The 144,179-nt window shown below is 30.3% G+C and overlaps 1 pseudogene; it reads left to right on the top strand.

Annotated features, from left to right (window-relative positions):
* The first annotated feature begins 12,955 nt into the window (after positions 1-12,955).
* LOC127101891 (uncharacterized) lies at positions 12,956-13,723 on the top strand (annotated as a pseudogene).
* Positions 13,724-144,179: the final 130,456 nt, after the last annotated feature.

The raw sequence follows: 144,179 nt of genomic DNA, 5'->3' as shown, positions 1-144,179 counted from the left end.
AGAAAGGAACCAAAGGCCTAAAAGAGTTTGAATGAGTGTTAGTTCCTTTTGTCTTTTGAAATTGTAATACAATATGGTTAGATTCATTTACAAGTTTGGTTTAAGAAAAGAGTTTAAAAATGCAATAGCATAAGGCCAAAGTTTCTAATTTGCAATAAAGTCTAAGTTTAGAAATCACAAGCAAAAAATATTTTTAAAAAGGGGGGAGAGATTAGAAATTTAAGAAGTGGGAGGAGATGAAGAGACTAATCCTAAGAAAGAATTTAAAAGTTAGAAGTTGAAAAGATCTGACCAATGGGATGCAATCCAATAGACAAGAATGTCATATAGAAACTCAATTTTCCTTTGGACTTTGAAATCAAGCAATATCAATACACAAATAGCAAGATGAAGAGCAAAGGCATCAAATAAAGATAGCCACATCCAAGCTAGCAACTCCATAGTCTTCTTCTTAAGATCCCATGTATCATATGACATACTCCGTGAATGACTCAGAATAAGGCATTAGACATAGGTTCAAAGTAACATTTGCATCATGTAGAAGATGAACTCAAAAAGGGATCTCAATGGCTTGGCTTCAGAAAATTTGGCATTGACCAAGTCCTTTTGCATAGGGAATGTTGCCTAATTCTAAGTCCAAAGTTTCATATCAAATCCAACAGTCGACACAAACATTTGTTTAAGGGTTTTTTGTTGTTATTATGTACATTAAGGTCCTAAGGCCACAAACACAAATAAAATACACTGACAAGTATATACAATCACAATATATTCAAAATGTATGGCTCAAGTGAGCAAAGTGAAAATGACATTAAAAATAAAAAAGTTAAATGATAATGAATAATGATAAAATGGTAAAATGGCTTGAATTTAAAGTACATAAGGTAAATGACTTGAATTTAAAAGTTAGTCCAAAAGTTAGTTGATTCGATGTTAGTTTTGCTTTTGGTTTTCAATTGTTTAAGTTATTCTTTGAAGAACACTCAACCCTCTATTCACAAGCATGGATCCTTGAACCAAGAAATCTTCCAAAGGAAGGAAAAAAGGCCAAGTTTCCACACAATACCATGAAAGGGGGGAGAATTACAATCTCATTTACTAGAATGCTATGCTTTTGGGTCAAAATGTAGCGCTATGTTAAGCAATCGTAATTGGACTTATGTAGAAGTCACAACTATCTGAGGTCGGGCAATAGAAATTTTAGTGTTAATGCATGTTAGAGATATGGTATAATGAACCATACTCTTAAAACATACCACACTTAAAAAGAAAATGGAAAAAGGGTGGACCTAATCTCATCCATACTAGTATTGGTTTATGAACCAATTAGCCATAGGACATAGAGATATCATAGGTCAATGGAATATATGGGATATAAAGGGATTGAAGATGAAGAGGGAGGGGGGATGAGACAAAAACAAATTGGTCATGGGAGGACTATTATCAAATTAAAATCATTCATTTATTTTGGGATATGAAATATACATTTCATCAATCCTCTAAATCTAATGGTTTTAATCCAACAAAAGTCAAATCAACCTTGACCAAGGTCCAAACATAATAGTCAAACTTCACAAGTCAATAAAAATAGCTCAACACGATTTATTCACAATAAAACAAATTAAAAATCAAATTAAAATGCATTAAATTATAATATGTTTGATCAAAAACCTAAAATCTCTTCAAAACACCAAATAAATGGCCAGGAGATTTGACATAGATCAAACAAGATTAAAGGACCTTGGAGAAAAAATTCCATTATTTTTGGAGATTTAAAAGTATTATTTTTGGAGATTTAAAAGAATTATTTTTGGAGATTTAAAAGTATTATTTTTGGAGATTTGTCATAGGTCAAACAAGAGATTTATCATAGGTCAAACAAGGTTAAAGGATCCATGCTCCACAATCTCAGAATCCAAACCAGGCATGTCTTGATAGGACCAAGCAAACACATCTGAATACTCTCGAAGAAGATCAATCAACCCCTTCTTAACCTCTAGACACAGTCGAGATCCAATCTTTACTTCCCTCACATCATCTTCGGAACCCAAGTTGCCTAATTCAATCTGCTCTTCGAACGATTGAATGGCTTTTTCCTCGTGCTCAAGTAGGCGAAATAATTCATCAGACACTTCTTCATCACCTTCTTCCTCAGCCTCAAACACAGGGAATTCAAAGTTCGGAGAAGGAGTAGGATGTGGATGAATAGCAAAAAGTATTATTAATTGCATTTTATTATTCATGTTTTTTCAGCCTCAAACATAGCCTCAAACACAGGGAATTCAAATATTATGCAGATGGACAATTATTATTAATTTATTCATGTTTTTTCTGATTACCATTTTCAGAAAAGCAAAAAGTAAAAGTAAAACATCATGGATGTGGATGAATAGAATTGCATTTTATTAATGATCAAATTGAAAGATGCCTAACAATGTTCACTTCTCCCTTAGGCATAGGAGAAGGATTTTCAAATACAATAAAGCAATTACTTAGAGCGATGAACAATAACAGGAATATCGACAACGATCCAATTGTTGCAACTTTTTCCATGCGTCACAAAATTGGTGCAATCTTCGTCTTCATCATCCTCAATCACTACAGTTGAGTGTTGTGCATTGCCATGGATGAACCCTCCGCTACGGAAACTAGTTCGCACATCTTCATCTTTGCTCACGGATGACCCTTGCTGGAATCCTAAATTGGCTCTGTTCTTGTTCTCGGCGACCTATACCATCTGGCCTCACTGATCTGAACTACCATCTTCAACAATCTTCTTAGCGTCTTTACAAGAGGACATATGTTCCCCAACTCTTTTTTCTCCAGCAATAGGTAGAGCTTGAAACGGAGTTCCAATCTCATCCTCAACTTCAACATATGAGAAAGACGACAAATGGCTTACCAACAAATCTTTCTCTCCACCCACGATGACGAGCTTGCCATTCTTCACGAATTTCAACTTATGATGCACAATGGATGTCACAGCTCCTGCCTCATGTATCCATGACCTTCATAACAAGTAGCTATAGGTCGGGTGGATATCTATTACCTTTAAAGTAATTTGGAAATCACTCGGACCTATATTTACTGAAAGGTCCACCTCACCAACAACAGTCTTGCGAGAACTATCAAAAGATTTGACGATCACGCCACTGTATCTCATCAGATCTCCTTGATATGATAATCTGGACAGAGTTGACTTCGGGAGTACATTCAAAGATGAGCCGGTATCAACCAATATATTGGACAACGCGTACTCCTTACAATTCATCGATATATGTAATTCCAGGTTGTGATTTTTGCCTTCCTCGGGAAGTTCTTCATCACAAAAGCTCAAGTTGTTGCAGGAAGTGATGTTAGCCACAATATGATCAAACTGATCCACTATTACATCATGCTCTACATAAGCTTGCTCAAATACCTTTTTCAATGCTTCTCTGTGCGCTTTTGAATTCATGAGCAGAGACAACAATGAAATCTTGGAGGGAGTTTGGAGCACCCGCTAAACCATATTGAATTCACTCTTATTAATTAAACGAAGTACCTCATCATCGTCATTAGGCTTCAAACTACTGGATTCACCAGACTGACACTTTAGAGCACTAACCGGATTTGCTATAGGCACTTCAACCTTCTTAGCAACATCCTCTACACCCTTAGAGAAAACGGGACCAAACACACGACCACTACGGGTCACCTTCGTTATATCGGCAATATTCACAACAGAATTAGTCGTAGGCAACGAGACCTCTTGACCATTCTCTATCATTGTCGCATTATATTGATATGGAACAGCTCTATCGGATGCATACGAGACTGGACCCGCTAACCGTATCACTAACAGCGATACTGATCTGTTGATGTTGTTACTGTTGCTGCTATCGAACTAAATTACCACCCGCTAAGGGGTCTTAAACACTGACATTATCACGTTGATATCATCTATATCCTTTGACTGTTGAATCTGGATTACATTCTCATCCATCAACTTTTGGATATCTCTCTTGACAATCGAACACCCACGGGGGTTCACACTGCAGATTGCATAACTGGAATGGTCATGCTCACAATCACTAATAGTGCACAGGGTCTTGTGCATTTCCATCAAAGATCGATGAATACGTAGCACATCAAATACTCAGAAAGTTCCTGGATATCCATCTACCATATTAACAAAGGGATTACCATGAGCAGGCAATGAGTTAGCTTTCACATTAGGCGTGCGGTCCTCAAAGGACATTATCCCACTCTTCACTAGCTTCACCATCATCATCTCATCTTTATCATCATCATCCCCAACTTCATCTCTATTTCACCATCTTCACCATCTCCATGTGTCCAAGGTGATTTCTTATATAGATTTAGACTTGGGGAGGGGAAGAATTTCATGAAGGGAATTAGGATGTGTATGATATTGTGGTTATTGATAATAACATGTTGATGTTGCTTCATGATGTTCTTGATGTTATATTATGTTGTATGATTGTTATGTGTTTTGGTATGGATTCATGATGGTGAATGTTTTTGTATGGATTTGAGTGGTTGAAATTGGAAAAGGGAGTGTTTAGAAGATGAATTTGTGAAGAAAATTGAAGAACCAATTGATTGGTTTTTTGGTACAATCGATTGGATGAACTTTCTGTTGTGAAGAAGTGAAATTTATTAGGAACCAATCGATTGGTCCTTGGCAAGGATCGACTGATTGAACTTTATGTTTTTGAAGAAGTTAGAAATTTTTAGGGACTTGGTTTTGTGAAATTTTTGTGAGAATTATTCCAATCAATCGATTGATTCATTCGATCAATCAATTGACATGAATTAATTCCTTGATAAATTAAAATATGATAAATTAATTCCTTGATCAATCAAGCCTTACCACTATGTTAAGCTCTTGCTGCTGAATATTGTACAAGGAGCAAATGTTAACCTATATTTCTTGATTGAGTTAGATTGTTAAATTATTTGAGTGTTGTAACTCCGTTTTGGACACGGACGGTTGCGTTAGAAAGATAACGTAAAAGATTATTATTCTTAATCCATGTTATAATATATTATGTGATTTATAAATGCTATGAATTATATTATGAGGAATGTTAAACATTGTTGTTATGTTGAATGTGAATTAACATGATTAAAAACCTTACAAAGATAAGTGAGGAAACCTATGAGAATAACTTGATTAATAACTTGATTAATAACTTAGAAAGATAATCTAGGTTATGGAAATGAGTATACAACGATGCTTGGACACAATGGTACCTAGGTGTGTATCGTGGACAAGTATTCACTTGGTAAGCGAATCAATATGCTTTATATGGAACATGGGTGATTTATGTATGAGAATGGATCATGTTATGATGCCATGAGAATTGATATGATATCATGACATTTGTTTGATATTTTGGTGAGGAACTTTTGTTCCAAAAGTCCTATTTTGGTGAGGAGCGTTGCCCCGAAAGTCCTATTTGTTATTATGGATTAATCATGTATTCGGAATTAGTTTTGAGGGTGCACATACCACTTCAAAGGCTTAGGTAAAGCGGTAAGTGGGGATGTGGCACCAATGATTCGTGTCTCAATTGGGTTTGAGCCCCAACTACGGCGAACGTGGGGGGAAAGATGGACACCTAAGTGGGGTAGAGTCACATACGGTGAAAGATACCCTAAGTGGGTTAGAGTCTCATACGGGTGACAGTCGCTTGAAATGAGTTTGAAACTCCTAGAGGATCTGATATCCACGACGAAAGTCGAATCATATGAGCATGCATGAACCAGGCCTGACTTAGACGTAAGTCCGCTTGGGGATTGATATTCTGTGCATCCGAGTAGTGATTCGTTGAGTGGATGCACTCAATGACATGTTTCCATACATTACGAATATCCCTTAGATACTCAAGTCCTAGTTACAAGGTGCGAATGATGCACCGATAACGGAAGGTGAAAACTTGAGTTAGGATTTGATTAGAAAACCCTGTAGAGCCGAGTGGACCCATAGGATAGGAGAACTCACTGAGATTATTATTGCATTTCATTATTGTTGTTATTTTTCAGGTATTCCTTGCAGGTTGAACTCAAGAAAAGCTATCTACTAATGTTTCATGAGACGGTGATGATCGTGATCTTCCGCTGTGGAGTTGTGTGCAATGAAGATATTGCACATAGTTCTTAGATTTTTATTTTTAGGCTTTATCGTATGACATGTATCATTAATGTTTTATTTAGGACATGTGTATATAATGATGCCAATAGGTACTTATGATTGTGTCAATACCAAATAACAACACTTGTATGATATTATTCTAGATATATATTATACGGACTGTTACAAACTGCAATTTTTTAATGGAAAAATTAAAAACTCTCTCAATTATAATTTTTAAACGGAAAAAGTATGATTAAACTATGTAATTGGTTTAATCATATAATGTGGATATTACATCTATTTGGCCCAATAACAAAAATATTAATTAATGCATCTTAATATTAAATAATTTTATAATAAAGATAAAAAAAATCTTTACAAATTGTTTATGGTAATCTACACATTTTTATTCGGACTACCATTATATTTTTTCAAACCCCTCTTTTTCATTTAAATATTTATTCTCTATTTATTTATTTTAACGTTATTTATTCTCTCTCTATATAGTGTTGTAGAATAGGTGAACTATGAAAGTGACAAGTCAAGCATGCATTTTAAGGTGGTGAGGAAAACATTGAATATCCAAAGCGTTTATTGAATGTATATATATTTTAAAGCTTATAGAAACATTTTTTTTTCAAGTGAAGTCACATAATATGTTTGGATGGCTATTTTTTGAAAGGTTATTATGAAGGGTAAATACTTGCGGTAATTGGAAGAGACTTAAATGATCAAATGTTGTCAACTGTATTTGTTGTTGTAGAATATGAAACCAAGCACTCCTTGAGTTGGTTTCTAGAATTATTGATAAGTGACCATGGTGGTGTAAGATTATGCATGACTTACACATTCATTAGTGATCAATAAAATGTACACTACGCCAGAAACTGGAATAGACAGCGCACCTTAGAGGGCGCTTTATTACAAAAGCGCTCTCTAAAGTGAAGCGAAAAATAAGGAGCAATAGACAGCGCACTTTAGAGGGCGCTTTTGTAATAAAGCGCCCTCTAAGGTGAAGCGAAAAAATAAGGAGGAGATAAAGGGACAACAATACATGGCGCTTTTTATAAAGCGCCCTCTAAGGTTACCCTTAGAGGGCGCTTTTTGTAAAGCGCCCTCTAAGGTTACCCTTAGAGGGCGCTTTGTATAAAGCGCTGTTATAAGTCCATGTGCATTTCCAGCTTATAAAGCGCTTCTGGAAAGCCTTAGAGAGCGCTTCCATAAGCGCCCTCTTAGGCCCCCTTTAGAGGGCGCTTTTTTTCCACAAGCGCCCTCTAATGTCCCCTTTAGTAAACATTAAAATTATAAAATACTGCGCGTTTTGTTATTTCACTATCTATTATATATTTTCGTTCTTTTTCACGTTAGGGTTCTAAGGCGTTTTCCTTCCACCTCTGTTAGATCTATATTATTACTGCGCGTTTCCTCCTTCTACCAATCAAAGGTACACGCTTTGCCCAATTTCTGTTTTATGTTATTGCTTTGTTTTAGCTTTGCCCAATTTCTGTTTTATGTTATTGTTGTCTATGCTACGTTTGTTTCGACCTGTAAAGTTTCAATATTCATAGTCATTTAAATAGTTTGGGTTTATTAGGGTTATACGACCTATGAACATGATAGCGCATGCAATGGGACTACATTTGTTTTCGACCTGTTTTATGTTATTGACGGTTGGTTTTTAGTGACCATGATAGCGCATGCAATGGGACTACATTACCCAGTAGTTAGGGTTATACGACCTATGAACATATGATTTTGTGTCAACACCAGGATCATTAGAAACCTAGGTCCGAATGTGTTTGAACTCTTCTGAAATTGTTTTTTGTTTATTTTAATTGTTTTCTTTATTACAGGTAAAATGACTTTTATGATTTTAATTGTTTTTACATTTGTCATCTGATTTTAATTGTTTTCTTTTTTACAGGTAAAATGGCTATTATGAAGTCAATCATTCGTGCAAGGGGCAAGGGATGCTCGGAAGTATCAATTGATATTTGTTTAGATGGAGATGCTCTATTGTCGTCAAGCCTCATTCGCGTAGATGATGATGCTGGATATTTGAAAGTATCCCTCTACGACAATGGAACATGTCCATCTAAACATATATCAATTCTATCTTCAAAAGATAAGGGACAAAAAATATAAGGGGATTACGCAGCAAATCGAGTCAGTTGCATAAAAAGAAAAAGGTATAAACACAATTATATGATATTTATGATTTTAATTGTTTTTACATTTGTCATCTGATTTTAATTGTTTTCTTTTTTACAGGTAAAATGGCTATTATGAAGTCAATCATTCGTGCAAGGGGCAAGGGATGCTCGGAAGTATCAATTGATATTTGTTTACATGGAGATGCTCTATTGTCGTCAAGCCTCATTCGCGTAGATGATGATGCTGGATATTTGAAAGTATCCCTCTACGACAATGGAACATGTCCATCTAAACATATATCAATTCTATCTTCAAAAGATAAGGGACCAAAAATATAAGGGGATTACGCAGCAAATCGAGTCAGTTGCATAAAAAGAAAAAGGTATAAACACAATTATATGATATTTATGATTTTAATTGTTTTTACATTTGTCATCTGATTTTAATTGTTTTCTTTTTTACAGGTAAAATGGCTATTATGAAGTCAATCATTCGTGCAAGGGGCAAGGGATGCTCGGAAGTATCAATTGATATTTGTTTAGATGGAGATGCTCTATTGTCGTCAAGCTTCATTCGCGTAGATGATGATGCTGGATATTTGAAAGTATCCCTCTACGACAATGGAACATGTCCATCTAAACATATATCAATTCTATCTTCAAAAGATAAGGGACCAAAAATATAAGGGGATTACGCAGCAAATCGAGTCAGTTGCATAAAAAGAAAAAGGTATAAACACAATTATATGATATTTATGCATAGAAAATGTTAATTCTTGATCTTATACATCACCTAACTAATTTTATGATATTTTAGGTTCATGCTATTGATATTGAACAAAAAGAGGTTGTTGCTAAGAAGACTGCTGCTACCAAAAAAAACATACATCTCAGAGATGCTTTTGCTACTTAGTTTTATTTCTTTTTAAGTTATGAATTGGTTGTATATAGAATCTTTAGAAGTTAAACGATTATATATCAGTGGATTGTTGTATATGTATGGATTGTTGTATATAAGGCTTGTTGAATGCAATGTGTGAAAAAGGGCTTCAAATTATATAGTTTTGGGTGTACTGCTTCAATATACAGGTTGTCTAAAATAAAATAAAAATATAGCGCTTTTTAAAAAAAAAAATTTAAATAACCACCCACTTTAGAGGGCGCTTTTACTGGAAAGCGCCCTCTAAAGTGGAAACATTTAAGGGTTTAGAGGGCGCTTCTACTGGAAAGCGCCCTCTAAACCCTTAAAAGTTTCCACTTTAGAGGGCGCTTTCCAGTAAAAGCGCCCTCTAAACCCCTTAAATGTTTCCACTTTAGAGGGCGCTTTTTTGAAAAAGCGCCCTCTAAAGTGGCCCTTAAAGGTCTTAAAGAGCCACTTTAGACAGCGCTTTCACTAGGAAAAAAAGCGCTGTCTTTACCTATGCCAGCGCCAGATTAGAGGGCGCTTTAAAGCGCTGTTATAGGCCAAAAAAAGCGCCCTCTTTTCCCTTATTTGGCGTAGTGGTAACATTTGTTGGAAAAATAACAAATAAATAAATAACTTAACGCACGCGAAAGCATACCGTGAAGCAAAAATTCAAACAAAAAACTCATAAAATCATAATTCAACTTGTAATTTTTACAAGGACAAAATTACAAATCCTCCACCATACAATTGCAATTCTTAAGGAGAAAATTGCAAAACCTTTTCAAACTGCAATTTTTGAACGGAAAAATTAAAAACTCTCTTTCAATTATAATTTTTGAACGGAAAAACTATAAATCATCTCTCAATTACAATTTTTGGACGAAAAAATTACAAATTCTCTCAATAAACTATTTTTGAATGGAAAAATAGGAAACCCTCTAAACAAAATATTTTTTAATGGAAAAACAGAAAACCATTCCTAAACACATAACTACACAAATCTCCAATCCATTCAAAAGACTAGATTTTATTATTGTGTAGAAAACTAAAACTAACTATCTCTATTTATATTAATATTCAAATTCTACTTTCTTCCTAATACCCGAAGTGACACTTGAATGAATATACTATTTGACCCAATAATATTTTCGGAAGTTAATTTGATAGTCTGAGTTAATTATAATTTCTATTAACAATTTATGTCATTATGCATTCTAGTTTAGAGTTGCATGTTGGTTTAATTTTGATTAAGTTCCTTGGCTTTTTAATTTATTTTCACTTTTAACCTTTAACTCTTGAGTATTTACATTTCTAGGCATTAATACAATAACTTAAGGAAGAAGTTTACGGACATTAAGCTGAAGGAACTGATGTGGAAGGCTCCTACTGCTAGTTATGTCAATTTATGAGAAAAAGGTCATGCTTGAAATCTAGAAAGTGAATGAGGAGGAATTCAAGCACTTAACGAAGATTATACCACGGTTTTGGAGCAAATATAGGTTTATAATCACTCAAGATGTAATACTTTGGTGAGCAATATGTTAGAGGGTTGTCATGCTTTCATGCAATATCCTGTATGAAGGATTAATACTTAGAAATTGAAGAACTAATGTCTTAATGCTACAAAAGAGATTACTATGAGGCTTTATATGCACGTATTATATATCCATTGAATGGATAAACTTTGTGGCCTATATGAGAGTATGTTGATTTACAGCCATCACTAATCAAAATATAACTTAGAAGGCCAAAGAAGAAAAGGAACAGAGATGCCGCAAAAATTATGAAAGATGAGACATAACAAAGCTACTTGAAAACTTCTAGTTACACACAACTCAAGTCAGCATACACCAAGTGTGTATGTACCAACTCAGCCTGCACCAACTGCATTGTGATTTTATATTTGTGATACCTTTGTATAAATGTCTGAGAACACTTTATTTATTTGTTGATGTGAATACAAATAATTATAACATCATGGTTTCATGGCAACATTTTGTGCTTCTATAGTTTCAATGTCAATATGGTTTAATGTAACAAGATTCTTATTCTAATCATGTTAATTCAATTTCCTTTGTTTACTTCAATATTACTCTCATGATAGTGTGTATAATTTAGTGTTGTATCATATTTGGTCTTATAAATAACATAATATAGGGATAATTTATTTACAGTTTGGTTAGACTATCAATCTTAACACGTCTAATAAATAACATATTCGGTCTCTTTATTTATTACATGAACTTTAATTTCAATCTTAACACGTCTGATAAATAACATATTCGGTCTCTTTATGTATTACATGACTTTTAATTTCAGTTTAGTCCTTTATCTATCAAATTTAATATTTCAAGTCCCTTAACTAATATCTTTTGTTTCAAAAGGACTTTATTTACTACAATTTTACTCAACACATATGGTAATATAGTTTGTCATATGAATGTATGTACTGTTAGTTATGCACTACTGGTTATGTACTGTAATTTCTTATGAGTTTACTATGACACCCAAATTCAATTAACTTATTTAATTGATTTTTTTTTGCTTTTATTTAATCATTTGAGTAATTAAATATACTTTTAATTATTTATTTTGGTGATAATGTGTGTTATGTGATTATTTGGCATTTGTTGAGGTTTGTTGGAGTTTAGTAGAGTTTTATTTTATTAAAATAATATAATAAAAAAATAAAATAATAATAATAATAATAATAAAAATAATAATAATAATAATAAAAATAATAATAATAATAATAAGATAAAATAGTGATTTGGGGCAGAAAATAGAGTTATTGAAAAATAAGGGTAAGAGGAGAAAATAGAGAATGATCCATTTGTCTGATATTTATATGTATGTGACCAATATAGAGCAAAAGGAATGAAAACAAGAGTGATTTTCAACATTTTTGTTCAATAGGTCGACCTGTATGAGCCATGTGTAGACCTATTGAAGTAATGTGTCGAACTGTTTGAGGTTATGGTAATGTGCTGCCTATAGGTCGACCTGTTCAGTCAACATATAAAGTAGAACCTTACAGGTTTTAATACTACATCGTATGTGTAAACATTTTCTTACAATGTGTTGACCTATCCATTTGCATGGCACTACAATCATCCTTTGATTTTATATATAATGAATATGTAGTAATGTCGTATGTACTCCAACTAATTACATTAAACTTAAGCATACATGACAACCATTTAATTGTCTCTGTTGCACAAGCACTCTCTTTAGAAACACTTTCATTAAACAAAGCTATGAAAGTTTTGTTATGATCAGTCAACAATCATTTTTCATTCATCTGAGGGTATTTTTCCATTATAGGATTTTTGTGAGTGGTCAAATAAGGTTGAACTTCAGTCAGGTTATTCAATATATAGAAATGTGCTTTAAGAACTACCTCTCAGCTAAAAGTTTTAACATTTGAACCTTAAGTACCTCTATATCATATCTTCCCTCATGACGAGACTCGAGAATTCCTATAGAGTTAGTAATAAAACATCATATTAATAGAAAATGATTTGTTACTACTTCTACTGATGCCTCATATTAATAGAAAATGATCTGTCAATATCTCTATATGTAATTATATTCATGACACATCAATACCTTCCTAATGAGAGGGATTTGGTAACAATTGTATATATTTGTGATATCACATCAATGAAAGGCAGACAATAATATTTCTTTATGGTATCAGACTATACGATCCAAATATATCCCTCTTAAACACTGCAACTCTTCTATTCCACCATGACTAACACCTCTTCTTCTCCCACATCCAATGGTGACGACACTTCGTCAACGACGAACCAATCCCCTCATGTGGCGAAAACCAACTTTCATTATGCTTTCGCCATTACCAATGTCAAAAACATCATACCAGTGACGTTGGATAATGACTCCGATCTCTATCCCTCTTGGTCCGCTTTATTCACCGTGCAAGCACGTGTTCACAACGTGCTTGATCACATCATACCACCTATTGACGAGGAAGCTCGTACTTAGCCAGCCACCGTCAAAGCCAACGATCCCGACCTTTGGAATCGTCTAGATGCTGATGTGTTACAATGGATGTATGCAACTATCACACAAGATATACTCCATTCTGTTCTTGTGATTAACGACACCGCGGAACTATGTTGGAATCGTATCGCCGCTATGTTCAATGATAACAAGCATTCACGGGCCGTTCAACTTGAAAACCAGTTTAGCAATACCAATCTGGCAGATTTTCCCTCCACCAAAGCCTATTGGAACCGTCTCAAGCTCCTCTTCGATCAACTCGCAAACGTTGATTCTCTAGTCACAAATACTCATTTGGTATTAAAAATGATCTTCGGTCTCACCGAGGCTTATGTCGGGTTCGTAACTTACATCCAACAACACAATCCTCTTCCAGCCTTTGCAACCGCAAAATCAAGACTTGAACTTGAAGAATCTATGATGCTTCAACGAGCCGCTCGTGACTCTGGTTCTTCCTCCACTTCGGCGGCACTCATGGCCAAAACTCCACTGTGAAATGATGATGTCCCTCGCCATTCCTCTTCTGGTTACACTTATCAAAACTATCACCCACCATCCAACACCTCTCGCGGCAACCGAGGCAAAAAGAACAACCGCAACAACGGTGGCCGAAACTACGGGAGGGGCGGTCGGACAGGTCCCAATCATTTCAACAGTGGGGGTCGTGGTCAAGGTCAACAACAATGGAAACAATGGATGCCATGGCACAATGGCTCCATGGAATATACCACATTGCCCTTATCCATCTGACAATTGGAGTAGGCCCACTAATGCTGCACAGACTCAACAAGGAGGAGTCCTTGGGCCAAGACCACAACAGGCTGCTTACAATGTTAATGCACCCAGCCCAACTAATATTGAAACTACTCTACACACCCTCAATCTTGCTCAACCTGATCAATCTTGGTATATGGACACCAGAGCCACTTCTCATATGACATCCTCGCAAGGTAATCTTTCATCTTATTTTAAATTGAGAAAAAATAATAATATAATTGTTGGAAGTGGCCACTCTATTCCAATTTATGGCCTTGGCAGTGCACACATAAAACCCCCACACCCCCCTTTTGTGTTAAACAATATACTACATGCTTCAAAGTTAATTAAAAACTTAGTGTCAGTTCATAAATTTACCATAGATAATAAGGTTTCAATTGAATTTGACCCGTTTGGTTTTTCTGTGAAGGACTTTCAGACGGGGATGACTCTAATGAGATGTGAGAGTCGAGGTGATCTATACCCCATCACAACCAACACCAACTCCAAAAATAAATCCAAGCCTAATCTTTCTCTTGCAGCTTTATCACCTTCTCCGTGGCATGATCTCTTGTGTCATCCGGGAGAACACATTTTAAATTCTCTTAGACAAAATAAACTTATTGAATGTAATAAATCTAGACAAATACATTCTCGTTTATGTCGTTCTTGTCCTCTTGGTAAACATATCAAGTTGCCTTTCATGAATTCAAATAATACTAGTTTTTTGCCGTTTGATATTTTACATAGCGATGTATGGACGTCTCCTGTTGTAAGCTCTTTAGGTCACAAATATTATGTTCTTTTCTTGGATAATTACTAAAAAAATTTGTGGACTCTTCCAATGTCAAAAAAATCTCAAGTATATTCTAATTTTCAAAAACTAAAGGCTTACATCAACACCCAATTTCAACGAGAAATTAAAACAATTCAATGTGACAATGGTAGTGAATACGTCAATAATAATTTTCGAAACATGTGTGATATTAATGGAATGTGGTTTCGTTTGTCTTACCCTTATACATCATCTCAAAATGGCAAATCTGAATGAAAAATATGCTCCATTAATAATATTATTCGAACTTTATTAATTCACGCGTCTTTACCACCTACTTTTTGGCATCATGCTCTTGAAATGGCAACATATCTCTTAAACATTTTGCCAAACAAAACCATAAATTTTGAGTCTCCACTTAAAATGTTATATCACAAAGAACCCTCTTACTCACATTTATGTGTGTTTGGTTGTTTATGTTATCCTTTATTTTCTTCCACTACGATACATAAGCTCCAACCTCGATCCACTCCGTGTGTCTTTCTTGGGTATCCGAAAAATCATCGAGGATATAAATTTCTAGATTTAACATCCAATAAAATTATTATTTTCCGCCATGTCCTATTTGACGAAACTCATTTTCCATATGCAAAGTTGCACACCCCCCAACCTACTACATATAACTTCCTTGAAAACGAGTTGTCCCCCTACTACATGAACCACATAATTACCCAAACCCAAAATAACCCACACAACCATACGGACCCATCTCATCCCATATGGACTCACCCACAACAATAACCTCACCCACTCGGTCTCACATCCCTATTCCTCCTCCACAACAGCCCACCATATTATCAAATACAAACTCCCTCTCCCCACACCTCACAACAACAGATACTGAATCCATAAGTCAAAATACCATTCTTGCAATTTTCCAACCCACCTTACAAACAGATACAAAACCTGTTACTAGAAGTCAACATGGAATTTTTAAGCCAAACCAAAAATATTATGGCCTCCACACCCATGTCACAATATCTCATATACCTAAAAACCCAGTGTCTGCACTTAAAGACTCAAATTGGAAAATGGTCATGGATGATGAATATAACGCTCTAATTAAAAATAAGACGTGGCATTTAGCGCCACGACCCACCGGTTTTAATGTTATTCAATCTATGTGGATTTTTAGACATAAAGAAAAATCTGACGGTTCTTTTGAGAGGCATAAAGCCCGACTTGTAGGTGATGGTGCAGGTCAACAGGTTGGCATCGATTGTGGAGAAACTTTTAGTCCCGTGGTCAAACTAGCTACTATTCATATTGTCCTTAGTATTGCTATCTCAAAATCTTGGCAAATTCATCAGTTGGATGTCAAGAATGTGTTTCTCCATTGAGAACTAAAAGAAACGGTCTACATGCATCAACCGTTGGGATTTAAGGACCCAGTGAATCCTCATCATGTCTGTCTTCTTCGCAAATCACTATATGGGCTTAAACAAGCTCCTCGAGCTTGGTACAAGCGATTTGCAGATTATGTTTCTTCTATTGGCTTCTCTCAAAGCAAGTGTGATCACTCTCTTTTCATCTACAAGAAAGACACTCATATGGCTTACATCTTATTGTATGTTGATGACATTATTCTTACTACCTCTTCTGATACTCTACGAAAATCTATCATTTCACTTCTTAGTTCAGAGTTTGCTATGAAATATTTGGGACCCTTAAGCTATTTTTTGGGTATTGCAGTCACCCGCCATCAAAGAGGTATTTTTCTCTCTCAGAAAAAGTATGCCGAAGACATCCTAGTACGCACCGGCATGTCAACCTGCAAGTCTTGTCAAACCCCAGTTGACACAAAGCCAAAGATAAGTGCCACACATAGCACTCCATATGAGGATCCATCACTTTATCGTAGTCTTGCAGGTGCTCTTCAGTATCTCACCTTCACTCGGCCCGATATCTCCTATGTTGTTCAACAGATATGTCTCTTTATGCATAATCCAATGGATGCTCACATGCATGCCCTACGACGCATCTTACGCTACATTCAGGGCACACGAAACTACGGTTTGAGTCTCTATCCTTCACACACTACCTTCCTAAAATCTTATACAGATGCCGATTGGGTAGGGTGTCCTGATACATGGCGCTCTACTTCTGGTTACTGTGTGTTTCTATGTGATAATTTGCTTTCTTGGTCATCAAAACGTCAACCCACTTTATCACGATCTAGTGCTGAAGCCGAATATCGTGGTGTTGCTAATGTGGTTTCTGAATCTTGTTGGCTACGCAATCTCCTTCTCGAGTTACATTATCCTATTCATAAGGCCACCTTAGTTTACTATGACAACGTAAGTGCAATATATCTCTCCGGTAATCCAGTTCAACATCAACGAACGAAACACATTGAGATGGATATACGTTTCGTATGCGATAAAGTAGCTCGCGGCCATGTTCGGGTCCTCCACGTCCCCTAACGGTATCAAATTGCAGACATTTTTACCAAAGGCCTTCCATTAATACTCTTTCAGGACTTCCGGGAAAATCTCAGCGTCAGTCAATTTCCCGCTTCGACTGCGGGGGAGTAATAGAATATAATACTAATAGAAAATTATTTGTTACTATTTCTACTGATGCCTCATATTAATAGAAAATGGTTTGTCAATATCTCTATATGTAATTATATTCATGAAACATCAATACCTTCCTAAATAGAGGGATTTGGTAACAATTGTATATATTTGTGATATCACATCAATGAAAGGCAGACAGTAATATTTCTTTAGTTAGCTCATAACAAATACATTGTACAAAACTTAATAGTTTTTTCTATGATGTACCATTCAGCGATCAAAGCTTCTAGACGATGATGATTCTTTGTATACCCTTTTAAGATCTTCATGTAACGCTTTACGGGATACGTCCACCTTAATAAACTCGACCACAAATTCTAATCCCTTACTGTATGGACAACTAAGTGAACCATAATGTCAAACAATGATGGAGGAAAAACCATCTCTAAATGATCCAATATTATTGCAGCCTCATGTTCCAACTCATCTAAATTTTCAGGATAAATGACTTTACATATACCATTGAAGAATAAGCCCAGTTTGGTTATACTTACCCTTACCTTCCTTCATAAAATATCACGGATAGCCACTGGTAGAAGTTATTGCATCAAGACATGACAATCATGAGAGTTTTAAGCCAACTAAATTGTGATCGATATCTGACACAAATTTCTTCAAATTTCATTAGTACTCTTGGGGAACTATAATATCCTGCAAACAATCACAAAAACTTTTTTTTTTCTAGATAGAGTGTGACAATCTGGGGGTAAATATGTTATATTTGCTATTTCGTTTGGGGCTAACTCTTGTCGTATACCCATCACCACCATATTTTCACGGGATTTCGTAGTATCTTTTGTCTTGTGTTTAATATTGAGAAGTGTTCCAATCAAACTATCAAGTGCATCTTCATGGGATTTCTTAGTATCCTTTTTGTTTACCTTTTAGTTTCTTTCCAAAGAAAACCTTAATGTGTTTTTGTGTTTTGCAAACTTCCTTCTCTATTAAGGGATTTTGAGCGAAATCAAACTCTTGCTCTCCATTAAAAGCCTTCTGCAAACTACAGTATGAATGATTTGGTCTTAAAAAAAATTTATGACCAAGATAAACATCATTTTTTCCATCTTGTAATTGGTGGTAGCATGTATCAAATTTATATATAAGACAAGCTCTATATCTCTTTAAGATGTACCCAGAGAAATTACCGTATGCAGGAAAGTCATTGATTGTGCAAAATAACATGGCATGTAACTTAAAGTTATCACATGTATACACATCATCAACATCATCACCTTCCTCCCACCAAAGTCTTAAATCTTCAATCAATGGAGTTAAATAAACATCTATGTTGTTCCCTGGTTGTTTTGGACCCGAAATCATCATTGACAATATCATATATTTGTGCTTCATGCACAACCATGGAGATAGGTTGTAAATTATGAGAAGAGCATACCATGACATATGGTTAGTTCTCAAATTACCAAAAGGGTTTATTCCAAAGGTGGTAAGTCCAAGCCTAATGTTCCTTGGTTCTAGTGCAAAATCTTTCTTCCATTGGAATGAATCATCTACATGGAGAATTTGTCCATCACACACTCTTTCATCTACATTCCATCCAGTATTCTTTGCATCATTTGCATTAGAAAACAATCTCTTTAACCTTTGAATTACTGGTAGGTTCCACATCACATTGGAAGGAACACCGTTTCTAGTTACACTATCTTCGTCTCTAACACCATTGACCTTATTCTTGTAGCATGACTCTCCATATCTCGAGCACTCCTTCAAGTTTTCATATTCTTTCATATATAATATGAAATAACTACGATATGCATGTATTTTGACATAATCCAAACTCATTGGACACAATATCTTATTGGTCTCATAACTATGATTCTACAACATGTTACCTTTTGGAAGCATTTCTTGCAACAACTCAAGCAACTCAGTGAAACTTTTGTTCGATCATCGAACTCTTGCCTTAAGATTAAATAGTATTAACACAACTGACAATCTTGTAAAACATTTGGATCCCAGATACAACGACTCTTCCATGTCTTTTTGCAAGGTATCTACCATATTAGTCTTAACATAACTAACACTCTTGTAAAACATTTCATCCCTTGGATGTTTTCCTATATTTCGAAAATTTTTACAAGGATACCAAATAATCACCTTCTCCTTAGGAAGTTTTTTTCCCTACAAAATCAAGAAATTGAATCACTCCATTCTCATACACTTTACTTCATCTATTGGCTTTCATCCAACTACGATCCATAATCACACACAACTTCTGAAAATAAAATAAAAATAGTACACAACCAACAATAACTACGAGAATAACAAAAAATACCATAACAACATTATAGTAAATAATATAAGTCTCAAAAAACATTATAATAACATTATAGATTATACTAGTCCAGGTCTTTATATGAAGTTAAACTAACACAAACAATACATAAATCTTGTTGTAAAACACTTAGATCATGTTGTAACTATCACAAGTACAAAATCAATATGTTTGCCTAACATAACATATCTCTTACATATCTAACATAAAATAAGAATTTTGGTTTCTATGTAACAAATATTGTCTTCCTATTGTTGTATATACCATTTTTGTTCTTATCAAACAAAATATTGTCTTCTCCATGTTGTGTATATCATCTTTACTCCTATCACACAAATGTTGTCTTTCTTTTGCTGTACATAGCATGAACTCAAAATGCGAACTTAAAATACATGTGAATTTTAAAAACATTGAAATAATTCTTCCTACAGTTGTATAAATAAATATAATATGTTTCTATCAAACAATTGTCATTTTCCTATTGTTGTAGATATCATTTGTGTTCTTATAAAAAAAAATGAATGTCTTCTTCATGTTGTGTATATAGTTTTGCTTGAAATATTTTGGAAGTAAATCTCTAGCAAATCTCCAACAAATCACATCATCGGGAAATCCTTGGAAGTAAATCTCTCGCAAACTCTGCATGTTACACCCCAACAAATAAGATCATCGGTAACAGAATCATCTACCATCTCATAAGTGTTTGTCAAAAATGCCGCTGCCGGTGATCATTGTTGCGACATTTTTCTTCTGGATCTACGCTTCAACCTCTCATAAGTGTTTGTCAAAAAAGTTTTCTTGTTAATGGATTGATCAAAATCCATTAGTCCAACTATAAGACCTTAAGTTTCATAAGCTCAAATCTATCAAAATTGCAAGAATATCCAACAAAATATATTCAATCAAATCTTGCAAACTACATAATGAAGAGACATTGAATATCCAAAGAGTTTATTGTTATCACTTAACCACAAAAAACTCACATAAAACAAATTTCAAAATCTTAAGGTGGTGAGGATAACATTGAATATCCAAAAAGTTTATTGAGCTCATACTTTTAAAGAATGTATATATATTTTAAAGCTTATAGAAACATTTTTTTTCAAGTGCAGGCACATAATATATTTTAAAGGTTATTATGAAGGGTAAATACTTGCCGTAATTGGAAGAGACTTGAATGATCAAATGTTGCCAATTGTATTTGTTTTTGTAGAATATGAAATCAAGGACTCATGGAGTTGGTTTCTAGAATTATTGAGAAGTGACCATGGTGGTGTAAGATTATGCATGACTTACACATTCATTAGTGAATATAAAAGGTAACATTTGTTGGGAAAATAACAAATAAATAAATAATTTTATGCACGCGAAAGCATATCCTAAAGCAAAAATTCAAACAAAAAATTCATAAAATAATAGAGAAATTTTGTCTTCATCAAAATACATTCATCATAGAGATGCTTGACTTCATATTCTCCCCCTTTTTGATAATGATGAACAATCCTCTTTGATGCGTTGCAATTTCCAGAAAAAAAGTTCTTCCCCTAAGGTGTATAACTCCCCCTTAATTTGTGAAGCTCATAATCATGTTGACTTGTATCATTTGTATCTTAGAAAATTCACAAGCATACAAGCATAACACCTTTCTCCCACTTTGACATTATCAAAAAGAAGGGAAAGATGGGTGAAAGATGATATAATGACAAGTATAAAAGAGAACATGCATCATAACTTTGTCAGATTTCTCGTCCAACTTACCGAGATTGTCTTTGCTATTGTTGAGGACAAAACACTTACATCCAAAAATGTGAAAGTGAGCAATGTTTGGCTTTCTTCCTTTGAAGAGTTCATATGGAGTATTTTTCAAGATAGTTATAATGATGACTCAATTTCCAACATAGCATGTCGTACTAACCGCATCTATCGCAAAGTACTTTGGTAGATTTGCGTCACTAAGCATTGTTCTTGAAAGTTCTACTAGAAATCAATTATTCCTTTCTACTATTCCATTTTGTTGTGGAGTCCTTGGTGCTTAAAAATTATGAGAGATACCATTTTCTTCAAAAGATGCATTTTAGAATTATCCACCATGATCACTTCTTATAGATACAATCTTTAATGACTTTTCATTTTGAGTTTACTTTCCATACTTCTTAAAAGCCTTGAAAGCATCACTTTTCTGCACAAGAAACAAAATCCACACTACGCCAAAAGAGGGAAAAGAGGACGCTTTTTTTGGCCTATAACAGCGCTTTAAAGCGCCCTCTAATCTGGCGCTGGCATAGGTAAAGACAGCGCTTTTTTTCCTAGTGAAAGCGCTGTCTAAAGTGGCTCTTTAAGCCCTTTAAGGGCCACTTTAGAGGGCGCTTTTTAAAAAAAGCGCCCTCTAAAGTGGAAACATTTAAGGGTTTAGAGGGCGCTTTTACTGGAAAGCGCCTTCTAAAGTGGAAACTTTTAAGGGTTTAGAGGGCGCTTTCCAGTAAAAGCGCCCTCTAAACCCTTAAATGTTTCCACTTTAGAGGGCGCTTTTTTTAAAAAGCGCCCTCTAAAGTGGGTGGTTATTTAAATTTTTTTTTTTAAAAAGCGCTATATTTTTTTATTTATTTTAGACAACCTGTATATTGAAGCAGTACACCCAAAACTGTATAATTTGAAGCCCTTTTTCACACATTGCATTCAACAAGCCTTATATACAACAATCCATACATATACAACAATCCACTGATATATAATTGTTTAACTTCTAAAGATTCTAAATATACAACCAATTCATAACTTAAAAAGAAATAAAACTAAGTAGCAAAAGCATCTCTGAGATGTATGTTTTTTTTGCTAGCAGCAGTCTTCTTAGCAACAACCTCTTTTTGTTCAATATCAATAGCATGAACCTAAAATATCATAAAATTAGTTAGGTGATGTATAAGATCAAGAATTAACATTTTCTATGCATAAATATCATATAATTGTGTTTATACCTTTTTTTTTATGCAACTGACTCGATTTGCTGCGTAATCCCCTTATATTTTTGGTCTCTTATCTTTTGAAGATAGAATTGATATTTGTTTAGATGGACATGTTCCATTGTCGTAGAGGGATACTTTCAAATATCCAGCATCATCATCTACGCGAATGAGGCTTGACGACAATGGAACATCCCCATGTAAACAAATATCAATTGATACTTTCGAGTATCCCTTGCCCCTTGCACGAATGATTGACTTCATAATAGCCATTTTACCTGTAATAAAGAAAACAATTAAAATCAGATGACAAATGTAAAAACAATTAAAATCATAAAAGTCATTTTACCTGTAATAAAGAAAACAATTAAAATCATTCTGATACCCCATTCTCGTACTCTCTCGACAATCGATTGGAAGACATCCATGTATTATCCATTACTAATTAGAATAAACAAAAAACAATTTCAGAAGAGTTCAAACACATTCGGACCTAGGTTTCTAATGATACTGGTGTTGACACAAAATCATATGTTCATAGGTCGTATAACCCTAACTACTGGGTAATGTAGTCCCATTGCATGCGCTATCATGGTCACTAAAAACCAACCGTCAATTTCCTATTGCATGCGCTATCATGGTCGAAACAAACGTATCATAGACAACAATAACATAAAACAGAAATTGGGCAAAGCTAAAACAAAGCAATAACATAAAACAGAAATTGGGAAAAGCGTGTACCTTTGATTGGTAGAAGGAGGAAACGCGCAGTAATAATGTAGATCTAACAGAGGTGGAAGGAAAACGCCTTAGAACCCTAACGTGAAAAAGAAGGAAAATAACAGATAGTGAAATAACAAAACGCGCAGTATGTTATAATTTTAATGTTTACTAAAGGGGACATTAGAGGGCGCTTGTGGAAAAAAAACGCCCTCTAAAGGGGGAAATGCACATGGACTTATAACAGCGCTTTATTAAAAGCGCCCTCTAAGGGTAACCTTAGAGGGCGCTTTCTAAAAAGCGTCATGTATTGTTGTCCCTCTATCTCCTCCTTATTTTTTCGTTTCACCTTAGAGGGCGCTTGTGGAAAAAAAGCGCCCTCTAAAGGGGGCCTAAGAGGGCGCTTATGAAAGCGCTCTCTAAGGCTTTCCAGAAGCGCTTTATAAGCTGGAAATGCACATGGACTTATAACAACGCTTTATTAAAAGCGCCCTCTAAGGGTAACCTTAGAGGGCGCTTTCTAAAAAGCGCCATGTATTGTTGTCCCTCTATCTCCTCCTTATTTTTTCGCTTCACCTTAGAGGGCGCTTTGTTACAAAAGCGCCCTCTAAAGTGCGCTGTCTATTGCTCCTTATTTTTCGCTTCACTTTAGAGAGCGCTTTTGTAATAAAGCGCCCTCTAAGATGCGCTGTCTATTCCAGTTTTTGGCGTAGTGCCAATAATATCTAGATAAATCATCAACAATAACTAAGGCATATACATTACCTCAGAAGCTTCTTGTTCTTGATGGACCAAATAAGTCCATATGCAACAATTGAAGTGGTCTTGTTGTTGACACCACATTCTTTGACATGAAAGTTTATTTGGTTTGTTTTCCCTTTTGACAAGCATGACATAGTTTATCTTTGACAAATTTTATCTTTGGTAAACCAATGACAAGATGACGTTTGACTAGTTTATTTAAATATTCAATATGAATATGAGATGCCTTTTTATGCCAAAGCCATGAGTTATTGTTGTTTACTATGAGACATTTTATTTTCAAAGATAAATCATCTAAAGCTATCATAAAAATATTATTGATTCTATTACCTTTGAGTTTTACCTCATTGGTGACTTCGACTTCAATCAAGCATTCATCTTTTGTAAACTTGATGTTGAGGCCTTTGAAACAAAGTTGGCTTATGCTTAGAAGATTATGCTTTAGTCCTTTAATATAAAGTACATCTACAATAGATGTGAAAAGTGGTGCTCCATTTTTGCCTTTGCCAAGAATCTTTCCTTTATTGTTGTCTCTATAAGTGACATATCTATTGGCTTTAAGCACTAGATTTGAAAATTTGGTTATATCTTCCGTCATATGCTTTGAACAACCACTATCGAGATACCATAGATTTGATGTGGTATTCAAGCATACATAGAAAACAAAATATGTTTTTTATGTATCCAATGTGCCTTGGGTCCTTCATAATTAGTACCTTTCTTAAACCACGCATGATGCCCACTTGCCACACTAAAGTTTCTAACATATCAATCATTAGGTGAATGGCTAGTTATACCACAATAAAAGCATGTAGGCACAAAATTACTTTTATACCTAGGAACATATGATTTCTTTTTAGAAAACCTCTTCTTAGGATGTTGAAGAACTTTTTGTGCTTTATTCACTTTTTCCTTGTTGGATTGGTCACTTTCCTTAACAAAGATAGTTTTATTAGTACTTGGTTTGTTAAAGTTAGAATAACCAAGACCACTTTTATCATTTGAATATCTTTGTTGGCTAAGAAAACTTTCCAATCCAACTTGTCCTTTTTCATATCGTATAAGAACACTTTTTAATTGAACAATTTGGAAAGTAAGTGAATTACAATTTTTGCATGTATGATTTTGTTTTTCCTTTTCAAGAAAATTTTGTTTTTCCATTTCCAAATTATTTTCCATGGTGTCAATCTTTTCTTCAAGAGAAAGGATTTGTTTCTTTTGAGTTAACATTGTTTTATAAAAAAAATTACATTCAGTTAGAAGTTCATCAATAGCACCTTGAGTATCATTATGAGAGGATGTTTCATTACTAACCCTCTTTTCTTCGTCATCAAAATGGTGTGAAGCCATCAATGCAAGATTAACACATTCTTCTCTTTCATAATCGGAAGATGAACTCGCTTCATTAGTTTCCCATGCAATGTAGGCTCTTTTAGATTTTGAATCCTTTCTTTTGTTGAAACCACTTTTATTTGAGAGTTTTGGACAATCCGTCTCTATATGTCATTTCTTTCCACATTTGTAGCAAGTGATGTGTTGAGTAGACGTAAATGCTTCCTTCTTGTTAAAATATTTTTTCTTTCTTGTAAATTTATAATTTTTGTTAGTACCAAAATATTTACCTAACCTTTTTACAAGAAGAATGAAGTTCTCGTCTTCCTCCGGATTGTCTTCTCTTTCAACTTATTTGGAATCAACTTTTAAGGAAATTCTTTTGGATTTCTTGTCTAGATTCTCAGGATATTCAATTCTTCCGAGTTCCGTCTCATATTCTTGGAGTTTACCAAACAATGTTGCGGATGTCATCGTTGATAGATTTTTGTTTTCGGATATTTGCCGTCACTTTCGGTTGCCATTCCCTGGTTAGAGATCTGAGTACTTTAAGACTAAGTTTATCATTAGTTAAAGTTTTATCGAGGGTTTTCTGGTGGTCCGTCAAATGCACAAATATTTTCTGCATATCGAGAATTGATTCTCCAGGTTGCAGTCGAAATAACTCGTATTCTTGACTTAACGTGTTCAATCTTTATCTTTCAACCTCTGCGGTTCCTACACGTGTTTCGACCAAAGTGTCCCAAATTTATTTTGTCGTTGTACATGTTGAAATTCAGAAGAACTCATCCATGCCAAGAGCATCTTGAAGAAGATTTATTGCTTTCTTGTCATAAAGAACATTTTTCTCATCATCTTCATTCATGATGCTTCGGGCTTAGGAGTGCCAACGCCATTAAGAGCCGAAGTAGGAACGAACGGACCTTCTAGGACAACTTTCCAAACATCTTTTCCTTGATCCTCTAGATGCACCTTCATTCGTATTTTCCAAAAGTCAAAATGTTCTCCACAAAATAGTGGGGGCTTGTCATTGCTCCCACCGTCTCTAAAAACAGGATTTGAGTTTTTGGAAGCCATGGATCTTCTAGGAGTAGGTTACCTATAACCTGCTCTGATACCAATTGTAAGTTTGGAGTGCGCCTAAGGGGAGTTTAATTAGGACCAATAAAAAATTCTGGTTTTAGAGACAAGGTACGTCTAGTCCCCTTTCAACACAAAAGAGATTTTATTATCTGTTATGACTTGTACAAGACAAACACAATCACCAAGGAAAACCTCTTTTGATTACCAAGTTGATATGAGAACAATCCTCTCAAAATCAACTCTCTTGCTTCCAACATTCCTAGACAACAAGGTGTTTACAAAACAAACGATCTTATTTTCAACAAATCTGAAAAATAAGATATGGATTACAACACGCAGTGGTAAATCAATTTACATAGTGGGTAAATCTATTTCCATGTGGCAACGTTTACAATTTTTCAAAAACTCATAGTGGTAAATCGATTTCCCTAAGAGGTAGATCGATTTACCTAGTTGAAAAAATTAACTTTTTGCTTTTGGAAATGTAATGCTTAAGTGGTAATTCGATTTCCCGAAGTGGTAAATTGATTTACCTAGTTGAAAAATTTATTCTTTGCATTTAGAAATGTGTAGGCTTTAGTGGTAAGTCGATTTCCCTAAGAGGTAAATCGATTTACCCAATAGAAAAATGAAAATTTTACGCCTAAGACATTTTCCATGCACAAGGAAAGTTTATGCAGTGATATTTGAATACTTGATCATCTAAGACTTAAGTGAAGGTAAATATTCTCATTATTCCTTCTTCAAATGCAATAGCTTAACTTCTTGAATCATAATGCTTTATCATTGATAAACATCTTTGCCTTCTTGTGAATTGGAGTTTTGTCTTCATCAAAATAAATTCATCATAGAGAAGCTTGACTTCACATAGACATATTACCATATGCAGCTTAAAGTTATCACCTGTATACGCATCCTCAACATCAATGACTTCTTCCCACACCAGTTTTAAATCTTTAATCAATGGAGTTAAATAAACATTTATGTCGTTCCCTGGTTGTTTTGGATCCGAAATCATCATTGGCATCATCATATATTTGCGCTTCATGCACAACAATGAATATATGTTATAAATTATGTCGGTGGCAAGTCCAAGCCTAAAGTTCCCCGGTTCTAGTGCAAATCTGGAAATAAGGAATCAATTTTCTTCCATTGCAATGAATTAGGGGTGTACATGGGCCAATTTGGGTTGGGTTTGGTCAAACCCAATACGCAATCCATATAGGACACTCCGGTTTGGGTGAGATAAAATAACCACCCGCTACACCAATTTGTCGGTTTGGGCAAATATACTAATTTTCGTATTGCGTTGAGTTGGATTGTGGGTTGCCCAAATAAAATTTTCTATTTTATTAATATTAAATAACTAAATGATGAGTCGCCATATTTTTTTATAAAAATTATTCAACATTTTTATCTTAAAAAAATTAGATAAGATATTTTTACTATTTTTTACCATTATAAAATAATAAATGATAGATCGACTAATAAAAATTATCATAAATTAGTAGCAACAAACTAAAGTTGCATGACATAAAATCGAATTTGCATTAAAATAATCAAAGAGTGAAATATCCAAAATTAATTAAAGTCATGGTTCACTAAAATAGTAAATGTTCAAGAGATTAAATTTGCAACAATTAAGTTAATATTCATCAAAATAATTAAAACTATAATAATAATTGTATGATTAGTGTGTTAGTGTGTTTTTTGGGTTTGAGTCCAGTGTTACCTGAAATTCGATTATTTTAATAGGTTTTTTAGTTTTTAAATCCATATCAATCCAATTAACCGACCCAACCCTCTTTTATGGATTTTTGTGTGTGTGGGTTTTACCAGTTTTTGTGGGTTAACCCAACCCATGTACACAATGAATCATCTACATGGCGAATTTTCCATCACACACTCTGTCATCTGCATGCCATTTAGTATTCTTTGCATCATTTGCATTAGAAAACAACCTCTTGAACCTTTAAATTACAGGTAGGTACCACATCACCTTGGAAGAAACACCATTTCTAATTACACTTTCTTCGTCTTCAACACCATTGACTTTCTTCGTCTTCAACACCATTGACCTCCTTCAAGTTTTCATATTCTTTCCTATATAATATGCAATTATTACGACATGCATGTATTTCTACATATTCCAAACCCATAGGATTAAATATCTTTTTGGCCCCATAACTACGGTTCGACAACGTGTTACCTTCTGAAAGCATTTCTATCAATAATTCAAGCAACTCAATGAAACTTTTATTCGTCCTTCCACTTCCTGCCTTAAGATTAAATAGTCTTAACATAACTAACAATCTTGTAAAGTATTTTCATCCTAGATACAGTGACTCTTCCATATATTTTTGCAAAGTATCTACCACATTAGCATTCTTGAAAGTGTCTACCCCAATATCACAAATCATGTCTTCTAGAGTATCATTCATAAATCCACCATCATCTTTAATTGTAGGTGACAAAGGTCTTTTTTTTGTCACTTCACCCTGCCATATCCATTTCGTGTAATTTTGAATAATTTCACTACAACCTAAATAATTGAATATTTCATACTTTGGATGTTTGCGCATATTTTGACAAATTTTATAATGACAACTAAAAATCCATTTCTCGTTAGGAAGGTTTTTTTCCCGCAAAATCAAGAAATTATATCACTCCATTATCATACTCTTTACTTAATCTATTGACTTTCATCCAACTACGGTCCCTAAAAATCAAGTTCTGAAAATAAAATAAAAATAGTACACAAACAACAATAACTACCAGAAAGACAACAAATATAATAAGAACATTATAGTAAACATTCTAAGTCTCAAAAACCATTCTAACACCAATAACAATCATATATGACAACAACATCAACAAAAGAACAACAACAACAACCTACAACTACAATATCAACGACGGAAACAACAACAACAACAATAACAGTAATGGAAAATTTGTACATAATGTAAATATGATGACACTCAACAGGGAAGAATTCAAGCTTACGTCCTCCTCGGAGAAGAAATATGGTGGTTCTGTGTATTCGGAAATCCCTTCGTTCACTGGAGAAGAATGAGTTCCTTTTGTTCGCTAGGGGGCAAAAAGTGAACGAAACAAAACATTATAATTCTGAAGGAATAAAAATTGTTTTTAGAATTTTTACCTCGGTTTTCTTTAACAACCGAGGGATAATATCCGATGTAAAATATAAAAAAAAACAATAAAAGATGCATTTTTAGTTGTAAATAAAATATAAAATTGCAGGAGTTGGAAATCGGAACTCAAACACTAAACATCATTTATATATATATATATATATATATATATATATATATATATATATATATATATATATATATATATATATATATATATATATATATATATATATATATATATATATATATATATATATATATATATATATATATATATATATATATATATATATATAGTGTTGTAGACCCAATGTAGAAGAATGGAATGCTGAATTAAGGAAAGGAAACTTTGTAGAAGAAGGGAGCACAGAAATAGGAAAGAATAATATAATAAAAATTCATGTGCTCATAAATTGTTAGGTGAACTATGAAAGTGACATGTCAAGCATTTTAAGGTGGCGAGGATAACATTTTTAAAGAGTTTATTGAGCTCACACATTTAAAGAATGTATATATATTTTAAAGTTTATAGAAACATTTTTTTCAAGTGCAGGCACATAATATGTTTGGATGGCTACTTCTTGAAAGGCTATTATGAAGGGTAAAATACTTGTGGTAATTGGAACAAACCTAAATGATCAAATGTTGCCAATTGTATTTGTTGTTGTAGAATATGAAACCAAGGACTCATGGAGTTGGTTTCTAGAATTATTGATAAGTGACCGTGGTGGTTTAAGATTATGCATTAGTGATCAATAAAAGGTAACATTAGTTGGGAAAATAACAAATAAATAATAATTTTACGCATGCGGAAGCATACCCTAAAGAAAAAATTCAAACAAAAAACTCAAAAACTCATAAAATCATAATTTAACTTGTAATTTTTACAAGGACAGAATTACAAACCCTCCACTGTACAATTGCAATTTGTAAGGAGAAAATTGCAAACCCTTCAAACTGCAATTTTTGAACTGAAAAATTAAAAACTCTCTCTAGTATAATTTTTGAATGGAAAAATTATAAATCATCTCTCAATTACAATTTTTAAACGAAAAAATTACGAACCCTCTCAATAAACTATTTTTGAATGGAAAAATAGGAAACCCTCTGAACAAAATATTTTTTAACAGAAAAATAAAAAACCCTCTCTAAACACATAACTATACAAATCTCCAATACATCCAAAAGATTACATTTTGTTGTTTTGTAAAAAATTAAAACTAACTATCTCTATTTATATTAATATTCAAATTCTCTTTTCATCTCAGTCGATCCTAACATTCACATCAAGTTCTATGGCAGTCATGAGACATCAGATGGATGAAAGCAATCACGAAATGGTCCATATGCTGACTCAGCAAATGGGTACCATATTGAGACTATTGATTCAAGATTCGACTCAGAGTTAACAACAATTGGCATCTCAAATGACACGAATATGGGATTTTCTAAGGGCGCCCAGAGTGCAAGTTCGACAGACTCCCACACCTCCACCTCGACCGAAAATGCCAGTCCGACATGAGGAGATGGGCAACGAAACTATTGATCAAGAACACCAGGTGGTCAAATCAATACCCAGGGATTCATGGAGTTGGTTTCTAGAATTATTGATAAGTGAACATGGTGGTGCACGATTATGCATGACTTAGACATTCATTAGTGATCAATAATAGGTAACATTTGTTGGGAAAATAATAAATAAATAAATAATTTTACCCACACGGAAGTGTTCTCTGAAAACAAAAAAAGAAGCAAAAATTCAAACAAAAAACTCATAAAATCATCATTCAATTTTACGAAGAAAATTGCAAACCCTCCAAATTGCATTTTTTAAACAGAAAAATTAAAAACTCTCTCTCAAGTACAATTTTTGAAAAGAAAAATTAAAAACTCTCTTTCAATTACAATTTTTGAATGCAAAAATTGTAAATCATCTATAGATTACAATTTTTGTTCGAAAAAATTGCAAACCCTATCAATAAACTATTTTTGAATGGAAAAATATGAAGCCCTCTAAAGAAAATATTTTTTAACGGAAAAATAGAAAACCCTCTCTATACACATTACGAGACAAATCTCTAATACATCCAAAAGACTATATTTTCTTATTGTGTAGACAACTAAAACTAAATATCTCTATTTATATTACTATTTAAATTCTATTTTCTTCCTAATACCCGTAGTGGGTTTTGGATGAATATACTATTTGACCAAACATCCTTTTCGGAAGTTAATTTGATAGTCTGAGTTAATTATAATTTCTATTAATAATTTATATCATTATGCATTCTAGTTTAGACTTGCAGGTTGGTTTAATATTGATTAAGTTCCCTAGATTTTTAATTTAGTTTCACTTTTAACCTTTAACTCTTGAGTATTGGCATTTCTAGGCATTTATACAATAACTTCAGGAAGAAGTTTACGAACATTAAGCTGAAGGAACTGATGTGGAAGACTGCTACTGCTAGTTATGTCAATTCATAGGAAAAGGTCATGCTTGAAATCAAGAAAGTGAATGAGGAGGCATTCAAGCACTTAACGAAGATTCTACCAAGGTTTTGGAGAAAATATAGGTTTAGAATCACTCAAGATGTAATACTTTGGTGAGCAATATGTTAGAGGGTTGCCATGCTTTCATGCAATATCCTGCATGAAGGGTCTACACTTAGAAATTCAAGAAATAGTGCCTTAATGCTATAAAAGTGACTGCTATGAGGCTTAATATGCACATATTATATATCCATTGAATGGATAAACTTTGGGGCCTATGAGACTTTACAGGCACCACTAATCAAAATATAACCTAGAAGGCCAAAGAAGAAAAGAAACAAAGACGCCGACAAAATTATGAAATATGAGACATAACGAAAGCATGTTAAATTTCAAATCAAGTGCGGTATATGCCACAAGGTTGAACACAACAGAGCTACTTGTAAACTTTTAGTTACACAATATTCAAGTCAGTATACACCAAGTCTGCCTGCACCAACTCAGCCTGCACCAAACTAGCTTGTACCAACTTAGCTTGCACCAACTCACCTTGAACCAATTGCATTGTGATTTTATATTTGTGATACTTTTTGTATAAATGTCTGGGAACACTTTATTTATTTGTGTTTGTGAACATCAATATTCTAACATTATGGTTTCGTGGCAACATTTTGTGTTTTTATGGTTTCAATGCCAATATGGTTCAATGTAACAAGATTCTTATTGTAATCATGTTAGTTAAATCTTCTTTGTTACTTTAATATTACTCTCATGATACTGTGTATAATTTAGTTTTGTATCATATTTGGTCTTATAAATAACCTAATATAGGGAGAATTTATTTCCAGTTTGGTTAGACTATCAATCTTATCACGTTTGATAAATAACATATTTGGTGTCTTGATTTATTACATGAATTTCAATTTCAGTTTAGTCTCTTATCTATCAAGTTTAACATTCCAAGTCCCTTAACTATTATCTTTTATGCCAAAGGGACTTTTTTTACTGCAATTTTAGTCTAAATATGGTAACATAGCTAGACTGTCATATGAATGTATGTACCGCTAGTTATGCACTGCTAGTTACGTACTGTAATTTCTTATAAGTCTACCATAACACCCTGAATTCAATTAACTTATTTAATTGAATTTTTCTTGCTTTTATTTAATCATTTGAGTAATTAAATATACCTTTAATTGTTTATTTTGGTGATAACGTGTGTTATGTATTAGGATTTTGTTGAAAATTAGTAGAGTTTTATTTTATTAAAATAATATAATAATAATAATAATAATAATAATAAAATAAGAGAAAATAGTGATTTGGGGAAGAAAATGGAATTATTGAAAAATAAGGGAAAAAGGAGAAAATAGAGAATTAATGGAGGGGTAAAAGTGTGAAAAGAAGAATTAATTTCCTTTAGGTTAAAATAAATAGTAAAAGGGAGAGGAGCCAAACTTGTCAGTACATAGAAGTTCGTGAATTGAGAAAAAAAGGCGAGTGTGAGAAGAGAAACAAAGGTTTGGGATTAAGGAGTACATCAAAGCTAAAGCTTTAGCAGTTGCTAGAAATTCAGGTAAGGGAGAAACTATTTGAATATAAGTGTTATTGCATGAAGGGTGGAGAGGGATCCTCACCCTCCTATAGATTTTTCTCCATTGTCGTGTTTTATGAATTCTTGAATATGATTATATGTAATTTATAATAATTGCCATGTACGATGTGTAAAGTTGTGATCTGAGTATTGATGAATTTTATGTATTATGATTGAGCATGAATTTGAATGTTATCTCTACCATTGTTTTGTTTTGGTGTTATCAACATAACCTTTAAGTCATGATTAGTTGATGAATTTGGATGATAATTGATGCATATGTAATGTCTAATTGTTGTATAATATGTATCTATTATTTTCTATGTGATTGGGATGCTGGGGTTCGAAATCGAAGCTTCAAATAAGCTCCCATTGTCAAAACATAGATTCTAGTTTTTGCACCAACGTGTCGGGTGTCACGAGCATGACAGGCATGGTTATCACACAGTTGATGCGGGAGACTATGACGGTCTCTAGGCGGGATTCTTCTGCCGATCGTCATGGGGATGACGGGTTGTGAGTGTTGGTGTAAGCCTTTTTAATCATGCTAATTATAAATATTATTTTATAATATTAGGCTAGTGAAAGTTTTCCTGTCATTCATTTTATTTTGAGCTAGCTTCTCGAGCATCTTCCTCCTGAAGACATTGAAAGACAAAATATCAACTCGAATGAAAGTACTATTGAGGATGGTACTAATGCAATCACTCAAAATTCTGAAACAAACTCAGATTTTGTAAACAATTTCAATTAATGATTTCATCCATTGCATGTGAAGCAAATGATGAATGGATTTTCAAATAGGAAATAAATAAGGGTAGAATGAAATAAATAAAAAACATTCTTGTTTTATGTTTGGGATTCCAAATTCTCAGATTATGTAAACAAGTCCAATTAATGGACCTCAACCATTGCATGTGAAGTAAATGATGAAAGGGTAGAATGAAATAAATGAATAAATTTCTTATTTAATGTTAGGAATGTTTTTTCTCCCCATATTTACTTACATTTTTTGTGCTATTTCATTTTTTTACATGTACTCTGTTAGTTTTATAACAAGATAGATGTTTAATAAGACATTGTGACTTCTGAAAAGTTACTTTTTACCCCTTCAAACAAAAACTTTTATGTATGTAAGGCATGAACACAAAAACCTTTTACATAAGGAATCAACCCTATTAGAAAGATTCTAATGTACACAAATTTAATGTTTAATAGGAAAAAGAAAATACTATATGTTCATAACTATTATTTTCAAATAAAAATATGTAAAATGATACTAAAGACTATTCATATGACACAACGTAAACGTCTTCATTGCTTTCTTGAACTCCATTCCTTTCAAGCCTTTAGGAACATCTTTAGCCTATCAAGTTTTTGTTTTTTACAAAAATCATTTACAGATCTAGACAATATAAAATCATCCATAATAAAAAAAATTATACGCTAGTTTGATAACACAAAATCATGAGAGAAGAATATAAGAAGAAGCCAAAATATGCATTGCCATTTCAATACACTTCTACCATTCTTGAATAAAACCTGGTATTCTAATGTCATAGCTCCTTCATGAAAGGTTTGCATAATTTTTACTTCGCTGCAAATATACAATTCTCCTTATCTTCAAAATATGCATTGGGCCAAAGATAAAGAAACCCGGTTGATATTTATAAACCCATCATTACATAATTTCAAACCCTAGCTGAACAAACCCTATGTGTATATTCACGTAGCATCATCTCTTAATACTAACTCATGGCGGCACTACTACTAAGTTTGATTTCAATTCTACGGTGCTATTGCTAAGTTTGATTTAAGTACTGGTAATATGCTTTTTAACTACTTCTTAAGAACATGTTGAGTTTGCTACACAACTATAAATAAAGATGATATACACAACATACAATAATATTTTATTTGATAAGAACACAAATGATATATACAAAAATAAGAAGACAACATTTGTTTGATAGAAACACAAATTGTAAATACAACTATAGCAATAATTATTGCGCTATTTTTGTTTAAATTCAGATCTATTTCATTTGTTTCTTAGGTGCCAAGCAAATTAATTTCGATGGATTCATGGCTTATGTAAAATGTAACAGCAAAATGATTAAATGAAATTAATTTTTATAATTTTAGTAAATAATAATAATAGTAGTGTAGTAAAGGTAATAATAAAAGGATTTTGATTTTTTTATATTGATTTTCCTTTATTTTTAGACTAAAATACATGAAAAATGAATAATATAATAATTATTTTAAAAGTTTATAAAAATTTCAAAAATTAAAAAAAAAACTAAAAGAAAAGTAGAATTTTTAAGTTTAAAATAATTTAAGTGAAGGTAAAAACATAAAAAAAAACTCTAAATATAGGGAAAATTCAGTCTGTGAAAATGTTTCTACTATTGATATCAAGTTTAGGTTAAAACATTTAATTATAACATTAAAAGCGGAATCAACAATCAAATAAAATTAATAATTAATGTAAATGGATTCTAACCTAATATATTTTATTTATTTTATGCAATGAATCAAAATATTTTAGTTTTATGGTTTTTTAATAAATCAAAGTTGTCAAAAATGAAATAAAGCATAAAAAAAATTAATAAAAATTAAAATTAGCCCTTTTGACTTTTTAATTTTTCTATAATAATCGTAATGTATTTTTTTAATCCTTTTTTTTATATATTTTGAATAAAAAGTGAAAAAATGATAAAAACAATGAATTTATTTTATTTATTTCTGAGGTGCCAAGCAAATGAATTTGGATGGATTCATGGCTTATGTAAAGTGTAACAACAAAATGATGAAATGAAATTAACTTTTATAATTTTAGTAAATAATAATAATCGTAGAGTAATAAAGGTAATACTAAAAGGATTTTTATTTTTATTTTTTTTATATTGACTTTTCTTTATTTTTAGACTAAAATACATGAAAAATGAATAATATAACAATTATTTAGTAAATTAATAAAAACATAACAAAAAGAAAAACTCTAAAAATAGGGAAAATTCAATGTGTGAAAATGTTTCTTCTATGTATATCAAGTTTAGGTTAAAACATTTAATCATAATCACCAACAGAATAAAATAAATAATTAATGTCAATGGATTCTAATCTAATATATTTTTTTCATTTTATTCAATGATTCAAAATATTTGACTTTTATGGTTTTTAATTAAAACAAAATTGTCAAAAACGAAATAAAGCATAAAAATAAAAATTAATTAATAAAAATTAAAATTAGCTCTTTTGACTTTTATTTTTTTTATCCTTTTTTTGGATTTATTTTGAATAAAAAGTGAAAAAAGTGAAAAGCAAATGAGTTTATTTTATTTCTTTCTTAGGTGCCAAGCAAATGAATTTCGATGGATTCATGGATTATGTAAAATGTAACAGCAAAATGATTAAATGAAATTAATTTTTATAATTTTAGTAAATAATAATAATGGTAGTGTAATAAAGGCAATAATAAAAGGATTTTGATTTTTCTTTTTTTTTAATATTTATTTTCCTTTATTTTTATACCAAAATACATTAAAAATAAATAACATAATAATTATTTAAAAATATTATAAAAAATTCGAAAATTAAATATAAAAATTAGAAAAGTAGAATTTTTATTTGAAAATAATTTAAGTGAAGGTAAAAATATTACTGTTTGTCCGGCTTCTTTATTTCGTATTCATGTTTAACATGAAAGTATGAGTTTATCGCTAAAGGAGAAGGAATTTGTGAAAACCTACCGTGGTTTTAGTTGTCAGTAAAAACCTCAGTTGGTAGATTTATAGAGAATTTGTTTCAAATTCTCGATCACGTTTACATTTCTCCCAAAATAGCTGATAGATTTATTGTTGGGGGGACGACGTCGGTTTCTCGGTCAGAAACAGTTATGTTGTGAATCAGAAGTAGGTGGATGACAATTCTGTCATGGATACTGTAGCGGGGTATTCGTTACCATTAGAGATATTGACTAAATCCAAGGTAAACCATACAAGTCGAGTCGCCACCGCACTTCTATTTATCCAAATGAATGGTTAGAAAGCGAACAAAAACCTAAAAGTTTTATCGAATCAAAATCTAGTAAAAATGTCAAAGATCTGGGTAAGGGGGTTGGTTATGCAATGAGAAGGTTTTAAGCACCCAAAACATCCTAGGTACTCCTAGGGAGCCCTTTTCACATCTGTTGTAAGGTTGGTATTTTGTGAAAATTTATTTGTGCAAACATGATTGAAGAGATGAGAAGAGAATATACAAGTTATTTACATTTTGTGTTTGGATGGATAAACCCATTGCCTACGTACCATCTTAAAAAGATTAGGATCAAAACCTCGTAGTTCGGGGTAAAAATTTCAAAATGAGTTGGTGAATTGATTGGTCAAAAATCCTTAAGGTCTTTTGTTATCCAAGGGAGAAAACTCAACCTAAAACCACAAATCCACCATGTGAGGATACCTTCAACATGCTAGTGAGGGGTTAACCCTATAATAAGCATGGAAGACTCATTGTCCATCACTAAGGATATAGGTGAGTATTATATCTACCTCAAGGATAACTTAAACCTAATAGCTAAAGGTTATGAAAAGTTTTTTATTAAGAAAGTGGCCATTGAAACCACAAAAGAAACATTTGAATGGGTTATATTTACCAATGAAAAGTATTTACAAAATATGGTCAAAGATGACTTAAAGATTCAATTCAAAATAAGTCTTATGAAAAGAAGGTTTGAAAATCATAAGTGTAACACCCTTCTAAAATACCCCAAATATTTAATTAAAACAACAACATATAAATCAATATCAGAGTAATCATGCACCAAGGGTGTCACATAATACTTCACATAATTCACCGTAAAAATCAGTCATGCTCATTATTTAATTCAACATAAACACTTCTTTAAAAATTCGCAGCGGATAGAAACATTCAACATCTGTAATATCTTAAAATTAACATTTATTCAACAAATAAAACATCCCGTCCCGATGTTACATCTATCAGAGCATGACCCACTAAAACCACTCTAGACTTCAAGCACTAGCTTCTACTCAACTCACTGCTCGTTACCTGAAAAATATAACTGTAAGGGTGAGTTCCTCAATCGATATAACAAATATTATAAATCATCATGTTATGTTAAGTAACTTTACGCGTTAATCACCCACATCATATCATGCATTCGGTAGCAGCATATTCAACTCAACATCATATTCAAACACAACGTAAATGCAACTCAAATGAGACTCGACTCTTCATGCATGTGGTACCATTTGGAGTAAAACTCCCAACTTAAAATCATTGCCAGTTTAGTGGGCATCAAGGCATAAGCCTTCAACTTTCAACTTAGAATTTTTGCCAATCCAGGCCAACGTGGTGTGAGCAAAAGCCCCATAATTTTGCCAATCCAGGCCAACGTGGTGTGAGCAAAAGCCCCGACTTAATGCATATGAATGTATATGGCATGTACGACTTGAAGTTCCACAACATAATAACAACGACAACATAACAGCTTTTTCAGCAACAACAACTTAAAAATCAACTTTGGCTCATCAGTCTACAACTCAGCATTTTCAACAAAACAACTTATATTCAACTTTGGCTCATCAGCCTACAACTTAATATTTTCCACAAAAACAACTTATCAACATATTTGCATCAACATTTCGCAACATAGACTCCACGAATTTATTTATCACAATTGGATACAATAGGCCAATCACCAATTACACTTACATCATAAAAATCAACCATTTTTACATACTGCAACAGTGTTAACCGGTTAACGCTATAGGTTAACCGGTTAACGCAGGAAAATTACACTTCCAGGCAAAACGCAACAGTGTTAACCGGTTAACGCTATAGGTTAACCGGTTAACGCAGGCAAAACTCAACATTTTTCACAATTTATAACAGTGTTAACCGGTTAACACCCTGGGTTAACCGGTTAACGCAGGCGAAACAGCAGTTCCTGCGCTAACACAAGGCAGAATGCAGAGTTTCCGCATTTTCCGCCGTTGGAGGACTTCCGGACCTCCGATTCAACTTCCGTAAAAAGCTATACGCTCAGAAATTCACCATACACTCAAACACAAATTCAATTTCAGCTTTAATACAACTTATTCAACATAATTTCTCAACATTCTAAATCTCAATTAGGGTCAATCGACGGCTTATCACTACCCATTACATGTTAATCGATAATACCCATTAAACGACGATAAACCCCCTTACCTTAACAATCCGGCAACTCTTCGAGCTTCAAGCTTTTCCGTTCTCCAACCTTTGCTCTACAGCTCCTTCTCTTGCCCTTTTCCTCTTTCACGATGCTTCTCTGCTTTTTCACGTAAAACCCTTCTGTTCCAAAAATGAGACTCTTTCTCTTATTTCCAACATATATATTTTCCAAATAATTATTACTCCAAATAATAATAATAATAATCCAATAATTCAACTTTATTTAATTAAATTAATAAAATAATATTAACTCAATTAAATAATTCTCTTATTTTAATAGGGGTGTTACAACTCTCCCCCACTAAAAGAGTTTTCGTCCTCGAAAACATACCTCAAACAAATAACTCTGGATAGGACTCCTTCATCTGACTCTCCAGTTCCCAAGTCACATTGCCACCTGCTGGTCCTCCCCAAGCTACCTTCACTAAGGAAATCTCTTTACCCCGCAACTGCTTCAACTCTCGATCCTCGATCCTCATAGGTGATGTTTCAACAGTCAGGTTATCTCTCACCTGTACATCATCTACTTGGACTACATGCGACGGATCATGAATGTACCTCCTCAACTGAGACACATGAAAAACCTCATGCAAATTCGCAAGTGACGGCGGTAAAGCGACACGATAGGCTACCTCTCCTATCCTCTCTAAAATCTGATAAGGACCAATAAATCGAGGTGTCAACTTCTTCGACTTCAAAGCTCGACCAACACCTGTTATCGGAGTAACACGAAGAAACACATGATCTCCCTCTTGAAACTCAAGTGACTTCCTCCTCTTGTCATGATAACTCTTCTGACGACTCTGAGCCATCCTCATCTTCTCCTGAATCATCTTAATCTTTTCTGTAGTCTGTTGAACAATTTCCGGTCCGACCACAGCACTCTCACCGGACTCACACCAACATAACGGTGTCCGACATCTCCTACCATACAAAGCTTCAAACGGCGCCATACCAATGCTCGAATGAAAACTATTGTTGTAGGTAAACTCAATCAAAGGTAAATAACAATCCCAACCACCTCCTTTTTTCAAAACACAAGCTCTCAAAAGATCTTCTAATGACTGAATCGTCCTCTCAGTCTGACCGTCAGTCTGCGGATGATATGCAGAACTCAATCTCAGCTTAGTTCCCAAAGCTCTCTGCAAACCTTCCCAGAACTTCGATGTAAATCTAGGATCTCTGTCCGAAACAATACTCGACGGAATACCATGCAAACTTACAATCTTCTCAATATACAACTCAGCCAATTTTTCTAACGGATAATCCATTCTAATCGGAATGAAATGAGCCGACTTTGTTAATCTGTCAACAATCACCCAAATAGCTTCAAAATTCTTACTTGTCCTCGGTAAACCAGAAACAAAATCCATACTGATACTATCCCACTTCCACTCTGGAATAGCCAACGGTTGCATTAGCCCAGACGGCTTCTGATGCTCAATCTTTGACTTCTGACAAGTCAAACAAGAATAGACAAAACTCGCAATTTCTCTTTTCATTCCCGGCCACCAAAATAACTTCTTCAAATCATGATACATCTTCGTAGCTCCAGGATGAATACTCAGACCACTACGATGTCCTTCCTCAAGAATACTCTTCTTAAGCTCGGTAACATCCGGAATACACACCCGACTACCAAACTTCAAAATACCATTCTCATCAACTCTGAATTCGCCACCTTGACCTTGATTCACTAGAGTCAACTTATCAACCAAAAGCATATCAGATTTTTGACCCTCTCTGATCTCATCCAGAATACCACTCGTCAACTTCAACATTCCCAATTTAACACTATTGTGAGTACTCTCACACACCAAACTCAAGTCTCTAAACTGTTCAATTAAATCCAATTCCTTAACCATTAACATAGACATATGTAATGATTTCCGACTCAATGCATCAGCCACTACGTTTGCTTTACCCGAATGGTAATTCAACCCAAAGTCATAATCCTTCAGAAACTCTAACCATCTTCTCTGCCTCATATTCAGCTCTTTCTGATCAAACAAATACTTTAAACTTTTGTGGTCACTGAAAACCTCAAATCTTGACCCGTACAAGTAATGTCTCCATAACTTCAGAACAAACACCACAGCTGCCAACTCTAAATCGTGCGTCGGATAGTTCCTCTCATGAACCCTCAGCTGTCTTGAAGCATAAGCTATAACCTGCTTATTCTGCATCAACACGCCACCCAAACCCAACAATGAAGCATCGCAATAAACTTCAAATGATTCCGACGAACTCGGTAATATCAGAATAGGAGCAGTAGTCAACCTTCTCTTTAGCTCTTGGAAACCTTCTTCACATTTTGAGTCCCAAACAAACGCTTGCCCCTTTCTAGTCAACATCGTCAACGGTAACGCCAACTTAGAAAATCCCTCAATGAACTTCCTATAATAACCAGCCAAACCAAGAAAACTTCGAATCTCAGCAACAGACTTCGGAGCTTCCCACTTAGATACCGCTTCTATCTTAGAAGGATCAACAGCCACACCACCTCTTGAAATCACATGACCAAGAAAACTTACCTCTCCTAACCAAAATTCGCACTTGGACAATTTAGCAAATAACTTCTTTTCTCGTAGGACTTCTAAAACCACTCTCAAATGTTCAGCATGCTCTTCTTCAGATTTCGAATACACCAAAATATCAACAATCCAAAGATATAAAGGAATGAGTCGCACCTGTGTCAATAATAGCTACAAGAAAAGCCATATAACACGTACCTCGGATCAAACGATCATCTGCAGAAGTCTCAGAACCCGATAAAGCAAAGACCTTGCCTCCTGACTGATTCCCTTTCTTCGGCTTCTGACACTGACTTCCAATATGCCCTTCTTCTCCGCAATTAAAACAAATCACTTCCTTGTGCTTGCAATCAGCTATTGCATGGCCAATCTTACCACAGCGAAAACACCTCTTTACTTCAGCAGTGCATACATTACTCTTATGACCAGCCTGACCACACTTGAAGCAAACTATACCAGTAGGAGCACCTCCCCCACTAGCTCTCTGAGCCGGAGCAGCTCTTTGTCTCCCTTTTCCAGCTGGAACATCATACGGCTTGCCACGGTTTTGATGTTGCTTGCCTCTGCGGTCACTGACAATCTTGTAATGAGCATTATTGTCTTCTTCAAATATCCTGCAGCTATCAACCAAATCAGTAAAAATGCGTATCTTCTGATACCCAACAGCCTTCTTAATTTCAGAGCGCAATCCGTTCTAAAACTTGATGCACTTCGAAAATTCAGCACCACCACCAGTGTAATGAGGATAAAATTTGGACAGCTCCACAAATTTCGCAGCATAATCAGTGACAGACATGTTTCCTTGCTTCAGCTCAAGGAACTCGATTTCCTTCTTACCACGGACATCTTCCGGATAATACTTCCTCAGAAATTCCCTACGGAATACATCCCAAGTAATGTCTTCACCTGCCACGGTCAACCTCTCGTGAGTCTCTAGCCACCAGTCATCAGCTTCGACTGCTAGCATGTGAGTACCATACCGAACCTTCTGAGCTGGAGTGCAATCCATAACACGGAAGATTCTCTCAATCTCTTTCAACCATCCCAAGGCTGCATCTGGATCATGCTTCCCTTTAAACACCGGCGGATTCTCTCTCTGAAAAGTCGCCAAGCTACGTGACCCAGCATCACCACCAGCATTTGGCAAGTTCTGCACCGCTTGTGCCATTGCTTGCATTGCGGCAGCCATTGCAGCGTCATTCCTTCCAGCCATTTCAACTTATCAATACAACACAACTTAACGTTAGATTAATAACAATTACACAATTGTTAGACAGTAACGACACGACAACTGGCCGGACAGACCGACCTGCTCTGATACCACTAATGTAACACCCTTCTAAAATACCCCAAATATTTAATTAAAACAACAGCATATAAATCAATATCAGAGTAATCATGCACCAAGGGTGTCACATAATACTTCACATAATTCACCGTAAAAATCAGTCATGCTCATTATTTAATTCAACATAAACACTTCTTTAAAAATTCGCAGCGGATAGAAACATTCAACATCTGTAATATCTTAAAATTAACATTTATTCAACAAATAAAACATCCCGTCCCGATGTTACATCTATCAGAGCATGACCCACTAAAACCACTCTAGACTTCAAGCACTAGCTTCTACTCAACTCACTGCTCGTTACCTGAAAAATATAACTGTAAGGGTGAGTTCCTCAATCGATATAACAAATATTATAAATCATCATGTTATGTTAAGTAACTTTACGCGTTAATCACCCACATCATATCATGCATTCGGTAGCAGCATATTCAACTCAACATCATATTCAAACACAACGTAAATGCAACTCAAATGAGACTCGACTCTTCATGCATGTGGTACCATTTGGAGTAAAACTCCCAACTTAAAATCATTGCCAGTTTAGTGGGCATCAAGGCATAAGCCTTCAACTTTCAACTTAGAATTTTTGCCAATCCAGGCCAACGTGGTGTGAGCAAAAGCCCCATAATTTTGCCAATCCAGGCCAACGTGGTGTGAGCAAAAGCCCCGACTTAATGCATATGAATGTATATGGCATGTACGACTTGAAGTTCCACAACATAATAACAACGACAACATAACAGCTTTTTCAGCAACAACAACTTAAAAATCAACTTTGGCTCATCAGTCTACAACTCAGCATTTTCAACAAAACAACTTATATTCAACTTTGGCTCATCAGCCTACAACTTAATATTTTCAACAAAAACAACTTATCAACATATTTGCATCAACATTTCGCAACATAGACTCCACGAATTTATTTATCACAATTGGATACAATAGGCCAATCACCAATTACACTTACATCATAAAAATCAACCATTTTTACATACTGCAACAGTGTTAACCGGTTAACGCTATAGGTTAACCGGTTAACGCAGGAAAATTACACTTCCAGGCAAAACGCAACAGTGTTAACCGGTTAACGCTATAGGTTAACCGGTTAACGCAGGCAAAACTCAACATTTTTCACAATTTATAACAGTGTTAACCGGTTAACACCCTGGGTTAACCGGTTAACGCATGCGAAACAGCAGTTCCTGCGCTAACACAAGGCAGAATGCAGAGTTTCCGCATTTTCCGCCGTTGGAGGACTTCCGGACCTCCGATTCAACTTCCGTAAAAAGCTATACGCTCAGAAATTCACCATACACTCAAACACAAATTCAATTTCAGCTTTAATACAACTTATTCAACATAATTTCTCAACATTCTAAATCTCAATTAGGGTCAATCGACGGCTTATCACTACCCATTACATGTTAATCGATAATACCCATTAAACGACGATAAACCCCCTTACCTTAACAATCCGGCAACTCTTCGAGCTTCAAGCTTTTCCGTTCTCCAACCTTTGCTCTACAGCTCCTTCTCTTGCCCTTTTCCTCTTTCACGATGCTTCTCTGCTTTTTCACGTAAAACCCTTCTGTTCCAAAAATGAGACTCTTTCTCTTATTTCCAACATATATATTTTCCAAATAATTATTACTCCAAATAATAATAATAATAATCCAATAATTCAACTTTATTTAATTAAATTAATAAAATAATATTAACTCAATTAAATAATTCTCTTATTTTAATAGGGGTGTTACAATAAGCATAAGGCTTAGGTTTCTAATGTTTGAAAAGAAATGTTAAATGTTTGCACAAAAGTTTTGGCTTGGGTTAGAGTGGAGGGAAGAAGAAGAATGGCTAATTTCTAATCATACAAGAGATAAGAGATAAGAAACAAGACCACAAATGGAGTTCCTCTCTTGAGATCATATTGATGATCCAAGTAGCTCCCATCCTTTGGAATATGCAAGCAAGATAATAACAAGCTGAAGCAATCAACATAATCAAACAAGCTCTTTAGGAGATCCCCAATGTATCTTGTATCTTTCACTTTGGATGAATAAATGGAAATGGTTCTTCAATTTGAGCTCTCATAGGATCCCCTAGCACAAAAGCACACACATCAAAAGTTCCATGAAGTAAATCAAGAATGGACAAGGGTGAGTTTAGAGGTTTGGTCCTTCTAATCCATCTTCAACATTAGGGTCCTTTTACTCCAATTTTGCATAGGGAATGTCCTAGAAACTAAGTCCATTTGTCCATTTCTTTGCATTTGGTCCACAACAATCAAAACAAAACACAAGCACAATAATATATATATACACAATTATGTGCTCAAGTGAGCAAAAGGCAAATTGCATTAACATAAACATGTGCTCAAGTGAGCAAAGGCAAAAGCAAATGAATATTATGTACAAGAATAGTAAATTGCATAAACGTAAAGAGCAAGAATTAAATGTTAATGGTTAATGGTTAGTGTTAGTAGTTAGTGTGCCAAAAGGCAAATTTAGCGCTATGTTAAGCAATCGCAATTGGACTTATGTAAAAGTCACAACTATCTGAGGCCGGTCAATAATAATGTAGGCAACAACACACGTTAGAGGTCTTGATTAGTGAATCAAACTCCAACAACTTGCCATGCCAAAAAGAAGGGGAGAAATGATCTTGTATTGATTTAGGTCCTTTGCATGATTTAGGAAGCAATCTATCCTTAATGCAAAGCCATTCACTTGATCCATGATCAAGATGAATTAGATTTGAATCAAAGAAGATTAAACCTCCTTAATCAATGCTAACCACCAATCTTTAACTCATTGATCAAAAAAGAAAAAGAAGAAGGAGAAGAAGAAGATAAAGAATTAAAGTGCATTAAATGAAGAGGTATGTATTAATCAACAAGCATTGACCAAAGATAGAGGAGATCAAGGTCAAACAACAGAAAACAGAAGCAAAATGAAGATTAGAAGTCAAGAAACAAGTCAAATATTTTTGGCAGTTTTAATATTTAAAATAAAACTTGAATTAAAATAATAAAGAAAGGTCAAACTTCAAATTCACTTCAAATCAACTTTGAAAAGTCCAAGTGAATTATCCCAAGTTCAACAAGGTCAAACAATGTTTGACAAAAAAAATTCAGCATTTTTAAAAGTCAGAAACTATTAAAAATCAACTAAAAATGCATAAAAATAACCTAATTGAATTAAAATCTCAAATAAATCTCAAATAAATCTCAAATCAATTAATAAATTGAGGAGAATATTTTTCATAGATCTATCATCATTCAAAGAGGTTGGAGAAATATTTTTGTATTTTTTAAATATCAAAAACTATTTAAAATGAATTAAAAATGACCAGAAAAGAGAAAATTACTAAAAAATAGCAAATGATAAAATAAAAAATATTAAAAACCATTTTTAGAAACTAGAAATTAAAAGAGAAATAATGCAATTGGTCCCATAATTTTTGGACCAATCATGAGAGAGATATGAATTTTAAAAAATGAAATGGAATTAAAAAATAAAATGGAAATTAAAATCAGAATTTAAATATAAGGAAAAACACGAGGCGTTGGATTAGGCTCATTAATTGAGCTGGCACATCAAACGTTCCTTAAGCGCGCGTCCACCAAAGTCCAGGGTTAACTGAATAACACAAATATTAAAAGAAAGTCATAACATCCAATGGATCTGATTAGATCTGGAAGCATGATCCAACGACCCACATTAAAACTGGCAAACAGACGGTGGCCAGCGCCACCGTCTTCTCCGGCTAGCTCCAGCGGAGATCAGAAATTGCAAAGAAATAAATATGCATGAAAATGCGCGATCCAGGTACCAAACGAAAGGTGGAGTGATGTACATCACTCCTGTGCCACTCAATTCCACAATAGATCTCTAGATTGAGAGAAATCAGAGATGCAAGAAATGAAGCTCCAATGCAATGTATTTATAGGCAAGGCCATGCTGAATGCATGATTTCAAATTTGCATGAATGGAAAGGGCCTCCATGCATGGGCCTGTACAGGCGCATGGAGGGCCCAATTCCACTTGGTTTGGCAAGCTGAGATCATAAATGAATGAAATGGATGTGCAAATTAGACTGTATGAGCTCATGCATGGCAATTGAATCAAGTTCCCGAAAATGCACTAAAAAGTACCCCTCTTCGAAAATGATACTTCCAAATTTGAAACATAGGCTATTGGGTAATGGTTGGAAAGCTTATTGCATAAGGAACAAATGTCATGTTGATAAAAACTTCATTTGGGCCTTGGAAATTAATGAAAATTGAGCTTTAGGTGTAAGGTGCAAAACATGCATATGTGAAATTTCCAAATTTGGCCAATGTTCAAGCCCCTCTGTCTCAATGATGCAAGCTCCAAATGATAAAATCTTCAACATGAAAGTTGTAGATCTTGTCAAGTCAATCAATTTGGACTTACATTTTTCATCATTTGTGTTTTTGATGAAGACGTTATGGGCACTTGAAATTAGACTTTTTCACTTTTCAATGCACTTAGCCCAAAGTGACCTATAATGTTTTGCATTATCACATGTATTTCTTTTGAGATTTTGCAATTTTGCTCAACATAAAATTTGAAGTAGACACATTAAGCTTTCCAATTCATTAAGTCTCACCTCAAAATCATGAAAAATGAAGGAGTTATGTTCTTGGGAAGTTGACCCAAAATTAGGGTTTCAGTCAAAATGACCTATAATGTCTTGGAATGGATGATGACCTTCCAAGCTTCAAATCAATTTTTAATCAACATGAAAGTTGTTCATATTGTCCTTAGTAACATTTTATTGCTTGGGGTCATCTCCATTTTCCAAACACAAAAAGTTAGGTCTCAGTGTATTTCAAAATAGTTAGATGAATTGACTGATCAACTTCTCAAGTCCAAAACTCATATCTTGATGAACTGATGATTGAGGACACTCAAATAAGTTCAAATATGCATGAAATGATGAATTAAAGAACTTCCCTTGATTGTATTTGACCATTGGGCTGAGGTTGCTTCATGAGCAAGGCATAGTTGATGAACAGATGAATTAGGGTTTCCTTGGGAAACAAGCCTCAAACCCCTTGACTTGCTTTGATAAAAATGATGAATTGAGATACTTGGGAGGCATATTTGATGGATGAGAGATTTGGGAACCATTACCATGCTTGCTTTCATCTTCTCTTGACTATATCAATGCACATGGGATCTCCTATAAGCCTTTAGACCTTGTGACGGCTCAAGCTATAAACAAGAGATGTTAGTGACATATTTTTGTGCTTTTGAGTTAATAAAAATGAGAAAGGAAACAATATACAATTCAAGCGTGCTTGGTGATCTCAAATAAAATCTCACAAGAGATCCCTCCCAAAAGGCAAAGGGAACCAAGATGCTTATGATCCTTGAGGCAATGTAAATGCAATGTTGTGATGCCATGAGGGATCTTAGGGTCAAAATTAGGGTCTTAAAGATACAACGTGTCTTAATGGTTTAGACTTGATTTGGAAATTGAAAATTCCTAGCAAGGTCCAAGTTTTCTGTTGGACAATGTTGATGAAAGAATATTCTTCTTTAGACTAATAGTGGAGAGCTTGTCCTTTTTTGTCAAGTAATTGAGGAAGAGGAGTTGCATCTTTTCAAGAACTATGTAATTAGCAAAGTTGTTTAGCTAGGAATTGAGGTGGAGGAGGGAAATAGCTGCCTAGTATATTACCTGTTATTAATTCGCTCAAAGTTGGAAAACTGATTTTTTGACAAATTAATTGGATTGATTCTAGCAACAACTTGTTCGATTCTTTGATTGAACTGAAATGTTATTATTTTCAAGGAGGACAAGTTGGCTAACTTTAAGCTTGTAAATTCTTCTAATTTAAAAAAATGATACGATAAAGAAATTTTACTTATCAAATCGATTACACTTAAGTGTTTCAATAAATGATATGTAACGCTTTTACTAACCAAAAAAACATGTATAGAGGTCAAAATTCCCAAAATCCAAAAAGATTGAAAGTGAGGGTGATAAAAAAACACCACTAACCATTTTCCCATGTTTAACCCTTAACCATTTTAAAGTAAAAATATAATGTAATTAAAAGAAATCCCATTTTTTAATATTTTTTTTATCTTCAATACAAAATTATTTTAAAATATTTATATATATTAAATAATTATTTTAAATTATTTTACAAAATTATTTTAAAATATTCATTCAGCGGAAATCTCTACGATGCCATTTGATTGGTCTCTTGTTAGAGTTTATTTTTCTTTTCCTCGGCCGTGATTTCCTTGATTAATTGAGGTGAGTCATAGTTTTTATATTCAATAATTATTCTTGTATTTGTTAAGAATTTGAAGTTTGTTTTATGGTTTTTTTTGTGTTTGATGGAATTATGATAAGATTAAAATATATGCTTGCTAGTTATGTCTGGTCTCTTAATTATGTAGTTTGCAGATTTGATGGATATATTTTGTTGAGCTAGGTTCTCGAGCATCTTCCTCCTGAAGACATTGAAAGACAAAATATCAACTCGAATGAAAGCACTATTGAGGATGGTACTAATGCAAACATTCAAAATTCTGAAACAAACTCAGATTTTGTAAACAATTTCAATTAATGATTTCATCCATTGCATGTGAAGCAAATGATGAATGTATTTTCAAATAGGAAGTAAATAAGGGTATAATGAAATAAATGAAAAACATTCTTGCTTTATGTTTGGGATTCCAAATTCTCAAATTATGTAAACAAGTCCAATTAATGGACCTCAACCATTGCATGTGAAGCAAATGATGAAAGGGTAGAATCAAATAAATGAATAAATTTCTTATTTATTGTTAGGAATGTGTTATTTCATTTTTTACATGTGTTATGTTAGACAACTTTATAGATCTCGTGCTTGTGTTAATTTCGTTGTTCTGTAAGTTTTATAACTAGATAGATGTTTAATGAGACATTGTGACTTCTGAAAAGTTACTTCCTACCCCTTCAACCAAAAACTTTTATATATGTAAGGGATGAACACAAAAACCTCTTACATAAGGAATTAACCCTATTAGAAAGATTCTAATGTACACAAATTTAATGTTTGATAGGAAAAAGCAAATACTATATGTTCATAAGTATTATTTTTAAATAAAAATATGTAAAATGATACTAAAGACTCTTCATATGACACAACGTAACCACCTTCATTGCTTTCCCGAACTCCATTCCTTTCAAGCCTTTAGGCACATCTTTAGCCTATCAGATTTTTTTTCTACAAAAATCATTTACAGATCTAGACCATATAAAATCATCCATAATAAAAAAAATTATATGCTAGTTTGATAACACAAACTCATGAAAGAAGAATACGAGAAAAGTTCAATAATGCTTACTCACAGTACTTCCAATATGCCAAAATATGCATTGCCAGTTCAATACACTTCTACCATTCTTGAATAAAACCTCATATTCTAATGCCATAGCTCATTCCTGACAGGTTTGTATAATTTCCACTCTGCTCCATTCACCTTTAATCATGTGTACTTTTTCCCCTCCATTTCCTTCTCCAAACAGTCCTTTCATTTGTGCTTCTGATGTCATAGCTCCTTCATACAATACTTTTATATTTGCATTAGTTTAGTGTCTTAGTCATCACATCGATCAAACAACTCCATTATCAAATAAACCAAGTATTCAAAAACATCATTTAGATAGTTCTTTTCCTATGACACCTAACACATTAATACATATAGATTTTCACTCACTTATTTTTTTAATCTTTCACAGTGCTTCTATGTAAAAGAATAAAGAAGGAGATGGAAAAACGAGACACTAATATACAATTCTCCTTATCTTCTCTTTTACTTTGACGAAACAATTGTACCCTTTTATCATAAGGTTAGTTATCAAATCAGAGTTTACTGGATCAATGTGGATAGAGAAACTACTTCGGACATGGATTAAAAGTAATGATATATGGAAGTTTACAAGTTGAAGATACCCTAACCTAATTGTCTATTTGGATTAGAAATGGTCATGTTAGTATCATGGTGGAAAAATACTCTAATTGTGTATTAGAATTAGAAATGCAAACTCTTGAAGGACTAGATTTTTTCGGTAACAGTTTGGTAATTTGTAATGGTTAAATTTATTAAATATTTCATTTAATGAATGTGTTTTAGTGTTGTTTTTATGTATTTTGTAGTATTATATCGGTAGTCTATGTCTATTTCAGGTACAAAGTGCTTGGAAGCTTCTAGGCGACAAAATGGCGAAAAACGGGAAGACAGGGCAAAATTTATGACTGTCATGACGGTCAACACCCTTATGGGAGGTGTGCCCGTCACCAAATTCAACGGAATGAAGAAGTTTTTCCTGTGCCACATGAAGGACAACCCGTAAGCCAGGTGATGGTCGTCATTAGCTGGCAGACAAAACATCATGGTATTGCCGACATAGTGTTTTGCATTTTATTTCTGTTTTTCTGTATGAGATTAAAGTCTCCATTTAAGACAACTCGTAATGCATTATTTTTACTATTTTTAATTGATTAAATGTCAAATTAGTTGTATAGGACTATTTTAATTGACTTTGTAAGTTTGACTTGTGTTGTTCGGCCTTGGTCAAGGTTGATTTGACATTGTTAGGTTAAGATCATTAGATTTAGGAGATTGATGGAATGTACATTCCATCTCCCAAAATGAATGAACGATCTTAACTTGGTAAAAGTCCTCATCTGTCCAATTTTAGTTTGATCCATTTCCCCTCCCTCTTCATCTCATTCCCCTTCTTTATGCATTCATGTCATGGACCTATGATATCTCAATATCCTAAGGCTAGTTGATTGCAAAATCAACATAAATATGGATAAGATTAGGTCCCCCACTTTGCATATTCTTTTTGTGTGTGGTATGTTTCATGAGCATAGTTCATCATACTATGTCTCTAACATGCATTAACACCAAAATTCTATTGCCCGACCTCAAATAGTTGTGACTTCTACATAAGTCCAATTATGATTGCTTAACATAGCACTAAATTTTGACACAAAGGCATAACATTCTAGTTAGTGAGATTGTAAGTCTCTCCTCTTTCATGGTATTGTGTGGAAACTTGACATTTTTTCCTTCCTTTGGAAGATGTCTTGGTTCAAGGATCCATGCTTGTGATAAGTGTGTTGAGTGTTCTCCGAAGAATGACTTAAACAAAAGAGAAAAAGCAAATGCATTACTAACTTCTAACTTATTAACAACTAACATTTAATTTCAAGTCCTTTATTTTTAATGCACTTTATTTTCGAGCTTTATTCATTTGCCATTATTCATACCATTCTAATTGTTTATGTTAATGTCATTTTCACTTTGTCCACTTGGACCATATTGTGTGATGTATTTTGTTTGTGTGTATTGTGTTTGTTTGTGTGGTCTTTGACCATTAATGTACATAATAAGAACAAAAACCCTAAAAAATATCTTGTGTGGACTGTTGGTTTGATCTAAGACAATTGGACTTAGAATTTAGGCAACATTCCCTATGAAAAGGACTTGGCCAATGCCAACTATCATGTAACCAAGTGCTTATGATTTGAAACTTCACCTGATACATTATTGAAGATCCATTTGAGTTCATCTGCAACATGATCATTATGACGCTGTTATTTTGAACCTGTGACTTGTACCATCTTGTAATTCATCTAATGCATGGGAAATTTTGAATAAGATCATAGAGTTGCTAAGCTTGGATGTGCCCATCTTTATTTGATGCCTTGTTCTTCAACTTGCTATTTGCGCATTATTTATTGCTTGATTCTAAAAGTATAGGGAAATTTGGGTTTCTATATGACATTCTTGTCTATTGGATTGCAGCCCATTGGTCAGATCTTTTCAACTCTCAACTTTTAAATTTATGCTTAGGATTAGTCTCTTCTTATCCTCCCCGCTTATTTAATTTCAAAATCTCTCCCTCCTTTTAAAAACTTCTTTGTTTGTGATTGTTTTCCAAACGTAGACCATATTGCAAACTAGAAACTTTGGCCTTAAGCAATTTCATTTTCAAACTTCTTTTCTTAATCAAACTTATAAATAGACTTAACTATACTTGACTTAAAATTTTCAAAAGCCAAAAACAACTAACTCATTCAAACCATTTTAGGCATTTGTGTCTTTCAAGATTAAATTTTTGTTAAAAGCAATGCATCCATTTTGAAATTGATACCACGAACTACGAGGTTTTGATCCCTCATTTTTATGTTGGTACATAGGCACAAGTTCGAAGGTTTTGTCAAACACAAAAATATAATTAATGAATTATTTTCTCATCCCCCTATTCTATTTGTTTGCAAACATCATTTGTACAAACACATATGCACACAAAAAAGGGCTCCCTAGGAGTACCTAGGACACTTTGGGTGCTAATACCTTCCCTCTATGTAACCAACCCCCTGACATGTTATCTCTGGAATTTTATTAGTTTTGATTTGAAAACTTCTTATTTTTGGGTTTTGTTCGTACTTTTCCCTTTTCACTTAGAAACAATAAAAGCACGGTGGCGGCTCTTATTTATTTGATGTCTAGCTTGTCCATAGCTTGATGATCGTGAATTTCCCGCTACACATGGCTTATGTAAAATGTAGCAGCAAAATGATTAAATCAAATTAATTTTTATAATTTTAGTAAATAATGATAATCGTAGTGTAATAAAGGTAATAATAAAAGGATTTTTATTTTTCTTTTGTTAATATTGATTTTTCTTTATTTTTAGACTAAAATACATGAAAAATGAATTATATAATAATTAATTAATAAATTAATAAAAAATTTGAAAAGCTGAATATTATAATTTTAAGTGAAGGTAAAAACATAATAAAAAAAAATCTAAAAATAGGGAATATTCAATGTGTGAAAATGTTTCTTCAATTTATATCGAGTTTAGGTTGAAACATTTAATTATAACATTAAAAGCTGAATCAACAATAAAATAAAATAAATAATTAATGTAAATGGATTCTAACCTAATATATTTTTTTGATTTTATTCAATGAATCAAAATATTTGACTTTTATGGTTTTTAATTAAAACCAAATTGTCAAAAATGAAATAAAGCATACAAATAAAAATTAATTAATAAAAATTAAAATAACCCTTTTGAGTTTTTTTTTAATCCTTTTTTGGATTTATTTTGAATAAAAAGTGAATAAAAGGGAAAAGCAAATGAGTTTATTTTATTTCTTTCTTAGGTGCCACGCAAATGATTTTCGATGGATTCATGGATTATGTAAAATGTAGCTGCAAAATGATTAAATCAATATAATTTTTATAATTTTAGTAAATAATAATAATCGTAGTGTAATAAAGGTAATAATAAAAGGATTTTTATTTTTATTTTTTTTATATTGATTTTTCATTATTTTTAGACTAAAATACATGAAAAATGAATAATATAATAATTAATTTATAAAAATTAATAAAAAATTCGAAAATTAAATATAAACATTAAAAAGAAGAAGTTTAAATTTTAAAATAATTTAAGTGATGGTAAAAACATAACAAAAAGAAAAACTCTAAAAATAGTGAATATTCAATGTGTGAAAATGTTTCTTCTATTTATATCAAGTTTAGGTTAAACCATTTAATTATAACATTAAAAGCTGAATCAACAATAAAATAGAATAAATATTTAATGTAAATGGATTCTAACCTAATATATTTTTTTGATTTTATTCAATGAATCAAAATATTTGAGTTTTATGGTTTTTAAATAAAACAAAATTGTCAAAAATGAAATAAAGGATAAAAATAAAAATTAATTAATAAAAATTAAAATAACCCTTTTGACTTTTTATTTTTTTATCCTTAACTTTTATCAAACCATCATATATATTCACGTAAATTGGTAGCTTCAACTCTTAATACAACCTCATGAATTTGATTTAAATTCTACAGGGCTTATGCTTTACCTTCCTCAAATATATTCCCGTAGGTATGTGAATCAACGATGTTATCCTAGGTTTGATTTAAATACTGGTATGTATTTGCACTATTTCTTTAGATCTAATTCCCTATCAATTAAATTTCACTTAATTTCATTCATATGTGGTATTCTATAATCTCTTCTAAAATTTGTTCTAAATTTTGGAGCTTCATTCTAACAGTTGAAGATGAAGTTTATTCATTCAGCGGAAATCTCTACGCTGCAATTTGATTGGTCTCTTGTCAGAGTTTATTTTTCTTTTCCTCGACCGTGATTTCCTTGATTAATTGAGGTGAGTCATAGTTTTTATATTCAATAATTATTCTTGTATTTGTAAAGAATTTGAGGTTTGTTTTATGGATTTTTTTTGTGTTTGACGGAATTGTGATAAGATTAAAATATATGCTTGCTAGGTATGTTTGGTCTCTTAATTATGTAGTTTGCATGATTTGATGGAATATATTTTGTTGGATTCTTGCAGTTTTGATAGATTTAAGCTTATTAAAGTTACTGAGTTATAGGATAATTTTTTCTTTTGTTGTGCTTGATGATATTCTGTATGGAATTGTGATAACGACAAAATATATGCTTGTTAGGTACCTTTGGTCTCTTCATTATGTAGTTAGCAAGATTTCTATATATATTTTGTTGGATTCTTGCAATTTTTATAGATTTTAGCTTTGTAAAGCTACTGGATTATAGGGTAATTGTGTATTTGGTGTTCATTTATTTTTATAGGGTAATTGTGTAATTGTGTATTTGTTTATTAGTGAAGGCTGACAACTATTTCAGTGATATTAATCCTATGTGCCGTTATATCACTTTACTAATGAATTTATTATTTATGTGCAGTCTATATTCAAAATGGTAATGGATGCATATGTAAGTGTTGCACCTTCATGTTTGTAATGGATGCATATGCAAGTGTTGGTCCTTCATGTCATTCTATCACATTGCAAATGGATTCATGTGTGTTTATTTTTGAAATGGTAATTGATGTATATGTAGACAAGAGGAAGACAAGAAAAATCTTTGCTGCAAAATCATTGTAATTGTAAATGTTATTTTATAGTATTAGGCTAGTGAAAGTTTTACTATCATTGAGCTAGCTTCTCGAGCATCTTCCTTCTGAAGACATTGAAAGACAAAATATCAACTCGAGTGAAAGCACTATTGAGGATGGTACTAATACAAACATTCAAAATTCTGAAACAAACTCAGATTTTGTAAACAATTTCAATTAATGATTTCATCCAATGCATGTGAAGCAAATGATGAATGTATTTTCAAATAGGAAGTAAATAAGGGTAGAGTGAAATAAATGAAAAACATTCTTGTATTATGTTTGGGATTCCAAATTCTCAAATTATGTAAACAAGTCCAATTAATGGACCTGAACCATTGCATGTGAGTCAAATGATGAAAGGGTAGAATGAAATAAATGAATAAATTTCTTATTTAATGTTAAGAATGTTTTTTCTCCCCATATTTACTTACATTTTTGTGCTATTTCATTTTTTTTACATGTGTTATGTTAGAAAACTTTATAGATCTCGTGCTTGTGGTAATTTTGTTGTTCTGTTAGTTTTATAACAAGATAGGTGTTTAATGAGACATTGTGACTTCTGAAAAGTTACTTTTTACCCCTTCAAACAAAAACTTTTATGTATGTAAGGAACGAACACAAAAACCTTTTACATAAGGAATCAATTCTATTAGAAAGATTCTAATGTACACAAATTTAATGTTTGATAGGAAAAAGTAAATACTATATGTTCATAACTATTATTTTCAAATAAAAATATGTAAAATGATACTAAAGACTATTCATATGACACAACGTAAACTTCTTCATTGCTTTCCCGAACTCCATTACTTTCAAGACTTTAGGCACATCATTAGCCTATCAAGTTTTTGTTTTTTACAAAAATCATTTACAGATCTAGACCATATAAAATCATCCATAATAAAAAAAATTATACGCTAGTTTGATAACACAAACTCATGAAAGAAGAATACGAGAAGAGGCCAAAATATGCATTGCCATTTCAATACACTTCTACCATTCTTAAATAAAACCTCATATTCTAATGTCATAGCTCTTTCATGACAGGTTTGCATAATTTTCACTTCGCTGCAAATATACAATTCTCCTTATCTTCAAAATATGCATTGGGCCAAAGATACAGAAACCCGGTTGATTTTTATAAACCCATCATTACATAATTTCAAACCCTAGCAAGACAAACCCTACGTATATATTCACGTAGCATCATCTATTAATACCAACTCATGACGACACTACTGCTGAGTTTGATTTAAGTACTGGAAATATGCTTTTTAACTACTTCCTTAGAACATGTTGAGTTTGCTACACAACTATAAATAAAGATGATATACACAACATACAATAATAATTTATTTCATAAGAACACAAATGATATATACAAAAATAAGAAGACAACATTTGTTTGATAGAAACACAAATTGTATATACAACTATAGCAAGAATTATTCCACTCTTTTTCTTTAAATTCAGATGTATTTCATTTGTTTCTTAGGTGCCACGCAAATGATTTTCGATGGATTCATGGATTATGTAAAATGTAGCAGCAAAATGATTAAATCAAATTAATTTTTATAATTTTAGTAAATTAATTTTTATCATTTGTTTCGTGGTGTCATTTCTTTCATGACAGGTTTGCATAATTTTCACTTCGCTGCAAATATACAATTCTCCTTATCTTCAAAATATGCATTGGGCCAAAGATACAGAAACCCGGTTGATATTTATAAACCCATCATTACATAATTTCAAACCCTAGCTAGACAAACCCTACGTATGTATTCACGTAGCATCATCTATTAATACCAACTCATGACGACACTACTGCTGAGTTTGATTTAAGTACTGGAAATATGCTTTTTAACTACTTCTTTAGAACATGTTGAGTTTGCTACACAACTATAAATAAAGACGATATACACAACATACAATAATAATTTATTTCATAAGAACACAAATGATATATACAAAAATAAGAAGACAACATTTGTTTGATAGAAACACAAATTGTATATACAACTATAGCAAGAATTATTCCACTCTTTTTCTTTAAATTCAGATGTATTTCATTTGTTTCTTAGGTGCCACGCAAATGATTTTCGATGGATTCATGGATTATGTAAAATGTAGCAGCAAAATGATTAAATCAAATTAATTTATATAATTTTAGTAAATAATAATAATCGTAGTGTAATAAAGGTAATAATAAAAGGATTTTTATTTTTATTTTTTTTATATTGATTTTTCATTATTTTTAGACTAAAATACATGAAAAATGAATAATATAATAATTAATTTATAAAAATTAATAAAAAATTCGAAAATTAAATATAAACATTAAAAAGAAGAAGTTTAAATTTTAAAATAATTTAAGTGACGGTAAAAACATAACAAAAAGAAAAACTCTAAAAATAGTGAATATTCAATGTGTGAAAATGTTTCTTCTATTTATATCAAGTTTAGGTTAAAACATTTAATTATAACATTAAAAGCTGAATCAACAATAAAATAGAATAAATATTTAATGTAAATGGATTCTAACCTAATATATTTTTTTGATTTTATTCAATGAATCAAAATATTTGAGTTTTATGGTTTTTAAATAAAACAAAATTGTCAAAAATGAAATAAAGGATAAAAATAAAAATTAATTAATAAAAATTAAAATAACCCTTTTGACTTTTTATTTTTTTATCCTTAACTTTTATCAAACCATCATATATATTCACGTAAATTGGTAGCTTCAACTCTTAATACAACCTCATGAATTTGATTTAAATTCTACAGGGCTTATGCTTTACCTTCCTCAAATATATTCCCGTAGGTATGTGAATCAACGATGTTACCCTAGGTTTGATTTAAATACTGGTATGTATTTGCACTATTTCTTTAGATCTAATTCGCTATCAATTAAATTTCACTTAATTTCATTCATATGTGGTATTCTATAATCTCTTCTAAATTTTGTTCTAAATTCTGGAGCTTCATTCTAACAGTTGAAGATGAAGTTTATTCATTCAGCGGAAATCTCTACGCTGCAATTTGATTGGTCTCTTGTCAGAGTTTATTTTTCTTTTCCTCGACCGTGATTTCCTTGATTAATTGAGGTGAGTCATAGTTTTTATATTCAATAATTATTCTTGTATTTGTAAAGAATTTGAGGTTTGTTTTATGGATTTTTTTTGTGTTTGACGGAATTGTGATAAGATTAAAATATATGCTTGCTAGGTATGTTTGGTCTCTTAATTATGTAGTTTGCATGATTTGATGGAATATATTTTGTTGGATTCTTGCAGTTTTGATAGATTTAAGCTTATTAAAGTTACTGAATTATAGGATAATTTTTTCTTTTGTTGTGCTTGATGATATTCTGTATGGAATTGTGATAACGACAAAATATATGCTTGTTAGGTACCTTTGGTCTCTTCATTATGTAGTTAGCAAGATTTCTATATATATTTTGTTGGATTCTTGCAATTTTTATAGATTTTAGCTTTGTAAAGCTACTGGATTATAGGGTAATTGTGTATTTGGTGTTCATTTATTTTTATAGGGTAATTGTGTAATTGTGTATTTGTTTATTAGTGAAGGCTGACAACTATTTCAGTGATATTAATCCTCTGTGCCGTTATATCACTTTACTAATGAATTTATTATTTATGTGCAGTCTATACTCAAAATGGTAATGGATGCATATGTAAGTGTTGCACCTTCATGTTGGTAATGGATGCATATGCAAGTGTTGGTCCTTCATGTCATTCTATCACATTGCAAATGGATTCATGTGTGTTTATTTTTGAAATGGTAATTGATGTATATGTAGACAAGAGGAAGACAAGAAAAATCTTTGCTGCAAAATCATTGTAATTGTAAATGTTATTTTATAGTATTAGGCTAGTGAAAGTTTTACTATCATTGAGCTAGCTTCTCGAGCATCTTCCTTCTGAAGACATTGAAAGACAAAATATCAACTCGAGTGAAAGCACTATTGAGGATGGTACTAATACAAACATTCAAAATTCTGAAACAAACTCAGATTTTGTAAACAATTTCAATTAATGATTTCATCCAATGCATGTGAAGCAAATGATGAATGTATTTTCAAATAGGAAGTAAATAAGGGTAGAGTGAAATAAATGAAAAACATTCTTGTATTATGTTTGGGATTCCAAATTCTCAAATTATGTAAACAAGTCCAATTAATGGACCTGAACCATTGCATGTGAGTCAAATGATGAAAGGGTAGAATGAAATAAATGAATAAATTTCTTATTTAATGTTAAGAATGTTTTTTCTCCCCATATTTACTTACATTTTTTGTGCTATTTCATTTTTTTTACATGTGTTATGTTAGAAAACTTTATAGATCTCGTGCTTGTGGTAATTTTGTTGTTCTGTTAGTTTTATAACAAGATAGGTGTTTAATGAGACATTGTGACTTCTGAAAAGTTACTTTTTACCCCTTCAAACAAAAACTTTTATGTATGTAAGGAACGAACACAAAAACCTTTTACATAAGGAATCAATTCTATTAGAAAGATTCTAATGTACACAAATTTAATGTTTGATAGGAAAAAGTAAATACTATATGTTCATAACTATTATTTTCAAATAAAAATATGTAAAATGATACTAAAGACTATTCATATGACACAACGTAAACTTCTTCATTGCTTTCCCGAACTCCATTACTTTCAAGACTTTAGGCACATCATTAGCCTATCAAGTTTTTGTTTTTTACAAAAATCATTTACAGATCTAGACCATATAAAATCATCCATAATAAAAAAAATTATACGCTAGTTTGATAACACAAACTCATGAAAGAAGAATACGAGAAGAGGCCAAAATATGCATTGCCATTTCAATACACTTCTACCATTCTTAAATAAAACCTCATATTCTAATGTCATAGCTCTTTCATGACAGGTTTGCATAATTTTCACTTCGCTGCAAATATACAATTCTCCTTATCTTCAAAATATGCATTGGGCCAAAGATACAGAAACCCGGTTGATATTTATAAACCCATCATTACATAATTTCAAACCCTAGCTAGACAAACCCTACGTATATATTCACGTAGCATCATCTATTAATACCAACTCATGACGACACTACTGCTGAGTTTGATTTAAGTACTGGAAATATGCTTTTTAACTACTTCTTTAGAACATGTTGAGTTTGCTACACAACTATAAATAAAGATGATATACACAACATACAATAATAATTTATTTCATAAGAACACAAATGATATATACAAAAATAAGAAGACAACATTTGTTTGATAGAAACACAAATTGTATATACAACTATAGCAAGAATTATTCCACTCTTTTTCTTTAAATTCAGATGTATTTCATTTGTTTCTTAGGTGCCACGCAAATGATTTTCGATGGATTCATGGATTATGTAAAATGTAGCAGCAAAATGATTAAATCAAATTAATTTTTATAATTTTAGTAAATAATAATAATCGTAGTGTAATAAAGGTAATAATAAAAGGATTTTTATTTTTATATTTTTTATATTGATTTTTCATTATTTTTAGACTAAAATACATGAAAAATGAATAATATAATAATTAATTTATAAAAATTAATAAATAATTCGAAAATTAAATATAAACATTAAAAAGAAGAAGTTTAAATTTTTAAATAATTTAAGTGATGGTAAAAACATAACAAAAAGAAAAACTCTAAAAATAGTGAATATTCAATGTGTGAAAATGTTTCTTCTATTTATATCAAGTTTAGGTTAAAACATTTAATTATAACATTAAAAGCTGAATCAACAATAAAATAGAATAAATATTTAATGTAAATGGATTCTAACCTAATATATTTTTTTATTTTATTCAATGAATCAAAATATTTGAGTTTTATGGTTTTTAAATAAAACAAAATTGTCAAAAATGAAATAAAGGATAAAAATAAAAATTAATTAATAAAAATTAAAATAACCCTTTTGACTTTTTATTTTTTTATCCTTAACTTTTATCAAACCATCATATATATTCACGTAAATTGGTAGCTTCAACTCTTAATACAACCTCATGAATTTGATTTAAATTCTACAGGGCTTATGCTTTACCTTCCTCAAATATATTCCCGTAGGTATGTGAATCAACGATGTTACCCTAGGTTTGATTTAAATACTGGTATGTATTTGCACTATTTCTTTAGATCTAATTCCCTATCAATTAAATTTCACTTAATTTCATTCATATGTGGTATTCTATAATCTCTTCTAAATTTTGTTCTAAATTCTGGAGCTTCATTCTAACCGTTGAAGATGAAGTTTATTCATTCAGCGGAAATCTCTACGCTGCAATTTGATTGGTCTCTTGTCAGAGTTTATTTTTCTTTTCCTCGACCGTGATTTCCTTGATTAATTGAGGTGAGTCATAGTTTTTATATTCAATAATTATTCTTGTATTTGTAAAGAATTTGAGGTTTGTTTTATGGATTTTTTTTGTGTTTGACGGATTTGTGATAAGATTAAAATATATGCTTGCTAGGTATGTTTGGTCTCTTAATTATGTAGTTTGCATGATTTGATGGAATATATTTTGTTGGATTCTTGCCGTTTTGATAGATTTAAGCTTATTAAGGTTACTGAATTATAGGTTAATTTTTTCTTTTGTTGTGCTTGATGATATTCTGTATGGAATTGTGATAACGACAAAATATATGCTTGTTAGGTACGTTTGGTCTCTTCATTATGTAGTTAGCAAGATTTCTATATATTTTTTGTTGGATTCTTGCAATTTTTATAGATTTTAGATTTGTAAAGCTACTGGATTATAGGGTAATTGTGTATTTGGTGTTCATTTATTTTTATAGGGTAATTGTGTAATTGTGTATTTGTTTATTAGTGAAGGCTGACAACTATTTCAGTGATATTAATCCTCTGTGCCGTTATATCACTTTACTAATGAATTTATTATTTATGTGCAGTCTATATTCAAAATGGTAATGGATGCATATGTAAGTGTTGCACCTTCATGTTGGTAATGGATGCATATGCAAGTGTTGGTCCTTCATGTCATTCTATCACATTGCAAATGGATTCATGTGTGTTTATATTTGAAATGGTAATTGATGTATATGTAGACAAGAGGAAGACAAGAAAAATCTTCGCTGCAAAATCATTGTAATTGTAAATGTTATTTTATAATATTAGGCTAGTGAAAGTTTCACTGTCATTGAGCTAGCTTCTCGAGCATCTTCCTCCTGAAGACATTGAAAGACAAAATATCAACTCAAATGAAAGCACTATTGAGGATGGTACTAATACAAACATTCAAAATTCTGAAACAAACTCAGATTTTGTAAACAATTTCAATTAATTATTTCATCCAATGCATGTGAAGAAAATGTTGAATGTATTTTCAAATAGGAAGTAAATAAGGGTAGAGTGAAATAAATGAAAAACATTCTTGTATTATGTTTAGGATTCCAAATTCTCAAATTATGTAAACAAGTCCAATTAATGGACCCGAACCATTGCATGTGAGTCAAATGATGAAAGGGTAGAATGAAATAAATGAATAAATTTCTTATTTAATGTTAAGAATGTTTTTTCTCCCCATATTTACTTACATTTTTTGTGCTATTTCATTTTTTTTACATGTGTTATGTTAGAAAACTTTATAGATCTCGTGCTTGTGGTAATTTTGTTGTTCTGTTAGTTTTATAACAAGATAGGTGTTTAATGAGACATTGTGACTTCTGAAAAGTTACTTTTTACCCCTTCAAACAAAAACTTTTATGTATGTAAGGAACGAACACAAAAACCTTTTAGATAAGGAATCAATTCTATTAGAAAGATTCTAATGTACACAAATTTAATGTTTGATAGGAAAAAGTAAATACTATATGTTCATAACTATTATTTTCAAGTAAAAAATATGTAAAATGATACTAAAGACTATTCATATGACACAACATAAACTTCTTCATTGCTTTCCCGAACTCCATTACTTTCAAGACTTTAGGCACATCATTAGCCTATCAAGTTTTTGTTTTTTACAAAAATCATTTACAATTCTAGACCATATAAAATCATCCATAATAAAAAAAATTATACGCTAGTTTGATAACACAAACTCATGAAAGAAGAATACGAGAAGAGGCCAAAATATGCATTGCCATTTCAATACACTTCTACCATTCTTAAATAAAACCTCATATTCTAATGTCATAGCTCCTTCATGACAGGTTTGCATAATTTTCACTTCGCAGCAAATATACAATTCTCCTTATCTTCAAAATATGCATTGGGCCAAAGATACAGAAACCCGGTTGATATTTATAAACCCATCATTACATAATTTCAAACCCTAGCTAGACAAACCCTACGTATATATTCACGTAGCATCATCTATTAATACCAACTCATTACAACACTACTGCTGAGTTTGATTTAAGTACTGGTAATATGCTTTTTAACTACTTCTTTAGAACATGTTGAGTTTGCTACACAACTATAAATAAAGATGATATACACAACATACAATAATATTTTATTTCATAAGAACACAAATGATATATACAAAAATAAGAAGACAACATTTGTTTGATAGAAACACAAATTGTATATACAACTATAGGAAGAATTATTTCACTCTTTTTCTTTAAATTCAGAGGTATTTCATTTGTTTCTTAGGTGCCACGCAAATGATTTTCGATGGATTCATGGATTATGTAAAATGTAGCAGCAAAATGATTAAATCAAATTAATTTTTATAATTTTAGTAAATAATAATAATCGTAGTGTAATAAAGGTAATAATAAAAAGATTTTTATTTTTATTTTTTTTATATTGATTTTTCATTATTTTTAGACTAAAATACATGAAAAATGAATAATATAATAATTAATTTATAAAAATTAATAAAAAATTCGAAAATTAAATATAAACATTAAAAAGAAGAAGTTTAAATTTTAAAATAATTTAAGTGATGGTAAAAACATAACAAAAAGAAAAACTCTAAAAATAGTGAATATTCAATGTGTGAAAATGTTTCTTCTATTTATATCAAGTTTAGGTTAAAACATTTATTCTAACATTAAAAGCTGAATCAACAATAAAATAGAATAAATATTTAATGAAAATGGATTCTAACCTAATATATTTTTTTGATTTTATTCAATGAATCAAAATATTTGAGTTTTATGGTTTTTAAATAAAACAAAATTGTCAAAAATGAAATAAAGGATAAAAATAAAAATTAATTAATAAAAATTAAAATAACCCTTTTGACTTTTTATTTTTTTATCTATAACTTTTATCAAACCATCGTATATATTCACGTAAATTGGTAGCTTCAACTCTTAATACAACCTCATGAATTTGATTTAAATTCTACAGGGCTTATGCTTTACCTTCCTCAAATATATTCCCGTAGGTATGTGAATCAACGATGTTACCCTAGGTTTGATTTAAATACTGGTATGTATTTGCACTATTTCTGTAGATCTAATTCCCTATCAATTAAATTTCACTTAATTTCATTCATATGTGGTATTCTATAATCTCTTCTAAATTTTGTTCTAAATTATGGAGCTTTATTCTAACAGTTGAAGATGAAGTTTATTCATTCAGCGGAAATCTCTACGCTGCAATTTGATTGGTCTCTTGTCAGAGTTTATTTTTCTTTTACTCGACCGTGATTTCCTTGATTAATTGAGGTGAGTCATAGTTTTTATATTCAATAATTATTCTTGTATTTGTAAAGAATTTGAGGTTTGTTTTATGGATTTTTTTTGTGTTTGACGGAATTGTGATAAGATTAAAATATATGCTTGCTAGGTATGTTTGGTCTCTTAATTATGTAGTTTGCATGATTTGATGGAATATATTTTGTTGGATTCTTGCAGTTTTGATAGATTTATGCTTATTAAAGTTACTGAATTATAGGATAATTTTTTCTTTTGTTGTGCTTGATGATATTCTGTATGGAATTGTGATAACGACAAAATATATGCTTGTTAGGTACGTTTGGTCTCTTCATTATGTAGTTAGCAAGATTTCTATATATATTTTGTTGGATTCTTGCAAGTTTTATAGATTTTAGCTTTGTAAAGCTACTGGATTATAGGGTAATTGTGTATTTGGTGTTCATTTATTTTTATAGGGTAATTGTGTAATTGTGTATTTGTTTATTAGTGAAGGCTGACAACAATTTCAAGGATATTAATCCTCTGTGCCGTTATATCACTTTACTAATGAATTTATTATTTATGTGCAGTCTATATTCAAAATGGTAATGGATGCATATGCAAGTGTTGCACCTTCATGTTGGTAATGGATGCATATGCAAGTGTTGGTCCTTCATGTCATTCTATCACATTGCAAATGGATTCATGTGTGTTTATTTTTGAAATGGTAATTGATGTATATGTAGACAAGAGGAAGACAAGAAAAATCTTCGCTGCAAAATCATTGTAATTGTAAATGTTATTTTATAATATTAGGCTAGTGAAAGTTTTACTGTCATTGAGCTAGCTTCTCGAGCATCTTCCTCCTGAAGACATTGAAAGACAAAATATCAACTCGAATGAAAGCACTATTGAGGATGGTACTAATACAAACATTCAAAATTCTGAAACAAACTCAGATTTTGTAAACAATTTCAATTAATGATTTCATCCAATGCATGTGAAGCAAATGATGAATGTATTTTCAAATAGGAAGTAAATAAGGGTAGAGTGAAATAAATGAAAAACATTCTTGTATTATGTTTGGGATAACAAATTCTCAAATTATGTAAACAAGTCCAATTAATGGACCTGAACCATTGCATATGAGTCAAATGATGAAAGGGTAGAATGAAATAAATGAATAAATTTCTTATTTAATGTTAAGAATGTTTTTTCTCCCCATATTTACTTACATTTTTTGTGCTATTTCATTTTTTTTACATGTGTTATGTTAGAAAACTTTATAGATCTCGTGCTTGTGGTAATTTTGTTGTTCTGTTAGTTTTATAACAAGATAGGTGTTTAATGAGACATTGTGACTTCTGAAAAGTTACTTTTTACCCCTTCAAACAAAAACTTTTATGTATGTAAGGAACGAACACAAAAACCTTTTACATAAGGAATCAATTCTATTAGAAAGATTCTAATGTACACAAATTTAATGTTTGATAGGAAAAAGTAAATACTATATGTTCATAACTATTATTTTCAAATAAGAATATGTAAAATGATACTAAAGACTATTCATATGACACAACGTAAACTTCTTCATTGCTTTCCCGAACTCCATTACTTTCAAGACTTTAGGCACATCATTAGCCTATCAAGTTTTTGTTTTTTACAAAAATCATTTACAGATCTAGACCATATAAAATCATCCATAATAAAAAAAATTATACGCTAGTTTGATAACACAAACTCATGAAAGAAGAATACGAGAAGCGGCCAAAATATGCATTGCCATTTCAATACACTTCTACCATTCTTAAATAAAACCTCATATTCTAATGTCATAGCTCCTTCATGACAGGTTTGCATAATTTTCACTTCGCTGCAAATATACAATTCTCCTTATCTTCAAAATATGCATTGGGCCAAAGATACAGAAACCCGGTTGATATTTATAAACCCATCATTACATAATTTCAAACCCTAGCTAGACAAACCCCACGTATATATTCACGTAGCATCATCTATTAATACCAACTCATGACAACACTACTGCTGAGTTTGATTTAAGTACTGGTAATATGCTTTTTAACTACTTCTTTAGAACATGTTGAGTTTGCTACACAACTATAAATAAAGATGATATACACAACATACAATAATATTTTATTTCATAAGAACACAAATGATATATACAAAAATAAGAAGACAAAATTTATTTGATAGAAACACAAATTGTATATACAACTATAGCAAGAATTATTCCACTCTTTTTCTTTAAATTCAGATGTATTTCATTTGTTTCTTAGGTGCCACGCAAATGATTTTCGATGGATTCATGGATTATGTAAAATGTAGCAGCAAAATGATTAAATCAAATTAATTTTTATATATTTAGTAAATAATAATAATCGTAGTGTAATAAAGGTAATAATAAAAGGATTTTTATTTTTATTTATTTTATATTGATTTTTCATTATTTTTAGACTAAAATACATGAAAAATGAATAATATAATAATTAATTTATAAAAATTAATAAAAAATTCGAAAATTAAATATAAACATTAAAAAGAAGAAGTTTAAATTTTTAAATAATTTAAGTGATGGTAAAAACATAACAAAAAGGAAAACTCTAAAAATAGTGAATATTCAATGTGTGAAAATGTTTCTTCTATTTATATGAAGTTTAGGTTAAAACATTTAATTCTAACATTAAAAGCTGAATCAACAATAAAATAGAATAAATATTTAATGTAAATGGATTCTAACCTAATATATTTTTTTGATTTTATTCAATGAATCAAAATATTTGAGTTTTATGGTTTTTAAATAAAACAAAATTGTCAAAAATGAAATAAAGGATAAAAATAAAAATTAATTAATAAAAATTAAAATAACCCTTTTGACTTTTTATTTTTTTATCCTTAACTTTTATCAAACCATCATATATATTCACGTAAATTGGTAGCTTCAACTCTTAATACAACCTCATGAATTTGATTTAAATTCTACAGGGCTAATGCTTTACCTTCCTCAAATATATTCCCGTAGGTATGTGAATCAACGATGTTATCCTAGGTTTGATTTAAATACTGGTATGTATTTGCACTATTTCTTTAGATCTAAGTCCCTATCAATTAAATTTCACTTAATTTCATTCATATGTGGTATTCTATAATCTCTTCTAAATTTTGTTCTAAATTCTGGAGCTTCATTCTAACAGTTGAAGATGAAGTTTATTCATTCAGCGGAAATCTCTACTCTGCAATTTGATTGGTCTCTTGTCAGAGTTTATTTTTCTTTTCCTCGACCTAGATTTCCTTGATTAATTGAGGTGAGTCATAGTTTTTATATTCAATAATTATTCTTGTATTTGTAAAGAATTTGAAGTTTGTTTTATGGATTTTTTTTGTGTTTGACGGAATTGTGATAAGATTAAAATATATGCTTGCTAGGTATGTTTGGTCTCTTAATTATGTAGTTTGCATGATTTGATGGAATATATTTTGTTGGATTCTTGCAGTTTTGATAGATTTAAGCTTATTAAAGTTACTGGATTATAGGATAATTTTTTCTTTTGTTGTGCTTGATGATATTCTGTATGGAATTGTGATAACGACAAAATATATGCTTGTTAGGTACGTTTGGTCTCTTCATTATGTAGTTAGCAAGATTTCTATATATATTTTGTTGGATTCTTGCAATTTTTATAGATTTTAGCTTTGTAAAGCTACTGGATTATAGGGTAATTGTGTATTTGGTGTTCATTTATTTTTATAGGGTAAATGTGTAATTGTGTATTTGTTTATTAGTGAAGGCTGACAACAATTTCAGTGATATTAATCCTCTGTGTCGTTATATCACTTTACTAATGAATTTATTATTTATGTGCAGTCTATATTCAAAATGGTAATGGATGCATATGCAAGTGTTGCACCTTCATGTTGGTAATGGATGCATATGCAAGTGTTGGTCCTTCATGTCATTCTATCACATTGCAAATGGATTCATGTGTGTTTATTTTTGAAATGGTAATTGATGTATATGTAGACAAGAGGAAGACAAGAAAAATCTTTGCTGCAAAATCATTGTAATTGTAAATGTTATTTTATAATATTAGGCTAGTGAAAGTTTCATTGTCATTGAGCTAGCTTCTCGAGCATCTTCCTCCTGAAGACATTGAAAGACAAAATATCAACTCGAATGAAAGTACTATTGAGGATGGTACTAATACAAACATTCAAAATTCTAAAACAAACTCAGATTTTGTAAACAATTTCAATTAGTGATTTCATCCAATGCATGTGAAGAAAATGTTGAATGTATTTTCAAATAGGAAGTAAATAAGGGTAGAGTGAAATAAATGAAAAACATTCTTGTATTATGTTTAGGATTCCAAATTCTCAAATTATGTAAACAAGTCCAATTAATGGACCTGAACCATTGCATGTGAGTCAAATGATGAAAGGGTAGAATGAAATAAATGAATAAATTTCTTATTTAATGTTAAGAATGTTTTTTCTCCCCATATTTACTTACATTTTTTGTGCTATTTCATTTTTTTTACATGTGTTATGTTAGAAAACTTTATAGATCTCGTGCTTGTGGTAATTTTGTTGTTCTGTTAGTTTTATAACAAGATAGGTGTTTAATGAGACATTGTGACTTCTGAAAAGTTACTTTTTACCCCTTCAAACAAAAACTTTTATGTATGTAAGGAACAAACACAAAAACCTTTTACATAAGGAATCAATTCTATTAGAAAGATTCTAATGTACACAAATTTAATGTTTGATTGGAAAAAGTAAATACTATATGTTCATAACTATTATTTTCAAGTAAAAAATATGTAAAATGATACTAAAGACTATTCATATGACACAACATAAACTTCTTCATTGCTTTCCCGAACTCCATTACTTTCAAGACTTTAGGCACATCATTAGCCTATCAAGTTTTTGTTTTTTACAAAAATCATTTACAATTCTAGACCATATAAAATCATCCATAATAAAAAAAATTATACGCTAGTTTGATAACACAAACTCATGAAAGAAGAATACGAGAAGAGGCCAAAATATGCATTGCCATTTCAATACACTTCTACCATTCTTAAATAAAACCTCATATTCTAATGTCATAGCTCCTTCATGACAGGTTTGCATAATTTTCACTTCGCAGCAAATATACAATTCTCCTTATCTTCAAAATATGGATTGGGCCAAAGATACAGAAACCCGGTTGATATTTATAAACCCATCATTACATAATTTCAAACCCTAGCTAGACAAACCCTACGTATATATTCACGTAGCATCATCTATTAATACCAACTCATTACAACACTACTGCTGAGTTTGATTTAAGTACTGGTAATATGCTTTTTAACTACTTCTTTAGAACATGTTGAGTTTGGTACACAACTATAAATAAAGATGATATACACAACATACAATAATATTTTATTTCATAAGAACACAAATGATATATACAAAAATAAGAAGACAACATTTGTTTGATAGAAACACAAATTGTATATACAACTATAGGAAGAATTATTCCACTCTTTTTCTTTAAATTCAGAGGTATTTCATTTGTTTCTTAGGTGCCACGCAAATGATTTTCGATGGATTCATGGATTATGTAAAATGTAGCAGCAAAATGATTAAATCAAATTAATTTTTATAATTTTAGTAAATAATAATAATCGTAGTGTAATAAAGGTAATAATAAAAAGATTTTTATTTTATTTTTTTTATATTGATTTTTCATTATTTTTAGACTAAAATACATGAAAAATGAATAATATAATAATTAATTTATAAAAATTAATAAAAAATTCGAAAATTAAATATAAACATTAAAAAGAAGAAGTTTAAATTTTAAAATAATTTAAGTGATGGTAAAAACATAACAAAAAGAAAAACTCTAAAAATAGTGAATATTCAATGTGTGAAAATGTTTCTTCTATTTATATCAAGTTTAGGTTAAAACATTTATTCTAACATTAAAAGCTGAATCAACAATAAAATAGAATAAATATTTAATGAAAATGGATTCTAACCTAATATATTTTTTTGATTTTATTCAATGAATCAAAATATTTGAGTTTTATGGTTTTTAAATAAAACAAAATTGTCAAAAATGAAATAAAGGATAAAAATAAAAATTAATTAATAAAAATTAAAATAACCCTTTTGACTTTTTATTTTTTTATCCTTAACTTTTATCAAACCATCGTATATATTCACGTAAATTGGTAGCTTCAACTCTTTATACAACCTCATGAATTTGATTTAAATTCTACAGGGCTTATGCTTTACCTTCCTCAAATATATTCCCGTAGGTATGTGAATCAACGATGTTACCCTAGTTTTGATTTAAATACTGGTATGTATTTGCACTATTTCTGTAGATCTAATTCCCTATCAATTAAATTTCACTTAATTTCATTCATATGTGGTATTCTATAATCTCTTCTAAATTTTGTTCTAAATTATGGAGCTTCATTCTAACAGTTGAAGATGAAGTTTATTCATTCAGCGGAAATCTCTACGCTGCAATTTGATTGGTCTCTTGTCAGAGTTTATTTTTCTTTTACTCGACCGTGATTTCCTTGATTAATTGAGGTGAGTCATAGTTTTTATATTCAATAATTATTCTTGTATTTGTAAAGAATTTGAGGTTTGTTTTATGGATTTTTTTTTGTGTTTGACGGAATTGTGATAAGATTAAAATATATGCTTGCTAGGTATGTTTGGTCTCTTAATTATGTAGTTTGCATGATTTGATGGAATATATTTTGTTGGATTCTTGCAGTTTTGATAGATTTATGCTTATTAAAGTTACTGAATTATAGGATAATTTTTTCTTTTGTTGTGCTTGATGATATTCTGTATGGAATTGTGATAACGACAAAATATATGCTTGTTAGGTACGTTTGGTCTCTTCATTATGTAGTTAGCAAGATTTCTATATATATTTTGTTGGATTCTTGCAATTTTTATAGATTTTAGCTTTGTAAAGCTACTGGATTATAGGGTAATTGTGTATTTGGTGTTCATTTATTTTTATAGGGTAAATGTGTAATTGTGTATTTGTTTATTAGTGAAGGCTGACAACTATTTCAGTGATATTAATCCTCTGTGCCGTTATATCACTTTACTAATGAATTTATTATTTATGTGCAGTCTATATTCAAAATGGAAATGGATGCATATGTAAGTGTTGCACCTTCATGTTGGTAATGGATGCATATGCAAGTGTTGGTCCTTCATGTCATTCTATCACATTGCAAATGGATTCATGTGTGTTTATTTTTGAAATGGTAATTGATGTATATGTAGACAAGAGGAAGACAAGAAAAATCTTCGCAGCAAAATCATTGTAATTGTAAATGTTATTTTATAATATTAGGCTAGTGAAAGTTTCACTGTCATTGAGCTAGCTTCTCGAGCATCTTCCTCCTGAAGACATTGAAAGACAAAATATCAACTCGAATGAAAGCACTATTGAGGATGGTACTAATACAAACATTCAAAATTCTAAAACAAACTCAGATTTTGTAAACAATTTCAATTAATGATTTCATCCAATGCATGTGAAGAAAATGTTGAATGTATTTTCAAATAGGAAGTAAATAAGGGTAGAGTGAAATAAATGAAAAACATTCTTGTATTATGTTTAGGATTCCAAATTCTCAAATTATGTAAACAAATCCAATTAATGGACCCGAACCATTGCATGTGAGTCAAATGATGAAAGGGTAGAATGAAATAAATGAATAAATTTCTTATTTAATGTTAAGAATGTTTTTTCTCCCCATATTTACTTACATTTTTTGTGCTATTTCATTTTTTTTACATGTGTTATGTTAGAAAACTTTATAGATCTCGTGCTTGTGGTAATTTTGTTGTTTTGTTAGTTTTATAACAAGATAGGTGTTTAATGAGACATTGTGACTTCTGAAAAGTTACTTTTTACCCCTTCAAACAAAAACTCTTATGTATGTAAGGAACGAACACAAAAACCTTTTACATAAGGAATCAATTCTATTAGAAAGATTCAAATGTACACAAATTTAATGTTTGATAGGAAAAAGTAAATACTATATGTTCATAACTATTATTTTCAAGTAAAAAATATGTAAAATGATACTAAAGACTATTCATATGACACAACGTAAACTTCTTCATTGCTTTCCCGAACTCCATTACTTTCAAGACTTTAGGCACATCATTAGCCTATCAAGTTTTTGTTTTTTACAAAAATCATTTACAATTCTAGACCATATAAAATCATCCATAATAAAAAAAATTATACGCTAGTTTGATAACACAAACTCATGAAAGAAGAATACGAGAAGAGGCCAAAATATGCATTGCCATTTCAATACACTTCTACCATTCTTAAATAAAACCTCATATTCTAATGTCATAGCTCCTTCATGACAGGTTTGCATAATTTTCACTTCGCAGCAAATATATAATTCTCCTTATCTTCAAAATATGCATTGGGCCAAAGATACAGAAACCCGGTTGATATTTATAAACCCATCATTACATAATTTCAAAACCCTAGATAGACAAACCCTACGTATATATTCACGTAGCATCATCTATTAATACCAACTCATTACAACACTACTGCTGAGTTTGATTTAAGTACTGGTAATATGCTTTTTAACTACTTCTTTAGAACATGTTGAGTTTGCTACACAACTATAAATAAAGATGATATACACAACATACAATAATATTTTATTTCATAAGAACACAAATGATATATACAAAAATAAGAAGACAAAATTTATTTGATAGAAACACAAATTGTATATACAACTATACTAAGAATTATTCCACTCTTTTTCTTTAAATTCAGATGTATTTCATTTGTTTCTTAGGTGCCACGCAAATGATTTTCGATGGATTCATGGATTATGTAAAATGTAGCAGCAAAATGATTAAATCAAATTAATTTTTATAATTTTAGTAAATAATAATAATCGTAGTGTAATAAAGGTAATAATAAAAGGATTTTTATTTTTATTTTTTTTATATTGATTTTTCATTATTTTTAGACTAAAATACATGAAAAATGAATAATATAATAATTAATTTATAAAAATTAATAAAAAATTCGAAAATTAAATATAAACATTAAAAAGAAGAAGTTTAAATTTTTAAATAATTTAAGTGATGGTAAAAACATAACAAAAAGGAAAACTCTAAAAATAGTGAATATTCAATGTGTGAAAATGTTTCTTCTATTTATATCAAGTTTAGGTTAAAACATTTAATTATAACATTAAAAGCTGAATCAACAATAAAATAGAATAAATATTTAATGTAAATGGATTCTAACCTAATATATTTTTTTGATTTTATTCAATGAATCAAAATATTTGAGTTTTATGGTTTTTAAATAAAACAAAATTGTCAAAAATGAAATAAAGGATAAAAATAAAAATTAATTAATAAAAATTAAAATAACCCTTTTGACTTTTTATTTTTTTATCCTTAACTTTTATCAAACCATCATATATATTCACGTAAATTGGTAGCTTCAACTCTTAATACAACCTCATGAATTTGATTTAAATTCTACAGGGCTTATGCTTTACCTTCCTCAAATATATTTCCGTAGGTATGTGAATCAACGATGTTACCCTAGGTTTGATTTAAATACTGGTATGTATTTGCACTATTTCTTTAGATCTAATTCCCTATCAATTAAATTTCACGTAATTTCATTCATATGTGGTATTCTATAATCTCTTCTAAATTTTGTTCTAAATTTATGTGCAGTCTATATTCAAAATGGTAATGGATGCATATGTAAGTGTTGCACCTTCATGTTGGTAATGGATGCATATGCAAGCACTACGCCAAAAACTGGAATAGACAGCGCACCTTAGAGGGCGCTTTAATACAAAAACGCTCTCTAAAGTGAAGCGAAAAATAAGGAGCAATAGACAGCGCACTTTAGAGGGCGCTTTTGTAATAAAGCGCCCTCTAAGGTGAAGCGAAAAAATAAGGAGGAGATAGAGGGACAACAATACATGGCGCTTTTTAGAAAGCGCCCTCTAAGGTTATCCTTAGAGGGTGCTTCTACTAAAACGCTGTTATAAATCCATGTGCATTTCCAGCTTATAAAGCGCTTCTGGAAAGCCTTAGAGAGCGCTTCCATAAGCGCCCTCATAGGCCCCCTTTAGAGGGCGCTTTTTTTCCACAAGCGCCCTCTAAGGTGAAACGAAAAAATAAGGAGGAGATAGAGGGACAACAATACATGGCGCTTTTTAGAAAGCGCCCTCTAAGGTTATCCTTAGAGGGCACTTTTAATAAAGTGCTGTTATAAGTCCATGTGCATTTCCAGCTTATAAAGCGCTTCTGGAAAGCCTTAGAGAGCGCTTTCATAAGCGCCCTCTTTGGCCCCCTTTAGAGGGCGTTTTTTTTCCACAAGCGCCCTCTAATGTCCCCTTTAGTAAACATTAAAATTATAACATACTGCGCGTTTTGTTATTTCACTATCTGTTATTTTCGTTCTTTTTCACGTTAGGGTTCTAAGGCGTTTTCCTTCCACCTCTGTTAGATCTACATTATTACTGCGCGTTTCCTCCTTCTACCAATCAAAGGTACACGCTTTGCCCAATTTCTATTTTATGTTATTGATTTGTTTTAGCTTTGCCCAATTTCTGTTTTATGTTATTGTTGTCTATGCTACGTTTGTTTCGACCTGTAAAGTTTCAATATTCATAGTCATTTAAATAGTTTGGGTTTATTAGGAAATTGACGGTTAGTTTTTAGTGACCATGATAGCGCATGCAATGGGACTACATTACCCAGTAGTTAGGGTTATACGACCTATGAACATATGATTTTGTGTCAACACCAGTATCATTAGAAACCTAGGTCCGAATGTGTTTGAACTCTTCTGAAATTTTTTTTTGTTTATTCTAATTAGTAATGGATAATACATGGATGTCTTCCAATCGATTGTCGAGAGAGTACGAGAATGGGGTATCAGAATTTGTTAAGTTTGCCGTTGCGCACGCCGAAGACCCCAGTAGAATGATATGTCCTTGCTTGGGTTGTTGTTATGGGAAACGGGTTGACGCAGTTCAGTTGACATCGCATCTAATGAGGCATGGAATTGATCGAAGTTATACATGTTGGAATTTGCATGGTGAAAAAAGTAACGAGAATGTTGAACGGGGGGATAGTACGACCTATGCCTCAAACTATAGTGGCGCAGATACATACGATTGTGATCGAGTTGAAGAGATTGCAGAAGCACTTGAAGGAGATCTTAAGGATTGTCCCGAAATGTTTGAGAGGTTGGTAAGTGATGCAGAGAAACCTTTGTATGATGGTTGCACCAAATTCACAAGATTGTCTGCGGTATTAAAGTTGTACAACTTAAAGGCGGGCAATGGATGGTCGGATAAAAGTTTCACAGAGTTATTAGCCCTTTTGAAAGATATGCTTCTTGAGGATAATGTTCTTCCCAATCGAACATATGAGACCAAAAAGATGTTGTGCTCTATTGGCATGAGCTATGATAAGATACATGCTTGTCCAAACGATTGCGTTTTGTTTCGAAATGAGTATGCATCGTTAAATGAGTGTCCTAAATGCGGTGTCTCGCGATATAAGAACAAGTTGTCTCCAGCAAAAGTCTTGTGGTATTTTCCTGTTATTCCGAGATTTAGACGCATGTTTCGTAGTGAAACCGATTCAAGACACTTGACCTGGCATGCAGATGAAAGAATTATAGATGGAAAGTATCGACATCCGGCAGATTCACCACAGTGGTTGAAAATTGATAATGATTATCCTGAATTTGGAGAAGAATCAAGAAACCTTCGCTTGGCATTATCTACTGATGGAATGAACCCACACGGTATCCAGAGTATCTCACACAGTACATGGCCTGTGATTATTATGATTTATAACCTACCTCCATGGCTATGTATGAAGCGTAAGTACATGATGTTGTCTATGTTGATTTCTGGACCTAAACAACCAGGGAATGACATAGACGTGTACTTGAAGCCCTTAATCGAAGATTTAAAGATTTTGTGGGAGACCGGTGTGGAGGTTTATGATGGATATAGGAAAGAAAGTTTCAACTTGAGGGCGATGTTTGATTGGCACAATTAATGATTTTCCAGCATACGGAAATCTATCAGGGTATAGCATAAAAGGTCAATGTGCGTGTCCTATTTGTGAAGATAAAACAGATTGGAAGCGCTTGGAGTTTGGTCAGAAGAATGTCTTTCTCGGTCATCGGAGATTCTTAAATTCAAATCATCACTACCGTGGATGGAGAAAGGCGTTCAATGGAGAGACAGAACAAGGCAGAGCTCCACCTATATTGACGGGTGATCAAATTTTTGAAAAGGTGAAAGATTTGGATACTCAGTTTGGCAAGCCTTTTGCCCACACACTTGTCAAAAGTGGGTGGAAGAAGAGGTCAGTTTTTTTTGAATTGTCGTATTGGAAGTCCTTGTATGTGAGACATTTTCTTGATGTTATGCATATTGGAAAAAATGTATTTGAAAGTGTTATTGGCACGTTACTCAATATACAAGGAAAGTCTAAGGATGGCCTTAAGGCAAGAAAGGACTTGATAGCGATGGGAATAAGAACTGAATTAGGACCCTTGAAGAAAGGAAAACGAACATATCTACCTCCTGCTGCTTATACTCTATCTAGAAAGGAGAAAAAAACATTGTGTAAGTTTCTAAGTGAAGTTAAAGTTCCAGAAGGGTACTCTTCAGATATTAGAAGACTTGTGTCTATGAAAGACCTCAAGTTAAAGAGTTTAAAGACCCATGATTGCCATGTTATAATGGAACATTTTCTCCCAATAGGTATACGTTCTATTCTTCCAGAAAAAGTAAGAAGCTCTATAACTAAGTTGTGTTCTTTCTTCAAGTCAATTTGCAGTAAGGTGATCAATCCTGCGATCTTACCAATGTTGCAAAAAGAAATCGTTATTACTTTGTGTGAGCTTGAAATGTTTTTTCCTCCATCATTTTTTGACATAATGGTACATCTAGTTGTTCATCTTGTGAAAGAGACACAATTGTGTGGACCAACTTATATGAGATGGATGTACCCTGTTGAACGTTATATGAAAATATTAAAAGGGTACGTGAAGAACCGAAGTCGACCAGAAGGTTGTATGGTTGAAAGATACATTGTTGAAGAAGCGATTGAGTTTTGTACTGAATATTTGTCTAATGTTCAGTCAATCGGACTCCCCAAGTCTCAGCTTGTCGAAAAGAAAGAAGGAAAAAATCTAATTGGAAATAAAATCGTGGCAGTATCAAGGGTCGAACGGGATCAAGTGCATTTGTATGTTCTGCACAATGAGAATGAGGTTGAGCCGTATGTTGAAATTCACAAGGATGTTCTCCGAGGTTTAAATCCCAATAGAAATGAAAATTGGATAGTACGAGAGCACAATCGATGTTTTATACCTTGGTTTAAGGATCATATTTATTCAAAGTATTATTCAGATCCCGTTTCAATAACAGAAAGGTTGAGATGCTTAGCATATGGTCCAAGTTTCCATGTTTTTTCTTATAGCGCATACGCGATTAATGGATACACATTTTATACCAAAGAACAAGATGATAAAAGTACTATGCAGAATAGTGGTGTCACCGTGGTAGCTGAAGCAATACACATATCAAGTGTGAAGGACTTAAACCCCAAATTTGCAAATCTGTCGTATTTTGGTGTTATCGAGCGCATTTGGGTGTTTGATTATGAGAAGTTTCAGATTCCTATATTTGGTTGCAAGTGGGTTGAAAATAATAACGGCATTCGAATGGATAAGTCAGGATTTTTGCAAGTGGATCTTAATAGGGTGGGATACAAAGATGAGTCTTTTATTCTAGCCTCTCAAGCTAGACAAGTGTTCTATGTCAATGATCCGAAAAGTACGAAATGGTCTATAGTTCTTTTTTCCAACAAAGTAATTGATGAAAACACTGGAGATCAAGGTGATATTGATGTTGAGATTGAATCGTTTACCAGAAATGATCAAGATGAGAATATTATATCAAATGATTCATATATTAGAAATGATCATAATGAGGGTATTTGGATCAATCCAACCGTCCGTGTTGTTAAGAGACATGTAGAACATATTCCAACCAAGAAAAGAAAGAGAACTTAGTGAAAAAGGTACAGGTCAAATGATTTTAATTGTTTTCTTTATTACAGGTAAAATGACTTTTATGATTTTAATTGTTTTTACATTTGTCATCTGATTTTAATTGTTTTCTTTATTACAGGTAAAATGGCTATTATGAAGTCAATCATTCGTGCAAGGGGCAAGGGATACTCGAAAGTATCAATTGATATTTGTTTAGATGGAGATGTTCCACTGTCGTCAAGCCTCATTCGCGTAGATGATGATGCTGGATATTTGAAAGTATCCCTCTACGACAATGGAACATGTCCATCTAAACAAATATCAATTCTATCTTCAAAAGATAAGAGACCAAAAATACAAGGGGATTACGCAGCAAATCAAGTCAGTTGCATCAAAAAAAAAAGGTATAAACACAATTATATGATATTTATGCATAGAAAATGTCAATTCTTGATCTTATACATCACCTAACTAATTTTATGATATTTTAGGTTCATGCTATTGATATTGAACAAAAAGAGGTTGTTGCTAAGAAGACTGCTGCTAGCAAAAAAAACATACATCTCAGAGATGCTTTTGCTACTTAGTTTTATTTCTTTTTAAGTTATGAATTGGTTGTATATATAGAATCTTTAGAAGTTAAACAATTATATATATCAGTGGATTGTTGTATATGTATGGATTGTTGTATATAAGGCTTGATGAATGCAATGTGTGAAATAAATAAAAAAAATATACAGGTTGGGTATACTGCTTCAATATACAGGTTGTCTAAAATAAATAAAAAAATATAGCGCTTTTTAAAAAAAAAATTTAAATAACCACCCACTTTAGAGGGCGCTTCCCAAAATAAGCTCCCTCTAAACCCTTTAAATTTCCACTTTAGAGGGCGCTTTCTAGTAAAAGCGCCCTCTAAACCCTTAAAAGTTTCCACTTTAGAGGGCGCTTTCCAGTAAAAGCGCCCTCTAAACCCTTAAATGTTTCCACTTTAGATGGCGCTTTCTTTAAAAAGCGCCCTCTAAAGTGGCCCTTAAAGGGCTTAAAGAGCCACTTTAGACAGCGCTTTCACCAGGAGAAAAAGCGCTGTCTTTACCTATGCCAGCGCCAGATTAGAGGGCGCTTTAAAGCGCTGTTATAGGCCAAAAAAAGCGCCCTCTTTTCCCTCTTTTGGCGTAGTGAAGTGTTGGTCCTTCATGTCATTCTATCACATTGCAAATGGATTCATGTGTGTTTATTTTTGAAATGGTAATTGATGTATATGTAGATAAGAGGAAGACAAGAAAAATCTTTGCTGCAAAATCATTGCAATTGTAAATGTTATTTTATAATATTAGGCTAGTGAAAGTTTTACTGTCATTGAGCTAGCTTCTCGAGCATCTTCCTCCTGAAGACATTGAAAGACAAAATATCAACTCGAATGAAAGCACTATTGAGGATGGTACTAATACAAAAACATTCAAAATTCTAAAACAAACTCAGATTTTGTAAACAATTTCAATTAATGATTTCATCCAATGCATGTGAAGTAAATGAGGGTAGAGTGAAATAAATGAAAAACATTCTTGTATTATGTTTGGGATTCCAAATTCTCAAATTATGTAAACAAGTCCAATTAATGGACCTGAACCATTGCATGTGAGTCAAATGATGAAAGGGTAGAATGAAATAAATGAATAAATTTCTTATTTAATGTTAAGAATGTTTTTTCTCCCCATATTTACTTACATTTTTTGTGCTATTTCATTTTTTTTACATGTGTTATGTTAGAAAACTTTATAGATCTCGTGCTTGTGGTAATTTTGTTGTTCTGTTAGTTTTATAACAAGATAGGTGTTTAATGAGACATTGTGACTTCTGAAAAGTTACTTTTTACCCCTTCAAACAAAAACTTTTATGTATGTAAGGAACGAACACAAAAACCTTTTACATAAGGAATCAATTCTATTAGAAAGATTCTAATGTACATAAATTTAATGTTTGATAGGAAAAAGTAAATACTATATGTTCATAACTATTATTTTCAAGTAAAAAATATGTAAAATGATACTAAAGACTATTCATATTACACAACGTAAACTTCTTCATTGCTTTCCTGAACTCCATTACTTTCAAGACTTTAGGCACATCATTAGCCTATCAAGTTTTTGTTTTTTACAAAAATCATTTACAGATCTAGACCATATAAAATCATCCATGATAAAAAAAAATTATACGCTAGTTTGATAACACAAACTCATGAAAGAAGAATACGAGAATAGGCCAAAATATGCATTGCCATTTCAATACACTTCTACCATTCTTAAATAAAACCTCATATTCTAATGTCATAGCTCCTTCATGACAGGTTTGCATAATTTTCACTTCGCTGCAAATATACAATTCTCCTTATCTTCAAAATATGCATTGGGCCAAAGATACAGAAACCCGGTTGATATTTATAAACCCATCTTTACATAATTTCAAACCCTAGCTAGACAAACCCTACGTATATATTCACGTAGAATCATCTATTAATACCAACTCATGACAACACTACTGCTGAGTTTGATTAAAGTACGGGTAATATGCTTTTTAACTACTTCTTTAGAACATGTTGAGTTTGCTACACAACTATAAATAAAGATGATATACACAACATACAATAATATTTTATTTCATAAGAACACAAATGATATATACAAAAATAAGAAGACAAAATTTATTTGATAGAAACACAAATTGTATATACAACTATAGCTAGAATTATTCCACTCTTTTTCTTTAAATTCAGATGTATTTCATTTGTTTCTTAGGTGCCACGCAAATGATTTTCGATGGATTCATGGATTATGTAAAATGTAGCAGCAACATGATTAAATCAAATTAATTTTTATATATTTAGTAAATAATAATAATCGTAGTGTAATAAAGGTAATAATAAAAGGATTTTTATTTTTATTTTTTTTATATTGATTTTTCATTATTTTTAGACTAAAATACATGAAAAATGAATAATATAATAATTAATTTATAAAAATTAATAAAAAATTCGAAAATTAAATATAAACATTAAAAAGAAGAAGGTTAAATTTTTAAATAATTTAAGTGATGGTAAAAACATAACAAAAAGGAAAACTCTAAAAATAGTGAATATTCAATGTGTGAAAATGTTTCTTCTATTTATATCAAGTTTAGGTTAAAACATTTAATTATAACATTAAAAGCTGAATCAACAATAAAATAGAATAAATATTTAATGTAAATGGATTCTAACCTAATATATTTTTTTGATTTTATTCAATGAATCAAAATATTTGAGTTTTATGGTTTTTAAATAAAACAAAATTGTCAAAAATGAAATAAAGGATAAAAATAAAAATTAATTAATAAAAATTAAAATAACCCTTTTGACTTTTTATTTTTTTATCCTTAACTTTTATCAAACCATCATATATATTCACGTAAATTGGTAGCTTCAACTCTTAATACAACCTCATGAATTTGATTTAAATTCTACAGGGCTTATGCTTTACCTTCCTCAAATATATTCCCGTAGGTATGTGAATCAACGATGTTACCCTAGGTTTGATTTAAATACTGGTATGTATTTGCACTATTTCTTTAGATCTAATTCCCTATCAATTAAATTTCACTTAATTTCATTCATATGTGGTATTCTATAATCTCTTCTAAATTTTGTTCTAAATTATGGAGCTTCATTCTAACAGTTGAAGATGAAGTTTATTCATTCAGCGGAAATCTCTACGCTACAATTTGATTGGTCTCTTGTCAGAGTTTATTTTTCTTTTCCTCGACCGTGATTTCCTTGATTAATTGAGGTGAGTCATAGTTTTTATATTCAATAATTATTCTTGTATTTGTAAAGAATTTGAAGTTTGTTTTATGGATTTTTTTTTGTGTTTGACGGAATTGTGATAAGATTAAAATATATGCTTGCTAGGTATGTTTGGTCTGTTAATTATGTAGTTTGCAAGATTTGATGGAATATATTTTGTTGGATTCTTGCAGTTTTGATAGATTTAAGCTTATTAAAGTTATTGAATTATAGGATAATTTTTTCTTTTGTTGTGCTTGATGATATTCTGTATGGAATTGTGATAACGACAAAATATATGCTTGTTAGGTACGTTTGGTCTCTTCATTATGTAGTTAGCATGATTTCTATATATATTTTGTTGGATTCTTGCAATTTTTATAGATTTTAGCTTTGTAAAGCTACTGGATTATAGGGTAATTGTGTATTTGGTGTTCATTTATTTTTATAGGGTAATTGTGTAATTGCGTATTTGTTTATTAGTGAAGGCTGACAACTATTTCAGTGATATTAATCCTCTGTGCCGTTATATCACTTTACTAATGAATTTATTATTTATGTGCAGTCTATATTCAAAATGGTAATGGATGCATATGTAAGTGTTGCACCTTCATGTTGGTAATGGATGCATATGCAAGTGTTGGTCCTTCATGTCATTCTATCACATTGCAAATGGATTCATGTGTGTTTATTTTTGAAATGGTAATTGATGTATATGTAGACAAGAGGAAGACAAGAAAAATCTTTGCTGCAAAATCATTGTAATTGTAAATGTTATTTTATAATATTAGGCTAGTGAAAGTTTTACTGTCATTGAGCTAGCTTCTCGAGCATCTTCCTCCTGAAGACATTGAAAGACAAAATATCAACTCGAATGAAAGCACTATTGAGGATGGTACTACTACAAATATTCAAAATTCTGAAACAAACTCAGATTTTGTAAAGAATTTCAATTAATGATTTCATCCAATGCATGTGAAGCAAATGATGAATGTATTTTCAAATAGGAAGTAAATAAGGGTAGAGTGAAATAAATGAAAAACATTCTTGTATTATGTTTGGGATTCCAAATTCTCAAATTATGTAAACAAGTCCAATTAATGGACTTGAACCATTGCATGTGAGTCAAATGATGAAAGGGTAGAATGAAATAAATGAATAAATTTCTTATTTAATGTTAAGAATGTTTTTTCTCCCCATATTTACTTACATTTTTTGTGCTATTTCATTTTTTTTACATGTGTTATGTTAGAAAACTTTATAGATCTCGTGCTTGTGGTAATTTTGTTGTTCTGTTAGTTTTATAACAAGATAGGTGTTTAATGAGACATTGTGACTTCTGAAAAGTTACTTTTTACCCCTTCAAACAAAAACTTTTATGTATGTAAGGAACGAACACAAAAACCTTTTACATAAGGAATCAATTCTATTAGAAAGATTCTAATGTACACAAATTTAATGTTTGATAGGAAAAAGTAAATACTATATGTTCATAACTATTATTTTCAAATAAAAATATGTAAAATGATACTAAAGACTATTCATATGACACAACGTAAACTTCTTCATTGCTTTCCCGAACTCCATTACTTTCAAGACTTTAGGCACATCATTAGCCTATCAAGTTTTTGTTTTTTACAAAAATCATTTACAGATCTAGACCATATAAAATCATCCATAATAAAAAATATTATACGCTAGTTTGATAACACAAACTCATGAAAGAAGAATACGAGAAGAGGCCAAAATATGCATTGCCATTTCAATACATTGCTACCATTCTTAAATAAAACCTCATATTCTAATGTCATAGCTCCTTCATGACAGGTTTGCATAATTTTCACTTCGCTGCAAATATACAATTCTCCTTATCTTCAAAATATGCATTGGGCCAAAGATACAGAAACCCGGTTAATATTTATAAACCTGTCATTACATAATTTCAAACCCTAGCTAGACAAACCCTACGTATATATTCACGTAGCATCATCTGTTAATACCAACTCATGACGACACTACTGCTGAGTTTGATTTAAGTACTGGTAATATGCTTTTTAACTACTTCTTTAGAACATGTTGAGTTTGCTACACAACTATAAATAAAGATGATATACACAACATACAATAATATTTTATTTCATAAGAAGACAACATTTGTTTGATAGAAACACAAATTGTATATACAACTATAGCAAGAATTAATCCTCTTTTTCTTTAAATTCAGATGTATTTCATTTGTTTCTTAGGTGCCACGCAAATGATTTTCGATGGATTCATGGATTATGTAAAATGTAGCAGCCAAATGATTAAATCAAGTTATTTTTTATAATTTTAGTAAATAATAATAATCGTAGTGTAATAAAGGTAATAATAAAAGGATTTTTATTTTTATTTTTTTTATATTGATTTTTCATTATTTTTAAGACTAAAATACATGAAAAATGAATAATATAATAATTAATTTTTAAAAATTAATAAAAAATTCGAAAATTAAATATAAACATTAAAAAGAAGAAGTTTAAATTTTAAAATAATTTAAGTGATGGTAAAAACATAACAAAAAGAAAAACTCTAAAAATAGTGAATATTCAATGTGTGAAAATGTTTCTTCTATTTATATCAAGTTTAGGTTAAAACATTTAATTATAACATTAAAAGCTGAATCAACAATAAAATAGAATAAATATTTAATGTAAATGGATTCTAACCTAATATATTTTTTTGATTTTATTCAATGAATCAAAATATTTGAGTTTTATGGTTTTTAAATAAGACAAAATTGTAAAAAATGAAATAAAGGATAAAAATAAAAATTAATTAATAAAAATTAAAATAACCCTTTTGACTTTTTATTTTTTTATCCTTAACTTTTATCAAACCATCATATATATTCACGTAAATTGGTAGCTTCAACTCTTAATACAACCTCATGAATTTGATTTAAATTCTACAGGGCTTATGCTTTACCTTCCTAAAATACATTCCCGTAGGTATGTGAATCAACGATGTTATCCTAGGTTTGATTTAAATACAGGTATGTATTTGCACTATTTCTTTAGATCTAATTCCCTATCAATTAAATTTCACTTAATTTCATTCATATGTGGTATTCTATAATCTCTTCTAAATTTTGTTCTAAATTATGGAGCTTCATTCTAACAGTTGAAGATGAAGTTTATTCATTTTGCGGAAATCTCTACGCTGCAATTTGATTGGTCTCTTGTCAGAGTTTATTTTTCTTTTCCTCGACCGTGATTTCCTTGATTAATTGAGGTGAGTCATAGTTTTTATATTCAATAATTATTCTTGTATTTGTAAAGAATTTGAAGTTTGTTTTATGGATTTTTTTTTGTGTTTGACGGAATTGTGATAAGATTAAAATATATGCTTGCTAGGTATGTTTGGTCTCTTAATTATGTAGTTTGCATGATTTGATGGAATCTCTAGCAAATCTCCAACAAATCACATCATCGGGAAATACTCGGGAAATACTTGGAAGTAAATCTCTAGCAAATCTCCAACAAATAAGATCATCGGGAAATACTTGGAAGTAAATCTCCTGCAAACTCTGCATGTTACACCCCAACAAATAAGATCATCGGTAACAGAATCATCTACCATCTCATAAGTGTTTGTCAAAAATGCCGCTGCCGGTGATCGTTGTTGCGACATTTTTCTTCTGGATCTACGCTTCAACCTCTCATAAGTGTTTGTCAAAAAAGTTTTCTTGTTAATGGATTGATCAAAATCCATTAGTCCAACTATAAGACCTTAAGTTTCATAAGCTCAAATCTATCAAAATTGCAAGAATATCCAACAAAATATATTCAATCAAATCTTGCAAACTACATAATGAAGAGACATTGAATATCCAAAGAGTTTATTGTTATCACTTAACCACAACAAACTCACATAAAACAAATTTCAAAATCTTAAGGTGGTGAGGATAACATTGAATATCCAAAAAGTTTATTGAGCTCACACTTTTAAAGAATGTATATATATTTTAAAGCTTATAGAAACATTTTTTTTCAAGTGCAGGCACACAATATGTTTGGATGTATATTTTTTTAAAGGTTATTATGAAGGGTAAATACTTGCGGTAATTGGAAGAGACTTGAATGATCAAATGTCGCCAATTGTATTTGTTTTTGTAGAATATGAAATCAAGGACTCATGGAGTTGGTTTCTAGAATTATTGAGAAGTGACCATGGTGGTGTAAGATTATGCATGACTTACACATTCATTAGTGAATATAAAAGGTAACATTTGTTGGGAAAATAACAAATAAATAAATAATTTTATGCACGCGAAAGCATATCCTAAAGCAAAAATTCAAACAAAAAATTCATAAAATAATAGAGAAATTTTGTCTTCATCAAAATACATTCAGCATAGAGATGCTTGACTTCATATTCTCCCCCTTTTTGATAATGATGAACAATCCTCTTTGATGCGTTGCAATTTCCAGAAAAAAAGTTCTTCCCCTGAGGTGTATAACTCCCCCTTAATTTGTGAAGCTCATAATCATGTTGACTTGTATCATTTGTACCTTAGAAAATTCACAAGCATACAAGCATAACACCTTTCTCCCACTTTGACATTATCAAAAAGAAGGGAAAGATGGGTGAAAGATGATATAATGACAAGTATAAAAGAGAACATGCATCATAACTTTGTCATATTTCTCGTCACTTACCGAGATTGTCTTTGCTATTGTTGAGGACAAAACACTTACATCCAAAAATGTGAAAGTGAGCAATGTTTGGCTTTCTTCCTTTGAAGAGTTCATATGGAGTATTTTTCAAGATAGTTATAATGATAACTCAATTTCCAACATAGCATGTCGTACTAACCGCATCTATCGCAAAGTACTTTGGTAGATTTGCGTCACTAAGCATTGTTCTTGAAAGTTCTACTAGAAATCAATTATTCCTTTCTACTATTCCATTTTGTTGTGGAGTCCTTGGTGCTTAAAAATTATGAGAGATACCATTTTCTTCAAAAGATGCATTTTAGAATTATCCACCATGATCACTTCTTATAGATACAATCTTTAATGACTTTTCATTTCGAGTTTACTTTCCATACTTCTTAAAAGCCTTGAAAGCATCACTTTTCTGCACAAGAAACAAAATCCAATAATATCTAGATAAATCATCAACAATAACTAAGGCATATACATTACCTCAGAAGCTTCTTGTTCTTGATGGACCAAATAAGTCCATATGCAACAATTAAAGTGGTCTTGTTGTTGACACCACATTCTTTGACATGAAAGTTTATTTGGTTTGTTTTCCCTTTTGACAAGCATGACATAGTTTATCTTTGACAAATTTTATCTTTGGTAAACCAATGACAAGATGACGTTTGACTAGTTTATTTAAATATTCAATATGAATATGAGATGCCTTTTTATGCCAAAGCCATGAGTTATTGTTGTTTACTATGAGACATTTTATTTTCAAAGATAAATCATCTAAAGCTATCATAAAAATATTATTGATTCTATTACCTTTGAGTTTTACCTCATTGGTGACTTCGACTTCAATCAAGCATTCTTCTTTTGTAAACTTGATCTTGAGGCCTTTGAAACAAAGTTGGCTTATGCTTAAAAGATTATGCTTTAGTCCTTTATTATAAAGTACATCTACAATAGATGTGAAAAGTGGTGCTCCAACTTTGCCTTTGCCAAGAATCTTTCCTTTATTGTTGTCTCTATAAGTCACATATCTCTTGGCTTTAAGCACTAGATTTGAAAATTTGGTTATATCTTCCGTCATATGCTTTGAACAACCACTATCGAGATACCATAGATTTGATGTGGTATTCAAGCATACATACAAAACAAAATATGTTTTTTATGTATCCAATGTGCCTTGGGTCCTTCATAATTAGTACCTTTCTTAAACCACGCATGATGCCCACTTGCCACACTAAAGTTTCTAACATAGCAATCATTAGGTGTATGGCTACTTATACCACAATAAAAGCATGTAGGCACAAAATTACTTTTATACCTAGGAACATATGATTTCTTTTTAGAAAACCTCTTCTTAGGATGTTGAAGAACTTTTTGTGCTTTATTCACTTTTTCCTTGTTGGATTGGTCACTTTCCTTAACAAAGATAGTTTTATTAGTACTTGGTTTGTTAAAGTTAGAATAACCAAGACCACTTTTATCATTTGAATATCTTTGTTGGCTAAGAAAACTTTCCAATCCAACTTGTCCTTTTTCATATCGTATAAGAACACTTTTTAATTGAACAATTTGGAAAGTAAGTGAATTACAATTTTTGGCTAAGAATGAAGTTCTCGTCTTCCTCCAGATTGTCTTCTCTTTCAACTTATTTGAAATCAACTTTTAAGGAAATTCTTTTGGATTTCTTGTCTAGATTCTCAGGATATTCAATTCTTCCGAGCTCCGTCTCATATTCTTGGAGTTTACCAAACAATGTTGCAGATGTCATCGTTGATAGATTTTTGTTTTCGGATATTTGCCGTCACTTTCGGTTGCCATTCCCTGGTTAGAGATCTGAGTACTTTAAGACTAAGTTTATCATTAGTTAAAGTCTTATCGAGGGTTTTCAGGTGGTCCGTCAAATGCACAAATATTTTCTGCATATCGAGAATTGATTCTCCAGGTTGCAGTCGAAATAACTCGTATTCTTGACTTAACGTGTTCAATCCTTATCTTTCAACCTCTGCGGTTCCTACACGTGTTTCGACCAAAGTGTCCCAAATTTATTTTGTCGTTGTACATGTTGAAATTCAGAAGAACTCATCCATGCCAAGAGCATCTTGAAGAAGATTTATTGCTTTCTTGTCATAAAGAACATTTTTCTCATCATCTTCATTCATGATGCTTCGGGCTTAGGAGTGCCAACGCCATTAAGAGCCGAAGTAGGAACGAACGGACCTTCTAGGACAACTTTCCAAACATCTTTTCCTTGATCCTCTAGATGCACCTTCATTCGTATTTTCCAAAAGTCAAAATATTCTCCACAAAATAGTGGGGGCTTGTCATTGCTCCCACCGTCTCTAAAAACAAGATTTGAGTTTTTGGAAGCCATGGATCTTCTAGGAGTAGGTTACCTATAACCTGCTCTGATACCAATTGTAAGTTTGGAGTGCGCCTAAGGGGAGTTTAATTAGGACCAATAAAAAATTCTGGTTTTAGAGACAAGGTACGTCTAGTCCCCTTTCAACACAAAAGAGATTTTATTATCTGTTATGACTTGTACAAGACAAACACAATCACCAAGGAAAACCTCTTTTGATTACCAAGTTGATATGAGAACAATCCTCTCAAAATCAGCTCTCTTGCTTCCAACAATCCTGGACAACAAGGTGTTTACAAAACAAACGATCTTATTTTCAACAAATCTGAAAAATAAGATATGGATTACAACACGCAGTGGTAAATCAATTTACATAGTGGGTAAATCTATTTCCATGTGGCAACGTTTACAATTTTTCAAAAACTCATAGTGGTAAATCGATTTCCCTAAGAGGTAAATCGATTTACCTAGTTGAAAAAATTAACTTTTTGCTTTTGGAAATGTAATGCTTAAGTGGTAATTCGATTTTCCGAAGTGGTAAATTGATTTACCTAGTTGAAAAATTTATTCTTTGCATTTAGAAATGTGTAGGCTTTAGTGGTAAGTCGATTTCCCTAAGAGGTAAATCGATTTACCCAATAGAAAAATGAAAATTTTACACCTAAGACATTTTCCATGCACAAGGAAAGTTTATGCAGTGATATTTGAATACTTGATCATCTAAGACTTAAGTGAAGGTAAATATTCTCATTATTCCTTCTTGAAATGCAATAGCTTAACTTCTTGAATCATAATGCTTTACCATTGATAAACATCTTTTCCTTCTTGTGAATTGGAGTTTTGTCTTCATCAAAATAAATTCATCATAGAGAAGCTTGACTTCACATAGACATATTACCATATGCAGCTTAAAGTTATCACCTGTATACGCATCCTCAACATCAATGACTTCTTCCCACAACAGTTTTAAATCTTTAATCAATGGAGTTAAATAAACATTTATGTCGTTCCCTGGTTGTTTTGGATCCGAAATCATCATTGGCATCATCATATATTTGCGCTTCATGCACAACAATGAATATATGTTATAAATTATGAGAAGAACATGCCATGACGTATGGTTTGCTCTCCAATTACCAAAAGGTTTCATTATGTCGGTGGCAAGTCCAAGCCTAAAGTTCCTCGGTTCTAGTGCAAATCTGGAAATAAGGAATCAATTTTCTTCCATTGCAATGAATTAGGGGTGTACATGGGCCAATTTGGGTTGGGTTTGGTCAAACCCAATACGCAATCCATATAGGACACTCCGGTTTGGGTGAGATAAAATAACCACCCGCTACACCAATTTGTCGGTTTGGGCAAATATACTAATTTTCGTATTGCGTTGAGTTGGATTGTGGGTTGCCCAAATAAAATTTTCTATTTTATTAATATTAAATAACTAAATGATGAGTCGCCATATTTTTTTATAAAAATTATTCAACATTTTTATCTTAAAAAAATTAGATAAGATATTTTTACTATTTTTTACCATTATAAAATAATAAATGATAGATCGACTAATAAAAATTATCATAAATTAGTAGCAACAAACTAAAGTTGCATGACATAAAATCGAATTTGCATTAAAATAATCAAAGAGTGAAATATCCAAAATTAATTAAAGTCATGGTTCACTAAAATAGTAAATGTTCAAGAGATTAAATTTGCAACAATTAAGTTAATATTCATCAAAATAATTAAAACTATAATAATAATTTTATTATTAGTGTGTTAGTGTGTTTTTTGGGTTTGAGTCCAGTGTTACCCGAAATTCGATTATTTTAATAGGTTTTTTAGTTTTTAAATCCATATCCACCCAATTAACCGACCCAACCCACTTTTATGGATTTTTGTGTGTGTGGGTTTTACCAGTGTTTGTGGGTTAACCCAACCCATGTACACAATGAATCATCTACATGGCGAATTTTCCATCACACACTCTGTCATCTGCATGCCATTTAGTATTCTTTGCATCATTTGCATTAGAAAACAACCTCTTGAACCTTTAAATTACTGGTAGGTACCACATCACCTTAGAAGAAACACCATTTCTAATTACACTTTCTTCGTCTTCAACACCATTGACTTTCTTCGTCTTCAACACCATTGACCTCCTTCAAGTTTTCATATTCTTTCCTATATAATATGCAATTATTACGACATGCATGTATTTCTACATAATCCAAACCCATAGGATTAAATATCTTTTTGGCCCCATAACTACGGTTCGACAACGTGTTACCTTCTGAAAGCATTTCTATCAATAATTCAAGCAACTCAGTGAAACTTTTATTCGTCCTTCCACTTCCTGCCTTAAGATTAAATAGTCTTAACATAACTAACAATCTTGTAAAGTATTTTCATCCTAGATATAATGACTCTTCCATATATTTTTGCAAAGTATCTACCACATTAGCATTCTTGAAAGTGTCTACCCCAATATCAGAAATCATGTCTTCTAGAGTATCATTCATAAATCCACCATCATCTTTAATTGTAGGTGACAAAGGTCTTTTTTTTGTCACTTCACCCTGCCATATCCATTTCGTGTAATTTTGAATAATTTCACTACAACCTAAATAATTGAATATTTCATACTTTGGATGTTTGCACATATTTTGACAAATTTTATAATGACAACTAAAAATCCATTTCTGGTTAGGAAGGTTTTTTTCCCGCAAAATCAAGAAATTATATCACTCCATTATCATACTCTTTACTTAATCTATTGACTTTCATCCAATTACGGTCCCTAAAAATCAAGTTCTGAAAATAAAATAAAATAGTACACAAACAACAATAACTACCAGAAAGACAACAAATATAATAAGAACATTATAGTAAACATTCTAAGTCTCAAAAACCATTCTAACACCAATAACAATCATATATGACAATAACATCAACAAAGAACAACAACAACAACCTACAACTACAATATCAACGACGGAAACAACAACAACAACAATAACAGTAATGGAAAATTTGTACATAATGTAAATATGATGACACTCAACAGGGAAGAATTCAAGCTTACGTCCTCCTCGGAGAAGAAATATGGTGGTTCTGTGTATTCGGAAATCCCTTCGTTCACTGGAGAAGAATGAGTTCCTTTTGTTCGCTAGGGGGCAAAAAGTGAACGAAACAAAACATTATAAATCTGAAGGAATAAAAATTGTTTTTAGAATTTTTACCTCGGTTTTCTTTAACAACCGAGGGATAATATCCGACATAAAATATAAAAAAAAACAATAAAAGATGCATTTTTAGTTGTAAATAAAATATAAAATTGCAGGAGTTGGAAATCGGAACTCAAACACTAAACATCATTTTCCTAGAACATCATTTATATATATATATATATATATATATATATATTTATATATATATATATATATATATATATATATATATATATATATATATAGTGTTGTAGACCCAATGTAGAAGAATGGAATGCTGAATTAAGGAAAGGAAACTTTGTAGAAGAAGGGAGCACAGAAATAGGAAAGAATATTATAAAAAAATTAATGTGCTCATAAATTGTTAGGTGAACTATGAAAGTGACATGTCAAGCATTTTAAGGTGGCGAGGATAACATTTTTAAAGAGTTTATTGAGCTCACACATTTAAAGAATGTATATATATTTTAAAGTTTATAGAAACATTTTTTTCAAGTGCAGGCACATAATATGTTTGGATGGCTACTTCTTGAAAGGCTATTATGAAGGGTAAAATACTTGTGGTAATTGGAACAGACCTAAATGATCAAATGTTGCCAATTGTATTTGTTGTTGTAGAATATGAAACCAAGGACTCATGGAGTTGGTTTCTAGAATTATTGATAAGTGAACGTGGTGGTTTAAGATTATGCATTAGTGATCAATAAAAGGTAACATTAGTTGGGAAAATAACAAATAAGTAAATAATTTTACGCATGCGGAAGCATACCCTAAAGAAAAAATTCAAACAAAAAACTCAAAAACTCATAAAATCATAATTTAACATGTAATTTTTACAAGGACAAAATTACAAACCCTCCACTGTACAATTGGAATTTGTAAGGAGAAAATTGCAAACCCTTCAAACTGCAATTTTTGAACTGAAAAAATAAAAACTCTCTCTATTATAATTTTTGAATGGAAAAATTATAAATCATCTCTCAATTACAATTTTTAAACGAAAAAATTACGAACCCTCTCAATAAGTTATTTTTGAATGGAAAAATAGGAAACGCTCTGAACAAAATATTTTTTAACAGAAAAATAAAAAACCCTCTCTAAACACATAACTATACAAATCTGCAATACATCCAAAAGATTACATTTTGTTGTTTTGTAAAAAAATTAAAACTAACTATCTCTATTTATATTAATATTCAAATTTTGTTTTCATCTCAGTCGATCCCAACATTCACATCAAGTTCTATGGCAGTCATGAGACATCAGATGGATGAAAGCAATCACGAAATGGTCCATATGCTGACTCAGCAAATGGGTACCATATTGAGACTATTGATTCATGGTTCGACTCAGAGTTAACAACAATTGGCATCTCAAATGACACGAATAGGGGATTTTCTAAGGGCGCCCAGAGTGCAAGTTCGACAGACTCCCACACCTCCACCTCGACCGAAAATGCCAGTCCGACATGAGGAGATGGGCAACGAAACTATTGATCAAGAACACCAGATGGTCAAATCAATACCCAGGGATTCATGGAGTTGGTTTCTAGAATTATTGATAAGTGAACATGGTGGTGCACGATTATGCATGACTTAGACATTCATTAGTGATCAATAATAGGTAACATTTGTTGGGAAAATAATAAATAAATAAATAATTTTACCCACGCGGAAGTGTTCTCTGAAAACAAAAAGAAGCAAAAATTCAAACAAAAAACTCATAAATCATCATTCAATTTTACGAAGAAATTTCAAACCCTCCAAATTGCAATTTTTAAACAGAAAAATTAAAAACTCTCTCTCAAGTACAATTTTTGAAAAGAAAAATTAAAAACTCTCTTTCAATTACAATTTTTGAATGCAAAAATTGTAAATCATCTATAGATTACAATTTTTGTTCGGAAAAATTGCAAACCCTATCAATAAACTATTTTTGAATGGAAAAATATGAAGCCCTCTAAAGAAATATTTTTTAACGGAAAAATAGAAAACCCTCTCTATACACATTACGAGACAAATCTCTAATACATCCAAAGACTATATTTTCTTATTGTGTAGACAACTGAAACTAACTATCTCTATTTATATTACTATTCAAATTCTATTTTCTTCCTAATACCCGTAGTGGGTTTTGGATGAATATACTATTTGACCAAACATCCTTTTCGGAAGTTAATTTGATAGTCTGAGTTAATTATAATTTCTATTAACAATTTATATCATTATGCATTCTAGTTTAGACTTGCAGGTTGGTTTAATATTGATTAAGTTCCCTAGATTTTTAATTTAGTTTCACTTTTAACCTTTAACTCTTGAGTATTGGCATTTCTAGGCATTTATACAATAACTTCAGGAAGAAGTTTACGAACATTAAGCTGAAGGAACTGATGTGGAAGACTGCTACTGCTAGTTATGTCAATTCATAGGAAAAGGTCATGCTTGAAATCAAGAAAGTGAATGAGGAGGCATTCAAGCACTTAACGAAGATTCTACCAAGGTTTTGGAGAAAATATAGGTTTAGAATCACTCAAGATGTAATACTTTGGTGAGCAATATGTTAGAGGGTTGTCATGCTTTCATGCAATATCCTGCATGAAGGGTCTACACTTAGAAATTCAAGAAATAGTGCCTTAATGCTATAAAAGTGACTGCTATGAGGCTTTATATGCACATATTATATATCCATTGAATGGATAAACTTTGGGGCCTATGAGACTTTACAGGCACCACTAATCAAAATATACCTAGAAGGCCAAAGAAGAAAAGAAACAAAGACGCCGACAAAATTATGAAATATGAGACATAACGAAAGCATGTTAAATTTCAATCAAGTGCGGTATGTGCCACAAGGTTGAACACAACAGAGCTACTTGTAAACTTTTGTTACACAATATTCAAGTCAGTATACACCAAGTCTGCCTGCACCAACTCAGCCTGCACCGAACTAGCCTGTACCAACTTAGCTTGCACCAAGTCACCTTGAACCAATTGCATTGTGATTTTATATTTGTGATACTTTTTGTATAAACGTCTGGGAACACTATATTTATTTGTTTTTGTGAACATCAATAATTCTAACATTATGGTTTCGTGGCAACATTTTGTGTTTTTATGGTTTCAATGCCAATATGGTTCAACGTAACAAGATTCTTATTGTAATCATGTTAGTTAAATCTTCTTTGTATATATTTAACCCTATAATACCATGTAAGATTATTTCCATCATAAGATATCAGGTGAGAATTATATCTAATCAAGGATAACTTAAACCTAATAGCTAAACTTATGACGTTTTTTATTAAGAAGTCCATTGAAAGTCCCTTAAGAAACATTTTGCCAAGGGTTATATTATCAATTTTAAAGTATTTACTAATTTTAGTCAAAGATGACTTAAAGACTCAATTCAAATAGTGCTTATGAACAGAAGGTTTGAAAATTATAAGCATAAGGCTTAGGTTTCTATGTTTGAAAAGAAATGTTAAATGTTTGCACAAAAGTTTGGCTTGGGTTAGAGTGGAGGGAAGAAGAAGAATGGCTAATTCCTAATCATACAAGAGATAAGAGATAATAACAAGACCAACAAATGGAGTTCCTCTCTTGGATCATTTGATGATCCAAGTAGCTCCCATCCTTTGGAATATGCAAGCAGATAATAGCAAGCTCAAGCAATCAACATAATCAAACAAGCTCTTTAGGAGATCCCCAATGTATCTTGTATCTTTCACTTTGGATGAATAAATGGAAATGGTTCTTCAATTTGAGCTCTCATAGGATCCCCTAGCACAAAAGCACACACATCAAAAGTTCCATGAAGTAATCAAGAATGGACAAGGGTGAGTTTAGAGGTTTGGTCCTTCTAATCCATCTTCAACATTAGGGTCCTTTTACTTCAATTTTGCATAGGGAATGTCCTAGAAACTAAGTCCATTTGTCCATTTCTTTGCATTTGGTCCACAACCATCAAAACAAAACACAAGCACAATAATATATATATATATTACACAATTATGTGCTCAAGTGAGCAAAAGGCAAATTGCATTAACATAAACATGTGCTCAAGTGAGCAAAGGAAAAGCAAATGAATAATATGACAAGAATAGTAAATTGCATAAATGTAAAGAGCAAGAATTAAATGTTAATGGTTAATGGTTAGTGTTAGTAGTTAGTGTGCCAAAAGGCAAATTTAGCGCTATGTTAAGCAATCGTAATTGACTTATGTAAAAGTCACAACTATCTGAGGCCGGTCAATAATAATGTAGGCAACAACACACTTAGAGGTCTTGATTAGTGAATCAAACTCCAACAACTTGCCATGCCAAAAAGAAGGGGAGAAATGACTTGTATTGATTTAGGTCCTTTGCATATTTAGGAAGCAATCTATCCTTAATGCAAAGCCATTCACTGATCCATGATCAAGATGAATTAGATTTGAATCAAAGATTAAACCTCCTTAATCAATGCTAACCACCAATCTTTAACTCATTGATCAAAAAAGAAAAGAAGAAGGAGAAGAAGAAGATAAAGAATTAAAGTGCATTAAATGAAATGGTATGTATTAATCAACAAGCATTGACCAAAGATAGAGGAGATCAAGGTCAACAACAGAAAACAGAAGCAAAATGAAGATTAGAAGTCAAGAAACAAGTCAAATATTTTTGGCAGTTTTAATATTTAAAATAAAACTTGAATTAAAATAATAAAGAAAGGTCAAACTTCAAATTCACTTCAAATCAACTTTGAAAAGTCCAAGTGAATTATCCCAAGTTCAACAAGGTGAAACAATGTTTGACAAAAAAAATTCAGCATTTTAAAAGTCAGAAACTATTAAAATCAACTAAAAATGCATAAAAATACCTAATTGAATTAAAATCTCAAATAAATCTCAAATCAATTAATAAATTGATGAAATATTTTTCATAGATCTATCATCATTCAAGAGGTTGGAGAAATATTTTTGTATTTTTTAAATATCAAAACTATTAAAATGAATTAAAAATGACCAGAAAAGAGAAAATTACTAACAAATAGCAAATGATAAATAAAAATCATTAAAAATCATTTTAGAAACTAGAAATTAAAAGAGAAATAATGCAATTGGTCCCATAATTTTTGGACCAATCATGAGAGAGATATGAATTTTAAAAAATGAAATGGAATTAAAAATAAAATGGAAATTAAAATCAGAATTTAAATATAAGGAAAACATGAGGCGTTGGATCAGGCTCATTAATTGAGGTGGCACATCAAACGTTCCTTAAGCGCGCATCCACCAAAGTCCAGGGTTAACTGAAATAACACAAATATTAAAAGAAAGTCATAACATCCAATGGATCTGATTAGATCTGAAGCATGATCCAACGACCCACATTAAAACTGGCAAACAGACGGTGGCCAGCGCCACCGTCTTCTCCGGCTAGCTCCGGCGGAGATCAGAAATTGCAAAGAAATAAATATGCATGAAAATGCGCGATCCAGGTACCAAACGTAAGGTGGAGTGATGTACATCACTCCTGTGCCACTCAATTCCATAATAGATCTCTAGATTGAGAGAAATCAGAGATGCAAGAAATGAAGCTCCAATGCAATGTATTTATAGGCAAGGCCATGCTGAATGCATGATTTCAAATTTGCATGAATGGAAGGCCTCCATGCATGAGCCTGTACAGGCGCATGGAGGGCCCAATTCCACTTGGTTTGGCAAGCTGAGATCATAAATGAATGAAATGGACGTGCAAATTAGACTGTATGAGCTCATGCATGGCAATTGAATCAAGTTTCCGAAAATGCACTAAAAAGTACCCCTCTTCGAAAATGATACTTCCAAATTTGAAACATAGGCTTATGGATAATGGTTGGAAAGCATATTGCATAAGGAACAAATGTCATGTTGATAAAACTTCATTTGGGCCTTGGAAATAAATGAAAATTGAGCTTGAAGTGTAAGGTGCAAAACATGCATATGTGAAATTTCCAAATTTGGCCAATGTTCAAGCCCCTCTGTCTCAATGATGCAAGCTCCAAATGATAAAATCTTCAACATGAAAGTTGTAGATCTTGTCAAGTCAATCAATTTGGACTTACATTTTTCACCATTTGTATTTTTGATGAAGACGTTATGGGCACTTGAAATTAGACTTTTTCACTTTTCAATGCACTTAGCCCAAAGTGACTTATAATGTTTTGCATTATCACATGTATTTCTTTTGAGATTTTGCAATTTTTCTCAACATAAATTGAAGTAGACACATTAAGCTTTCCAATTCATTAAGTCTCACCTCAAAATCATGAAAAATGAAGGAGTTATGTTCTTGGGAAGTTGACCCAAATTAGGGTTTCAGTCAAAATGACCTATAATGTCTTGGAATGGATGATGACCTTCCAAGCTTCAAATTAACTTTTAATGAACATGAAAGTTGTTCATATTGTCCTTAATACCATTTTTTCGCTTGGGGTCATCTCATTTTCCAAACACATAAAAATTTAGGTCTCAGTGTATTTCAAAATAGTTAGATGAATTGACTGATCAACTTCTCAAGTCCAAAACTCATATCTTGATGAATTGATGATTGAGGACACTCAAATAAGTTCAAATATGCATGAAATGATGAATTAAAGAACTTCCCTTGATTGTATTTGACCATTGGGCTGAGGTTGCTTCATGAGCAAGGCATAGTTGATGAATAGATGAATTAGGGTTTCCTTGGGAAACAAGCCTCAAACCCCTTGACTTGCTTTGATAAAAATAATGAATTGAGATACTTGGGAGGCATATTTGATGGATGAGAGCTTTGGGAACCATTACCATGCTTGCTTTCATCTTCTCTTGACTATATCAATGCACAGGTGGTCTCCTATAAGCCCTTAGACCTTGTGACAGATCAAGCTATAAACAAGAGATGTTAGTGACATATTTTTGTGCTTTTGAGTTAATAAAATGAGAAAAGAAAAGATATACAATTCAAGCGTGCTTGGTGATCTCAAATAAATCTCACAAGAGATCCCACCCAAAAGGCAAAGGGAACCAAGATGCTTATGATCCTTGAGGCAATGTAAATGCAATGTTGTGATGCCATGAGGGATCTTAGGGTCAAAATTAGGGTCTTAAAGATACACGTGTCTTATGGTTTAGACTTGATTTGGAAATTGAAAATTCCTAGCAAGGTCCAAGTTTTCTGTTGGATAATGTTGATGAAAGAATATTCTTCTTTAGACTAATAGTGGAGAGCTTGTCCTTTTTTGTCAAGTAATTGAGGAAGAGGAGTTGCATCTTTTCAAGAACTATGTAATTAGCAAAGTTGTTTAGCTAGGAATTGAGGTGGAGGAGGGAAATAGCTGCCTAGTATATTACCTGTTATTAATTCGCTCAAAGTTGGAAAACTGATTTTCTGACAAATTACTTGGATTGATTCTAGCAGCAACTTGTTCGATTCTTTGATTGAACTGAAATGTTATTATTTTCAAGGAGGACAAGTTGGCTAACTTTAAGCTTGTAAATTCTTCTAATTTAAAAAAATGATATGATAAAGAAATTTTACTTATCAAATCGATTACACTTAAGTGTTTCAATAAATGATATGTAACGCTTTTACAAACCAAAAAAACATGTATAGAGGTCAAAATTCCAAAATCCTAAAAGATTGAAAGTGAGGGTGATAAAAAAAACACCACTAACCATTTTCCCATGTTTCACCCTTAACCATTTTAAAGTAAAAATATAATGTAATTAAAGAGAAATCCCATTTTTTAATATTTTTTTTATCTTCAATACAAAATTATTTTAAAATATTTATATATTAATAATTATTTTAAATTATTTTACAAAATTATTTTAAAATATTCATTCAGCGGAAGTCTCTACGATGCCATTTGATTGGTCTCTGTTAGAGTTTATTTTTCTTTTCCTCGGCCGTGATTTCCTTGATTAATTGAGGTGAGTCATAGTTTTTATATTCAATAATTATTCTTGTATTTGTTAAGAATTTGAAGTTTGTTTTATGGTTTTTTTTTTCGTGTTTGATGGAATTATGATAAGATTAAAATATATGCTTGTTAGTTATGTCTGGTCTCTTAATTATGTAGTTTGCAGATTTGATGGAATATATTTTGTTGAGCTAGGTTCTCGAGCATCTTCCTCATGAAGACATTGAAAGACAAAATATCAACTCGAACGAAAGCACTATTGAGGATGGTACTAATGCAAACATTCAAAATTCTGAAACAAACTCAGATTTTGTAAACAATTTCAATTAATGATTTCATCCATTGCATGTGAAGCAAATGATGATGGATTTTCAAATAGGAAATAAATAAGGGTATAATGAAATAAATGAAAAACATTCTTGCTTTATGTTTGAGATTCCATATTCTCAAATTATGTAAACAAGTCCAATTAATGGACCTCACCATTGCATGTGAAGCAAATGATGAAAGGTAGAATCAAATAATGAATAAATTTCTTATTTATTGTTAGGAATGTGTTATTTCATTTTTTACATGTGTTATGTTAGACAACTTTATTTCTTTCTTAGGTGCCACGCAAATGATTTTCGATGGATTCATGGATTATGTAAAATGTAGCAGCAAAATGATTAAATCAAATTAATTTTTATAATTTTAGTAAATAATAATAATCGTAGTGTAATAAAGGTAATAAAAGGATTTTTTTTATTTATATTGATTTTTCATTATTTTTAGACTAAAATACATGAAAAATGAATAATATAATATTTAATTTATAAAAATTAATAAAAAATTCGAAAATTAAATATAAACATTAAAAAGAAGAAGTTTAATTTTAAAATAATTTAAGTGATGGTAAAAACATAACAAAAAGAAAACTCTAAAAATAGTGAATATTCAATGTGTGAAAATGTTTCTTCTATTTATATCAAGTTTAGGTTAAAACATTTAATTATAACATTAAAAGCTGAATCAACAATAAAATAGAATAAATATTTAATGTTAATGGATTCTAACCTAATATATTTTTTTGATTTTATTCAATGAATCAAAATATTTGAGTTTTATGGTTTTTAAATAAAACAAAATTTTCAAAAATGAAATAAAGGATAAAAATAAAAATTAATTAATAAAAATTAAAATAACCCTTTTGACTTTTTATTTTTTTATCCTTAACTTTTATCAAACCATCATATATATTCACGTAAATTGGTAGCTTCAACTCTTAATACAACCTCATGAATTTGATTTAAATTCTACAGGGCTTATGCTTTACCTTCCTCAAATATATTCCCGTAGGTATGTGAATCAACGATGTTACCCTAGGTTTGATTTAAATACTGGTATGTATTTGCACTATTTCTTTAGATCTAATTCCCTATCAATTAAATTTCACTTAATTTCATTCATATGTGGTATTCTATAATCTCTTCTAAATTTTGTTCTAAATTATGGAGCTTCATTCTAACAGTTGAAGATGAAGTTTATTCATTCAGCGGAAATCTCTACGCTGCAATTTGATTGGTCTCTTGTCAAAGTTTATATTTTCTTTTCCTCGACCGTGATTTCCTTGATTAATTGAGGTGAGTCATAGTTTTTATATTTGATAATTATTCTTGTATTTTTAAAGAATTTGAAGTTTGTTTTATGGATTTTTTTTGTGTTTGACGGATTTGTGATAAGATTAAAATATATGCTTGCTAGGTATGTTTGGTCTCTTAATTATGTAGTTTGCAAGATTTGATGGAATATATTTTGTTGGATTCTTGCAGTTTTGATAGATTTAAGCTTATTAAAGTTACTGAATTATAGGATAATTTTTTCTTTTGTTGTGCTTGATGATATTCTGTATGGAATTGTGATAACGACAAAATATATGCTTGTTAGGTACGTTTGGTCTCTTCATTATGTAGTTAGCAAGATTTCTATATATATTTTTGTTGGATTCTTGCAATTTTTATAGATTTTAGCTTTGTAAAGCTACTGGATTATAGGGTAATTCTGTATTTGGTGTTCATTTATTTTTATAGGGTAATTGTGTAATTGTGTATTTGTTTATTAGTGAAGGCTGACAACTATTTCAGTGATATTAATCCTTTGTGCCGTTATATCACTTTACTAATGAATTTATTATTTATGTGCAGTCTATATTCAAAATGGTAATGGATGCATATGTAAGTGTTGCACCTTCATGTTGGTAATGGATGCATATGCAAGTGTTGGTCCTTCATGTCATTCTATCACATTGCAAATGGATTCATGTGTGTTTATTTTTGAAATGGTAATTGATGTATATGTAGACAAGAGGAAGACAAGAAAATCTTTGCTGCAAAATCATTGTAATTGTAAATGTTATTTTATAATATTAGGCTAGTGAAAGTTTTATTGTCATTGAGCTAGCTTCTCGAGCATCTTCCTCCTGAAGACATTGAAAGACAAAATATCAACTCGAATGAAAGCACTATTGAGGATGGTACTAATACAAACATTCAAAATTCTGAAACAAACTCAGATTTTGTAAACAATTTCAATTAATGATTTCATCCAATAAATCTGAAGCAAATGATGAATGTATTTTCAAATAGGAAGTAAATAAGGGTAGAGTGAAATAAATGAAAAACATTCTTGTATTATGTTTGAGATTCCAAATTCTCAAATTATGTAAAAAAGTCCAATTAATGGACCTGAACCATTGCATGTGAGTCAAATGATGAACGGGTAGAATGAAATAAATGAATAAATTTCTTATTTAATGTTAAGAATGTTTTTTCTCCCCATATTTACTTGCATTTTTTGTGCTATTTCATTTTTTTTACATGTGTTATGTTAGAAAACTTTATAGATCTCGTGCTTGTGGTAATTTTGTTGTTCTGTTAGTTTTATAACAAGATAGGTGTTTAATGAGACATTGTGACTTCTGAAAAGTTACTTTTTACCCCTTCAAACAAAACTTTTATGTATGTAAGGAACGAACACAAAAACCTTTTACATAAGGAATCAATTCTATTAGAAAGATTCTAATGTACACAAATTTAATGTTTGATAGGAAAAAGTAAATACTATATGTTCATAACTATTATTTTCAAATAAAAATATGTAAAATGATACTAAAGACTATTCATATGAAACAACGTAAACTTCTTCGTTGCTTTCCTGAACTCCATTACTTTCAAGACTTTAGGCACATCATTAGCCTATCAAGTTTTTGTTTTTTACAAAAATCATTTCTAGATCTAGACCATATAAAATCATCCATAATAAAAAAAATTATACGCTAGTTTGATAACACAAACTCATGAAAGAAGAATACGAGAAGAGGCCAAAATATGCATTGCCATTTCAATACACTTCTACCATTCTTAAATAAAACCTCATATTCTAATGTCATAGCTCCTTCATGACAGGTTTGCATAATTTTCACTTCGCTGCAAATATACAATTCTCCTTATCTTCAAAATATGCATTGGGCCAAAGATACAGAAACCCGATTGATATTTATAAACCCATCATTACATAATTTCAAACCCTAGCTAGACAAACCCTACGTATATATTCACGTAGCATCATCTGTTAATACCAACTCATGACGACACTACTGCTGAGTTTGATTTAAGTACTGGTAATATGCTTTTTAACTACTTCTTTAGAACATGTTGAGTTTGCTACACAACTATAAATAAAGATAATATACACAACATACAATAATATTTTATTTCATAAGAACACAAATGATATATACAAAAATAAGAAGACAACATTTGTTTGATAGAAACACAAATTGTATATACAACTATAGCAAGAATTATTCCACTCTTTTTCTTTAAATTCAGATGTATTTCATTTGTTTCTTAGGTGCCACGCAAATGATTTTCGATGGATTCATGGATTATGTAAAATGTAGCAGCAAAATGATTAAATCAAATAATTTTTATAATTTTAGTAAATAATAATAATCGTAGTGTAATAAAGGTAATAATAAAAGGATTTTTATTTTTATTTTTTTTATATTGATTTTTCATTATTTTTAGACTAAAATACATGAAAAATGAATAATATAATAATTAATTTATAAAAATTAATAAAAAATTTGAAAATTAAATATAAACATTAAAAAGAAGGTTTAAATTTTAAAATATTTAAGTGATGGTAAAAACATAACAAAAAGAAAAACTCTAAAAATAGTGAATATTCAATGTGTGAAAATGTTTCTTCTATTTATATCAAGTTTAGGTTAAAACATTTAGTTATAACATTAAAAGCTGAATCAACATTAAAATAGAATAAATATTTAATGTAAATGGATTCTAACCTAATATATTTTTTTGATTTTATTCAATGAATCAAAATATTTGAGTTTTATGGTTTTTAAATAAAACAAAATTGTCAAAAATGAAATAAAGGATAAAAATAAAATAATTAATAAAAATTAAAATAACCCTTTTGACTTTTTATTTTTTTATCCTTAACTTTTATCAAACCATCATATATATTCTCGTAAATTGGTAGCTTCAACTCTTAATACAACCTCATGAATTTGATTTAAATTCTACAGGGCTTATGCTTTACCTTCCTCAAATATATTCCCGTAGGTATGTGAATCAACGATGTTACCCTAGGTTTGATTTAAATACTGGTATGTATTTGCACTATTTCTTTAGATCTAATTCCCTATCAATTAAATTTCACTTAATTTCATTCATATGTGGTATTCTATAATCTCTTCTAAATTTTGTTCTAAATTATGGAGCTTCATTCTAACAGTTGAAGATGAAGTTTATTCATTCAGCGGAAATCTCTACGCTGCAATTTGATTGGTCTCTTGTCAAAGTTTATATTTTTTTTCCTCGACCGTGATTTCCTTGATTAATTGAGGTGAGTCATAGTTTTTATATTGATAATTATTCTTGTATTTGTAAAAATTTGAAGTTTGTTTTATGGATTTTTTTTGTGTTTGACGGATTTGTGATAAGATTAAAATATATGCTTGCTAGGTATGTTTGGTCTCTTAATTATGTAGTTTGCAAGATTTGATGGAATATATTTTGTTGGATTCTTGCAGTTTTGATAGATTTAAGCTTATTAAAGTTACTGAATTATAGGACAATTTTTTCTTTTGTTGTGCTTGATGATATTCTGTATGGAATTGTGATAACGACAAAATATATGCTTGTTAGGTACGTTTGGTCTCTTCATTATGTAGTTAGCAAGATTTCTATATATATTTTGTTGGATTCTTGCAATTTTTATAGATTTTAGCTTTGTAAAGCTACTGGATTATAGGGTAATTCTGTATTTGGTGTTCATTTATTTTTTATAGGGTAATTGTGTAATTGTGTATTTGTTTATTAGTGAAGGCTGACAACTATTTCAGTGATATTAATCCTTTGTGCCGTTATATCACTTTACTAATGAATTTATTATTTATGTGCAGTCTATATTCAAAATGGTAATGGATGCATATGTAAGTGTTGCACCTTCATGTTGGTAATGGATGCATATGCAAGTGTTGGTCCTTCATGTCATTCTATCACATTGCAAATGGATTCATGTGTGTTTATTTTTGAAATGGTAATTGATGTATATGTAGACAAGAGGAAGACAAGAAAAATCTTTGCTGCAAAATCATTGTAATTGTAAATGTTATTTTATAATATTAGGCTAGTGAAAGTTTTATTGTCATTGAGCTAGCTTCTCGAGCATCTTCCTCCTGAAGACATTGAAAGACAAAATATCAACTCGAATGAAAGCACTATTGAGGATGGTACTAATACAAACATTCAAAATTCTGAAACAAACTCAGATTTTGTAAACAATTTCAATTAATGATTTCATCCAATAAATCTGAAGCAAATGATGAATGTATTTTCAAATAGGAAGTAAATAAGGGTAGAGTGAAATAAATGAAAAACATTCTTGTATTATGTTTGAGATTCCAAATTCTCAAATTATGTAAAAAAGTCCAATTAATGGACCTGAACCATTGCATGTGAGTCAAATGATGAACGGGTAGAATGAAATAAATGAATAAATTTCTTATTTAATGTTAAGAATGTTTTTTCTCCCCATATTTACTTGCATTTTTTGTGCTATTTCATTTTTTTTACATGTGTTATGTTAGAAAACTTTATAGATCTCGTGCTTGTGGTAATTTTGTTGTTCTGTTAGTTTTATAACAAGATAGGTGTTTAATGAGACATTGTGACTTCTGAAAAGTTACTTTTTACCCCTTCAAACAAAACTTTTATGTATGTAAGGAACGAACACAAAAACCTTTTACATAAGGAATCAATTCTATTAGAAAGATTCTAATGTACACAAATTTAATGTTTGATAGGAAAAAGTAAATACTATATGTTCATAACTATTATTTTCAAATAAAAATATGTAAAATGATACTAAAGACTATTCATATGAAACAACGTAAACTTCTTCGTTGCTTTCCTGAACTCCATTACTTTCAAGACTTTAGGCACATCATTAGCCTATCAAGTTTTTGTTTTTTACAAAAATCATTTCTAGATCTAGACCATATAAAATCATCCATAATAAAAAAAATTATACGCTAGTTTGATAACACAAACTCATGAAAGAAGAATACGAGAAGAGGCCAAAATATGCATTGCCATTTCAATACACTTCTACCATTCTTAAATAAAACCTCATATTCTAATGTCATAGCTCCTTCATGACAGGTTTGCATAATTTTCACTTCGCTGCAAATATACAATTCTCCTTATCTTCAAAATATGCATTGGGCCAAAGATACAGAAACCCGGTTGATATTTATAAACCCATCATTACATAATTTCAAACCCTAGCTAGACAAACCCTACGTATATATTCACGTAGCATCATCTGTTAATACCAACTCATGACGACACTACTGCTGAGTTTGATTTAAGTACTGGTAATATGCTTTTTAACTACTTCTTTAGAACATGTTGAGTTTGCTACACAACTATAAATAAAGATAATATACACAACATACAATAATATTTTATTTCATAGGAACACAAATGATATATACAAAAATAAGAAGACAACATTTGTTTGATAGAAACACAAATTGTATATACAACTATAGCAAGAATTATTCCACTCTTTTTCTTTAAATTCAGATGTATATCATTTGTTTCTTAGGTGCCACGCAAATGATTTTCGATGGATTCATGGATTATGTAAAATGTAGCAGCAAAATGATTAAATCAAATTAATTTTTATAATTTTAGTAAATAATAATAATCGTAGTGTAATAAAGGTAATAATAAAAGGATTTTTATTTTTATTTTTTTATATTGATTTTTCATTATTTTTAGACTAAAATACATGAAAAATGAATAATATAATATTTAATTTATAAAAATTAATAAAAAAATCGAAAATTAAATATAAACATTAAAAAGAAGAAGTTTCAATTTTAAAATAATTTAAGTGATGGTAAAAACATAACAAAAAGAAAAACTCTAAAAATAGTGAATATTCAATGTGTGAAATGTTTCTTCTATTTATATCAAGTTTAGGTTAAAACATTTAATTATAACATTAAAAGCTGAATCAACAATAAAGTAGAATAAATATTTAATGTTAATGGATTCTAACCTAATATATTTTTTTGATTTTATTCAATGAATCAAAATATTTGAGTTTTATGGTTTTTAAATAAAACAAAATTGTCAAAAATGAAATAAAGGATAAAAATAAAAATTAATTAATAAAAATTAAAATAACCCTTTTGACTTTTTATTTTTTTATCCTTAACTTTTATCAAACCATCATATATATTCTCGTAAATTGGTAGCTTCAACTCTTAATACAACCTCATGAATTTGATTTAAATTCTACAGGGCTTATGCTTTACCTTCCTCAAATATATTCCCGTAGGTATGTGAATCAACGATGTTACCCTAGGTTTGATTTAAATACTGGTATGTATTTGCACTATTTCTTTAGATCTAATTCCCTATCAATTAAATTTCACTTAATTTCATTCATATGTGGTATTCTATAATCTCTTCTAAATTTTGTTCTAAATTATGGAGCTTCATTCTAACAGTTGAAGATGAAGTTTATTCATTCAGCGGAAATCTCTACGCTGCAATTTGATTGGTCTCTTGTCAAAGTTTATATTTTTTTTCCTCGACCGTGATTTCCTTGATTAATTGAGGTGAGTCATAGTTTTTATATTTGATAATTATTCTTGTATTTGTAAAAATTTGAAGTTTGTTTTATGGATTTTTTTTGTGTTTGACGGATTTGTGATAAGATTAAAATATATGCTTGCTAGGTATGTTTGGTCTCTTAATTATGTAGTTTGCAAGATTTGATGGAATATATTTTGTTGGATTCTTGCAGTTTTGATAGATTTAAGCTTATTAAAGTTACTGAATTATAGGACAATTTTTTCTTTTGTTGTGCTTGATGATATTCTGTATGGAATTGTGATAACGACAAAATATATGCTTGTTAGGTACGTTTGGTCTCTTCATTATGTAGTTAGCAAGATTTCTATATATATTTTGTTGGATTCTTGCAATTTTTATAGATTTTAGCTTTGTAAAGCTACTGGATTATAGGGTAATTCTGTATTTGGTGTTCATTTATTTTTATAGGGTAATTGTGTAATTGTGTATTTGTTTATTAGTGAAGGCTGACAACTATTTCAGTGATATTAATCCTTTGTGCCGTTATATCACTTTACTAATGAATTTATTATTTATGTGCAGTCTATATTCAAAATGGTAATGGATGCATATGTAAGTGTTGCACCTTCATGTTGGTAATGGATGCATATGCAAGTGTTGGTCCTTCATGTCATTCTATCACATTGCAAATGGATTCATGTGTGTTTATTTTTGAAATGGTAATTGATGTATATGTAGACAAGAGGAAGACAAGAAAAATCTTTGCTGCAAAATCATTGTAATTGTAAATGTTATTTTATAATATTAGGCTAGTGAAAGTTTTATTGTCATTGAGCTAGCTTCTCGAGCATCTTCCTCCTGAAGACATTGAAAGACAAAATATCAACTCGAATGAAAGCACTATTGAGGATGGTACTAATACAAACATTCAAAATTCTGAAACAAACTCAGATTTTGTAAACAATTTCAATTAATGATTTCATCCAATAAATCTGAAGCAAATGATGAATGTATTTTCAAATAGGAAGTAAATAAGGGTAGAGTGAAATAAATGAAAAACATTCTTGTATTATGTTTGAGATTCCAAATTCTCAAATTATGTAAAAAAGTCCAATTAATGGACCTGAACCATTGCATGTGAGTCAAATGATGAACGGGTAGAATGAAATAAATGAATAAATTTCTTATTTAATGTTAAGAATGTTTTTTCTCCCCATATTTACTTGCATTTTTTGTGCTATTTCATTTTTTTTACATGTGTTATGTTAGAAAACTTTATAGATCTCGTGCTTGTGGTAATTTTGTTGTTCTGTTAGTTTTATAACAAGATAGGTGTTTAATGAGACATTGTGACTTCTGAAAAGTTACTTTTTACCCCTTCAAACAAAAACTTTTATGTATGTAAGGAACGAACACAAAAACCTTTTACATAAGGAATCAATTCTATTAGAAAGATTCTAATGTACACAAATTTAATGTTTGATAGGAAAAAGTAAATACTATATGTTCATAACTATTATTTTCAAATAAAAATATGTAAAATGATACTAAAGACTATTCATATGAAACAACGTAAACTTCTTCGTTGCTTTCCTGAACTCCATTACTTTCAAGACTTTAGGCACATCATTAGCCTATCAAGTTTTTGTTTTTTACAAAAATCATTTCTAGATCTAGACCATATAAAATCATCCATAATAAAAAAAATTATACGCTAGTTTGATAACACAAACTCATGAAAGAAGAATACGAGAAGAGGCCAAAATATGCATTGCCATTTCAATACACTTCTACCATTCTTAAATAAAACCTCATATTCTAATGTCATAGCTCCTTCATGACAGGTTTGCATAATTTTCACTTCGCTGCAAATATACAATTCTCCTTATCTTCAAAATATGCATTGGGCCAAAGATACAGAAACCCGATTGATATTTATAAACCCATCATTACATAATTTCAAACCCTAGCTAGACAAACCCTACGTATATATTCACGTAGCATCATCTGTTAATACCAACTCATGACGACACTACTGCTGAGTTTGATTTAAGTACTGGTAATATGCTTTTTAACTACTTCTTTAGAACATGTTGAGTTTGCTACACAACTATAAATAAAGATAATATACACAACATACAATAATATTTTATTTCATAGGAACACAAATGATATATACAAAAATAAGAAGACAACATTTGTTTGATAGAAACACAAATTGTATATACAACTATAGCAAGAATTATTCCACTCTTTTTCTTTAAATTCAGATGTATTTCATTTGTTTCTTAGGTGCCACGCAAATGATTTTCGATGGATTCATGGATTATGTAAAATGTAGCAGCAAAATGATTAAATCAAATTAATTTTTATAATTTTAGTAAATAATAATAATCGTAGTGTAATAAAGGTAATAATAAAAGGATTTTTATTTTTATTTTTTTATATTGATTTTTCATTATTTTTAGACTAAAATACATGAAAAATGAATAATATAATATTTAATTTATAAAAATTAATAAAAAATCGAAAATTAAATATAAACATTAAAAAGAAGAAGTTTCAATTTTAAAATAATTTAAGTGATGGTAAAAACATAACAAAAAGAAAAACTCTAAAAATAGTGAATATTCAATGTGTGAAATGTTTCTTCTATTTATATCAAGTTTAGGTTAAAACATTTAATTATAACATTAAAAGCTGAATCAACAATAAAGTAGAATAAATATTTAATGTTAATGGATTCTAACCTAATATATTTTTTTGATTTTATTCAATGAATCAAAATATTTGAGTTTTATGGTTTTTAAATAAAACAAAATTGTCAAAAATGAAATAAAGGATAAAAATAAAAATTAATTAATAAAAATTAAAATAACCCTTTTGACTTTTTATTTTTTTATCCTTAACTTTTATCAAACCATCATATATATTCTCGTAAATTGGTAGCTTCAACTCTTAATACAACCTCATGAATTTGATTTAAATTCTACAGGGCTTATGCTTTACCTTCCTCAAATATATTCCCGTAGGTATGTGAATCAACGATGTTACCCTAGGTTTGATTTAAATACTGGTATGTATTTGCACTATTTCTTTAGATCTAATTCCCTATCAATTAAATTTCACTTAATTTCATTCATATGTGGTATTCTATAATCTCTTCTAAATTTTGTTCTAAATTATGGAGCTTCATTCTAACAGTTGAAGATGAAGTTTATTCATTCAGCGGAAATCTCTACGCTGCAATTTGATTGGTCTCTTGTCAAAGTTTATATTTTTTTTCCTCGACCGTGATTTCCTTGATTAATTGAGGTGAGTCATAGTTTTTATATTTGATAATTATTCTTGTATTTGTAAAAATTTGAAGTTTGTTTTATGGATTTTTTTTGTGTTTGACGGATTTGTGATAAGATTAAAATATATGCTTGCTAGGTATGTTTGGTCTCTTAATTATGTAGTTTGCAAGATTTGATGGAATATATTTTGTTGGATTCTTGCAGTTTTGATAGATTTAAGCTTATTAAAGTTACTGAATTATAGGACAATTTTTTCTTTTGTTGTGCTTGATGATATTCTGTATGGAATTGTGATAACGACAAAATATATGCTTGTTAGGTACGTTTGGTCTCTTCATTATGTAGTTAGCAAGATTTCTATATATATTTTGTTGGATTCTTGCAATTTTTATAGATTTTAGCTTTGTAAAGCTACTGGATTATAGGGTAATTCTGTATTTGGTGTTCATTTATTTTTATAGGGTAATTGTGTAATTGTGTATTTGTTTATTAGTGAAGGCTGACAACTATTTCAGTGATATTAATCCTTTGTGCCGTTATATCACTTTACTAATGAATTTATTATTTATGTGCAGTCTATATTCAAAATGGTAATGGATGCATATGTAAGTGTTGCACCTTCATGTTGGTAATGGATGCATATGCAAGTGTTGGTCCTTCATGTCATTCTATCACATTGCAAATGGATTCATGTGTGTTTATTTTTGAAATGGTAATTGATGTATATGTAGACAAGAGGAAGACAAGAAAAATCTTTGCTGCAAAATCATTGTAATTGTAAATGTTATTTTATAATATTAGGCTAGTGAAAGTTTTATTGTCATTGAGCTAGCTTCTCGAGCATCTTCCTCCTGAAGACATTGAAAGACAAAATATCAACTCGAATGAAAGCACTATTGAGGATGGTACTAATACAAACATTCAAAATTCTGAAACAAACTCAGATTTTGTAAACAATTTCAATTAATGATTTCATCCAATAAATCTGAAGCAAATGATGAATGTATTTTCAAATAGGAAGTAAATAAGGGTAGAGTGAAATAAATGAAAAACATTCTTGTATTATGTTTGAGATTCCAAATTCTCAAATTATGTAAAAAAGTCCAATTAATGGACCTGAACCATTGCATGTGAGTCAAATGATGAACGGGTAGAATGAAATAAATGAAAAATTTCTTATTTAATGTTAAGAATGTTTTTTCTCCCCATATTTACTTGCATTTTTTGTGCTATTTCATTTTTTTTACATGTGTTATGTTAGAAAACTTTATAGATCTCGTGCTTGTGGTAATTTTGTTGTTCTGTTAGTTTTATAACAAGATAGGTGTTTAATGAGACATTGTGACTTCTGAAAAGTTACTTTTTACCCCTTCAAACAAAAACTTTTATGTATGTAAGGAACGAACACAAAAACCTTTTACATAAGGAATCAATTCTATTAGAAAGATTCTAATGTACACAAATTTAATGTTTGATAGGAAAAAGTAAATACTATATGTTCATAACTATTATTTTCAAATAAAAATATGTAAAATGATACTAAAGACTATTCATATGAAACAACGTAAACTTCTTCGTTGCTTTCCTGAACTCCATTACTTTCAAGACTTTAGGCACATCATTAGCCTATCAAGTTTTTGTTTTTTACAAAAATCATTTCTAGATCTAGACCATATAAAATCATCCATAATAAAAAAAATTATACGCTAGTTTGATAACACAAACTCATGAAAGAAGAATACGAGAAGAGGCCAAAATATGCATTGCCATTTCAATACACTTCTACCATTCTTAAATAAAACCTCATATTCTAATGTCATAGCTCCTTCATGACAGGTTTGCATAATTTTCACTTCGCTGCAAATATACAATTCTCCTTATCTTCAAAATATGCATTGGGCCAAAGATACAGAAACCCGATTGATATTTATAAACCCATCATTACATAATTTCAAACCCTAGCTAGACAAACCCTACGTATATATTCACGTAGCATCATCTGTTAATACCAACTCATGACGACACTACTGCTGAGTTTGATTTAAGTACTGGTAATATGCTTTTTAACTACTTCTTTAGAACATGTTGAGTTTGCTACACAACTATAAATAAAGATAATATACACAACATACAATAATATTTTATTTCATAGGAACACAAATGATATATACAAAAATAAGAAGACAACATTTGTTTGATAGAAACACAAATTGTATATACAACTATAGCAAGAATTATTCCACTCTTTTTCTTTAAATTCAGATGTATATCATTTGTTTCTTAGGTGCCACGCAAATGATTTTCGATGGATTCATGGATTATGTAAAATGTAGCAGCAAAATGATTAAATCAAATTAATTTTTATAATTTTAGTAAATAATAATAATCGTAGTGTAATAAAGGTAATAATAAAAGGATTTTTTTTTTTTTTTTTATATTGATTTTTCATTATTTTTAGACTAAAATACATGAAAAATGAATAATATAATATTTAATTTATAAAAATTAATAAAAAATTCGAAAATTAAATATAAACATTAAAAAGAAGAAGTTTCAATTTTAAAATAATTTAAGTGATGGTAAAAACATAACAAAAAGAAAAACTCTAAAAATAGTGAATATTCAATGTGTGAAATGTTTCTTCTATTTATATCAAGTTTAGGTTAAAACATTTAACTATAACATTAAAAGCTGAATCAACAATAAAGTAGAATAAATATTTAATGTTAATGGATTCTAACCTAATATATTTTTTTGATTTTATTCAATGAATCAAAATATTTGAGTTTTATGGTTTTTAAATAAAACAAAATTGTCAAAAATGAAATAAAGGATAAAAATAAAAATTAATTAATAAAAATTAAATAACCCTTTTGACTTTTTATTTTTTTATCCTTAACTTTTATCAAACCATCATATATATTCTCGTAAATTGGTAGCTTCAACTCTTAATACAACCTCATGAATTTGATTTAAATTCTACAGGGCTTATGCTTTACCTTCCTCAAATATATTCCCGTAGGTATGTGAATCAACGATGTTACCCTAGGTTTGATTTAAATACTGGTATGTATTTGCACTATTTCTTTAGATCTAATTCCCTATCAATTAAATTTCACTTAATTTCATTCATATGTGGTATTCTATAATCTCTTCTAAATTTTGTTCTAAATTATGGAGCTTCATTCTAACAGTTGAAGATGAAGTTTATTCATTCAGCGGAAATCTCTACGCTGCAATTTGATTGGTCTCTTGTCAAAGTTTATATTTTTTTTCCTCGACCGTGATTTCCTTGATTAATTGAGGTGAGTCATAGTTTTTATATTTGATAATTATTCTTGTATTTGTAAAAATTTGAAGTTTGTTTTATGGATTTTTTTTGTGTTTGACGGATTTGTGATAAGATTAAAATATATGCTTGCTAGGTATGTTTGGTCTCTTAATTATGTAGTTTGCAAGATTTGATGGAATATATTTTGTTGGATTCTTGCAGTTTTGATAGATTTAAGCTTATTAAAGTTACTGAATTATAGGACAATTTTTTCTTTTGTTGTGCTTGATGATATTCTGTATGGAATTGTGATAACGACAAAATATATGCTTGTTAGGTACGTTTGGTCTCTTCATTATGTAGTTAGCAAGATTTCTATATATATTTTGTTGGATTCTTGCAATTTTTATAGATTTTAGCTTTGTAAAGCTACTGGATTATAGGGTAATTCTGTATTTGGTGTTCATTTATTTTTATAGGGTAATTGTGTAATTGTGTATTTGTTTATTAGTGAAGGCTGACAACTATTTCAGTGATATTAATCCTTTGTGCCGTTATATCACTTTACTAATGAATTTATTATTTATGTGCAGTCTATATTCAAAATGGTAATGGATGCATATGTAAGTGTTGCACCTTCATGTTGGTAATGGATGCATATGCAAGTGTTGGTCCTTCATGTCATTCTATCACATTGCAAATGGATTCATGTGTGTTTATTTTTGAAATGGTAATTGATGTATATGTAGACAAGAGGAAGACAAGAAAAATCTTTGCTGCAAAATCATTGTAATTGTAAATGTTATTTTATAATATTAGGCTAGTGAAAGTTTTATTGTCATTGAGCTAGCTTCTCGAGCATCTTCCTCCTGAAGACATTGAAAGACAAAATATCAACTCGAATGAAAGCACTATTGAGGATGGTACTAATACAAACATTCAAAATTCTGAAACAAACTCAGATTTTGTAAACAATTTCAATTAATGATTTCATCCAATAAATCTGAAGCAAATGATGAATGTATTTTCAAATAGGAAGTAAATAAGGGTAGAGTGAAATAAATGAAAAACATTCTTGTATTATGTTTGAGATTCCAAATTCTCAAATTATGTAAAAAAGTCCAATTAATGGACCTGAACCATTGCATGTGAGTCAAATGATGAACGGGTAGAATGAAATAAATGAATAAAAAATTTCTTATTTAATGTTAAGAATGTTTTTTCTCCCCATATTTACTTGCATTTTTTGTGCTATTTCATTTTTTTTACATGTGTTATGTTAGAAAACTTTATAGATCTCGTGCTTGTGGTAATTTTGTTGTTCTGTTAGTTTTATAACAAGATAGGTGTTTAATGAGACATTGTGACTTCTGAAAAGTTACTTTTTACCCCTTCAAACAAAAACTTTTATGTATGTAAGGAACGAACACAAAAACCTTTTACATAAGGAATCAATTCTATTAGAAAGATTCTAATGTACACAAATTTAATGTTTGATAGGAAAAAGTAAATACTATATGTTCATAACTATTATTTTCAAATAAAAATATGTAAAATGATACTAAAGACTATTCATATGAAACAACGTAAACTTCTTCGTTGCTTTCCTGAACTCCATTACTTTCAAGACTTTAGGCACATCATTAGCCTATCAAGTTTTTGTTTTTTACAAAAATCATTTCTAGATCTAGACCATATAAAATCATCCATAATAAAAAAAATTATACGCTAGTTTGATAACACAAACTCATGAAAGAAGAATACGAGAAGAGGCCAAAATATGCATTGCCATTTCAATACACTTCTACCATTCTTAAATAAAACCTCATATTCTAATGTCATAGCTCCTTCATGACAGGTTTGCATAATTTTCACTTCGCTGCAAATATACAATTCTCCTTATCTTCAAAATATGCATTGGGCCAAAGATACAGAAACCCGATTGATATTTATAAACCCATCATTACATAATTTCAAACCCTAGCTAGACAAACCCTACGTATATATTCACGTAGCATCATCTGTTAATACCAACTCATGACGACACTACTGCTGAGTTTGATTTAAGTACTGGTAATATGCTTTTTAACTACTTCTTTAGAACATGTTGAGTTTGCTACACAACTATAAATAAAGATAATATACACAACATACAATAATATTTTATTTCATAGGAACACAAATGATATATACAAAAATAAGAAGACAACATTTGTTTGATAGAAACACAAATTGTATATACAACTATAGCAAGAATTATTCCACTCTTTTTCTTTAAATTCAGATGTATTTCATTTGTTTCTTAGGTGCCACGCAAATGATTTTCGATGGATTCATGGATTATGTAAAATGTAGCAGCAAAATGATTAAATCAAATTAATTTTTATAATTTTAGTAAATAATAATAATCGTAGTGTAATAAAGGTAATAATAAAAGGATTTTTATTTTTATTTTTTTATATTGATTTTTCATTATTTTTAGACTAAAATACATGAAAAATGAATAATATAATATTTAATTTATAAAAATTAATAAAAAATTCGAAAATTAAATATAAACATTAAAAAGAAGAAGTTTCAATTTTAAAATAATTTAAGTGATGGTAAAAACATAACAAAAAGAAAAACTCTAAAAATAGTGAATATTCAATGTGTGAAATGTTTCTTCTATTTATATCAAGTTTAGGTTAAAACATTTAACTATAACATTAAAAGCTGAATCAACAATAAAGTAGAATAAATATTTAATGTTAATGGATTCTAACCTAATATATTTTTTTGATTTTATTCAATGAATCAAAATATTTGAGTTTTATGGTTTTTAAATAAAACAAAATTGTCAAAAATGAAATAAAGGATAAAAATAAAAATTAATTAATAAAAATTAAATAACCCTTTTGACTTTTTATTTTTTTATCCTTAACTTTTATCAAACCATCATATATATTCTCGTAAATTGGTAGCTTCAACTCTTAATACAACCTCATGAATTTGATTTAAATTCTACAGGGCTTATGCTTTACCTTCCTCAAATATATTCCCGTAGGTATGTGAATCAACGATGTTACCCTAGGTTTGATTTAAATACTGGTATGTATTTGCACTATTTCTTTAGATCTAATTCCCTATCAATTAAATTTCACTTAATTTCATTCATATGTGGTATTCTATAATCTCTTCTAAATTTTGTTCTAAATTATGGAGCTTCATTCTAACAGTTGAAGATGAAGTTTATTCATTCAGCGGAAATCTCTACGCTGCAATTTGATTGGTCTCTTGTCAAAGTTTATATTTTTTTTCCTCGACCGTGATTTCCTTGATTAATTGAGGTGAGTCATAGTTTTTATATTTGATAATTATTCTTGTATTTGTAAAAATTTGAAGTTTGTTTTATGGATTTTTTTTGTGTTTGACGGATTTGTGATAAGATTAAAATATATGCTTGCTAGGTATGTTTGGTCTCTTAATTATGTAGTTTGCAAGATTTGATGGAATATATTTTGTTGGATTCTTGCAGTTTTGATAGATTTAAGCTTATTAAAGTTACTGAATTATAGGACAATTTTTTCTTTTGTTGTGCTTGATGATATTCTGTATGGAATTGTGATAACGACAAAATATATGCTTGTTAGGTACGTTTGGTCTCTTCATTATGTAGTTAGCAAGATTTCTATATATATTTTGTTGGATTCTTGCAATTTTTATAGATTTTAGCTTTGTAAAGCTACTGGATTATAGGGTAATTCTGTATTTGGTGTTCATTTATTTTTATAGGGTAATTGTGTAATTGTGTATTTGTTTATTAGTGAAGGCTGACAACTATTTCAGTGATATTAATCCTTTGTGCCGTTATATCACTTTACTAATGAATTTATTATTTATGTGCAGTCTATATTCAAAATGGTAATGGATGCATATGTAAGTGTTGCACCTTCATGTTGGTAATGGATGCATATGCAAGTGTTGGTCCTTCATGTCATTCTATCACATTGCAAATGGATTCATGTGTGTTTATTTTTGAAATGGTAATTGATGTATATGTAGACAAGAGGAAGACAAGAAAAATCTTTGCTGCAAAATCATTGTAATTGTAAATGTTATTTTATAATATTAGGCTAGTGAAAGTTTTATTGTCATTGAGCTAGCTTCTCGAGCATCTTCCTCCTGAAGACATTGAAAGACAAAATATCAACTCGAATGAAAGCACTATTGAGGATGGTACTAATACAAACATTCAAAATTCTGAAACAAACTCAGATTTTGTAAACAATTTCAATTAATGATTTCATCCAATAAATCTGAAGCAAATGATGAATGTATTTTCAAATAGGAAGTAAATAAGGGTAGAGTGAAATAAATGAAAAACATTCTTGTATTATGTTTGAGATTCCAAATTCTCAAATTATGTAAAAAAGTCCAATTAATGGACCTGAACCATTGCATGTGAGTCAAATGATGAACGGGTAGAATGAAATAAATGAATAAATTTCTTATTTAATGTTAAGAATGTTTTTTCTCCCCATATTTACTTGCATTTTTTGTGCTATTTCATTTTTTTTACATGTGTTATGTTAGAAAACTTTATAGATCTCGTGCTTGTGGTAATTTTGTTGTTCTGTTAGTTTTATAACAAGATAGGTGTTTAATGAGACATTGTGACTTCTGAAAAGTTACTTTTTACCCCTTCAAACAAAAACTTTTATGTATGTAAGGAACGAACACAAAAACCTTTTACATAAGGAATCAATTCTATTAGAAAGATTCTAATGTACACAAATTTAATGTTTGATAGGAAAAAGTAAATACTATATGTTCATAACTATTATTTTCAAATAAAAATATGTAAAATGATACTAAAGACTATTCATATGAAACAACGTAAACTTCTTCGTTGCTTTCCTGAACTCCATTACTTTCAAGACTTTAGGCACATCATTAGCCTATCAAGTTTTTGTTTTTTACAAAAATCATTTCTAGATCTAGACCATATAAAATCATCCATAATAAAAAAAATTATACGCTAGTTTGATAACACAAACTCATGAAAGAAGAATACGAGAAGAGGCCAAAATATGCATTGCCATTTCAATACACTTCTACCATTCTTAAATAAAACCTCATATTCTAATGTCATAGCTCCTTCATGACAGGTTTGCATAATTTTCACTTCGCTGCAAATATACAATTCTCCTTATCTTCAAAATATGCATTGGGCCAAAGATACAGAAACCCGATTGATATTTATAAACCCATCATTACATAATTTCAAACCCTAGCTAGACAAACCCTACGTATATATTCACGTAGCATCATCTGTTAATACCAACTCATGACGACACTACTGCTGAGTTTGATTTAAGTACTGGTAATATGCTTTTTAACTACTTCTTTAGAACATGTTGAGTTTGCTACACAACTATAAATAAAGATAATATACACAACATACAATAATATTTTATTTCATAAGAACACAAATGATATATACAAAAATAAGAAGACAACATTTGTTTGATAGAAACACAAATTGTATATACAACTATAGCAAGAATTATTCCACTCTTTTTCTTTAAATTCAGATGTATTTCATTTGTTTCTTAGGTGCCACGCAAATGATTTTCGATGGATTCATGGATTATGTAAAATGTAGCAGCAAAATGATTAAATCAAATTAATTTTTATAATTTTAGTAAATAATAATAATCGTAGTGTAATAAAGGTAATAATAAAAGGATTTTTATTTTTATTTTTTTTATTGATTTTTCATTATTTTTAGACTAAAATACATGAAAAATGAATAATATAATAATTAATTTATAAAAATTAATAAAAAATTCGAAAATTAAATATAAACATTAAAAAGAAGAAGTTTAAATTTTAAAATAATTTAAGTGATGGTAAAAACATAACAAAAAGAAAAACTCTAAAAATAGTGAATATTCAATGTGTGAAAATGTTTCTTCTATTTATATCAAGTTTAGGTTAAAACATTTAGTTATAACATTAAAAGCTGAATCAACAATAAAATAGAATAAATATTTAATGTAAATGGATTCTAACCTAATATATTTTTTTGATTTTATTCAATGAATCAAAATATTTGAGTTTTATGGTTTTTAAATAAAACAAAATTGTCAAAAATGAAATAAAGGATAAAAATAAAAATTAATTAATAAAAATAAAATAACCCTTTTGACTTTTTATTTTTTTATCCTTAACTTTTATCAAACCATCATATATATTCTCGTAAATTGGTAGCTTCAACTCTTAATACAACCTCATGAATTTGATTTAAATTCTACAGGGCTTATGCTTTACCTTCCTCAAATATATTCCCGTAGGTATGTGAATCAACGATGTTACCCTAGGTTTGATTTAAATACTGGTATGTATTTGCACTATTTCTTTAGATCTAATTCCCTATCAATTAAATTTCACTTAATTTCATTCATATGTGGTATTCTATAATCTCTTCTAAATTTTGTTCTAAATTATGGAGCTTCATTCTAACAGTTGAAGATGAAGTTTATTCATTCAGCGGAAATCTCTACGCTGCAATTTGATTGGTCTCTTGTCAAAGTTTATATTTCTTTTCCTCGACCGTGATTTCCTTGATTAATTGAGGTGAGTCATAGTTTTTATATTTGATAATTATTCTTGTATTTGTAAAGAATTTGAAGTTTGTTTTATGGATTTTTTTTGTGTTTGACGGATTTGTGATAAGATTAAAATATATGCTTGCTAGGTATGTTTGGTCTCTTAATTATGTAGTTTGCAAGATTTGATGGAATATATTTTGTTGGATTCTTGCAGTTTTGATAGATTTAAGCTTATTAAAGTTACTGAATTATAGGATAATTTTTTCTTTTGTTGTGCTTGATGATATTCTGTATGGAATTGTGATAACGACAAAATATATGCTTGTTAGGTACGTTTGGTCTCTTCATTATGTAGTTAGCAAGATTTCTATATATATTTTGTTGGATTCTTGCAATTTTTATAGATTTTAGCTTTGTAAAGCTACTGGATTATAGGGTAATTCTGTATTTGGTGTTCATTTATTTTTATAGGGTAATTGTGTAATTGTGTATTTGTTTATTAGTGAAGGCTGACAACTATTTCAGTGATATTAATCCTTTGTGCCGTTATATCACTTTACTAATGAATTTATTATTTATGTGCAGTCTATATTCAAAATGGTAATGGATGCATATGTAAGTGTTGCACCTTCATGTTGGTAATGGATGCATATGCAAGTGTTGGTCCTTCATGTCATTCTATCACATTGCAAATGGATTCATGTGTGTTTATTTTTGAAATGGTAATTGATGTATATGTAGACAAGAGGAAGACAAGAAAAATCTTTGCTGCAAAATCATTGTAATTGTAAATGTTATTTTATAATATTAGGCTAGTGAAAGTTTTATTGTCATTGAGCTAGCTTCTCGAGCATCTTCCTCCTGAAGACATTGAAAGACAAAATATCAACTCGAATGAAAGCACTATTGAGGATGGTACTAATACAAACATTCAAAATTCTGAAACAAACTCAGATTTTGTAAACAATTTCAATTAATGATTTCATCCAATAAATCTGAAGCAAATGATGAATGTATTTTCAAATAGGAAGTAAATAAGGGTAGAGTGAAATAAATGAAAAACATTCTTGTATTATGTTTGAGATTCCAAATTCTCAAATTATGTAAAAAAGTCCAATTAATGGACCTGAACCATTGCATGTGAGTCAAATGATGAACGGGTAGAATGAAATAAATGAATAAAAATTTCTTATTTAATGTTAAGAATGTTTTTTCTCCCCATATTTACTTGCATTTTTTGTGCTATTTCATTTTTTTTACATGTGTTATGTTAGAAAACTTTATAGATCTCGTGCTTGTGGTAATTTTGTTGTTCTGTTAGTTTTATAACAAGATAGGTGTTTAATGAGACATTGTGACTTCTGAAAAGTTACTTTTTACCCCTTCAAACAAAAACTTTTATGTATGTAAGGAACGAACACAAAAACCTTTTACATAAGGAATCAATTCTATTAGAAAGATTCTAATGTACACAAATTTAATGTTTGATAGGAAAAAGTAAATACTATATGTTCATAACTATTATTTTCAAATAAAAATATGTAAAATGATACTAAAGACTATTCATATGAAACAACGTAAACTTCTTCGTTGCTTTCCTGAACTCCATTACTTTCAAGACTTTAGGCACATCATTAGCCTATCAAGTTTTTGTTTTTTACAAAAATCATTTCTAGATCTAGACCATATAAAATCATCCATAATAAAAAAAATTATACGCTAGTTTGATAACACAAACTCATGAAAGAAGAATACGAGAAGAGGCCAAAATATGCATTGCCATTTCAATACACTTCTACCATTCTTAAATAAAACCTCATATTCTAATGTCATAGCTCCTTCATGACAGGTTTGCATAATTTTCACTTCGCTGCAAATATACAATTCTCCTTATCTTCAAAATATGCATTGGGCCAAAGATACAGAAACCCGATTGATATTTATAAACCCATCATTACATAATTTCAAACCCTAGCTAGACAAACCCTACGTATATATTCACGTAGCATCATCTGTTAATACCAACTCATGACGACACTACTGCTGAGTTTGATTTAAGTACTGGTAATATGCTTTTTAACTACTTCTTTAGAACATGTTGAGTTTGCTACACAACTATAAATAAAGATAATATACACAACATACAATAATATTTTATTTCATAAGAACACAAATGATATATACAAAAATAAGAAGACAACATTTGTTTGATAGAAACACAAATTGTATATACAACTATAGCAAGAATTATTCCACTCTTTTTCTTTAAATTCAGATGTATTTCATTTGTTTCTTAGGTGCCACGCAAATGATTTTCGATGGATTCATGGATTATGTAAAATGTAGCAGCAAAATGATTAAATCAAATTAATTTTTATAATTTTAGTAAATAATAATAATCGTAGTGTAATAAAGGTAATAATAAAAGGATTTTTATTTTTATTTTTTTTTATTGATTTTTCATTATTTTTAGACTAAAATACATGAAAAATGAATAATATAATAATTAATTTATAAAAATTAATAAAAAATTTGAAAATTAAATATAAACATTAAAAAGAAGAAGTTTAAATTTTAAAATAATTTAAGTGATGGTAAAAACATAACAAAAAGAAAAACTCTAAAAATAGTGAATATTCAATGTGTGAAAATGTTTCTTCTATTTATATCAAGTTTAGGTTAAAACATTTAGTTATAACATTAAAAGCTGAATCAACATTAAAATAGAATAAATATTTAATGTAAATGGATTCTAACCTAATATATTTTTTTGATTTTATTCAATGAATCAAAATATTTGAGTTTTATGGTTTTTAAATAAAACAAAATTGTCAAAAATGAAATAAAGGATAAAAATAAAAATTAATTAATAAAAATAAAATAACCCTTTTGACTTTTTATTTTTTTATCCTTAACTTTTATCAAACCATCATATATATTCTCGTAAATTGGTAGCTTCAACTCTTAATACAACCTCATGAATTTGATTTAAATTCTACAGGGCTTATGCTTTACCTTCCTCAAATATATTCCCGTAGGTATGTGAATCAACGATGTTACCCTAGGTTTGATTTAAATACTGGTATGTATTTGCACTATTTCTTTAGATCTAATTCCCTATCAATTAAATTTCACTTAATTTCATTCATATGTGGTATTCTATAATCTCTTCTAAATTTTGTTCTAAATTATGGAGCTTCATTCTAACAGTTGAAGATGAAGTTTATTCATTCAGCGGAAATCTCTACGCTGCAATTTGATTGGTCTCTTGTCAAAGTTTATATTTCTTTTCCTCGACCGTGATTTCCTTGATTAATTGAGGTGAGTCATAGTTTTTATATTTGATAATTATTCTTGTATTTGTAAAGAATTTGAAGTTTGTTTTATGGATTTTTTTTGTGTTTGACGGATTTGTGATAAGATTAAAATATATGCTTGCTAGGTATGTTTGGTCTCTTAATTATGTAGTTTGCAAGATTTGATGGAATATATTTTGATGGATTCTTGCAGTTTTGATAGATTTAAGCTTATTAAAGTTACTGAATTATAGGATAATTTTTTCTTTTGTTGTGCTTGATGATATTCTGTATGGAATTGTGATAACGACAAAATATATGCTTGTTAGGTACGTTTGGTCTCTTCATTATGTAGTTAGCAAGATTTCTATATATATTTTGTTGGATTCTTGCAATTTTTATAGATTTTAGCTTTGTAAAGCTACTGGATTATAGGGTAATTATGTATTTGGTGTTCATTTATTTTTATAGGGTAATTGTGTAATTGTGTATTTGTTTATTAGTGAAGGCTGACAACTATTTCAGTGATATTAATCCTTTGTGCCGTTATATCACTTTACTAATGAATTTATTATTTATGTGCAGTCTATATTCAAAATGGTAATGGATGCATATGTAAGTGTTGCACCTTCATGTTGGTAATGGATGCATATGCAAGTGTTGGTCCTTCATGTCATTCTATCACATTGCAAATGGATTCATGTGTGTTTATTTTTGAAATGGTAATTGATGTATATGTAGACAAGAGGAAGACAAGAAAAATCTTTGCTGCAAAATCATTGTAATTGTAAATGTTATTTTATAATATTAGGCTAGTGAAAGTTTTATTGTCATTGAGCTAGCTTCTCGAGCATCTTCCTCCTGAAGACATTGAAAGACAAAATATCAACTCGAATGAAAGCACTATTGAGGATGGTACTAATACAAACATTCAAAATTCTGAAACAAACTCAGATTTTGTAAACAATTTCAATTAATGATTTCATCCAATAAATCTGAAGCAAATGATGAATGTATTTTCAAATAGGAAGTAAATAAGGGTAGAGTGAAATAAATGAAAAACATTCTTGTATTATGTTTGAGATTCCAAATTCTCAAATTATGTAAAAAAGTCCAATTAATGGACCTGAACCATTGCATGTGAGTCAAATGATGAACGGGTAGAATGAAATAAATGAATAAAAAATTTCTTATTTAATGTTAAGAATGTTTTTTCTCCCCATATTTACTTGCATTTTTTGTGCTATTTCATTTTTTTTACATGTGTTATGTTAGAAAACTTTATAGATCTCGTGCTTGTGGTAATTTTGTTGTTCTGTTAGTTTTATAACAAGATAGGTGTTTAATGAGACATTGTGACTTCTGAAAAGTTACTTTTTACCCCTTCAAACAAAAACTTTTATGTATGTAAGGAACGAACACAAAAACCTTTTACATAAGGAATCAATTCTATTAGAAAGATTCTAATGTACACAAATTTAATGTTTGATAGGAAAAAGTAAATACTATATGTTCATAACTATTATTTTCAAATAAAAATATGTAAAATGATACTAAAGACTATTCATATGAAACAACGTAAACTTCTTCGTTGCTTTCCTGAACTCCATTACTTTCAAGACTTTAGGCACATCATTAGCCTATCAAGTTTTTGTTTTTTACAAAAATCATTTCTAGATCTAGACCATATAAAATCATCCATAATAAAAAAAATTATACGCTAGTTTGATAACACAAACTCATGAAAGAAGAATACGAGAAGAGGCCAAAATATGCATTGCCATTTCAATACACTTCTACCATTCTTAAATAAAACCTCATATTCTAATGTCATAGCTCCTTCATGACAGGTTTGCATAATTTTCACTTCGCTGCAAATATACAATTCTCCTTATCTTCAAAATATGCATTGGGCCAAAGATACAGAAACCCGATTGATATTTATAAACCCATCATTACATAATTTCAAACCCTAGCTAGACAAACCCTACGTATATATTCACGTAGCATCATCTGTTAATACCAACTCATGACGACACTACTGCTGAGTTTGATTTAAGTACTGGTAATATGCTTTTTAACTACTTCTTTAGAACATGTTGAGTTTGCTACACAACTATAAATAAAGATAATATACACAACATACAATAATATTTTATTTCATAAGAACACAAATGATATATACAAAAATAAGAAGACAACATTTGTTTGATAGAAACACAAATTGTATATACAACTATAGCAAGAATTATTCCACTCTTTTTCTTTAAATTCAGATGTATTTCATTTGTTTCTTAGGTGCCACGCAAATGATTTTCGATGGATTCATGGATTATGTAAAATGTAGCAGCAAAATGATTAAATCAAATTAATTTTTATAATTTTAGTAAATAATAATAATCGTAGTGTAATAAAGGTAATAATAAAAGGATTTTTATTTTTATTTTTTTTATATTGATTTTTCATTATTTTTAGACTAAAATACATGAAAAATGAATAATATAATAATTAATTTATAAAAATTAATAAAAAATTTGAAAATTAAATATAAACATTAAAAAGAAGAAGTTTAAATTTTAAAATAATTTAAGTGATGGTAAAAACATAACAAAAAGAAAAACTCTAAAAATAGTGAATATTCAATGTGTGAAAATGTTTCTTCTATTTATATCAAGTTTAGGTTAAAACATTTAGTTATAACATTAAAAGCTGAATCAACATTAAAATAGAATAAATATTTAATGTAAATGGATTCTAACCTAATATATTTTTTTGATTTTATTCAATGAATCAAAATATTTGAGTTTTATGGTTTTTAAATAAAACAAAATTGTCAAAAATGAAATAAAGGATAAAAATAAAAATTAATTAATAAAAATAAAAATAACCCTTTTGACTTTTTATTTTTTTATCCTTAACTTTTATCAAACCATCATATATATTCTCGTAAATTGGTAGCTTCAACTCTTAATACAACCTCATGAATTTGATTTAAATTCTACAGGGCTTATGCTTTACCTTCCTCAAATATATTCCCGTAGGTATGTGAATCAACGATGTTACCCTAGGTTTGATTTAAATACTGGTATGTATTTGCACTATTTCTTTAGATCTAATTCCCTATCAATTAAATTTCACTTAATTTCATTCATATGTGGTATTCTATAATCTCTTCTAAATTTTGTTCTAAATTATGGAGCTTCATTCTAACAGTTGAAGATGAAGTTTATTCATTCAGCGGAAATCTCTACGCTGCAATTTGATTGGTCTCTTGTCAAAGTTTATATTTCTTTTCCTCGACCGTGATTTCCTTGATTAATTGAGGTGAGTCATAGTTTTTATATTTGATAATTATTCTTGTATTTGTAAAGAATTTGAAGTTTGTTTTATGGATTTTTTTTGTGTTTGACGGATTTGTGATAAGATTAAAATATATGCTTGCTAGGTATGTTTGGTCTCTTAATTATGTAGTTTGCAAGATTTGATGGAATATATTTTGATGGATTCTTGCAGTTTTGATAGATTTAAGCTTATTAAAGTTACTGAATTATAGGATAATTTTTTCTTTTGTTGTGCTTGATGATATTCTGTATGGAATTGTGATAACGACAAAATATATGCTTGTTAGGTACGTTTGGTCTCTTCATTATGTAGTTAGCAAGATTTCTATATATATTTTGTTGGATTCTTGCAATTTTTATAGATTTTAGCTTTGTAAAGCTACTGGATTATAGGGTAATTCTGTATTTGGTGTTCATTTATTTTTATAGGGTAATTGTGTAATTGTGTATTTGTTTATTAGTGAAGGCTGACAACTATTTCAGTGATATTAATCCTTTGTGCCGTTATATCACTTTACTAATGAATTTATTATTTATGTGCAGTCTATATTCAAAATGGTAATGGATGCATATGTAAGTGTTGCACCTTCATGTTGGTAATGGATGCATATGCAAGTGTTGGTCCTTCATGTCATTCTATCACATTGCAAATGGATTCATGTGTGTTTATTTTTGAAATGGTAATTGATGTATATGTAGACAAGAGGAAGACAAGAAAAATCTTTGCTGCAAAATCATTGTAATTGTAAATGTTATTTTATAATATTAGGCTAGTGAAAGTTTTATTGTCATTGAGCTAGCTTCTCGAGCATCTTCCTCCTGAAGACATTGAAAGACAAAATATCAACTCGAATGAAAGCACTATTGAGGATGGTACTAATACAAACATTCAAAATTCTGAAACAAACTCAGATTTTGTAAACAATTTCAATTAATGATTTCATCCAATAAATCTGAAGCAAATGATGAATGTATTTTCAAATAGGAAGTAAATAAGGGTAGAGTGAAATAAATGAAAAACATTCTTGTATTATGTTTGAGATTCCAAATTCTCAAATTATGTAAAAAAGTCCAATTAATGGACCTGAACCATTGCATGTGAGTCAAATGATGAACGGGTAGAATGAAATAAATGAATAAAAAATTTCTTATTTAATGTTAAGAATGTTTTTTCTCCCCATATTTACTTGCATTTTTTGTGCTATTTCATTTTTTTTACATGTGTTATGTTAGAAAACTTTATAGATCTCGTGCTTGTGGTAATTTTGTTGTTCTGTTAGTTTTATAACAAGATAGGTGTTTAATGAGACATTGTGACTTCTGAAAAGTTACTTTTTACCCCTTCAAACAAAAACTTTTATGTATGTAAGGAACGAACACAAAAACCTTTTACATAAGGAATCAATTCTATTAGAAAGATTCTAATGTACACAAATTTAATGTTTGATAGGAAAAAGTAAATACTATATGTTCATAACTATTATTTTCAAATAAAAATATGTAAAATGATACTAAAGACTATTCATATGAAACAACGTAAACTTCTTCGTTGCTTTCCTGAACTCCATTACTTTCAAGACTTTAGGCACATCATTAGCCTATCAAGTTTTTGTTTTTTACAAAAATCATTTCTAGATCTAGACCATATAAAATCATCCATAATAAAAAAAATTATACGCTAGTTTGATAACACAAACTCATGAAAGAAGAATACGAGAAGAGGCCAAAATATGCATTGCCATTTCAATACACTTCTACCATTCTTAAATAAAACCTCATATTCTAATGTCATAGCTCCTTCATGACAGGTTTGCATAATTTTCACTTCGCTGCAAATATACAATTCTCCTTATCTTCAAAATATGCATTGGGCCAAAGATACAGAAACCCGATTGATATTTATAAACCCATCATTACATAATTTCAAACCCTAGCTAGACAAACCCTACGTATATATTCACGTAGCATCATCTGTTAATACCAACTCATGACGACACTACTGCTGAGTTTGATTTAAGTACTGGTAATATGCTTTTTAACTACTTCTTTAGAACATGTTGAGTTTGCTACACAACTATAAATAAAGATAATATACACAACATACAATAATATTTTATTTCATAAGAACACAAATGATATATACAAAAATAAGAAGACAACATTTGTTTGATAGAAACACAAATTGTATATACAACTATAGCAAGAATTATTCCACTCTTTTTCTTTAAATTCAGATGTATTTCATTTGTTTCTTAGGTGCCACGCAAATGATTTTCGATGGATTCATGGATTATGTAAAATGTAGCAGCAAAATGATTAAATCAAATTAATTTTTATAATTTTAGTAAATAATAATAATCGTAGTGTAATAAAGGTAATAATAAAAGGATTTTTATTTTTATTTTTTTTATATTGATTTTTCATTATTTTTAGACTAAAATACATGAAAAATGAATAATATAATAATTAATTTATAAAAATTAATAAAAAATTTGAAAATTAAATATAAACATTAAAAAGAAGAAGTTTAAATTTTAAAATAATTTAAGTGATGGTAAAAACATAACAAAAAGAAAAACTCTAAAAATAGTGAATATTCAATGTGTGAAAATGTTTCTTCTATTTATATCAAGTTTAGGTTAAAACATTTAGTTATAACATTAAAAGCTGAATCAACATTAAAATAGAATAAATATTTAATGTAAATGGATTCTAACCTAATATATTTTTTTGATTTTATTCAATGAATCAAAATATTTGAGTTTTATGGTTTTTAAATAAAACAAAATTGTCAAAAATGAAATAAAGGATAAAAATAAAAATTAATTAATAAAAATAAAAATAACCCTTTTGACTTTTTATTTTTTTATCCTTAACTTTTATCAAACCATCATATATATTCTCGTAAATTGGTAGCTTCAACTCTTAATACAACCTCATGAATTTGATTTAAATTCTACAGGGCTTATGCTTTACCTTCCTCAAATATATTCCCGTAGGTATGTGAATCAACGATGTTACCCTAGGTTTGATTTAAATACTGGTATGTATTTGCACTATTTCTTTAGATCTAATTCCCTATCAATTAAATTTCACTTAATTTCATTCATATGTGGTATTCTATAATCTCTTCTAAATTTTGTTCTAAATTATGGAGCTTCATTCTAACAGTTGAAGATGAAGTTTATTCATTCAGCGGAAATCTCTACGCTGCAATTTGATTGGTCTCTTGTCAAAGTTTATATTTCTTTTCCTCGACCGTGATTTCCTTGATTAATTGAGGTGAGTCATAGTTTTTATATTTGATAATTATTCTTGTATTTGTAAAGAATTTGAAGTTTGTTTTATGGATTTTTTTTGTGTTTGACGGATTTGTGATAAGATTAAAATATATGCTTGCTAGGTATGTTTGGTCTCTTAATTATGTAGTTTGCAAGATTTGATGGAATATATTTTGATGGATTCTTGCAGTTTTGATAGATTTAAGCTTATTAAAGTTACTGAATTATAGGATAATTTTTTCTTTTGTTGTGCTTGATGATATTCTGTATGGAATTGTGATAACGACAAAATATATGCTTGTTAGGTACGTTTGGTCTCTTCATTATGTAGTTAGCAAGATTTCTATATATATTTTGTTGGATTCTTGCAATTTTTATAGATTTTAGCTTTGTAAAGCTACTGGATTATAGGGTAATTCTGTATTTGGTGTTCATTTATTTTTATAGGGTAATTGTGTAATTGTGTATTTGTTTATTAGTGAAGGCTGACAACTATTTCAGTGATATTAATCCTTTGTGCCGTTATATCACTTTACTAATGAATTTATTATTTATGTGCAGTCTATATTCAAAATGGTAATGGATGCATATGTAAGTGTTGCACCTTCATGTTGGTAATGGATGCATATGCAAGTGTTGGTCCTTCATGTCATTCTATCACATTGCAAATGGATTCATGTGTGTTTATTTTTGAAATGGTAATTGATGTATATGTAGACAAGAGGAAGACAAGAAAAATCTTTGCTGCAAAATCATTGTAATTGTAAATGTTATTTTATAATATTAGGCTAGTGAAAGTTTTATTGTCATTGAGCTAGCTTCTCGAGCATCTTCCTCCTGAAGACATTGAAAGACAAAATATCAACTCGAATGAAAGCACTATTGAGGATGGTACTAATACAAACATTCAAAATTCTGAAACAAACTCAGATTTTGTAAACAATTTCAATTAATGATTTCATCCAATAAATCTGAAGCAAATGATGAATGTATTTTCAAATAGGAAGTAAATAAGGGTAGAGTGAAATAAATGAAAAACATTCTTGTATTATGTTTGAGATTCCAAATTCTCAAATTATGTAAAAAAGTCCAATTAATGGACCTGAACCATTGCATGTGAGTCAAATGATGAACGGGTAGAATGAAATAAATGAATAAATTTCTTATTTAATGTTAAGAATGTTTTTTCTCCCCATATTTACTTGCATTTTTTGTGCTATTTCATTTTTTTTACATGTGTTATGTTAGAAAACTTTATAGATCTCGTGCTTGTGGTAATTTTGTTGTTCTGTTAGTTTTATAACAAGGTAGGTGTTTAATGAGACATTGTGACTTCTGAAAAGTTACTTTTTACCCCTTCAAACAAAAACTTTTATGTATGTAAGGAACGAACACAAAAACCTTTTACATAAGGAATCAATTCTATTAGAAAGATTCTAATGTACACAAATTTAATGTTTGATAGGAAAAAGTAAATACTATATGTTCATAACTATTATTTTCAAATAAAAATATGTAAAATGATACTAAAGACTATTCATATGACACAATGTAAACTTCTTCATTGCTTTCCCGAACTCCATTACTTTCAAGACTTTAGGCACATCATTAGCCTATCAAGTTTTTGTTTTTTACAAAAATCATTTACAGATCTAGACCATATAAAATCGTCCATAATAAAGAAAATTATACGCTAGTTTGATAACACAAACTCATGAAAGAAGAATACGAGAAGAGGCCAAAATATGCATTGCCATTTCAATACACTTCTACCATTCTTAAATAAAACCTCATATTCTAATGTCATAGCTCCTTCATGACAGGTTTGCATAATTTTCACTTCGCTGCAAATATACAATTCTCCTTATCTTCAAAATATGCATTGGGCCAAAGATACAGAAACCCGGTTGATATTTATAAACCCATCATTACATAATTTCAAACCCTAGCTAGACAAACCCTACGTATATATTCACGTAGCATCATCTGTTAATACCAACTCATGACGACACTACTGCTGAGTTTGATTTAAGTACTGGTAATATGCTTTTTAACTACTTCTTTAGAACATGTTGAGTTTGCTACACAACTATAAATAAAGATGATATACACAACATACAATAATATTTTATTTCATAAGAACACAAATGATATATACAAAAATAAGAAAACAACATTTGTTTGATAGAAACACAAATTGTATATACAACTATAGGAAGAATTATTCCACTCTTTTTCTTTAAATTCAGATGTATTTCATTTGTTTCTTAGGTGCCAAGCAAATGAATTTCGATGGATTTATGGCTTATGTAAAATGTAACAGCAAAATGATTAAATGATTTTTTTTTCAGAATTTTATTGAATAATAATAATAGTAGTGTAGTAAAGGTAATAATAAAAGGATTTTTATTTTTATTTTTTTTATATTGATTTTTTCTTTATTTTTAGACTCAAATACACGAAAAATGAAAAATATAAAAATAATTTTAAAATTTTATAAAAATATTCGAAAATTAAAATTAAAAATTAAAAAGGTAGAATTTTTAATTTTAAAATAATTTAAGTGAAAGTAAAAGCATAAAAAGAAAAAAGAAAAACTCTAAAAATAGGGAAAATTCAGTATGTGAAAATGTTCTATTTATATCAAGTTTAGGTTAAAACATTTAATCATAATATTAAAAGTTGAATCAACAATAAAATAAAGTTAATAATTAATGTAAATGGATTCTAACCTAATATATTTTTGATTTTATTCAATGAATCTAAATATTTGACTTTTAGGGTTTTTAATTAAAACAAAATTGTCAAAAATGAAATAAAGCATAAAAATAAAATATTGTCTTTTTCATTTTGTGTATATCATCTTTATTCTTATCACATAAATGTTGTCTTTCTTTTGCTGTACATAACATGAACTCAAAATGCGAACTTAAAATACATGTGAATTAAAAAAACATTGAAATAATTCTTCCTACAGTTGTATATATAAATATAATATGTGTCTGTCAAACAAATGTTGTTTTCCTATTGTTGTAGATATCAATTGTGTTCTTATAAAAAAAATGATTGTCTTCTTTATGTTGTGTATATAGTTGTGCAGGAAATATTTAGGAAGTAAATCTCTAGCAAATCTCCAACAAATGACATCATTGGTAAATACTTCAGAAGTAAATCTCTTGAAAACTTTGCATGTTATACCCCAACAAATAAGATCATCAGTAACATAATCATCTACCATCTCATAAGTGTGTGTCAAAAATACCGCTGTCGGTGATAGTTGTTACGACATTATGCTTCTGGATCTACCCTTCAAACTCACAAACTCTTATTGTAATTTTTTGTCAAATAAAAAACAAAATGTAAGTATATTCGTAAACACAAAAAAAATCATAGAAAAAAAGGTTTCTTGTTAATGGATTGATCAATATCCATGAATCCAACTATAAGACATTAAGTTTCATAAGCTCAAATCTATCAAAATTGCAAGAATCCAACAAAATATATTCAATCAAATCTTGAAAACTACATAATGAAGAGACCAAACATATCTAGCAAGCGTATATTTTATTATCTCATCAAACAGAACTAATGAAACAACTAAGAAACACTTCACAACCACAAATTCACATAACACAAATTTCAAAATCTTATTAAAAACAAGAATCGTTGCTGAAAAATACAACTCTGACATGCGATCAATCATTTTGAAAATACAAACTATGACTCACCTTTTAATCAAGGAAATCACGATTGAAGAATAAAAAACTAGACCAATCAAATTGCATTGTAGAGATTTTTGCTGAATTAATAAACTTCATCTTCAACGGTTAGGATGAAGCTGCATAATTTATAACAAGATTAAGTGAAATTTAGTAGATGTGGAATCATATCTAAAGAAATAGTGCAAATGAAATACGAGTATTTAAATCAAACTCACGGTAGTTGCCATTGATTCAGGTTGAGTTGATATTAGCAATAGCGCCGTTGAATATTAGCATCAGTAGCGTCGTTGAATTTATAGTTAGGGTTTGAAACTATGTAATGGATTATTGTATCTATTTGGCCCAATAACAAAAATATTAATTAATGCATCTTAATATCAAATAATTTTATAATGAAGATAAAAAAAATCTTTACAAATTGTTTATGGTAATCTACACATTTTTATTCGTACTACCATTATATATTTTCAAACCCCTCTTTATCATTTAAATATTTATTCTCTATTTATTTATTTTAATGTTAAATATATATATATATAGTGTTGTAGACCCAATGTAGAAGAATGGAATGCTGAATTAAGGAAAGGAAACTATCTAGAAGAAGGGAGCACAGAAATAGGAAAGAATTATATAAAAAGAAATCATGTGCTCATGAATTGTTAGGTCTACTATGAAAGTGACAAGTCAAGCATTTTAAGGTGGTGAGGATAACGTTGAATATCCTAAGAGTTTATTCAGCTCACACTTTTAAAGAATGTATATATATTTTAAAGTTTATTGAGGATAATTTTACGCACGCGGTAACCTTCTCCGAAAAAAGAAAAAGAAGCAAAAAAATTCATAAAATCATCATTTAATTTTAGAGAAAATTGCAAACCCTTCCAATTGTAATTTTTAAACTATAAAATTAAAAACTCTCTCGATTACAATTTTTGAATGGAAAAATTAAAAGCTATCTCAATTACAATTTTTAACAGAAAAATTGTAAATCATCTATGGATTACAATTTTTGGACGAAAAAATTGCAAACCCTCTCAATAAACTATTTTTGAATGGAAAAATAGGAAACCCTCGAAACAAAATATTTTTTAACGGAAAAATAGAAAACCCACTCTAAACACATAACGACACAAATCTCTAATACATCCAAATGATTGTATTTTCTTCCTAATACCTGTATGTAGCGGTAAATTCATGACCATTAAGCTATGGATAAACTTAACGTCAACTAAACCAGAGTCACCATCCCACTTTCATTGTTTCCAAAGGAAAAGGGAAAAGTACGAACAAAATTCCAAGATAAGAAGTTTTCAAATCAAAACTAATAAAATGCCAGAGATTACATGTAAGAGGGTTACACAGAGGGAAGGTGTTAGCACCCAAAGTATCCTAGGCACTCCTAGGGAGCCCTTTCTTATCTGTGTATGTGTTTCGACATAAAAGATATTTGCAATAAATAGAATGTGGAGATGAGAAAAGAATGTAATAATTATATTTTTGTGTTTGACAAGACCTTCAGACTTGTGCCTACGTACCAACATAAAATGAGGGATCAAAACCTCATAGTTCGTGGTATAAATTTCAAAGTGAGTTAAATGCTTTTAACAAAAATTTAAGTTTAGGAAAGGAACCAAAGGCCTAAAAGAGTTTGAATGAGTGTTAGTTCTTTTTGTATTTTGAAATTGTAAGTCAATATGGTTAGATTCATTTACAAGTTTGGTATAAGAAAAGAGTTTAAAAATGCAATGGCATAAGGCCAAAGTTTCTAATTTGCAATAAAGTCTAAGTTTAGAAATCACGAGCAAAAAATATTTTTAAAAAGGGGGGAGAGATTTAAAATTTAAGAAGTGGGAGGAGATGAAGAGACTAATCCTAAGCAAGAATTTAAAAGTTAAGAGTTGAAAAGATCTTACCAATGGAATACAATCCAATAGACAAGAATGTCATATAGAAACCCAATTTTCCTTTGGACTTTGAAATCAAGCAATATCAATACACAAATAGCAAGATGAAGAGTAAAGGCATCAAATAAAGATAGCCACATCCAAGCTAGAAACTCCATAGTCTTCTTCTTAAGCTCCCATGTATCAGATGACATACTTCTTGAATGACTCAGAATAAGGCATTAGACACAGGTTTAAAGTAACATTTGCATCATGTAACAGATGAACTCAAAAAGGGATCTCAATACTTGCATCAGTTGAAAGTTCAATTCACAATGGCTTGGCTTCAGAAAATTTGGCATTGACCAAGTCCTTTTGCATAGGGAATGTTGCCTAATTCTAAGTCCAAAGTCTCATATCAAATCCAACAGTCGACACAAACATTTGTTTAAGGGTTTTATGTTGTTATTATGTACATTAAGGTCCTAAGGCCACAAACACAAATAAAATACACAGACAAGTATATACAATCACAATATATTCATAATGTATGGCTCAATTGAGCAAAGTGAAAATGACATTAAAAATAAAAAAGTTAAATGATAATGAATAATGATAAAATGGTAAAATGGCTTGAATTTAAAGTACATAATGTAAATGACTTGAATTTAAAAGTTAGTCCAAATGTTAGTTTATTAGATATTAGTTTTGCTTTTGGTTTTCAATTGTTTAAGTTAATCTTTGGAGAACATTCAACCCTCTATTCACAAGCATGGATCCTTGAACCAAAACATCTTCCAAAGGAAGGAAAAACGGCAAAGTTTCCACACAATACCATGAAAGGGGGGAGACTTACAATCTCACTTACTAGAATGCTATGCTTTTGGGTCAAAATTTAGCGAAATGTTAAGCAATCGTAATTGGACTTATGTAGAAGTCACAACTATCTGAGGTCGGGTAATAGAAATTTTAGTGTTAATGCATGTTAGAGATATGGTATAATGAACCATACTCCTAAAACATACCACACTTAAAAAGAAAATGGAAAAGGGTGGACCTAATCTCATCCATACTGGTATTGGTTTATGAACCAATTAGCCTTAGGACATAGAGATATCATAGGTCAATGGAATAAATGGATATAAAGGGATTGAAGATGAAGAGGGAGGGGGGATGAGACAAACACAAATTGGTCATGGGAGGACTTTTATCAAATTAAAATCATTCATTCATTTTGAGATATGAAATATACATTTCATCAATCCCCTAAATCCAATGGTTTTAATCCAACAAAAGTCAAATCAACCTTGACCAAGGCACAAACACAATAGTCAAACTTAACAAGTCAATAAAAATAGCTCAACACAATTTATTCACAATAAAACAAATTAAAAATCAAATTAAAATGCATTAAATTATAATATGTTTGATCAAAAACCTAAAATCTCTTCAAAACACCAAATAAACGGCCAAGAGATTTTTGACATAGATCAAACAAGATTAAAGGACCTTGGAGAAAAAATTCCATTATTTTTGGAGATTTAAAAGTATTATTTTTGGAGATTTGTCATGGGTCAAACAAGAGATTTGTCATAGGTCAGACAAGGTTAAAGGATCTATGCTCCACAATCTCAAAATCCAAATCAGACATGTCTTGATAGGACCAAGCAAACACATCTGAATACTCTCGAAGAAGATCAATCAACCCCTTCTTAACCTCTGGACACAGTCGAGACCCAATCTTGACTTCCTTCACATCATCCTCGGAACCCAAGTTGCCTAATTCAATCTGCTCTTCGAACGGCTGAATGGCTTTTTCCTCGTGCTCAAGTAGACGAAATAATTCATCAGACACTTCTTCATCACCTTCTTCCTCAGCCTCAAACACAGGGAATTCATAGTTCGGAGAAGGAGTAGGATCATTGTATTCAATGGGTTTAAAAGTATTACAAAAATCATTTACAAATCTAGACCATATAAAATCATCCATAATAAAAAAAAATTATGCTAGTTTGATAAAATAAAATGATGAAAGAAGAATAGGAGAAGAAGACAAAATATGCATTGCCATTTCATTACACTTCTACCATTCTTAAATAAAACCGCATATTCTATTGTCATAGCTCCTTCATGACAGGTTTGCTTAATTTTCACTTCGCTGCAAATATACAATTCTCCTTATCTTCAAAATATGCATTGGGCCAAAGATACAGAAACCCGTTGATATTTATAAACCCATCATTACATAATTTCAAACCCTAGCTAGACAAACCCTGTGTATATATTCACGTAGCATCATCTGTTAATACCAACTCATGACGACACTACTGCTGAGTTTGATTTAAGTACTGCTAATATGCTTTTTAACTACTTATTTAGAACTTGTTGAGTTTGCTACACAACTATAAATAAATATGATATACACAACATACAATAATATTTTATTTAATAGGAACACAAATGATATATGCAAAAATAAGAAGACAACATTTGTTTGATAGAAACACAAATTGTATATACAACTATAGCAAGAATTATTCCACTCTTTTTCTTTAACTTCAAATGTATTTCATTTGTTTCTTAGGTGCCAAGCAAATGAATTTCGATGGATTCATGGCTTATGTAAAATGTAAAAGCAAAATGATTAAATGATTTTTTTTCAGAATTTTATTGAATAATAGTAACAGTAGTGTAGTAAAGGTAATAATAAAAGGATTTTGATTTTTTTTATATTGATTTTCCTTTATGTTTAGACTAAAATACATGAAAAATGAATACTATAATAATTATTTTTAAATTTTATAAAAATATTCGAAAATTAAAATTAAAATTAAAAAAGTAGAATTTTTAATTTTAAAATAATTTAAGTGAAGGTAAAAACATAAAAAGAAAAAGTTAAAAACTCTAAAAATAGGGAAAATTCAGTATGTGAAAATGTTTTATTTATATCAAGTTTAGGTCAAAATATTTAATTATCACATTAAAAGTTAAATCAACAATAAAATAAAATTAATAATTAATGTAAATGGATTCTAACCTAATATATTTTTTTTGATTTTATGCAATGAATCAAAATATTTGAGTTTTATGGTTTTTTATTAAAATAAATTTGTCAAAAATGAAATAAATCATAAAAAAAAAATTAATAAAAATTAAAATTAGCCCTTTTGAATTTTGGATTTTTCTATAATAATCACAATATTTTTTATTTTTTTTTATAGATTTTGAATATAAAGTGAAAAAACAATGGATTTGTTTTATTTATTTCTTAGGTGTCAAGCAAATGAATTTGTATGGATTAATGGCTTATGTAAAATGTAACAACAAAATGATTAAGTGAAATTAATTTTTATAATTTTAGTAAATAATAATAATCGTAGTGTAATAAAGTTAATAATAAAAGGATTTTTATTTTTTACTTTTTTTATATTGATTTTTCTTTATTTCTAGACTAAAATACATGAAAAATGAATAATATGATAATTATTTAAAAAGTTTAAAAAAATATTGGAAATTAAATATAAATATTAAAAAAGTGGAAGTTATAATTTTAAAATAATTTACGTGAAGGTAAAAACATAACAAAAAGAAAAACTCTAAAAATAGGAAAAAAATCAATATGTGAAAATGTTTCTTCTATTTATATCAAGTTTAGGTTAAAACATTTAATCATAACATTAAAAGTTGAATCAACAATAAAATAAAATAAATAATTAATGTAAATGGATTCTAACCTAATATATATTTTTGATTTTATTCAATGAATCTAAATATTTGACTTTTAGGGTTTTTAATTAGAAGAAAATTGTCAAAAATGAAATAAAGCATAAATATAAAATATTGTCTTTTTTTTCGTGTATATCATCTTTATTCCTATCACACAAATGTTGTCTTTCTTTTGCTGTACATAACATGAACTCAAAATGCGAACTTAAAATACATGTGAATTAAAAAAACATTGAAATAATTCTTCCTACAGTTGTATAAATAAATATAATATGTTTCTATCAAACAAATGTTGTTTTCCTATTGTTGTAGATATCATCTGTGTTCTTATCAAAAAAAATGACTCCCTTCTTCATGTTGTGTATATAGTTGTGCTTGAAATATTTAGGATGTAAATCTCTAGCAAATCTCCAACAAATGACATCATTGGTAAATACTTCGGAAGTAAATCTCTTGAAAACCTTGCATGTTATACCCCAACAAATAAGATCATCGGTAACAAAATCATCTACCATCTCATAAGTGTGTGTCAAAAATACCGCTGTCGATGATAGTTGTTACGACATTATCCTTCTGGATCTACCCTTCAAACTCACAAACTCTTACTGTAATTTTTTGTTAAATAAAAAACAAAATGTAAGTATATTCGTAAACAGAAAAAAAAATCATAGAAAAAAAGGTTTCTTGTTAATGGATTGATCAATATCCATGAATCCAACTATAAGACATTAAGTTTCATAAGCTCAAATCTATCAAAATTGCAAGAATCCAACAAAATATATTCAATCAAATCTTGTAAA

The sequence above is a fragment of the Lathyrus oleraceus genome, chromosome 7 (genome assembly GCF_024323335.1).
Source record: "Lathyrus oleraceus cultivar Zhongwan6 chromosome 7, CAAS_Psat_ZW6_1.0, whole genome shotgun sequence".
Lineage (NCBI taxonomy): Eukaryota > Viridiplantae > Streptophyta > Magnoliopsida > Fabales > Fabaceae > Lathyrus > Lathyrus oleraceus.
Note: the sequence above shows the minus strand (reverse complement) of the source record. Positions and strands in the feature narration are given on the sequence as shown.